Source organism: Lygodium microphyllum, chromosome 29 (genome assembly GCF_053477565.2).
Source record: "Lygodium microphyllum isolate KBCC chromosome 29, Lygodium_microphyllum_v1.1.10, whole genome shotgun sequence".
NCBI lineage: Eukaryota > Viridiplantae > Streptophyta > Polypodiopsida > Schizaeales > Lygodiaceae > Lygodium > Lygodium microphyllum.
Window position 1 is genome coordinate 28392932 of NC_141163.1, and position 144179 is coordinate 28537110.

The following is a 144179-nucleotide window of genomic DNA, read 5'->3' on the forward strand; positions in this document are numbered from 1 at the left end:
CCTATCTAATTCGAATGGGCGGATACCGATGTGCGTGATGTATGTTAGAATATCGGTTAGGAGATCGCCAGAATTGACCCGACTTGCAATGTGGAGCTCTTCCTCTGTTAAGAGGCAGTCAAGGTAGGGATGCCCCTTGATGTGCTCTTCCATGGGTTGGCCATGAAGAGTGGTTAATACTCGATACGAGGTTGGCGTGACATAGGTGGGATCGTACTCTGCTGTTTTGATTGCACGGCACTGCTCAACATTGGTCATTATGCGGCACCCCTCAACTTCCCATTGCAGCCTAAGAGTGTACCAACGCTTCAAAAACATGGAGTTTGTATCAACGAGTTTGGATAACTCGGTGATTTGCTGATCAATGATAGTAGAAGTGGTTCGCTGATCGTAGGATGTGATGAGATGTTGTTTAATGGCTTGCTCTTTGGAGATCTCGCTGCTGAGCAACTCAGCAGTAGAGCGAGAAGGTTTCGTAAATGCGAATTCAAAAGTCTCCCAAGAACAAGGCATATTGCGCACTTCCGTTGCAAAGGGTTCTTCTAATAGGCCCAAGTCCAAGGGGTCATAGCTGAGGGCCAGGGACATGAAGGTGGCATCGAGTCGTTTAATGCACTCCACCACGTCATCCCCGGTGTCCTCAGCAAGGTCAACGGCTAGCGCTAGAAAGGATTTTTGTTCATAGGAGGGCGTGAGGCTGACGGGCGGTCGGGGTTTGCTAGAACTAGAGGCCTTGACAATACATAGTTGCGGTTGGGAGTTTCCTTGAGCCTGCAGTTGGGTTGTTTGAAATATGGGTGGATTAGGATCAGCCACAATGGATGGGCTGCTGTAGTCAGCTTTGCCGTGGGGAGTCGGCTTGACTTGGTCGGGTGATGCCGCCTTTGACGGTGGCTATTGCTTGGGCCGATAGGTTTGTGTGACTCTCTTGGGCCGAAGCGTAGATGGAGCCCCAAGAGGAACACCAAGGAAAAGGGAATTCTCTTGCAAGAAAATCTATCTTGTAACATCAACAAGCTTTTTTATTAGGTTTTATATGATCACAATGAAGAAAAGAACACCAGGCAAGCACAACAAATCTTCATGTAGCATCATGTAGATCTCCCACAAATTTGATAGAATCAACCATATTCTTCAATATCTTCAGAAAATCCATCAATAGAACAAAGAAAGCAAAGGAATACACCATCTTTGAATGGAAATACATCACATAGTATTCATCTTCAATGTCTTCATAGTCTTCTCTCTCAATCTCTCATATACAATCACTCTGTTTTGATAGAATTGGCTATCTGTGACTCTCTCTCTCTCTCTCTCCATCAATAGTACATCATATCCTCACTACAATCACTCAATAATCACCCTCAATAATCCTTCTTAGGTTGTGGATGCACCTCCCAAGAGGTATCTCTGATATGAAGAGGTACCACAGCCACTACAGTGACTCTTCATAGCTCACCACTGTCACTTCACTCCAATCTTTACTTGAGTCTTCACAGCTACTTCTTTGACTTCTTTTAGCTCTTTTGCATTTGTATTCAACTCTTTTCAAGGCTAGAAAACTTTCCCAAGCTACACTCTCATCCAACAGAACACATACAGAAGCATACAGAAGGTCTACAGAGGCTCACTAGAAGCTCATCAACAGAAAGCATCAGAACCATATAACTCATACCAAAACCATTCCAAACCATCAAAAATCACTCAATAAGCTTTCAAACAATCTCAAACCCTATCAATCAATACTCCATCCTTCCATACAGAGAGAAAACAACAAAATAGAAGCTTAACAGAAGCTACAGGACCAAACAGGAAGGGCCAATGGGGCTCCCCTTCCGAAGAATGGCTGCGGCCTGTTTGCTAGATAAGGCTGGCCGTAGGGTTGTGAGTATGGAAGTCTCCTTGGTAATCTACAATGCGCAACATCATGGCCGAACCTACCGCAGTTAGCGCAAGATCTTGACCTAGGGTCTTGACACTCGGCCGACAAGTGGTTTCCACCACAGTACACGCATTGGACGTGCAGGTGCGTTGGTCATCTCAACATGTCTTGCAACTTGACTAATTCCATCTTGACCTCAGCCAAGCCCTGGTCTGTCTCGGTGGCCTTCCCCTTATCTTGGGATGATGGGATCGACCTCTCACTAGAGCCTGATGTTCTCTCTGAGCTTTGCGAGTTGGTCTCCTCGAGATTTGAGCTCCTGGAGCCCCGCTCTTTCAGCTGATCATCAACTCTGATGGCTTCCTCAAACACTCTAGCTACGGCATCCCGTTGCAAGCTTGAATTTCCTGCCAAAGCCTTATATAACTCCTCGTCTCGAATTCCGCTGATGAATATAGTCAAAACTGCTCTTTCAGTCAGTCGCTCGCCCAGAGGGATTCTCTTAAAGAGACTCCTCACATGGGTCACGTAGTCGCGGATGTCCTCCTTCTCTTTCTGCTTGACGTTCATCAAGCGTACTAGAAGGTTATCGGAGTATCCAAGCTCGGTGAATCTCTTGATGAAGAGATCCTTAAGGTCATTGAAGTTGGTTCGCTCTGCAGCATCTAGGCTCGTATACCACATCCTACCCTTGTTGCCTAGGCAAAGCCCGAATGCTTGCGAGCATTGAGTTTGGTCGTTGAGGCCGTTGGCTTCACAGACTTGCTCAAACTGCTCAACAAAGCTATAGGGGTCGTCATGAGGTTGGTACTTATCGAGTTGCTTGGCAACAATCGGTATTTTGGCCTGGCTCTTTGAGCCTTGGTTTGCCCCTAATCCTACAAGCAGCAACGTCGCTAGTGCGGTGGCACTCTGCTCTACTGCGGTGTTATCGAGCAACCGTTTCATGAGGAGCTCGCTCAACGTCAAGTCTCCCTCTAGTGCTCTCTCATGGTCCATTCGGTTTCGGCTAGCCAAGTTCAACACTCGCTGCACCTCATGCAGCTCCATGCTTTGCCTTTGGCTCCTAGCCTGCTGATCCCTATTATACTCAGCTATTCCCTGCAATGCCTTATGGGCTAGCCTTCTCTCCTCCTCTAGATCTGCAATGATTGTGTTTGCTGTCCTGCCGCGGTGCTCGTACCAGGCGTGCACGTCGTAACTGCTCACCAACTGCTGGATAGCATCTGGAAATACACTCAAATCGAGCTCCTCATTAGACCGATGGTCTGAGCTTTCTTCCGTCATGGTCGAATTCTTGCGCTCCACTACGCTGTCGATCAGATTGAATAGATTTGACAGATCCTCGTCGTTGGCATTCTTTGCTTGGTCCTACTCTGTGCTTTGATGGTTTGTCTATATCTTGGGTCCTCTCCTATTGCTCGGTTCCTTGAGTGTTTTATCTGAGTGAGTTCCTTTGGTTATTGAATACAGACCTCAATTTATGGTCACTCGATGAGTGTGTTGTTTCTCGTGCACTTGTGCCCAATCAGGCTTTCAGCTTTCTTAAGTGTACTTCAAGTACGGAAATTCAATGTGAGTGCAACAAGCAATTCCTCAACGTCTTACATACTCTCGCTTGTTTCGGGCCTGATAAGCTTCATTGCTCAAGTCCTGGCCGTTCTAGCGGGTTCTAGGGTCTGCGCTGCTTCTTGCTATTCACTAGGGGGTCGATCACAGGTCCTCCAATTGGATTTCCGTTTTCAACGCGTCAAATCGTTGGGGAGTGCTCCAGCACTGTCCCCCTATCCCTTGGTCTTGACTTCTACGTCGGAAACTGCCTACAAGGAGTTCGCCATGTTGTCCTGGAGCGCGTTGCGATTCCAGTCGATCGTGGGGGTCAATTTTTTATGTTTTTTCCCTTTTTTTTATCCTAAGGATGTGTCTGATTTACCAGTGGTCCGATTTACCAATGGTCCGATTTACCAGTGGTCCGACTCTAGGAATCGGATCAAGTGGGTCCGAGTTTGAGCCGTCCGAGTCTCAGAATCGGACGGGGGTTAAGTGACCGATTTTCAAAAATCGGACAAGTGGTCCGATCGGACCAAGCGTGTGGTCCGATTGCTAACGTGTCCTAATTCGTGAGTCTGATTTCCTCGATCAGACGATCAGGCTAAGTGTTCGATCGGACGGGGTTGGTCCAAGTGTCTGAGTGGTCCGAGTCCGAGTGGTCCGAGTCCCCAAATCGGGCAGGTTGGTCCGATTGGACGGTTGTTCGATCGTCCGATTCTAAGAATCGGACACTGAATCGGGTGTCCGATTCCGTCGACCCGAACGCACTTTCGAGCATAAATTCGTCCAAAATCTTAAGATATCGATTATTGTAGGCTGCAAGATTCAACAGGAATGATGCTGGAGTGATAGGGAAGAGATCTATATACCTGGGGATTGTCGATAGCAACGTCACTCCTTGTACTGATCGATCAAATGGGTCGCCCAAGCTCTCTCTCTCTCTCTCTCTCTCTCTCAGCTGGTTGCAAATGAGGATTCCCTTGCCCTTCACGAACTTATAACCCTACTGGACATTACCCGGATGTTACCAATCACTCTCCTTGTGATTCCTACACATTCAAATGAGCATTTCCTCCATTTTCCACCTGTTTTCCCCGATTTTCTCCCTGTTTTAAGAGAAGAAGAGAAGAGGAGATGGTGAAGAGCTTCACCCTCTTGATCCCTCACTCCCTCACACTCTCACACTCCCTCTCTCAAGAGTACACACAAGCAAGAAGGAGAGAAGAAGAGAGGAAGAAGAAGACTCTTTTTGCCATACACCAAAGAATGAGCTTCTCATTCACTTTTCAACTTTATATACAAAGCCCTAAATCCTTTTTTGGGCAGCCATTCCCTTTTCCCTTTTTTACATGGCCAACCGTAGCCTAGGCCCTTTTTCCCATTTCCCACCATTCTAATTTATCCTATTCCCAACTAATGCGTACACTTTGCACAGGAGCAAGCCTAGCACTCTTTCACAAGGATTCGGGGGCGCTTCCATATTTAATGGTGTGCCTTTTACTCTTTTGTTGTCTCGGGTCGACACTGAGACTTTCTGAGGGTCGTGCTCGAGCATTTAAATTTGCAGGGTCTGGTTACCAGTCAAGGCGTCTTTTTCTACTTTTATCCTGTGTCTTTTTTGCTATTTCCCTTTTTTTTTCCATTTTCCGCTCCTCTGTGCTGCGGAAACACAGTAACAAGCTCAAGCAAGCAAGAAGAAGAAGAGGAGAGCTACTTTTGGCCACACACAAGAATGAGCTTCTCATTCCACTTTTTGGCTTTTATACATGCCCTACTCCTCCTTGGGCGGTCATCCCCTTTTTACATGACCGGCCATTGGCCTAGGTCCTCTTTTCCTATTTCCTTCCTATCCTTCTTGCTTCTTTTCCACTGCCCGTCTATCTTTACAATTTGCACAGGAGAGAGCCTGGCACTCTTTTACAAGATTTCAGGGTGCGCCTTTGTATTTTAAAATGCACCTTTCCCCTTTTGCATTTGCCTTGGACTTTTAAGGTTGCCCTTGTACTTTTGGCATTTTCTCCTCTTCTTTCTTCAGTCGAGCTACCTTTTTTCTGCCTTTGCCCTGCGTCTTTTTTATTTCCTTTTGCTTTCTTCGTGTTGGGGTTAACACCTTCTATTTGCCTTCTCTGTTACCTATATCCACCTATCTTTTACAATTTGCATAGGTGGGAGCCTGGTGCTCTTTTACAACAATCTTAGGGGTGCCTTGCATTTAAAAATGTGCTTTTACCTTTGACTTGATTTTAGAGGTCTCCCTTGCGCTTTTAGTCATTCTCTATCATGTCTCTTCTGTTGTGTCTGATTTCCTTCCAAGGAAACACCTCTTTTAGGTCCCAACTTGTGCTTTTCTACTTTTTTCGCTTTCTTCTTGTGGTGATGTTAACATTACCCCCCTCCTAGCTTACTATCAGTCCCATGGCACTGATGTGTAGTAGTTGGAAGGTGGGATGGGTGGAGCCACATGGCTTTTTTGCATTTGTATACAAGCCCTTACAAGGGATGGTGTTGGAGGGACCGGCCCTTAAAATTGAAGATATACTTGGGCCGGATCCCTTTTTAATGCTAGTATTGAGTAGATCTGTCCTCTAAAATTGAATATCGTGTTGGACGGATCCCTGCCTGCTCGAGAGAGGTTGATGGGCGGATTTGTCCTTGAAATTGATGATGGTGTTAGACGGATTCATCCTCTTGCCCTCCGCTATTGCTATGACGATATCTTAACATGGTGTTTCCCTATTCCCTTCAAGTTGCCTTATCCCTTCACCTATGTCCATGTAGAGTTCACCACTTGCACCGGAGAAAACATGTATGTCTTATAAAATGAATTACATTGTGCCTCGTGCTTTCCTTGTGAGAGCGTTTAGAGGTTCTCCCTCATCCTTGAGAGAGCCTTGCTAGAATATTCAGTGCTTATTTCCATCCTTTCTAAGCACGTTACTAGAATCTTTGGTGCTTTCTGTAATCCTTGAGAGAGCATCCTTCATCCTTAACATGGCCTCCCTCATCCTTGAGAGAACCTCACCAAAGTAGTTGGAGCTCCCTCTTTTTCTGAGCTTGCCTTCTCCTGCACTGTTCCAAATGAGCTTCTTCATTCACTTTTTGATTGGGGTTGCCTCAGTTTGCTGCCTCTGCTTTGTTTCGTCTATGTGGTAACATGTCGTAGTATAAGATGACCCCCCTCCTAAATGGGTGCTAGTTCCAGGACACTTGCGGTTTTGAGTTGATGAAAATTCGATGATTTAAAAGGGTGGTCATGTGAGTTGATGATGATGGGGTCTCGAGGGAATTGATCTTGGGAAGAAATTGATGAACCAATTAAGGTGGTGGAGGCTGGGAGCACATTGCATGGATAATGGGGCCTCCGAAGTTGGGGGGTTGGAGCCTTTGTTTGTACCTGAAAAGAAAAGAAGGTGCACTACCTAGGGGTGTGTTTTCTTTGTCGTGTGGTGCATTGTGCTCATGCAAGTGGAACTGGGAGTTGGGTCGAACCAAGCCTATGGGTGTTGTCCCCCACTTGAGGACCCAGTTTGTGCATAAGGGAGGTGCAGTGCATGTAGCTTAAGGTGACAAGTATAACCAAATGACAAGTGTTACCTCCCTAGGTATGTCCTGCCCTTGATGTACCCTAAGCGTGAAGTGGGGAATCAAAATGAGGCTAGGGGGTTAGGGACGAAGCCGGCTGACCAAAGCCATCTGACGCACCTAACTTGAGAACCCCTAGATGCAGTGACTGTGGCCTATGTGGGGTGAACTGTTGTTCATTGTGATTTTTTCTCTTTTTATCTTTGCTTTCTTCTTTCTTTCTTTCTTTCTCGTTCTCATTCATTTTCTTTTCTTTTCTTTTCTTTTCTTCTTCTTCTTCTTCTTCTTTGCCTTTTCTTTTTTTATTTTTGATTACATAGGCGGGACGAGAGCTAAGCTTTGTCATCCGAGTGGGGTGGAGAGCCTAAGAGACTTATTCAGGAATTGCCAACTCTACAAGTACCCTTTGAGGTTCAGGCGGACTTGCAGAGTGGTGGTAGAGAGAAATGGATGATTGCAACACATAAAGCGGCTATCATTCATATCTTCTAGAAGGGATAAACAAAATGAAGGGAGAAGAGCAATGCACATTATCAGACGAGCCATGGCGCAAATGTCTATGGCATTGGGATCAAAGTAGAGGGGTAAAAGGTTGTGTTCTTGTAGAGTGGAAAAGGCAAAAAGTGAATGGAAAGCTCATTCTTTGGTGTGTGGAAAAAGTGGACTCATCTTCTTCTCTCCTTCTCTTCTCTTTGCTTGTTTGTGAGTGCTTGAGGGAGGGAGTGTGAGTGAGTGTATGAAGGTGAGGGATCTTGGAGGTGAAGCTCTCCATCATCTCCTCTCTTGTTCTTCTCTTCTCTCGTCTCGTGCATGGCTATGGAGGATGGAGCTTTGAGGTTTGAGGGGGCTTGAGCTTACATCACGAATCATGGAGCTACCGAAGTGCTTGAGGGAGAAGGCAACTTGTTTGGGCATCAAGGTAAGCTCACTACACCCCGGTAGGATTGAAGGTGTGTCGACTAGGTGAGAGATAGCCATAGGTGCTTGCTTGAGATGCTTGAAGGAATAAGTGGTCCGTAGGTCTTGGCGGTTGAGCGTAAGCTCCCATTACAAGATGTTTACGCTTATGGAAGGAAATATATGCAACATGCATGTATCCTTGTGGACTGATTGTTGATGTTGTACATGTACAAATCTTGCATTTGGGGGATGTCCCATGCTTTTGGCTGCCATGTGCCAAACTTGCCTACGTGAACATTTAGGTTTACATGTTGCTCCTACCAAGTATCTATCTATCATGACATATTCTAGGCATTTCAGATTTCAAACCCTACCCCCATCATCAATGATACCTTGGAAGAGGAGAATAGAAGAAAGGTAAATGCACTATATATACTAGTAGTCAAGGACAAAGTGCATGAAAGTGTGAAGAACGACACCAAGGATCTATACTTAAAGATATCAAGGAGACATTACATGCATCTATTTGGGTTTTACACAAAAGAATAGATAAGCATAGCAAGATGGAGGAGAGCTCAAAAAAGTGTGCCCTCATATAATGTTTTCTCACCATTGAGGCTAAGAGAGATTTCTTAGCAAGATGTATGGCATTAAAGAGAATAGGTATATTCCTAAGAGATGACTTTGCACCCCCAACTAGATTATATGAGGGAATGTATGGAAAGAATCAAGGCAACTAGGGAAAAGGGTAAGCTAGTTTTTATAGAGGTGGGAGAGTTGTAATCTTTGAGAAATGTACCAAATGATTATGTGATCCCTCTATGATAAGCCTAAAAGTAGTACAAAACTCTTAAAGCTATGTTGAAAAAGAAACAGGTCTGCAAATAAAATGCCTAAGGTCAGATGGAGGGGGAGAGTACCTCTCAAATGAGTTTGCAAGGTTCCTGCTGTAGGAGCATGGCATAAAGCATCAATATTCATGCAGTCATACCCCACAACAAAATGGAATTGCAGAAAGGAAAAACAGGCATATTGGAGAGGTATCTCGTGCCATGCTCAATGAAAAAGACCTGCCAGATTTTTATTGGGCTGAGGTAGTTGCTACAGCAGTCTACATAATGTGAACAGGACTCCCACTGCAGCAATACATGGGATGACTCCAGAGGAGAGGTATACTGGTAGGAAACCAGATATTTCTCATTTGAAAATTTTTGGTTGCATTGCCTATGTTCATGTGCTAGATGAGTTGAGATCCAAGTTGGATCCAAAAGTTGAGAAGTGCATCTTTATTGGTTACTCTTTGCAGCAGAAAGGGTATAGATGATATAACCCTTCTACTCGTAAGTTTACAGTGAGCAGAGATGTTGTTTTTGATGAGATGAGTAGCTGGTATAAACCAATAAATGTGATTGATAATGTAGATGCACAAAATGGTAATGCTGCACAGAATTCATAGCAGCAGTCACAAGATATTAGTGGACCTGGAGCGTCCTCTAGTAGTGGTTCACATTCTTCACCATGGACAGGCAGATTGAGATCAGGAGAATCTTCTCAAAGCAATGCAGATAGTGGTATGCAGGTATCACGAAAAGGAAAAGAGAAGGTAGATCAGCCCATGTTTGATGTGAATGCAGGTCACTCTTATGTGGATGGTGAATCCAGTGGCTCAGAATAGAGATTGATGATGAGTTGGGTATTCCTTCTATTGTTATACCTGGAGTAAGTAAGACCAGGGATGTTTTGAGAGCACCTGGGAGTGAACCTACTTTGCTCAGGTCTACCAGAGCTAGGTATCTTGTGGATAGGCTGAAATATGATGGATTTATAGCCATTCACTATGCATATATGGTCAAAGTGATACAGGAACCAGAACCCACTTCTTTTGAGCAAGCCATGGGAAAAGAAAAATGGGAGAAAGCCATGGATAAAGAAATGGATGCCTTGGAAGCAAATGCTACATGGGAATTGGTACCTTTGCCTAAAGATAAGAATGCAATTGGTTGTAAGTGGGTTTATAAGGTGAAACACAATGCAGATGGTTCTGTGAATAGATATAAGGCAAGATTAGTAGTCAAGGGGTATGCACAAACATATGGCATTGATTATGAAGAAACATTCAGTCTGGTTGCAAGGATGGCAACTGTAAGAGAAGTCATTGCTATGGTTGCATCAAAGGGATGGTCTTTACATCAGATGGATGTAAAGAATGCCTTCTTGCATGGTGATTTGCAAGAATAGGTCTATATGGGGCAGCCACCAGGTTATGTGCATGCTGTTCATCCTGAGTTTGTTTGCAGGTTGAAGAAAGCCTTGTATGGCTTGAAGCAAGCACCTAGAGCATGGTCTGACAAGATAGGACAGTATCTTGTCACTATTGGCTTTCAGATTTCCAAGGCAGATTTCTCACTTTATGTTAGAAAAACAGAGAAATGTATTATGCTACTTGTCATTTATGTTGATTATTTGATTATGACAGGTGACAGTGATGAAGATATCCTTCATGTGAAAATGCTATTGAAGCAGAAGTTTGAGATGAAGGATTTGGGAGAGCTGCGTTATTTCTTGGGCATTGACGTTATTAGATCACCAAGTGGGATACGGCTCTTGCAGAGGCAGTATGGATTAGACATGCTATCCAAATATGGGATGACAGGCTGTAAGCCTATTTCAGTTCCTTTGGAGCAGAATGTGAAGCTGAGTGCAGATGCAGGTGAGCTTCTGGAAGACCCTACTATGTACAGATGCATAGTAGGAAGTTTGATTTATATGATTATTACCAGGCCAGATTTGAGCTATGCTATTGGATTGGTAAGTCAGTTTATGCAGGCTCCAAGGAAACCGCATTTGGATGCGGCTAGACGCATACTCAGATATGTGAAGTCCACATTGCAGTATGGACTACTTTATGAGACTGGGGTTCAGATACAGTTGTATGGATACACTGATGCTGATTGGGCTAGTAGTATTTCTGATAGACGATCTACCAGTGGATATGTGTTCTCTTTGGGAGTGCTGCAGTCACTTGGAGCAGCAAGAAACAGCCTACAGTTGCCTTGTTGAGCACAGAGGCTGAGTACAGGGGTGCAGCAATGGCTGCATGTGAGGTAGCTTGGTTGCATAAGCTACTTTATGATATGCATCAGCCTCCTACAGATGGGCCAGTTGTTATTTATTGTGACAACATGAGTAGTATACACTTGGCAAATAACCCAGTCTATCATGCTAGAACAAAGCACATTGAGGTGCATTATCACTATGTGCGGGAGAGGGTTTTACTAGGTCTTATTGATCTAGTTTATGTCAGCACAGAGGATCAGGTAGCTGACATATTCACGAAGGCATTGGGCGCAGAGAAGCTGCGCAAGTTTAGAGACCTGCTTGGTGTACAGGAATTGGGATTGAGCTCGAGGGGGAGTGTTGAGATATCGAGCTCCACTCGTGATATGCCAGGGTGACCGTTGTGTATTTATGTCACCGACTTGTCAGTTGTAGATGCGGTTGGTACACCGCCCATGAATAATAGCTAGATGGCAGCTATCCTTATCTACTCTAGTTCGTGGCTCAGTTAGTATGCCACCTCAGTTAGTTGAGTTTGGTTTGAGACCCATATATAGGGTTCTTCTATTTCTATGTACTAGAGTTCTTTTTGGCTTACACAACTAAGAAGAGGAAAACTATTTTCAGCCTTCACCTTTGTGTGTATTCCCCCATTGTGCAAGCAAGAAAGCTACAAGTGAGACTCCTTCCTTTTCTCCCACAATCTTGACAGTGACATGGTTTTAGAAACATGTACATAAATAAACAACGTGTTTTGTGACTGTGTAAATAATACCAAAAGAAGCAAAGGCCAACACACCCCATGAGCAATGATGACCAAGTGCAGGTGATACGCATCAAGTCAAAACTAAGGGATTCAGGTTGGCGATGTCTTGTTTAGTTGGACATTTTCATTATGGTTGAAGTATGTGACTTGCATGTACTCTCACGCCTTTCCAAGTGAATGCAGAATGACATAGGTCAATGCCTAGAAGTGTTTAATATCCAAGTCACCACAAGACCACCGACCCCACAAAGAACCATTATGGAGGAAGTGACAGGAATACCAAGAAACAAAAGCCATGACGGAAGTGCCACTGGATGAGAACCCAAGGACACCTCTGCAGAAAGCACATATTGCAACTGAGCATGGCCAAAGCATAATCATCGATTACCTCCTCCTTCTTGGACAAACTCTATGTTCGGGCAGGAGCCATGCTCTCAACAAGGGTGAACGTCTCTTCATCATCCAGGATTCAATTCACAAGACGCTCTGCCCTTGTCCATGCACAGCTCACTCCAAGTGCTACCTCAATTGTTCGATGTCTCACATGTTACAAAGAGGTTTGCGAAATCTCAAGTGTATCTCTTCCTCTAGTATCAAGGTTGGTGACAGAATCATCTTTGTAATATCCATTCTTCATAGCCTTTGGATCCCAACATTTCTCAATCCAAATGAAAGGCTAACAGCCTCAATGCATGGCATTGATTATATTCATTTTTTCCACCAAAAAAAAAAGAAAGAAAGAAAGGAAAAAAAAAAGAAAAGAAAAGGGAAAAGAAGAAGAAGAAGAAGAAAAAAAGCACACACGATCACAGCACCGCACCTAGGGGTCCTCAAATTAGGTACGTCCAGTGACCTTGGTCGGCTGGCTCCGTCCCTAATCCCCTAGCCCTTTGTACATCCCCCACAATTGTTCAGGGCACATCAAGGGCAGGACATACCTAGGGAGCTCGCCTCACCTATGGTTAGACCTGTCACCCTGAACCACTTGCACAATTCTTTTGCACTCCATCTCAATGCCATTACAATCAACAGTGGTAAGCAAGGCATGAAAGACTATGGAAAAGTACACCATACTTTTCAAGCACTACAAGTAGCCACTAGCTACCAAAAGCTAAGACATCAAGGAGCTCAATTATGCTACATTGCCTTGACAAGACCATAATGATGTCTCAAGCAATCTTCAAGTGTACTCCCCATCTTCATCGACAAATTTTTCCATCAACTTAGCCCCTTGCTTCACTAACCCATTGCTATATAAGGAACCAGGCCGACAATCTTCTAACTAAGTAATACCTAAATACGCACGTGTACTCACTCAATATTCACACTATAACCTATACACGGTTTGGGTCCTCAAGTGCATGACAATACTTTAGGCTTTCTTAGAGTTTGTCCTGTCTCCCAAACTAATCAAAATATGTCTTGTGCACGATAAGAAGACTAGCACTACCCCTTAGGGAGAGACCACATGAGAGGTTTTCCAATTGCAGGTATTAAAGAATCCAATGAAAGCGCCGTCAGCTCTACATCAACACTCAACTCTGAACTCTTGTCCTTTACTTCATCATGCAAGACCACCAGAGAATCATCACGAGCAGAATCCGCCACGAGCATCCCAAGACCACCAACACCCGTGCCAGCTATGAGTGACCATTCCCAACAAAGAGTAGCCCTATCGCCACCTACAACAATCATATCACTAGCCAATCAGAACAACAAAGTGCCACCAATGACCTTCATCCGCACCAACATCAGAACTCCTCCAAGGCAAACCACAACAGTCCCTTCCACCCATGTCTTCGGTGCAAGCTCCGCATGCTACCTTTGACAAAGAGTGCCATGGAACTGGCACTCGTCTAGGAGGGGGTAATGTTAACCCCAACACGAAGAAAGCAAAAGGAAATAAAAAAGACGCAGGACAAAAGCAAAAAAAAGGTAGCCCGACTGAAGAAAGAAGAGGAGAAAAGGCCAAAAGCACAAGGGCAACCTTAAAAGTCCAAGGCAAATGCAAAAGGGAAAAGGTGCATTTTAAAATACAAAGGCGCACCCTGAAATCTTGTAAAAGAGTGCCAGGCTCTCTCCTGTGCAAATTGTAAAGATAGATGGGCAGTGGAGAAGAAGCAAGAAGGATAGGAAGAAAATAGGAAAAGAGGACCTAGGCCAATGGTCGGTCATGTAAAAAGGGGATGACCGCCCAAGGAGGAGTAGGGCATGTATAAAAGCCAAAAAGTGAAATGAGAAGCTCATTCTTGTGTGTGGCCAAAAGTAGCTCTCCTCTTCTTGTTCTTATTCTTGTACTTGCTTGCTTGAGCTTGTGCTTGAGAGAGGGAGTGTGAGAGTGTGAGGGAGTGAGTGTGTTAGGGTGAGGGACCGTGGGGTGGAGAAGCTCTTCATCTTCTCCTCTCTTCTTCTCTTCTCTTCTCTTCTCTTATCTTGCTCGCGGCGATGGAGCTTGGAGCTTGGAGCGGGAGGATCGAGCTTGCTTGAAGCTTGCACTTGGATCGTGGAGCTACCGGAGTGTGCGGGAGAGGAGGCAACTCGATCGGCATGAAGGTAAGTTCACTACACCCGGTAGGCATGAGAGCGTGTAGGCTATGTGAGAGGTAGCCATTAGCATTCGGATTGAAACGCTTGAAGCAATAAGCGGTCCGTGGGTCTTGGCGGTTGAGCCTGAGCTCCCACTACAGAAGGCACATAGAAGAAAATGGAAAAAGGACCTTACCACACAATGTCCCATCATGTAAAAAAGGGATGATTACCCAAAAGGGGATTTAGGGTTATGTATATGTGTTGTAGAAAGCCACCCAAGTGTTCATATTTACGTCACAGAGATGCCTTCTCCATGTAGGTTGGCACTCATAGCTCAAAACTGATCTCAAGACCTAAAAAACTTTGTTTTGCCCAAATTCCGCATCCTTTGTGCCCCATAGGGTGGGGTTCTATTCTCTCTCAGGGAGCCATTTTTCCCCGAGCATGCTTTCAATGTTGATAACTTCTGCCACCACCTTGATCAGTAGGACCCTATGCAAATTGGTGGGGAATTGGAAGTTCAGATTGAAGGGGTTTCTAGAAGTTTCCTGTTGTTCCTAGATTACCAAATCAGTGTGGAAGCTCGCTGGGGACACTATCCTGCTCAGTGGAATATTCTTATTGTAGTAATTGTGTCCGCAACATTATTGGCAGCTCCTGCCTCCGTTGCTTCAAACGTTTCAAGGGAGCTCTAATGGCTATCTCTCACCTAGCCGATGCGCCATCGATCCTACGAGTGTAGTGAGCTTACCTTGATGCTCGATCGAGTACCCTTCTCTCTCTTGCACACCGGTAGCTCCACGATTCTTGATGCTAGCTCAAGCATCCTCAAGCCTCCTCCATCTCCAAGCTCCATCCTCCATAGCCGCGCACGCGAGAGAAGAGAAAAGAAGAGAAGAGAAGAAGAGAAGAGGAGATGGTGAAGAGCTTCACCCTCTTGATCCCTCACTCCCACACACTCACTCCCGCACACTCTCACACTCCCTCTCTTAAGAGCACACAAGCAAGAAGGAGAGAAGAAGAGAGGAAGAAGAAGACTCCTTTTTTCACACACCAAAGAATGAGCTTCTCATTCACTTTTCAACTTTATATACAAAACCCTAAATCCCTTTTGGGCGGTCATCCCCTTTTTTACAAGGCCGACCATTGGCCTAAGCCCATTTCTCATTTCCCACCATTCTAATTTATCCTATTCCCAACTAATGCGCACAATTTGCACAAGAGCGAGCCTGGCACTCTTTTACAAGGATTCGGGAGTGCTTCCACATTTAATGGTGCGCCTTTTACTCTTTTGCTGTCTTGGGGCGACATTGAGACTTTCTGAGGGTCGTGCCCGAACCTTTAAAATTTTCAGGGTCTGGTTACCGGTCAAGGCACCTTTTCATTCTTTTATCTTGCGCCTTTTTTTGCTATTTTTTTTTTCAATTTTCTCGCTCCTTTGCTCCATTTTCCTGCTCCTCTGTGCTGCGGTAAACACAGTAAACATTACCCCCCTCCTAGCCAAGTGCCAGTCCCATGGCACTGCGGTGGGAAGTAGTGGCTAGTTGGGTCTGCTAGGCGGAACTGGTAGGCAGATGACACTGATTCAAAGGTGATTCTGTGAATGAGAGGTGATGGAGTTTAATGATGATGACCAGGAGAGATTCCGGCATGCTTTAGGCTTCATGAAGATGCTCAGCATTTCTCACACAGTTGTGGCTTCCATTCTGCGAGGCTGATAGGGGTTCTAATTGGCTGGTGGAAAATATGTAGCCGGTCGTCCCTTGAGCATAAAAAACGCTTGATCAATAAGCAATCCCTTAGGAGGATGGTATTGGAGGGATTTATCCTGGAGGAAACTCCCCCCTCCCCCCGAACTGTGCCTTGACAAAGATATGGTTTGTCTTCGCATTGAAGACCTATGTCTTTGATTTGAAGATCTTTGTCTTTGATTTCAAGATCTTCAATGCTGCGTTGAAGATCTTCACCCTTGCATTGAAAATCTTCAGGCTTGTGGAATCAATAAGCGATCCGTAAATCTTGAGACATTAGGCACGCATCTTTGGAAGATGAGGTTCCAAGATCTATGCCAATGGCAGATCTATTACTGAGTACTCCTTTTGCTTGATTTGGTTCAGTCATGGTAGCCATCAGCAGGCAGACGGTTGGCGACATGAAGCATGTTGGTCCGTCCAATCCAATGCAGAAAAGCTCCTGAAACAGCAGCAATGGTATCATGTCCGGCACATGGAAAAAGTTATGGTCATAATAGGATGTCGTAGGTGATCTTCTTCAGCTGAGTAGCTAGTTTTTGAAACACGAACATAACCTGCAAGAAAAGTTGTGCACTCCTTAAGGGGTGTGTCTGCCTCTCCGTGTAGTGTGTGGTGCCCGTGGCAGTGGAACTGGGAGATGGGTCTAACCTTGGGCAAGCCCTTGGTAATGTCCCACACTTGAGGACCCCATTTGTGCCAAGGGAGGTGCATTGCGAGTGGCTTAGGGTGACAGGTCTAACCATAGGCGAGTGTTACCTCCCTAGGTATGTCCTGCCCTTGATGCGCCCTAAGGGTGAAGTGGGGGAGCAAAAGGGGCTAGGGGGTTAGGAGCGGAGCCGGCCGATCGAAGCCACCAGGCACGCCTAACTTGAGAACCCCTAGGTGCAGTGATAGTGCTTATGTGGTGATTGAGTGCTTCTACAAGTGAATGCTTATGCTGTCATGCTTTCTGCTTTGCCTTTCTTTCTTAGCTTTTCTCTTTTTGTACGTTCTTTGCTTTTTTTTTTTGGTTGTTAATAAGGGAAGAAGTTACAGAGGGGGATATGGCTACTGTTTCTCACTCTGATCATGTTGGGAAGGAGGTTGGGGTTTGCGGGATCTATTAAGGAAGGGTCGGCTTTGCAGATACCTACGTAGATCGAGGTGGGTTTGGAGTGTGGTGGTGGAGAGGAAGGGATGACTACAAGTCGAAAATTGGCTTTCGCTCATATCCTCTAAAAGGGCTAGGCAAAACGAGGGTAGGAGCGTGGCTCGCATCATGAGACGGGCCATGGCACAGCTATCAATCATGTTAGGATCGAAGAAGAGAGGGGGTAAGTTGCACTCTTGCGGAGTGGGATCTATCCTAAGGAGAATTCTAAGTAGGCGAAGGTAATTACAAGTGGTGATAAATGCTAGGTCAGGGCAAGAGGAGAATGTGTCTAGGAAGTGTACAATGGCATTACAGAGATCGCTAGGGGTGAAGGTAAGAGCATCCTCGTAATTTGTACAATTAGGGTTGTAGATGATTGGGAAATCATACCTTCCATGGGCACTTGGGTCAAAATCGACTCCAATCCTCTGAGGGTACAACATGTGAGTGGGATCATTACGCTCAGAGGGGAATGCGTTGCAAAAGGTCATCCAAGTGTCCATATTCATCAAACATAGCCTTCTCCTCCACAGAGGCTGGCTTTCGAATCCTGGCACAGATCTTGGCTATCTGAATACATTGTTCTGCCAGTATTCGCTATCTACATTGCTCCATGCAGTCAGATGCTGCTTTCTTTCCAGCAACCACCTGTCTCTTAGCCTTCCAGCGACACCTATGACTTCGTCCACCACTTTAATGGGTAAAACTCTTCTTAAGTTCGTGGGGAAGCTGAAAGCGAAGTCATAGGGTTGTCTATTCAGCTCCTGCTGCTCCCAGGCAGTGATGTCTGCTTGGAAGCACACAGGGCACTCTTCTAGGGTGGGCGGAATTGGCACTGTGGCCGCTATCATTGGCCGAGCCCTCTGTCTACCCCTGACCTTTTCAATAAGCTTCCTCTGCCTTTCTTCTTGGGCGGCTGCTCTCTCTGTGGATGGGTCAGTGGGCGGCTGGTCTTCTAGTGGTGGCGAAGGGGGTGGATGGACCAGCTCCTCCTCTTGAGGTCCCATTTCGAAATTGAAGTCGGTCTCATCCCCCTCTTGCCGTTGCTCTTGCTGCACTGTCTTTGCTGTGAAGCCCAATGAGTGTATCTCCTAGGGAGATAGCCTTGCCTCTAGTAGTGCATTACGTTGTTCTTCCAGGCTTGGGCTGGCTCTTGTCATTCCAGCCGGCAGCTGTAGTCCTGCTTTTAGTGCTCTGCATGCCATGCCTAGTTTCTTGCAGGCTGTTTCCACTGTCTCGTTGTCGTCCGGCACTGTTACGTCCAGCAGAGTGGTCATGAAAGCACATTGTTGAGCATTGAAGCTCATGGAGACGGTACCTGCCCTACTTTTCGCCATCAGTTTATCTTTCTCCAGCTGTCCTAGGCGTTGGGCGAGAGTCTTCACCCATCTTTCATTGTGAACGGACCACTCCTCGGCCCTCTTTCTCATATCCTCCAGACTCTCGCCTTGCCTTTGAGCCATCACTGTCAGTCTCGCTGCTCTTGGTCTTGCATGTCCTTCTTCAACTGTACTTGTTTCTCTTGCTTCGCACTTAGCTCCTGTTTTAACTTTTCTATCTCTTGCTCATACCTATGAGCCCTCTCTTCTCGTACCACCTCCAGGTCATTCGCAGCCTTATGGATCTTCTTTCCCTAGGTCTGCAGATCCTCGCAAAATCCTATAAGTTCATCATTTTGCCGTCTTAAAGATGCCATGACCTCGGCGCCTTCACTGGCCTTGGTCTCACACTCGGCTTCCGCATCCTCCTTTTCCTGGAGCTGCCCTTTCAGCTCATGTAGTTCTCTCTGAGCTGCGGCTAGCTGCCTCGTTGTTTCCAGTTGGAAGGCAGCTCTAGCCTCTTTCTCAGCTTCCAGCCCAGCAGCCACTGCTTTCTTCTCTTCCTTCACCTTTTCCAGCTGAGCTAGCAGCTGCTTCACTTATTCATCATATTCTTGTACTGGCATGCCTGTTGTGGGGACGGAGGTGGTGGAAGTTTCTGTTTTTTGTCTCTTTGGGTCCCTTCACGACTCTGCATCAGCAAGCTATAGGTCTCTTAGTTCCGGGTGTAGAGGGTGTGACCTCTTCTCCTCCTTGGCCCATCTGCTTGTCAACCAAAAACTGCACCCACTCCAAGACATTGCTGAGATCGACCTTAGGAGTGGAGCCTTGGGTGGCGGTGGTAGTGGGTGTTGTCATGATGAGAGTGGCTGGTGTGGTAGGTATGAAGAGAGGGGGAGTTGGCGTCATTGGTTCTTTGCCTTTTCCTTCTGCTAGGGGCGGCGGTGTGATTTTCGACACACTGGTACTGGAACCAGGTGCTTCTGTTCTGTGTGGGCTCTTTGTGCCCTCCTCGTCTCTTTTGTGCTGCTCCTCATTGGAGCGACGGGTGGCCAATGCTATTTCTTCCTCTTCCTTTCTTCTCAACTCCTCTTCAGTCTTCTTCCTCTCCTCCTCTGCCTTCTTTGATTCCATCTCAACTAATTTGCCTCCTCTTGCTCCTTCTTTTTTCTCTCCTCCTCATCCCTGAGCGACTCCCTTCGAGCCCTCTCCAGATCTTCTTTTTCTTTTTTCTTGCGCTCTTCTTCCCTCTTTCCATGCAGGGCTTTCGTTCTTTGTTCTGCGTGCCTCTATGGGCTGCCCTGGGACTCTCCCTCTTCGTCTTCGTCAGTCTCTGTTTCATCTGAAGACATGCCCTGTTCTTCTGCGTGAGGTGGGGGTTGTGACGGTGACTCGTCACTTCCTTCTTCGTCTTCCTTCTTATCTTCTTCTTCCCATCCTTGCCCTAGTGCTTCTCGGATTATGGAAGTAAGGACGCCTCCAAACCCTATGGTTGAGGCCTTGGAGGACGATGCCTTGCGTTTTGATCCGAACGATGGGGATTCTCCTCCAGCAGCTCTTCCTCCTGTTGCTAGAGCCTTAGCTAAAGCCTCTATGGTTTTCCTCACAAACCCATTCAAGTTTACCTTATCTAGTGATTGTGCCGCAATGCTGTCGAGCAGAGGCACGTTGATCCGGGCTCATTATGGCGTTGTACCTCTGGCTCGAGAACAAAGTGTGCACCATTTTTGCTTGCAGCTGGATATCTGGGTTTGGGATGTCTGCCAAGCTAATCCCATCATTGATATGGACCTTCACCTTGTCCATTCCCAACATGGTGTAGACGTTCCTCTTTGACTTTCTTTCCACTTTATTTGGCAGCCCCAGTGCCCTCTCCACCAATTCTGGGGTCAGCTCAATCTGTACTTGCCGGGTGGCTTCACTCTCGTGCACCATGATGGTGCCTTTGTTTCTGTTAAAGGTGCGCAAAAAGTCAGCGCACTGGGTGTAGTCCACCCTCTGGCCCACTGCTTCTAAGTATTTCTGTAGATGGCACTGGTCTATAATCTGGCGCACTGTCGGCTCTTCGATGGCCACGTCTTCAAGGTTGAAGATGTGATGGAACTTCAACTGGCTAAAGGCTCTAGTCTCCACCGTGAGCCCGTACTTCGCTTGCTCCTCCTCCAAGAAGGGGAGCATGCCAGCCTTGTCCTGGCTTGCCATGATAGATGCTTGCAAGTTCAGCCATTTCCACTATTAGTGCTTTTTGACAAGTAACTTGCTGAAAGAAGAAAAGCGTAGCAGATTTTATTGATTTGAAATATTTTGAGTATAGCCTTAACTTTTCTTTTCAGACTTTTACCATTACATTTTACCATTGCATTTCAATTTTTATTGACATTTCATACTTGGTTCACTTTTTAAATTCCACATTACCCCCTCCCCCTTTGGAACGAGAAGAATTCGTCCCACGATTGGAGGTTGAGAGGACAAGGGCATTCAACATACAGAGCGTCGGTCTATTTGCATAGGAGCCAAGCATAGAAGTTGGGGTTGTACTCTAGCTGAGCTTCACGGTTGAAATCGAATGGACGAATACCCACGTGCGTGATGTATGTCAGAACATCGATTAGGAGATCGCCAGAATCGACGCGACTAGCAATGTGGAGTTCTTCCTCTGTTAAGAGGCAGTCAAGGTAGGGATGCCCCTTGATGTGCTCTTCCATGGGTCGGCCACGAAGAGTAGTTAATACTGAATACGAGGTTGGCGCGACGTAAGTGGGATCGTACTCTACTATTTTGATTGCGCGGCGCTGCTTAGCATTGGTCATTATGCGGCACCCCTCAACTTCCCATTGCAGCCTAAGAGTGTACCAATGCTTCAAAAACGTGGAGTCAGTATCAGCGAGCTTGGATACCTCTGTGATTTCCTGATGAGTGATAGCAAAAGTGGTTCGTTGATCGTAGGATGTGATGAGACGCTATTTAATGGTTTGCTCTTTGGAGATGTCACTGTTGAGTAACTCAGCAGTAGAGCGAGAAGCTTTTGCAAATGCGAATTCAAAGGTCTCCCAAGAGCAAGGCAGATTGCACACTTCCGTTGCAAAGTGTTCTTCTAATAGACCTAAGTCTAAGCGGTTGTAGCTGAGGGCTAGCGCCACGAAGGTGGCATCGAGTCGTTTGATGCATTCCACCACGTCATCCCCGGTGTCCTCAGCGAGGTCAGCGCGGCCAGCGCTAAAAAGGACTTGCGTTCATATGAGGGCAAAAGGCGGATGGGTGGTCGAGGTTTGCTAGAACTAGAGGCCTTGACAATACAGAGTTGCGGTTGGGAGTTTCCTTGAGCCTGCGGTGGGGCTGTTTGGAATATGGGTGGATTAAGGTCAGCCACAAAAGATGGACTGCTGCATTCAGGTTTGCTTTGGGGAGTCAGATTGACTTGGTCGGATGATGCCTCCTGTGACGGTGGTTGTTGCTTGGGCCGATAGGCCTGTGCGACTCTCTTGGGCCAAAGCGTAGATGAGTCGGATGGCTGGGGCTCTGGAGAGCACTGCGGCTTATGGTTTTGAGGTGTTATGGGACGTGGGATGATCGAGCTTGAGGGTGGCGTATGAATAGTGCCTCTGGCCATGGGGGCCTTAGGGATCCACAGCCAGGTATTTCCCTCGTTGTAGCCTTACGCACGTAAGAGGGCTTTAGGGACCCATCTTTGCTTGATCATGCGACACTTTTTGTGACTGCATCTTGGCCTTCGAGGGTTAGAGTTTTTGGTCTCATGAGGATAGGAGCGTCGACTCCTAGGCGGTTGTTGTGGTTATTTAGGCACCCATTGAAGGCGAGGCTATTGGGCCTTAGCTTTGGCTGCTGTGGGTTGCGATTTATGGAAGTCGGGGAGTGGCAACCGCGCACTACCCCCCTCCTTAGTCTTGCCTACGGATGTTTCTACCGGTGGCTTTGCGGACGGTGATGGTGTCGCGCCGCCCTTGCTGAAAGCTGTGACAATGCGCACGTTGCCTATTGCTCTGGATGCGCTGCGACTCATAATCAACATTGCAGTGAGTCTGGTTTTTGAAGGTTCGCCCCAGCAGTGACTTTGTGCCTGCGTATATAGCACTTGGCAATGCGTTAAAAAGCATTGGAACAGTCTCAGACTAGATAGAAATGCCGAATCTGCACTTGTCGAGAAGTGCATATGAGTGGACCCCATATGGGCTTAATTTGGTAGTTGTAGGTTGAAGTAGTGGTTTGCCAAGTTGGATCCAATGACTGTGGGTTAAGACATTGAAGTCTGCTCCCTCGTCGATCAAGGCGTTGAAAGCGCATGTTTGCTTGGCAGTGACCGTGATACGGAGGCAAGCGGGTTCTATGGCTTCCTCATCCTCTTCGTTGATTTCAGTGATTGTAGCTACTTGTACTTTGATCGGCGGTTCTAACAATGGTGGCTCATGCAAAGGATGCGTGGGAGGGTAGTACTTCTTGACATGACTGCCATTGAAGAAGCCTATTCCCTCACTGTCTAGTGTCTCAAGCTCGACATTGCCGATTCGGCTGATGCATGAACCTTGAAGGGTCCGAGACCTCTGAATTTCATTTTTTGCTTATGCCCCTTAACTGAGTAAAGGAGCATTAAGTCACCCTGTTCGAACTCGCACTGCTTGACATGCTTGTCAAACCAACTCTTGCATCGGGCTTTCTTACAGATAAGCGCGTGGGTGGCTAGAAGATGAGTCTTTGATAGGCGTTCAAGCTCGACCAGGCGTTGCGTCCATGCCTCTTTCCCTTCCCATCGTTCTTGAAGTTCTATTCTCAGGCTAGGAATGAAGAATTCTAATGGTAGAATTGCCTTAGTTCCATAGGTCAGCCTAAAGGGGGTTTGGCCGCCGACAGCCGTTTTATAAGCTGTGCAGTAGGCCCACAAAGCTGCCATCAGCTTGTTGTCCCAGTCGCTGCGTGAGGCTGAGACTACTTTAGTCAGGACATTGACAAGAATCTTATTAGTTGATTCTACCTGGCCATTCGCTTGAGTGAGGATTTGCGATGGATAATGAGAAAGGTGGACAAAAGGTGCGCTATCACTTCATTGATGAAGTGCGTGCCTTGGTCACTAACCAGTTCGATGGGGCAGCTGAATCGCGAGATCACTTGCTTCCATAAGAACCTTGCAGTCGTCCTAGCGTCGTTTTTACGTGTGGCTCTTGCCTCTGCCCATTTTATGAGGTAATCCGTGGCTACAATGATGTACTTGGCTTGTGAGTATTGTGCCGCAGGACTGATGGGTCCTATGAAGTCGATTCCCCATTTTTCGAAGGGTTGTCGAGCAATAATTGGGGTCAACTCCATTTGATCCTTGCGAATCGGGACTTTTGTCTGTTGGCACTCATCACAATGCTTGATGAATCGTGCTGTGTTGCGGAAAAGCGTGGGCCACCATAGTTGAGACTGCAGCACCTTCCGTGCTATCGTGTCTCCATTAAAGTGTCCTCCCGCAATGCCATCGTGTGCCTCCGAGAGTACATCGTGCATCTCATGCTCACATATGCATCTACGCAGCAGTCCGTCTTGCCCCAGCCTATAGAGTTGGCCTGCAATCAGCTGATAGGGTTGGACCTTAAGGATTAAGCCCCTAAGTCGGGTGTTTTTTCTATTGGTCGCTTAGGCAATCTGTGCTCAAGCACTTGGACTATGTCATCCACCCAATATGGCGTTAGATCAGCCTTGAATAACTCTCTCTCGCTAGACAGGTTAAATAGATGGGCATCGGGTAATTCATCAACGACCCAACGGCTTCTCCCGTGGGGATGCGTGACATGTGATCAGCCATGTAATGTTGTTTTCCCTTTCGTACTACCACGGAGAAATCGAACTCTAGAAGCAGAAGGAGCCATCGAGCTATGCGTCCTGTAGCGCAAGGTTTGTTTACGAGATAGAGCAAGGCTTGATGGTCCACGAAAAAGGTAAAGGGTGTGGCCAAAAGATAATGCCGGAATTTTTTCACAGCGAACACCATGGCTAATCCCTCTTTTTCTATTGTCGAGTAGTTCATTTCCGTCTTAGTGAGTTTTCTGCTAGCAAAGCTCACTAGATAATCTAAGTTGTGTTCGCCAAGTTGGCACAACACTGCCGCCACGGCAAACTTAGAAGCGTCGATGTGCACATGGAAGGTAATGGTCCAATCTAGGGCTCGTAGAATTGATGCTGTTGTTAGAGCATTTTTCAATTCTTCGCACACTTGTTGGCATGCCTCGGTCCATTCGAAGACGATCAACAGCTTGTATAATGGTCTGGCGATCAACGCATAGTTCAATACAAACCGCCGATAGTACCCCGTATGGCCTAAGAAGCATTGAACTCCCTTGTAGTTAATTGGGGGTGGAAGGTCAACAATAACCCTGACCTTCGAGAAGTCTAGGGTCTGCGTTGCTTCTTGCTGTTCACTCAGGGGTCGATTCACATGTCCTATGATTGGATTTCCGTTCTCAATGCGTCTGGTCGCTAGGGAGTGCTCCAGCACTGTCCCCCTATCCCTTGGTCGGAACTCCCATGTCAGGAACTGCCTACAAGGCGTTCGCTATGTTTTCCTGGAGCGGGTTGCGCTTCCAGTCGGTCGCGGGGATCAATTTTTTGATGTTTCTTTTTTCTGCCAAAGGGTGTGTCCGATTCTCAAAATTGGACGTCCGATTTACCAGTGGTGCGATTCTCAGAATCGAACCAGGTGCGTCCGATTTTGAGCTGTCCGATTTCCTATGGTCCGATTTCCAAAATCGGACGGGTTGGTCCGAGTGGTCCGATCGGGCAGGATGGTCCGATTGCTGACGTGTCCTAATCCGTGGGTCCGATTCTACGAATCGGACAGGGGTGGGTCCGATTTCCTCGATCGGACGAGGCGTCTGATCGGACAGGCGGTCCGATTTCCAAAATCAGACGGGTTGGTCCAAGTGGTCCGATCGGACACTGGATCGGATGTCCGATTCTGCTGACCCGAACGCACTTTCGAGCATGAAATCATCAAAAATCTTAAGGTATTGATTATTACAAGCTACAAGATTCAACAGGAATGATGCTGGAGTGATGGGAAAGAGATCCTTGTGATTCCTACACATTCAAATGAGCATTTCCTCCATTTTCCACTTGTTTTCCCCGATTTTCTCCCTGTTTTACAGCAGTAAACCCTATGCCTCTCGGATGCGATTTCCTAATGCTAGCCTACTCTAAACGCAACAAAAATCGAAAGCAAAAAACTGAAATAATTTCTCCATGTTTTCCAATCATCAAACAACCAAAATATCCCAAAATACTTACTTGTTTTGAAGATCAAAAACACCCAAACTTCCTACCTATCTCAAGCTCCGTTTCGGGGATGAATCCCCTACTTCGATGCTCGATATGAGGCGCGCAAGTGCTCAAGCTTGAATTTGTTGGTCCCGGCAACGGAACCAAAATGTGGGAGCTTTCGCTCAACACCCAAGACCCACGGACTGCTTATTGCTTCAAGCATTTCAAACGAGCTCTAATGGCTATCTCTCACCTAGCCAACGCACCGCCGATCCTAGGAGTGTAGTGAGCTTACCTTGATGCTTGATCGAGTACCCTCCTCTCTCTTGCACACCGGTAGCTCCACGATTCTTGATGCTAGCTCAAGCATCCTCAAGCCTCCTCCATCTCCAAGCTCCATCCATAGCAGCGCGCGCAAGAGAAGAGAAGAGAAGAGAAGAAGAGAAGAGGAGATGGTGAAGAGCTTCACCCTCTTGATCCCTCACTCCCACACACTCACTCCCTCACACTCTCACACTCCCTCTCTCAAGAGCACACATAAGCAAGAAGGAGAGAAGAAGAGAGGAAGAGGAAGACTCCTTTTGCCACACACCAAAGAATGAGCTTCTCATTCACTTTTCAACTTTATATACAAAACCCTAAATCCCTTTTGGGCAGTCATCCCCTTTTTTACAAGGTTGGCCATTGGCCTAAGCCCATTTCTCATTTGCTACCATTCTAATTTATCCTATTCCCAACTAATGCGTATAATTTGCATAGGAGCGAGCCTAGCACTCTTTTACAAGGATTCGGGAGCGCTTCCACATTTAATGGTGCGCCTTTTACTCTTTTGCTGTCTCGGGGCGACACTAAGACTTTCTGAGGGTCGTGTCCGAGAACATTTAAATTTTTCAGGGTCTAGTTACCGGTCAAGGCACCTTTTTCTTCTTTTATCCTGCGCCTTTTTTTGTTATTTTCTTGTTTCCATTTTCCCGCTCCTCTGCTCCATTTTCCCGCTCCTCTGTGTTGCGGTAAACACGGTAAACACTTATTCACAAAGTATTGGACCCAGGCCATTAGGTTGATGGCGTCCACTTGGGTTGTAGAGCTAGGTGTGGATAAGGTGGTGGTAGTGGCGGATGCTAGTAGAGTAGGAATGGGGGTGATTGGGGCCTTGCCCTTGCCTTCTTGCACTGCAAGTGGTATGAGTTCCGATACATGGGAACTTGAGCTTGGCTCTTCATCTCTTAGTGGGCTCATGGGATCCAACTCATCCTACCTGGACTGTTGTGCTCGATGGATCTGCACATTGCAAGGGCTATATATTCCTCCTTTATTTTCAACTCCTCCTCCTATTCTTCCACCTTTCTCTTTCTTTCCTCCTCGGCCTTCTTGGAATCAATGCGAGCCTTTTGTAAGTATGCTTTTTCTTTTTTCCTTCTCTCCTCTTCTTGGTTTTCCTGTGCAATGTTCTTCTTTGTCTTCTTAGCCTCTCTTAGACTGCTCTTCCTATTCCCTATCCTCTTCATCTTCACTCATTGTTCTTTCACTGGATTGTGCCTCTAGTTCCTGGTGAGGTGGCGACCTTCTCGGTGTTTCATAAACTCCTTTTCCTTATTCCTGCCCTTGCCCCAAGGCTTCTTTGATGATAGTAGTAAGGACCCCACCGAATCCAATGGTTGAAGAGGAAGCTTTCCTTTTAGCCTTAGTGGCATGAGACTCTCCTCCAGTGGGTTGTCCTCCTATTGTTAGAGCCTTTGCCAAGGTCTCAATGGTCTTTCTTACAAAGCCGTTGAGGTTTACCTCATCCAATGATCGTGTTGCAATGCTCTCTAGCAAGGGGACATTAATTCGGCTCATGATTGTGCTATACCTCTAACTAGAGAACAATGCATGCACCATCTTGTCTTGGAATTGGATTTTCAGATTCGGAATGTCCGCCAAGCTGATGCCATCATTGGTGTGGACCTTCACCTTGTCCATCCCCATCATGGCGTATACATCTCTCATCGACTTTCTCTCCACTTTGTTTGCCAGGCCCAATGCTCTTTCTACCAACTTTGGGGTCAATTCAATTTGCACTTGATGAGTTTCTTCTCCCTCCCACATGGTCATGGTGCTGCGGTTCTTGTGAAAAGTTCGTATAAGAACTCTGCACAACGGATGTAATCTACCCCTTGGCCCACTGCTTCCATGTATTTATGTAGATTGCATTGCTCAATAATCTACCTCACAGCTTGTTCTTCGATGGCTACATCTTCTAGGTTGAAGATATGTCAAAATTTAAACTGGTTGAAAGTCCTCGTCTCCACCGAGAGGTCATATTTCGCCTTTGTTCTTATTCTGAGAAAGGCAATTTCCCAGTCTTTTCTTGGCCTACCATGATGGGTGCCTGTCATGAAGCCATATTCACCATTAGTGCTTTTCAAAAGAATTACTAATAGAAGGAAAGACTCCATGCTTGTTGCTGACTTGAGATACTGAAGCACATTAGTAAACTTTTCCTTCAAGTAGTCCCTTCATTCCAAGATATAATGATATTTTTTCTCAATTCACAAATTAGTTTTTCATCTATTTTGGACATTGATTGAGGATTTTTAGTTTTCCTTACGTGTTTTATTCACATTACCTATTTGATTTTACCTTACCCCCTCTCCCCTTGAGAATGAGAAGGATCCTTCCTAGGATTAGAGGTTAAAGGGTTAAGGGTATTCAGTGCCTGTGCACGGTGCTTCATGTCCGCATGAGCCAAGCATAGAAGTTTGGATTATATTCAATTTTAGAGTAATGGTCCATGCCGATAGGTCGAATACCTACGTGAGTGATGTAGGTAAGGACATTCGTTAGGAAGTCATTGGAATCAATTCGGCTAGCAATGTGTAACTCCTCCTCAGTTAGAATACGACGGATGGGTCAGGAAGGTGCTCTTCTAGGGGTCTGTTTTATGACTTGTTGTGAAAACCCTATCGGAGGTTGGAGCTACATAAGTAGGGTCATACTCCGAGGTTTTGATAGTACGTCTCTGTTCAGCATTAGTCATGATTTGATAGCCCTCGAATTCCCATTGAAGTCGAAGAGCGTACCATTTCCTCAGGAAAGAAGAATCGTCGTCAACAAGCTGCTTCAACTCTTCGATTTCTTGGTCAGTGGCATAGGCAGTGCGCTTGTCATATGATGTGATGAGGCATCGTTTCTGTGCTTGCTCATGGGAAATCTCGTGGTGGCGATTAACTCCTCAGCTGCTTTGGCAGCCTTAATGAATACAAATTCAGATTCTTCCCATAACAAGGTAGCGTACGCACCTCCATTGCTAAAGGCTCTTCCAAAAGGTCTAAGTCCAAGCTGTCATAGCTTTTAGCAAGTGATTGGAAGGTGGCATCTAAGTGTCTAAGGAGGCAATCAACCAAGTCATCCCCCGTGTTCTCAGTGAAGTTCACGGTCAAGGTTAGAATTGATCTCTGCTCATAAGAGGGTCTAAGGCTTGTAGGTGGTTGGGGCTTGACTGAACTAGAGAGTTTAGCCACAGTTGATTGTTGCGGCTCTAGTTGCTTCTGAGATTGTGGCTTGGCCTCTTTTTCAATAGGCTGGTGGACTACGGCTGCTAATGGTGCTTCCGAGATTTGAGGGGCATTAGTAGGCCAAGGTTGAGACAGTTTGTTAGTAGCGGGCTGCCATTTTGGCCTATAGATTATTTTAGATTCTGTAGGACTGGGCTTCGGAGGTTCTATGGATTTAGTAGCCTGAGTCTCTTGTGGCATGAGTGCTTGATCTATCCTGATGTTTCATGTGGATCAGGGTGTGAGGAGTGCTTTGCTACCAATCCATCATGTCTTGTACTCAACTTTGCTTAGAGTATAATGATTTTGATCCTTTTCTTTCTCTTTCTTCCAAATCTACTTTCCCTTTTAGAACGGTAAAACCCTAGTTTATACAGGTACACATGAGTACTTTAGACTAGTTAGTAACCTTTCTTCAAGGACAAACAAGAGCAATGGCATGAGTTGGTCTTTTGGAGGTAATTGTGCCAATCTAGCATGTTGTCACTTGATTCCATGTCAATTTTAGAGGTCACAGGTCAAATTTGGAGTTCTAGGAGTTAGAAGAGTCTTAAACCCTATTTACTTTTGTTGTGATTAGATGTTGTCAACCACAAATATCCCATTGCCTTTAAAATAGATTTGTGGGTGTCATTTTGATCATGGTGCATTTATCAGTTGGCTACAATCACCTTATGATGAAGTCTTTACATCACCCATTAGCTCTCGTTTGAGGAGAATGCTCGGATGATTGTCTACATAATAAGTGCATATAGTTCATGTAGAGCATTGTTCAATGCTTACATAAGCATCTACAGTATTGTCTATGACGTGAAGTTATGTTTAGAGCCATGTGCAATCCATCGTAGAGTTGTAGGCAAGAATCATCTTGGCCAATCATCTGTTGGCCACTAGCATGGGCTTCCAAGTTGGTAATTTTGTGTAGTTGTTTTGGAGGATTGGAGGGATATTCCAGTAAGCTCATCGTTCTATTAGATAATGTAGGCAACAATTGTTTTGGCCTAATCTCCTTAGTAGGGTCGTTACAAGACCAACCTTGCCACAATATATGTAACTCTTAATGTTGTGTTTCTAGGATTTTTTTTCATCATTTTCTTTGATACAAATGTCAAACTTGTATGACGACAAAGAGATTCTCTCTATTAAATTCTTGGGGTATGGTTGAGTTAACGATTGCGTTGTCTTTTTGGCATTCCTCACCAATTGCCTTTGTGCAATGATCAATTCTTTATTTGAATCATGTTGTTGAACATGAGACATAAGACAACTCCACAGCATATCTTTATCAATTCCAATGGTCATATTACATTTGTTGCATGGGTTGATGACAAGGTACCTTTCTAACCTATTCACAACAATCGTCTATGAGGTTAGGAGATAGAATCATTAACTTGACAGAATTGTTAAAGTCTTTATAAATGCAAGCAACCATGATTATTTTGTCAACTTTCTTAACTTGCACTTTGCATTGTGCTATTTTGCATATTTTCTTGAATATCTCATTCTTTAGTATACTTCCAACTTCCATTTTAGCAATTAAAAGGTTAAATATATTGCAATTCATATCAATTTGCATCATGAGATATGACAGAGTGCTTGGATAAGTTATATTGTGTTCAAGCATGAATCAACCTATGTGCATTGTATTTTGATTGTGCTTCTAAAAGCATACGTGCCGAATATATTATGCACATAATTCCAACGACATCTAAAAGGCACAAGCCATGTATATTATATGAGGTGCATGTGAGTAGTTCATAATGATGTTTACTGCACTAGTGAGGTTTTATGCATCAATCAATTTGCATAGTATTATAATTTTTGTGTTTTTGTTCTATCACCTTGTAGGTGTTTCTTTCACTTCATTTTCTACCCCATCACCCATGTAATATTCTTCATCCAATCATGTGAAGATTCAAAATTATTTAGGCCATTGCATCACCATCAAGATGAGGATATAGTTATTCAAATAATCATCCACCCAATCATTCTTGGTACAAGCTGATGCATATCTCGGTAAAACCATTTGTGGGTTAGTTTATATGTTCAATGTTATGGATAATTTAGCAATCTTTTATTGTCGCGTTGCTTTTTTGAAGGAATTACATTTTGTTGCAAGAGGACTTTTTGTTGTTTGCATATTTCTATCCATGCGCGCGCGCACACACACACACACACACTCTCTCTCTCTCTCTCTCTCTCTCTCTCTCTCTCTCTCTCTCTCTCTCTCTCTCTCTCTCTCTCTCTCTCTCTCTCTCTCTCTCTCTCTCTCTCTCTCTCTCTCTCTCTCTCTCTCTCTTGCCAATTTTACTCACCTTCCTATCCATTAATGTCAATATCTCTTGTTCATCTCCCAACCATCTTGTAGCTACTTCCTCTCGCCAATCCCAACACATTAGTTAGTTGTTTTGGTTCATTTGTGACTAATTTGGCACTCCCTTTAACACTCCTTGCAATATGAGAGGATGGAGAGGATCAACATTGATGAGTATCATCAAAAAACAAAAGAGATAAGTAGATAATGCTCTTAATACAATACAAGAGGATGGAGAGGATCAATATTGATGAGTGCCATCAAAAAACAAAAGAGAGAAGTAGATATTGCTCTTAGTACAACAAATGAGCATCTGATAGAGAATATCAAGAAACTCAAAATAGGGTATGCATCAATAAGGTCAAAGGTGGAGGTCCACAACAGAGGGTTAGCAATGCTCAAGAAGTTGGGCTAACATAGGTTAGAGGAGGAAGAAATCCAACCTAAATTTGGGAAAGAAATCTCCAAGAGCAAAGAGGTGGTGCATGATCTTCAATAGGAGAAGACTACCAAGAAGGCTACTTCTTGGAGTTTGAGATACTTAACGAGACTCAAAAGAAATTTGAAGAAGGTAGTGGATACAAATAGTCAAGAAAGGGCAATGGATACAAATGATCGAGACTCAAAAGCAAGTGGAGGAAGGGCAATGGATACAAATGGTCAAGAAAGGTTAAAATCAGCTCTCAAACTCTACCCCCCCCCCTCCCTCGGCCACCACCATCATCAACATTAATGATACGTTGAAAGAGAGGCAAAGAAGAAAGGTATGAGCACTACATGTGCGAGTGGTAGGGCTGCAAGCACATGATTGTGTGGAGGATGCCAAGAACTTATGCATGAAGATGGGTATCAAGGAGACCGCACATTGTTTTTTACATCAGGAAAGAAATTGGATAGCTTGAGTGAAGTGTAGGAGATCTCAAAATTGTGTGGCCTCATCTTATGCTTTCCCACCATGGAGGCTAAAATGGATCATCACCCAATTCTACACATGCCCTTGTCCATGAGTGTAGGTCATTGGACAAGGACATGTGTAGACTTGGGTGATGATCCCACACTAACTTAGCTGTCTCATATGAGGGAGTGCATGCCAAGAATTAAGCAAGTTGTATGTCTATTGCAAGAGAGTCATGATTATGGAGCAACACACCTAATGAGGTATAAGGCCTTTGGAACTAGCCTTAGAGTAATGATTTGAAACTGCAATGGAGCATTGAGATTTCATGTTGGCACATTTTAGGAGACTTTTAGAGGAAGAGAAACTCATGAAATGGGAGTCAACATACAAGGGAGAGACACATATTCAAACACGGTAGTTGTGGATCAAGTGATGTGACAATTTTGTTTACGAAAGTCTAGTATCCAATGATTCAAGTAGTTCGGAGATGAGCAAGCCATGAATATGTGGGTGAGAACCCAATATGTTTCACCCAATGGGCAATCGCCATATTCAATTCTTAATGAGGAGATTTGAAAGTTTTCAAGGGAGAGAGATGTCATTTTATTAGGGGACCTAAATGCAATGAAAACTTGCTATCATGTACCTTTATTTGTTGCATTGGAGGAAACACTGCAAGAGCAATATCTAAATGAGATTATAGATGGAGTGCACCTCACATCTATGGAAAATTCATAAAGTAGGTCAAATACCTTATAAAGATGGATATGGTATATTATACTCAATGGTCTAGTTAGATATCCTTTGTTGTATGCATTCACATGCTACACTCATTGATGTGGCACCACCATGATGGACATGTACTTGGCCCTCCTATGCTCATCCCATATATTTAGGATCTCACAATCTCATCATGCCTCATTGGGGTTGTAGTGGACCATGCTTGCTTGTCATTCACAATGGACTTTGATTTACACATGAATAGACCTCGGGGAGATCTTCAAACTATTACTCAATGAGGCTTTACATGCAATAGCTTGTAAAACTTTCTCACACTTACAACCCACACATAGAGCTTCCTCTAGTCTGATGCCACGAAACAATTGGTATGATGAGTGTCATGAGAGCAAAGCTTGTCTATAGAGAGAGGCGCACTACTACTCTTTAGATGCTTCATATGTTGAAAGAAAAAATCTTTCTTAGCCTAGTTGAAGAGAGACTTGTACCAGTTGTTCTTAGGCTAGAACTCTAGAGAGGCTTCCCGACTTTTTATTGTCTAGCCACACCCATTGCATCTCCTAATACATGGAGGTAGTATGCACAAGTCCATGCATAATGGCAAGTGGGCCTTCTCTTCATGATCCACTTGAGCCTTATCCACATACATGCACTTTCTTCATAGAGAGCATGGTCCAAGAGACTATTGATAGGTTTTGCACTTGCCACATAATCATGATGGTTTGCTAGTAAATCACTTGATATATGTTGGAGATATGGTAGTAGGGCTTCTTGCATATGTTTTTAATGTAATTATGTGCAAAGGCTTTCAAGAGGGATATTTGTATTGGAGTCAAGGAATCCCACGTTGCATATTAATTACATTTTCATGCTTTGTCAAATATTGGCCAATGTATATCAGCACCCATGTTGATTCGACTATAGGGGTGAAACAAGGATATTCTCTCTCATCACCCTTTTTAGACTACATATTGATAAGATCCCTAACTATATATATTGAGGGGATAGAGGAGATTTGCTAGCATGTACTTGGATATCCCTTTTGTTGTATGTAGATAACATTGTGTTGATAGTTGACTCTCCACATGAGCTATAAAGACATTTGACATTCCTATACACATGATTGTAAGCTTTCACTGAACCTTCAAAAAATCAAGACTATGGTGCTTCACTACGTCACAATGGGTCAAGCGATCTACACATATACTTACTTATGGACAAGAGAAGATGGAATAGAGTGGTTACTATACATATCTAGGAGTCTTATTCACAAGACCCACCTCTATGAGGAGAGAGGCAAAAAATACTACATTGACCCAAGGGGACATAGCATTGGGTTATCTAGAGAGGATGTGCTTACATGTGCAATTCCAAGAGTCCTCCACTAAGTGGATATTTGATGCATTGGCCACACCCACATTATTATATAGAATACAACTATGGGGACCTAGCCTTGATCACCATTGTTGATTTGGTCATTTTATAATGGATGGAGATCAACATGGAGAGATGCTTGGCATCCATGATTTCCAAGATGTTGTGATGTAAAGCTTTGGTCTTACACAAGAAAGCCATCTTCTACTCACTCTACGAATGATTGCTTTTTTGTTTGTTTGAGATATATGGGTGTACACTCTCTCATTGGATCAAATGTGTTGTTCATCAATTGTACAACTTTTCACACTAGCTAGAGATTGTACTAGCTTGTATAGCTCCATACCTCCCAGGGAGCACATATGCCAGCTTTATATTTTCCATCGTAGAAATTAGAATGAGATTCGAGGTCACTTTCATTGTTTGTTTAGAGATTGATTTTGGCCATTATTGAGAGTCATGGATACACTCATAAGCTATATTTGGGCTTCTTTGTCCTTAAGATATGCTAGCTTAGAGAGAAACTCCTTAGGAGTAAAATATTAGTATATCAAGGACCTATGCAAAGATAGCTTACAAATCTTTCGTGAGGAGTACCCAAGTAGGAGCTTCTCTCTCAACTAGAGAAAGCCAAGGAAGAGAAAAAGGTGGCAGTGTGGCAGAGCTAGAAGCATAAAAAGAGGCCATGGCTACATTTCAGTTGGAGAAAACTCGCCAAATAGCCATGGCCCAAAGAGAGATCGGTGAGGTCAAAAAACAACTATACAAGCTAAAGAAGAAACAGAAGCCGAATGGAAGGCAAGATTGGACGAAGAAACCGAAGCCATAGTATGCATGCAAAGACACAATGAAGAGATCGTAGGGCTTTATGAGGATTTGCAAGTGGAGATGGAGAAGATCAATAAAGCCACAGAGGAACTAGAGGCGCTGAGGGAGGAAAGAGAATGCATATACGAAAAAAAAGTGGAGAAATCGACATAAGAGGCGATCTCAACATCTAGACATCCAAGATCTTGGCCCATGCATCAAAGAAACATCCATGCACTAAAGACACATATAGGAGGACTATTGCTTGAGCTGGAGCCAAGCCTCCTAGATTCTCCTCTTGTGTGTATCACCAAAGACGTATGTATAGGCGGGTACATGACATTATTGCTTGCGTTGGAGCCAAGATTCCCAAATTCTCCTCCTCCTAAGACAAGATTAAAGCTGCATAATAACTAGAGCCAAGCCTCCCAAATTCTCCTCCCTATAGGACAAGATTAAGGCTACACAATAGTGATCAAGAAGGGTTTTCTTAGGATGGTATATATATTCATGGTATCCTTAGGACCAACCAATGTACACTTGATTTTAGATATAATTGCCATGTCTGTGTGATACATACCCATACTATATTTGTACCCCAGCCTCTCGGCATCTCAAAACTTAATCACTAAGTTACTTTAGGGTCATGAAGTATTCAACAACTTTTATTAGTTTAGTAGTTGGTTTCTTTTTGTGCCAAAACAACACTCTGGAATGGGTTTCTTCCTTTTGTGCCAATGGCATCTCAAATTGGAATTCTATTTTTTGTGGTAATGGCACATTGAAGTTGGTTGCAACTAAAATCTTAATGTGTGCGTATTTGTCCTATATGCATTCAAGGCATCCAAAAGAAAGTTAATACAACACGCATATACACGTGCGCACACATACATTCTCTCTCTCTCTCTCTCTCTCTCTCTCTCTCAAAGAGGTGCATAATCTCTAGGAGAAGGAAGAAAGGACAACTAAAGAGGATTATATGGCAGTATTAAAGAAGACATAAAAGCAAGTCCAGAAAATATAGCAACATAGATGGAGAAGAAGGTAAAAATTTAGTTATTGGACAACCTATTTTATGGTAAGAAAATTCATTTATTTTTGTCTATAAAAGTAGGGAGTGTGGCCATGGTCACTATGTTCATTACTTGTATATTCTTGGTGCGTAGAGAGAGCTTGTGAAGTGTGTGAGTTCCCACTCAACCATCATAATTGTGGTTCTCATTGTGATTTCTGTTTCTTGGTTGCATCTTATGCATAATCTCTTTCATCAATCTTGTGTCTGTCATTATTTCACTACTTGTTTTGCTCTTCTAACTTGGTAGCAAATGTGTTAACCTCAGCACAAGAAGAAAGAGAAAAAAGTGAAAAAGTGCAAGGCAGGATCTAAAAGAGGTGGAAGAAAATCGAACACAACAAAAGCAGTAGGATGGAGAATGACTAAAAGCAAAAGGGCAGCCTCTAAAATCAAGTCAAAGGCAAAAGTGCATTTTTAAACGTAAGGCGCCTCTATGACTGTTGTATGTGCAAATTATAAAAGGTAGGTAGGCATAAGTAAGAGAGAAGTTAAATAGAAGGCACATAGAAGGAAATAGAAAAAGGACCTTGCCACAATGACCGATCATGTAAAAAAGGGATGACCGCCCAAAAGGGGATTTAGGTTATGTATAATAGCCAAAAAGTGAATGAAAAGCTCATTCTTTAGTATGTGGCAAAAGTGGACTTATCTTCTTTTCTCCTTCTCTTCTCTTTGCTGCTTGTTTGTGAGTGCTTGAGGGAGGGAGTGTGAGTGAGAGAGGGAGTGAGTGTGTGAGAGTGAGGGATCTTGGAGGTGAAGCTCTCTATCATCTCCTCTCTTCTTCTTCCCTTCTCTTCCTTTCTCTTTTCTCATCTCGCGCATGGCTATGGAGGATGGAGCTTGGAGGAGGAGGCTTGAGGATGTTTGAGCTTGCATCACAAATCATGGAGCTACCGGAGTACTTGAGGGAGCAGGCAACTTGTTTGGGCATCAACGTAAGCTCACTACACCCCGGTAGGATCAAAGGTGAATCAGCTAGGTGAGAAAGCCATAGATGCTCACTTGAAATGCTTAAAGGAATAAGCGATTCGTGGGTCTTGGCGATTGAGTGTGAGATTCCATTACATTTTGGTTCCGTTGGTGGGACCAATGGATTCATGCTTGAGCGCTTGCGCGCCTCAAATCGAGCATCGAAGTAAGGGTTTCATCCTCGAATTGGAGCTTAAGTTAGATGGGAGAATTTGGGTTTTTAATCTGTGCCACAAGTAAGTATTTTTAGTTTTTGATGATTAGTTGAGTGGAAGAAGTCATTTCAATACTTTGCTTTTGCTTTTTGTTGCATTTAGAGTAGGTTAGGATCGAGAAATTGGAGTGGAAAGCTTAGGGTTTGCTATTGTAAAATAGGCCCAAACAGGGCATAAACATGGAAAAAATAGAAAAAATGAGTGCTTAGATGTGTTGGAATCACAAGGGGAGTGATCGAGAAGATTAAGGTTGTGCCCTCAAGACACCGGGAGGCAAAAGGAAAAGCCTCATTTGTAATCTTAACTGAGAGAGAGAGAGAGAGAGAGAGAGAGAGAGAGAGAGAGAGAGAGAACTTGCAGGAGCTACGAGATTACATTGGATCAATCAGAGTGTGCCGGAGTTTTTAGCAAGATTTAGGTATATGAGGCCCTTGCCCTACACTTGTATTTGATTTCTGGAAGGTCTTGCCAAACGATCGTAGCTTGAGCTTGTAGATTTTGATCAAATCGTAGTCGAACACGTGTTTCGGTCGACAAAATCAGATAGGCTTACCAGTGTTCGATTCTCAGAATTGGACACTCAGACCAAAGGCCTTGTTCGATTTTGAAAATTGGACTACTAAAATCGAAGCATGCCATGTCACCACTTAGACCACTGTGTCATGTCCAATTCCAAGAATCGGACAGGTGAGAATAACCCGCTGCATGTTCGATCGGACGCTCAACCCGTCCAATCTTTAAAATTGGATGTATCCAAATCGGACCAGTCATCCCATTCAATCAGACACACCCTGTCCGATTTTGACAATCAGATATACCTGAATCAAACCAGACCAAATCGGACCACTAGTAAATCAAACGTCTGATTTCTAGAATCGGACACACATGAATAGACAAATTTGGGAATTTGACACATCTCGGATGACATAGAGCGCAACCCACACCAGGAGAATTCATCGAACGCCTTATAGGCAATTCCAGACCTAGAAATCGTAGCCGAACTGTTGGGAACAGTGCTGACACACTTAACGGCAAATTCGACACACTTAAGAGCTGTAGGCTGACCAACAAACTCTAAATTGACCCTGAACAAACTGAATGACATGGTGGAGACCCTAGCAAGCAACAAGAAAGGCCAAGAGCCGAGCTTACAGCCCATTCAAGCCACGAACACAAGCAGGCGAAAACTAAATGGTCATCTTGTCTTCACACTTGTATTGTTTTCCAACATTGGCCAACTACTATTGCACCAATTTTATGGATTTGTAATAAAGAATGAGCTAAGCGAATGGTGGAGATGCACCACCATCATGTGTGAACAAGTAAGGTCTAGGAGAAGATATTCTATTCTCAACCACGTCCTCACACTCAAAACTATCGCCAAAGAGGATAGAGCATATGTGAGACAAATTTATTGCTACCTTGTGGATTTTCATAAACCATTTGATATACCGCCACAAGCCAAGCTCATGTAGAGATTAACAAATTTGGGGGTCCTCACAAAGGTGTAATGGGTTGTTCTAGCATTATATCAATCAAGACATATCTCAAGTGCTAGGAGGGACATTGGAGGGGATTGTTTGACTAAACCACACTCCTCCATTCTCACACATTCTCTTCAAGCTATACATCAATAAGATCAAATTTTTTCCATAGTATAGGAGATGGACCTAGCATCAAGGAAGTTTTGATGTCTCTACTATTGTATAAAAGTGATATTATGTTCATCTTAGACACCACAAAGGGAGCAACACCACCACCTAGATGCATTACATGTCTTTTGCCAAAACTAAGACCTTACAATGAACCTTGGAAATATCAAGGCTATGGTATTTAACACCTCCACTCAAAGGATTAGATGATTACAGCTTTACTTTACATATGGTGGGGAGATAATAGCATAGGCCCAGAGATATGTCTATTTAGGGATTGTTTTACAGAGACCAAATTCACTAAGAGCAATTGAGAAAAGTTTGAATTGAGGCTATACAATACTAGTAACCATGGAGAACCAATGCACACATGTACAATCCCAAGAACCCTAAGCAAAGCTCTAGCTCTTTGATAGATTGGTTACATCAATGCCTATATGGAGCTCCTGCTAGGGGTTTGAACCTCACCATAAGAGGAGATCCATAATAGAGTAGTTACCACCACATGGAGGGGAGGTTTATCATGGATGAGAGCAAATGGAAAGGCCCCTAGCAATAATATTTGGTACAATCAAGGGAGGTCTTTAGTGCCACATGAGATTGCTAAGGTGGAGATGGAAGCACCACCTATAGCTGATAAGGCCCTTTTTTAGATATACTTCAAGCTTCCCGAGATAGAGGTACTCTAGACTTGTTGGAGAGTCATCTAGACAACTAGCATATCACGGTGACAGGACTCCTCTTTCTTGGAGCTTAGAGCAGAGCAACTCAATCAAGATAGACATTATTCAACTCCACATAGCCCACACTTGTTGATATAGACAATCCAAGGACAAAATATGACTTTCTATGGAAAGCATATCTTGTATTTGTCCTCTGATGGTTTTATGATTCCACTAAGATATACATGGACACACCCTTGTCCCATGGAGCACAATGTTCCATGGGTCAAATCTGCATGCCCCACATTAGTTACAAATACAAACTAATCACTATGGAGAAGATTCCTCCTCCTCCCGAAGGATTGGTATTTCCAACTTTGCTAGCTTGAGTCAAATCAAAGAGCACTACATATGTAAGTGCCCAATGTACTACTAGATCATAAGGTGCTTCCACTGCCTACTCCAACAAGGATGTGGACCTCTATCTAAACTTCCTAGATAAGCACCACCTTGGACTCTTCCTATTGGATTTGTGCCAACATAGAAAGCACCTCATACAATCTCAAGGAGGCGCCTTGGGGATATGCACAAACATTTCTTTATTGACCTTCTCAAAGTCATAACTGCATTTGACACTTTAGAGCACAATCTTGATCAACAAGGTGGTCCCACCACAAAGAGTCACCTTAGACGATTACTGAGAGATTAAGATGTACCATCCACAGTCCACTAGTCCACATCCCCACTTGAGGCACCACCACATGGTACAAACTATATTAGCACGCCATTGCTGCCATACCTTGACACTTCAGCTTTTAGCCATATTGGATAGACCCATGATTATGGGATGATACTTCTTTTGCCCCCACACAATGTCATATCAATTCCATGTTGTATCAAATCCCTAGTTTTCCTTTTTCTAATTCCTTCCAGTTCTTTGTTGTAGCTAGATGTTTTCTCTTAGATCATGGTTTCTTTATCCTATTTGGGAAACATGATACTTCCCTGAATTCCAAATGTATTTATTGTCTCATACCCACCCACACCCCCCCCCCCCTCTAGATAGATCGTAGAACCAAGAGGTGTCGGGCCAAGTATGGTTGCTTTGGAATTGCTGGAAAACCAAACAGCCCATCAAAAATCAATTGTAACTTACAACTGTCCATCCTTTCAAAAGCTCACATGTAGAATTGAATGATCACTTCATGTCCCTCAGATACTCTGAAAACGATTACATCTACTAAGAGTTTCTGAGACTCACTAATACTAGCTCTCTCTCTTAACTACTGTATTTGTTATTTTAGGACCAATACAAGATAAAAATCAATTAACAGTCCTCAATAAAGTCAATCCACTATGTGTATTTACCTGATCCATTACAATCAAGCTTAAGCAAACACAGTGTCTTAACCATCCTGGAGTATGAGTGGGGATCAGAATGCCATTGCAATGAAGAGGACAAAAGCAGCTTGACTCCTTAATCTTTGTGAATAAGGTTCTCCACGTGTGAAAGCCCAAACCAAACACTCAGTATCCCCAGGTGCTCATGATAAAGATTTACAGATCTGAACGGCTCGGTTTCCCAAGGCCACAATTTCTGATTCCTATGGTGTTTGCCCTTGCTCTAAGAAAATGTCACAAGCAGACAGTTGCTCCTGATAACATCTACATAACTTGTTTGAAGCATACAAAAGCAAATCAGCCAAATGTCCCATGTTTGCTTTTACCAGCTTTTTGCATGAACTATTTGCTTATTGCATATCACAACCTACTCGCACTGAATGAGGTGCCCTGAAGAAGAAAATAATTTTGCAATCAGATGTGTCAGCCATTGGTAATCAAACTACACCATGGTTGCAGATGTCTAGGAACTCTACCATTGTGGTGTAGTGTCAATCCCAAGGCCATTGCAGGTTAAAATTAATCCCTTGAACTTGTTGAGGTATTCCTGATGAAAATTTTAAACATGAGAATTCTGTCTCAGAAAACAAGACTTTTAAAATGTGGTAAAAATTATTCACTTACAATTATTGAGTAATGCTGAATATCAATCTCTCCTCCCATATCATAGTCAAGGCGTTTAACAGGATCGCTCAGCACTGCTCATACAGCACCCAAACAAGGGAATTGTGCATTAAAGAAAAAGTGCCAAATTGATGATAAATTTCTGATGATTGACTGTATTATAACACTGCAAAAGCACTGTCCAAACATGCCAATTTACATTAATAATCAGCTTACCACAGGACATATGACCTTGAATATACCTTTGTATGCTTCACTGATTTCTTGAAACTTGGCAGTTGCAAATTCTTCTCCTTTGTGCTTGTCTGGATGCCATTTCTGCATAAAGCAAAGAGACATGACTAAGGCTTTTCTTTTGCTTTTTGGGGGATAAATGCTTGAAAAAACAACAAACTAAGTTAAGAATCAAGAAAAATCAAATCATTTGTGCACTAAAGGTCAATTCATGTGCTGAGTTCTATTAAAACTGCCAGACAACCAGACACCAAAATATGCATGGAGGGACAACAATGAAGCATGCAATAACCTAAGAGCCATTCCATCCTGGATCACTTTGGGCAGCAGAAGATGCACAGTCAATAGTGAAAATACATCAATGTTACAATGTTGTTTGCTCCACACTGCACTAGTCTGGGTGGTGTACTAAAACCTCCTCTTGCAGCTTCACTCTAGGTTGCAGTACTGAATACTCCTCTCAAAGCTACTTTGATTTAAAAGAAGTGCTAACCTGGGACTACTAAGCAATACCCGAGAGTTTGTTATACACAAGCACTAGTAACTTGCAACCTATTTATAGGCTCTCATTTCCTTGGCCGACCTCTGCAAGGAAAAAGAAGAGATAGCTATCTATAATAACAGTTTAGACATAAGAGTTAAGCAAATTAAACTAGCTATTGGCTTCAGGCCATAACAGGCCTACTACAGATTCATAAGGAGCCCTAATTTATGATGCCTAGTGAGTAGATTGAATGTTTAAATGACTTGCCTAGTCCCCAAATAGAACTAGAACAAGTTGTTAACTAGGTAATTGGATTGAGAAGCAGTGGTTTTGGGAGACTCTGAACAGAGAACCCTAAGATTCCCAAAGAAGGCTTACTGATTTGATAGTTCATTTGACTCATCTGATCCTGCTGCCCACAATCCATATATGCTGAATAATATTTGCTGCTGTCCAAGCTCCTCATCGTGGCGCTACCATTAAAATGGCATTTGCAGTTTGAACAACATTGCTGTCATCTGAGCAACCCCCAGATATGAGCAAGTTTATGATATTTTTAAGAGTGCCCCACAGTTGATCCAAGGTAACTGCGAAACATTTCACCCCTGAAATGTTGTGTTTCACCCTGAAATGTTTCACCTTTAGGCAAAGTCCCAAGTGTAATGCCAAGTGAAACAGTTGAATCATATATATGAGATAGCTTTTTTTCTAAACAACGAGTTGTAAATTACACATTTATACCATGCGAATCCTTTCATGTAAACCAATGATGTCTATCATATACGCAGAGTGTCTAAAAACTATCAAAAAAGCAAGAAAAAACAATTGTTTTCCATTAAAAAACCTTGTTTCAGTTAGCCGTTTCACTCCAGGCATTTTGCGTTTCAATCCCAGTGAAGCTCATTTCCCAATTACCATGAATTGATCAGTACAGATTTTTGTGGTGAAATGGGATGCCTACTTAGTACTCAGATCGTCCCTTTGAGGAAACTCCAACTCAGCAATGCTTGCTCAATACTGATGATTGGGCTTTTGGAGATTTTACATATACACTTTGACTTCATTGCTCTTGCTCATGTTGATGTCATTTTGGAAGTCCCTTGGTACTATCAACAATGGCCAGTTTCTCAGCACAGGCAGGACTGTGTCATAATTCATTCCTGATTACAGAGCCAATGCTCTATGTGGACAGACCATTCTTTCTATGTCACATCTCCATCTTTAATTTCTTCAGATTTAAGATTGATCTCTCTAGTTTCATCCTCAGGCCTCATCTGCAGTTCTATCTTTAGACCTCTCCTCTTTTTTGTGGAATCCACCTTAGTCACAGATACTCCCACTGCACTTGGGCCAAACAAAGGCAGATATATCAGTTTATTGGTATGCCCATGTGGCAGATGCTTGCGAAATGTTACAACACACCCATACTCAATATTTTCTGGGTGTTAAGTTATGGGCATACAAACTTTGCCATCTCTGTCATAAATGTAAGTGGCCCGTACATCTTAGATTGCTTAACAATTCAAATATTATATTTCAAGGAAATTGAAAGAATAAACAATAGAGGCTGAAGATAGCAATCATGTAAAAATGGTTACAACCATATACACATAAAAGAGATGGAGACAAACTAAAAGACACAGAAATTAAACAATTAGAGTTGAAAGCCTGAGTGACAAGTATTTTGACATTTGTCTCCTCTTCAAAGCTTTCCTAGAGACACACTAAAGGATTACACTTGGAAGCTTGAATGAAAAGTGTTCTGACATTTTTGTCCTCTTCAAGGCTTTCCTTCTTTGGCTAAAAAATGTCAAGCATAGAAACAGCGAAAGATGTAGAAATGAGTAGATTATGCAGAATTAGGAGTACCACACCATTGAGCCCCTTATTGATGCTAGACAAGAAGACAATAGCTCTATTGATAAGGATGACACAGGTCTTCTAGCATGTGCAAAGCACCCAAATACCTTAATTTAGGCCTTGACTATTAGGGACAACTTTGCTATGAATGTGGGGGGAAACCTCAATGGGGTAGAATTTTTCATCATCAAATGCATTTCTACCAACGAAAAGCTCATTTGTGTGAATATATGCTAAGTTTTGCATTGGAATTTATAAACATGAGTAAAGTACAATAACTTAGAGACAAAAACACAAAAATGCAAAATAGAGTAGAGTGGAATCTAATGGAATTGAATTGAATGAATGTTGAATGAAAACAGTTGGGCGTCAGCTGGAACAGCAAAAAAAAGGCTGGTGTTGATGTTAAAGGGGCTAGAGGAGCTGGCGACACCAAGGCAGACTCAACAGCTGATGCTAGAGGAATTGGCGACACCAAGGCAGACTTGGTGGTAGATGCTAGAGCACATAGTGCAGAAAACACATGTATAGTAGCACAAAAGCTCCACTAGATCAAGCCAATAGCAAATGGACATCTCCAACAGCCGCAAACTGATGGTGTCAGCATGCTGGAAACAAATGTAGTCCATTGGATGAGCCTAGTTGTGTTCACACTGCAAACTAAATGACTAAAACATTGGGCACCTGTCGATAGAATTGGCTAATTCTAACACCCCCCCGGTAGTGACAATGTGATGGAAGTACAAGAAGATCAATCACCAAAGGGGTAGCAAGTTCAAGGACTTTTGAAAAGCCTCAAACTTCTCGCGAGGAATTGCTTTGGTGAAAATGTTGGCAACATCTAAGAGAGTATCGACGCGACATAAATGAATGATAAGTGAATAAATGTGCAGTAGAATAAATAAGAAGACATAGAGGTAATCTATAGTAGCTTGAAGATCTAGCCAAGATTGCCTAAGGAAAGACTAGCATAATGTAGACCTAAAGAATATGTAGCCTAACTAGTTTGAGAATCCTATGAGTAACTTAGGAATCCTAAGACTAGCTTATTCGTGGAATGATGATTGAATTGATTACATAGGCCACAAGGAACTAATTTATGGGGAAATTTCAAAGTCCATTGCAGCAATGACTAGCCATTGATGAACATGGATACTAGGTGGTGGAGAAACTGTGCTACCTCCTTGGGGAAGACCCCCTCTCAACCTCCTTGGAGCGGCACTAGCATTGCCGAAAAGGTTTGAGGTCGATTTTGGGATTGATATGGGATTTAGCTTTAGTGCGGTGAATTACAGCAAGCATGTCTTCAAATGGTGATACGGGATCAAGTGGAGAGGATGCATCACTCCTTGGTCAATCACATGGTGAAGGGGGAAATGCAATGACTGATGTTGGGCATGGTTCCCAGCATGGACAGCATGCTGAAAATGTGGAAAATGACCCAAATGTTGGCACTTCAATGCATAAAGAGACTGATGACCAGCAAGGGGCTGAAGAATTTGATGATAGCTTCAAGGATTGAATGTGTACATCAGAAAATCTTTTTGCTGAATTGGCAAAGGATCCCCAGTTTACTTGAATCTTAAATGCCCCAAAGAAGGACAGTAAAGGCAAAGAGAAGAAGACACCTTCTACAGCTTCGGGACAGCCACAAGAACCGAAGGAAAATGCCTAATCCTTCTTTAGAAGAGCACACACTGCCTGATGAGCACAAACAGTTGGTATTCGTAGGGCAGCAAGTGCAAATGCGTGGCCAAGTTGGTAGTGCCAATCCATCGGAACATGGGTAGCAAGGCAATTATGCACATGCAAGCATGGGACATCAAGGATACTTTGGTGGTGGTACCATTTTTCATGCTATGGTTGGACAAGCACCGCAAACGGAAATGTATGGCACAAATCCCTATGGTATGCAGCAGCCAATGCATGGCTCACAACACCCAATGTATCTGGGTAATGCAAGTGGAATGCCTAATCCCATGTATGGCAGCATAGGCATGATGCTTGAGGCACAAATTGGGCCATATGGATATGTATCGGCATCCCCAAGGACTGTTGGTGCAAAAGGATTTGGTGCTGGTCATGTAGGTGTTTCAGATAGTGCTGGTTTTTATGCAAATACAGCCAATGCACCCTTTTTGCAATAGCCCATTTATGATAACTTGACTCCCATAGGTCCGCCGAAGGACTATGATGAAGGTAGCAAAAGTGTAAAGTTCGAGCCTTTCAGTGGTGCACAAGATAGGCTGAAAGCACTTGTTTTATTTAGCAGTTTGACGCAGCCTATTCTGGAGACAACTATTTATAGAAAAAGTGAAAATTGCATCAATAATATTTCTTTAGTATTTGAAATTTATAAATATAAATAATTATTTTCTTAGTATTTATAAATCATATAAACATAGAGAAATAGATTTTGTTGGAATTATAAATTATATAAAGTAAATTTGTTTATTAAAATAAGTGATTAAAATTGTTGAATAGCAGTAACCTCTTTAGAGAAAATTTCACAATTATTAATTAATTGAAATGATTAAATTGCATACATAGTTCATTAGAAATTATTGAATCAAGTACATAACTATTAGAACCTAAGATATTCAAGCCAATTCGCTTTGCCAACATGACAAATTGAAACATGAGTCCTAGGTCATGAAGTAACCAAAGGGACAATATAAGATATGAAAGGCAGCCACGTTTTTTAAGGGAAATGCATTTTAGTGGTGGACTACACTTCTTATTCAAGGGAAGTCACCTACCACTTGGTTCCAGTTCAAGCAAATGTTTGCTTCAAAATTGGTTGACAAGTACCTTTGAAGTAGACATTATGACAGCTTGGAATTAGTTGAATTCCAAAGATTGCAAGAACTTGGATCAGTACAATAATAAGTTTTGGAATGTATTGTTGCCAGTTCTTATCGCACAGTACCCCTCCATGAGCACGTGGAGAAGTATATTTGTGGTTTCCCAAAGGGTATTCAGGATTTTTGCATTAAGTCCACTATTTCCAGCATGTCTCAACTTATACAAACTGCTATTACAGCCAACACATTGCTGCGTGGAAAGGATGCAGGACTCCACGATGATGATGCCATTCACATATCAAAGATGCAAAGGCTGAGAAAAAGGGTAAATCTGAAAATAAAGCTGAAAATCAGGAAAGATCTGAAAATAAGGCTGGGAAGAGGAACAGATCACAAAGAAAGAGAGGGAAAAGTGATGCACGATGTAAGGAGTTGATGGCTGCAAATAAATGCTATATTTATGAACAGGAAGGGCATATGGCACGTAGCTGTCCTAATAAACAGCAAGCTGAATAGAGGGTGGTAAGAAAGTACCCCCTATTTTGCGCAAAAAGATAAGATCTTTGAGTTTGATTGCTATGTGGAAAGCATGGATGCAGCTTATCTGAAGGTTAAGTATGCGCATCAAAGATCACAGAATAAGTAAAAGAAAGTAGTTGATCGTCAAAGGCGTGCTTTGCAGAGGGCGATTATGTATAGCTGCGATTTGAAAAGGCACAGCTGAAAAAGATGAAGGGCAAAGGGCCAATAGAGGTGCATACGCCTCCACTCTTGCCGTGGGCATCGATGGAGTACTCCCAATAGGTGTGTAAACTGCCTAAGAGTACCTTCCTTACCCGATGGGCCTAGGTGGGGGTGAGCTAGTACTCTTGCAGAGGTAAGATGCCAATCCATCCGGCAAGGGCAGGCTGCAACTCCTGCCGAACAATCAACTTCATGGAACTACGTGCCCCACTGTAGTGGAGGCTATTCACATTCCAGGATGCTAGATGTAGACTCATAGAGAAGCCTGTGATTGACCGAATGGTGTGGAAGCTACTGATGAAGAATAAGAGCTATGGGGCATGCAAATACGCTTTGCCGCAGGCTTGGAAGGTGAACTCTATTCCCCCATGGTGGCCCTCGAGTAGGGACCATGGGGATAATAGATGCTCTAGGCGGTACCACTAGGGCATCTATCAGATAGGTTGAGAGGCGTGACTCTACACACTAGTAGAAATGGGCAGCCTGTGCCAAGGACCACTCAATCACATCCATCGGTGCTCTCCACTGTGGAGGGGCTCGAAAAATAATGCTCAAATGTGGGACCTCGGCTCCAACCCACCAGTTAATGTCCATCATGCAACCTTGCCACTGCTGGAAAAAGAGTGATAGTCCTCCTCCTCCCATCCATTGGGAGATGTGGTCTACCACCTGGCCCTTCACCTCCTCCTCTATCTATGTCATCGTCCACTCTCCTAAATGAGAGGTCTGAAGGAAGAAAGCATAGTTTGGTCCATCCAGTGGTGCTAGTAAATGGACCTTGCCACTCCTTGACTTGCAGACTACAAAGATCCCCACCTCCAGAGGTAGTGGAAACTCTCTGCGCTCCGCAACTCTCAAGTAGGACCACGGGCCACTGCAAAAGAACTCTTGTGGTAGCAGTTGCGCCTGTCTTGGGGAAGTGTGACGGGCAACATGGAAGGACAAATTAGCTAGTGGCTATGTTTTGGGGGGGGGGGGGGGGGGAATGAGGACTATGGGATCTTGAGTGAGGTAGCCTGTGACGCCTCCATGGGTAGTGGATATGGAAGTCTGTGATCTTGCCAGGTGGGACGTGCTAGGAGGGGCTGCGGGGTGCTCTGTCGGGGCTCCGTCGCTCGCCCTCCTACTCTCTGTTGCCATGGCTATGTCTGAGGGGCTGACTAAGGCCCCCCCTATTGTCTCCCTCTCTGTCGTCGTTGGACTTGTGTAAGGCCGTCAGCATCCTCCTGCGAGCCTGTTGGCAGAGTCGCCTTGACTTCGAAGTACATGCAATCTGTTGCCTGATGCCCAAAGTCATGGCATTGCAGGCACTACCCAGGCCGTCCAGCCACAATAACTTGCTGCTTGAAGGAGTGTCTGCCTGCCTCAACCTCCAGAAACTTTGGCATGTTCTTTGCATCTTTCACAGCCACCCATACCTTTGAGACTCCTGTGGGCTATCACTGCATCCACGAAGGAGGCAAGAAGAACTGTGCCAAACAGCCGTCCAAAGTCCTCCACTAACTAACGATACTCTACCGCCACTTCGAGAAATAGTAAAAATCATGTTTTGAATAGTGCTCTAGGCTCCTATAAAAGCATTGAAGACCATTACACCATATAAGGCATGGTATGGCAAGAAGCCTCATATGGATTACTTTCATGTTTTTGGTTATGTTGCATATACACATGTACCCAAAGAGTTTCGTGGAAAGCTCGAGAACAAGGCAATAAAATGCATTTTTGTTGGGTATAGCATTTTTTTGCATAGAAGTCTTTGCGACAAAAGTTTGAGTTTTTGGCCTTTGGAGGCTGCAGTGAACAAGTTATGCACAGAGAAAGAGCAAGGTTGCTATTTCTGTTGAGAAACCCTTCACCTGCACTTTGCGTTTTTGCATTTCTGCTTTTTCCGTTTAGGGTTTGCAGCCCCGAAAAGGGGCACCACCCTAGACTGATTATGCCTATTTATAGGCCACTCTCTCATTCATTCTGCAAGGCTGATCCTTCAATCCATCACTCCCACTCTCTCTTCGTCAGTCTTGTGACACACTCTCTCTCCTCTCCTACCACCATCTCCACACTCTCCTGGCTCTAGCCTTCATCTCCAGTTGGCTACGTTTATGGTCGCATTGTGCTCCTCTTCAGCTGGCGTCCATTCTCCATTGTTAGTGGCAGCATCTTCTGTGCTCCTACACCTTGCGTCTGGAGTCCACACTCTCTTGGCGTCAGCATCCACCCTATCTGGCGTCATCCTCCACCCTTCTAGCGGCTCCATCTTCTTGCGTTTGGCTACCAAGGAGGTTCCTCACCATCCGGCGTCTCTCTCCAGTAGGCGTCACCTTCATCAAAGGCAGTTGCACCTTGCGTTTGGTTCATGGCTGCTTCCCACCCTTCTAACATCACTCTAGCAGCTAGCGTCACCTCATCAGGCTTGCATTTGCAAACGGAGGCTTTATCGGTTGTTTTCCTGTTCGTAGCTACCACTCTTTATCCCTGCGTTTCCAGATTCAAAGGCTCCTCACCCTTCGATGGCAATCTCCCTATTCCAGGCGACACCTCCTCATCCTACATTTGCAAACTCAGAGGCTTCTTCAGCAATCTTTCTACACTCCAGGGCTTCCTTTGTGCTACGGCACCCTTGTATCAGATTCACTTAATCAACATGATTCATCTTTCATCATCTTCTGTGTTTCTTTTCTCTCTCAGTGTTTGCCGTACACACACTGTGTTTTCCCTCGCAAACCCTACTGTCTCTCTGGTCACTTAGTCATTTTGACAATTTCTTGCAAGTCCTTACTATTCATGAAGTGTTGAGAAACCCTTCACCTGCAGTTTGCGTTTTTTGCGTTTCTGCGTTTTGTGTTAGGGTTTGCAGCCCCAAAAAGGGGCGCCATCCTAGACTGACTATGCCTATTTATAGGCCACTCTCTCATTCATTCACCACGGTTGATTCATTCAGTCCGTCACCTCTTCTCTCCAGCCTCTCCACTACCCTCACACCCCTTTAGGAGGACATTGCAGTTCGTGGTTCGTGGCTGTCTTCATCATCTTCCTTGTGCTACAGCACCCTTGTTCCCTTGTATCACATTCACTCCATGATACATTCACTCCATGATTCCGATCTTCATCATTCCATTCATCAAAGTTTCTTCTCTCTTCTCCATGTTTGCCGAGTTCACTCTGTGTTCCTCCCCGCCAACCCTACTGTCTCGCTGGTACGTCATCTTTTGACATGTATCAGAGCAGGATCTGCTCACCTAGCAGCGAAGACCCTCCACTCCAGTGGAGGCAAAAACCGGTGGCGGGTTCGGCATCCACTTCTCTTCTTCTTTCACTGCATCAAAATCTCATTTTTGTAGATTTCAGGTGTTTCAGCTTGCTGCCCACACCCCATTCCCGGAGGACATCTCAGCCGAAGCTGTCCATTGCTGTCTCCATCAGTTGGTGCCTGATTTCCAGCCCTCTTCACGCAGTTTGGAGCTGATTTCAGTCAGGCGACTGCTGTTCCTATGCAGACCTGCTGCCGTACAGCCTGCCACATCATTACAGTCCTGCTGCCTACGTTTTTAGTCTTTCTCTCTCTTGCAGGCTGTTCTACCTACGTTTTTAGTCTTTCTCTCACCTGTTGCCTACGTTTTTAGCATTTCCCTCTCCTACAAGCTGTCCTGCTTGCGTTTTTAGTCTTTCTTTGTCCTGCAAGCTATCCTGCCTACGTTTTTAGTCTTTCTCTCTCCTCACCCACGTTTTTCTACTGGTTGCAATCTCTTACTGCTGGTCGCATCCTCCTCCCATTGACAGCTCACTTCCAGCCCTTCCACTACCCTCCCACCCCTTGAGGCGGACATTGCGGTTCGTGGTTCATAGTGGCTGACCTCTTCCTTCTTCAGCAAGGCACACTGGTACCCATAGCTTCTTTACCAACATATGACCCGACTATTGGGTGCTCCTATTGTGGCATCATCGGACACACCACTGATGCTTGCTGACTTCGACCCTTGCTCCCCACCCCCTCGGAGTATATGTGTCTTCCAGGCACTCCTTGTGCCACCTCTCCTTTCTGGGCCACAGAGATCGTTCTACATCGACTATCGGAGTACTATGCTCAAGGCACTAAGACGCACCTGATGCGCACTAAGTCCTTTCGAGCACATGGAGGATCGATCGGCACTATGACCTCCTGGAGATTGTCGCAATGTCAGCGGTAGTCTTCTCCCACTTATTTTTAGGTACAGTGGCTTCCACAACCTATGGATCTGCAGTCTGCTCCATCAAGAGACAATGATTGTTTGATACTGTCTCCTCGTCAGTCTGCTCCTTCCAGAAACAGTGGTTGCTCGACTCCTTCCTCTTCTTTGGCTACCCAGTTTGCTCCACTGAGAGACAGCAACTGTTGCCCACCTCTTGCTCATTTTGAGCCCCACCCTTCCCCACCCTCGACTACTCGGGTTCGAGAGGCTACCTCTGGAAGCTCTTCGGCACCCTAGATACCTTCTTCAGCAAGATCGGCAACACTTCCTTCGTCATCAGACATTTCAGAGTCCGTAATCCATGAGCTTTTGGATTCCCTATCTTCTTCAGAGAGGGATGTTATTTCTTTGCCCTCAGAGGGGGTATCTACTTCTTCTTCGACTTCAACGGGGGCCCCTCCACCTCCCACCTCAAAGGGGGAACCTACTCCACATGAAGTTCTTCACCCATCCTCTACTTTCTTGGGGTGGCTGTCTTCGACCAGTCATCTCTTCTACTAATACCAAGGATCTTCAGGTACCACCTAGATTGGGATCTCGGAGGTTCAGCCACGACTTGGTGACAAGGCCTTCGTATTCCTTCCAACATGGATGCACGGAGCTAGTGGCTTCTCTCCCGAGGTTGTGTTTCGGGTTCTCCAATTCACTCTGTCTACTGGTCTTTACTGCAGGTTCCCTTTCAAGTGGAAATCTTGGATCTTCGAGACCCTCTACATCTTCTTCCTCCTCTTCTTCTTGCCTTCGTCTCTTGGTCAGCATGGAGCCACCTCCCGAGATTGAGTACGGGCATATCCTTATGGTTCTTGGCACTACACAAAGACCGACATTCCTCCTATGCATTGGATGTTTTCATCATCTTTGTACTAGGGCGCTTGGGCAAGTGAACAATTTCCCCACGAGGGACACTGTCCAAGTGACACCTGCTGCATGAGCATTCTTCAGCATGTAGCATTGCATCTCCACCTCATTCTTCTATTGTTCCCCTTTTTGGGCTTGAGAGGGGGTGTTGAGAAACCCTTCACCCTTCATCTGCAGTTTGCGTTTTTTGTGTTTCTGCGTTTTGTGTTTAGGGTTTGCAGCCCCAAAAAGGGGCCCCATCCTAGACTGACTATGCCTATTTATAGGCCACTCTCTCATTCATTCACCACAATTGATTCATTCAGTCCGTCACCTCTTCTCTCCAGCCTCTTCACTACCCTCACACCCCTTCAGGAGGACATTGCGGTTCGTGGTTCATGGCTGTCTTCATCATCTTCCCTATGCTACGGCACCCTTGTTCCCTTGTATCACATTCACTCCATGATTCAGATCTTCATCATTCCATTCATCAGAGTTTCTTTTCTCTTCTCTTCTCTTCTCCATGTTTGCCGAGTTCACTCCGTGTTCCTCCCCGCCAACCCTACTGTCTCGCTGGTACATCATCTTTTGACATGAAGGAGGAAAGGCTGTGTTTTCATCCTTTTGCCTTTGATAGGTAAAATTCTTTGAGAACAAGAGAAGGAAGCCCTAGTAGGCACCAACACCATGCATGGAGTCTGAGTAGGCTGCCCTTGTTTTTGTGTAAGTCATTCCATTTACAATGTCGACCAAAATTGATGCGAAATTTCAAGCTATTATGGACCATAAGGTCCCCATGTTGCCAACTCGTCCTTCAAATCAAATGCCTGATGGGAAGAATTACTGCATTTGGCACATAATGATGATTGCTATCTTGAAGTCTTATGATTTGGCAAAGCTTGTGATTGAGGTTATAAACCATCCTATAGCTCATGATGTCTCCAAGCTTTCTATAGTTGAGAAAGCCGAGTTGATGAAGGTACAGGCACATTGGGACAAATTAAATGCCTGCATCCGTTCTTTCCTTTTTCTCTCTTGTATTCTAACCATCATTACTCACATCGAGTGCTAGACAATGGCTCGCGAGATATGGTTGGAGCTTGATCAAATTTACAATCGGATGACCGTCATGAAGTGGGTGTCTTTGGAGGTTTAGATGAAGACAGTCCTAACAAGGCTTCTTCTATGCAATAGCATGTCAATAAGCTTCAGCAATTGCGAATGCGGATCTAGAATATAGGGAAGGCGATACCCTTGGAGGACATGGCAAGAACTCTTCTTTGTTAGTTACTACCCCGATTTAGTGCATTATATTCAGACTTGATTGCTTTAGGGCAAACAGAGACCCTTAAGTGGTGGGAGAAGTTGATTCCTATGGTCTTGGACCAAGAGAAACAACTCAAAGGTTAGAATGCTCCCAAGTCAAAGGCTTTGACCAAACAATCTTCCCAACAAAAGGGGAAGAATAACAAGAAGAACAAGAAGGACGAGAAGTCCAAACAAGACAAAGTTAAGGAGTCTACTTATCACATATGTGGCAAGACAGGTCATTGGAAGAAAGATTGCCCCGACAAGGACAAGGACACCAAGAAAGAGAAGACTACAAAGGACTCAAGAGTGGTGGCTACTCCTTCATTGGCCATCTCCCTCCATTTGGAGGTGATAGAGAATGTTTCTCCGATAGCCACTGATGCAACAATGATGGCCCCACAGTCTCATGAGTGGATTGTGAACAGTAGAGCTTCTCGCCACATGACTACTCCTTTAGAATGGATTGCCCATATGCGTTTGATGTATGGCCAAATCCTTATAGGTGATAATTTCTCGGTTGTCATCAAAGGCAAGGGTAATATATAGCCGATTCTAGATGGGCAAGGTGGTGCCCACACATTAGAGGTGCTCTATGTGCCGAGTCTAGGGTATCATCTTCTTTCAGTGCACAAGATTTGTGCTCTTAGTTTGACAATTGAGTTTGATAAGGACTCCTTCCGAGTTCTTGATGGTGTTTCTCAACAGGTCCTTTGTGCGCAAGACATGAGGAGAATGGAGTCTACAAGATGCAGTCTCTTTTACCTTTTCTTCTCTTCTTTCTTCACAGACTCACACCGAGCTTTGGCATGCTCCATTTAGCCACATCAACTATAAGTATCTTCGGAAGAAGGTAACTTGTGGTCAGCTGGTATGTGAATTGCTAGAGATTGGGATGAGCCACCCGCTAGTGTATCGTGTATTCATGGAAAGCAATATAAGGATGCTATTCCCAACAAGGCTTCACAATGGGCTAAGGAGCCCTTGGAGCTTGTTTTGAGGAACTTATGTGAATCCATAAGGATGGAGTTCCTTAAGGAGAGTTTGTACTTTATGCTAATTGTCGATTATTTTAGCACGATGACTGGGTATATTGCTTGACCTTGAAGTTCCAAGCATTCTCGCATTTTAAGGATTAGTTGATCTTTCAAGAAAACAAATCTAGTAGGCAACTCAAGACTCTGCGTTCCAACAAGGGAGAGGAGTTTCTCTCCCATGAGCTAAATCATTTTTGTGCATATTGTGGCATTCACCAGGAGTTTGTCAACACAAATATCCCTCAAGAGAATGGCATATTGAAGCAGAAAAATTGCACTGTGATCAAGATGGGGCACCCTATAATGGAGCATTGGCAGACACCTCAGTGTCTTTGGGCTGAAGCAATGGCCACTGCTGCCCATATTCTTAATCTATTTCATATTGTATAAACCCTTTTTAGGCTTATTTTGGATAGAAGCCAGATGTCTCTAATTTCAAGGTGTTCAAGTGTGATACCTACATACACATCTTGAAAAGGAAGAGAGAGAAGTTTGAGCTAGCTTCCAAGAGACACATGTTCATACACCAGTTGCGATGCTCGGTTTGCGGAGTTTCTAGCTACATAGAGGGGTGTTGAGAATCCCGTTCTTAGAGATCCACGTGACAATTGGGCACCAGCTCCACTACCTTCGAAGCCTTTACCTATTGAGACTCCACCCTCAATGGAGGAGGAGCTTGCTTCGCCAACAGATTCCCACATTGAGTCGATCTCAGTGGATATTCAAGAGACTTCAATAGATGGAGAGCGGAAAGGAGAGTGTCAGCCTCCTCCTCCTTGGACTCCAAACACACTCCGTGATTCAACGATTAAGGGAGCCCCTAACAAGTAATAGTTGCAAGATGGTCCACGGTAGTCTCGAAGAAACCAAGCACATACCACCGAGCTTGTTTGTACATGTCATAAGGACATGTATTTTTGAAACCTCATTTAACATGTGGATTAATTTTTAATCACATGGTTAAGTAAATATTGCATATGTGAGGCATAACTGGGGTTAGAGTAAATTTACAAGTCTAGGATCCGATGAAATCACAAGATGTCAAAGGCAAAGGTTGTTATAAGTTATACTGCATAGGTACTTGGTGGTATCTCGTGCCAGTTGTTGGCCTAGGTTATTCATTTGGCCATAAATGTCAGTTGGTGACACTAGAGAAGCGGTGTTTAATGGTACCTAATGCCAATCTAATGGTCAGAGATAGCATAGAGACACTCACGAATGGAAGTTTCCTAGCCAGCTTAATTATTAACCAATCAAATTATTTCCAGGACACCGAAATAATTATTAGATTTATTTTTAGTATTCAAAGACTGAAAATTAATATTTAATTATGAATAATGCTGGAAAAACCATTTGCGAAGGCTGCCACTTATCAAAAATGCCATGCAAGACTGAAAAATGTCTTTAGAGGCTAGAAAGAGGCATTTTAGTGTACTTAGCCTCTTGCAAGAGAGAGGAAGGAGATGTTGTTGGTCTAATTTGCAGCCACTGAAGGACCTTCTGAGGCAGCTAGGAGTAGGAGAAGACCAATCAACAGCAGGTGACAGCATCTATAGGTTGAAGAGACATGGCAACAGCAGTAAATGACTGATTTTCTTTAGTTCTTCGCAAAGAAGGTCTGAATTTTCTCTCTCATCTCCTAGCCTTTCCACAGTCTTGCTTTGAAGATTATAGCATTGAGATCACCAGAGGCCAAGAAGTTTCAAATTTCTCTGCTATAAACCCTAATCTGCAACAATAGAAATTAGAGTCTAGCGGTAGCCTCAAAAAGTGTGCTAGAAATTGGAAGCTTCAAGACTTGGATTCAACAAGGCTAAAGCTGTTTTCAGTCAAATTCAAGTGGAGGGACCAGCAAATCAATGAATTTGGGGCATTTTCTATCTCTATCGAAACGAGTGAAGGTCAATTGACTGCCTGAATTAAGGGGCAAATCTAATTGAAGACTTGCTGGTTATTTTGGATAGCAAGGGGAGTTGGAATACCGAAAGGGACTAGGAGAATCCCATTGTACATCAACTTCTTCTTCAATTAAGTTAAAGAAATACCAAAAGGGGCGTTGATATTGGGGCCAACAAGATGTCCATTGTCCAAGATTGTAAGTTAATTTGTATTTCTCAATTTTATAATAAATGCTACTAGTGTAACTAAGTTGTAATCAAGGAACTACTACCCATCCACCCAAAGGAAGGCTAGTTTCATGGTTCAATTGCTAGGATACCACTCAATTCTTTGATTTGCTAGGCCCGAGACACTTGATTGCAAGCCAAAGCTTTGTGCTAGTGTTGATTTCTACTCTCGGCTAAGAAATTAAAGCAATATATCTTCATATAGTGAGATGGACTCAAACAGTAATGATGCCTCTCAGTATGAACATTCACATGGGAATGAAGAAAATGCAATGCCTAACCTTGGATGAGGCTTAGACCATGGACAGCAAGCTAAAAATGTTGTTGTTGGGCAAGATGCACAGCCTTCAAGGCATAAGGAGGTTGATGACCAACAAAGTGAAGAGGAATTTGATGACTAGTTCAAGAATCGGATGAGGTCAACAGCAACTCTCTTTGCTGAATTGGCAAAGGATCTTCAATTTACCCAATTTATGAATGCTTCGCAAAAGGACAGCAAAGACAAGAAGAAAAAGACATCTTCTACACCTTCATGACAGCAAGATGCATCGAAGATAATGTCAAACTCTTCATTTGAAACTCTCAAAGATACTAATGAAACAAGACACTTGGTATCTACGAGGCAAGGAATGCAAATGTAAGGCTATCACAGAAGTGCTGATCCAAAGGATTTTGGATAACCGGGTATACATGCTATGATGGGGTAGCAAAGATATTTTGGTGAAAGCACGATTTTTCATGCTATGGTTGGACAAGGACCGCACGGGAATGTATGGCACAAATCCCTATGTTATGCAACAACCAATGAATGGTGTGTAAGGCCCAATGTATTCGAGTATGGCTGGAAATATGCAAAACCCATGTATGGCAGCATTGGCTTGATACATGGGGCACAAAGTAGCATGTTTTGTACTGGATCTGCACCCCCGAATGCTTATGGGGCTGAAGGAATGAATGCTAGTAGTGTAAATGCTCTGTTTGGTGTTGGTTTTGATGTAAATTCAGCAAATATACCCTTTTTGTAGTGGCTAGTGTATGACAGCTTGACACCCAAAGGGGCAGCAAAAGACTATGATGAGGATAGAAAAGCAGTGAAGTTTTGAGTACTTTAGTGGTGCACAAGATAGGTTGAAAGCTTTGACTTTCATTCAGCAGTTTGATGCAGCCTATTCAAGGGGAACTTCACCGAGTCCTCGATATTCGAAAGGCAACCACTTTCTTAAAAGGGAATGCATTACAATGGTGGTTCACTCTTTTGAGGCAAGGTAGAGCACCGTCAACGTGGGTACAATTAAAGTAAATATTTGCATTGAATTGGCTGACAAGTACCTTTGAGGTCGACATCATGACAGCTTGGAATAAGTTGAATGCCAAGGAATGTAAGAATTTGAAGCAATATAATAAGAAGTTCTAGAATGCATTGCTGACTATTACCTCTTATTGCCCCGTACCCCTTCATGAGCAAGTGGAAAAATATGTTTGTGGACTGTCCAAAGGAATCATGGATTTTTGCATTAAATCCACTATGTCTAGCATGTCTCAACTCATAGAGACTGCTACTACAGCCGATGCTTTGCAGCGTGGGAAGGATTCAGGCTTCGTAGAGAGTGGGGAGAAGCCAAATAGAAAGTTGTTTAAGGCTGAGAAAAGGAGCAGAACTGAAAATCAGCCTGAAAAGAGGCCAAAACAACAAAGAAGCAAGCTAGAAAATCAAAAAATCATGAAGATCCTAAAGGAAAGAAAACCAAAACATCAGTGGGATTGGCACCGATGTTATTAGTGATCAGCCCAATGATGATATTACTAAGTTGTGTAGAGCATGGGGCAAAATTAGGGATCAGCATGCATCGATTTTTTTTATAATGGTACACGAGCCAACTTCATCAATTTTTTATAATGGTACACGAGCCAACTTCATCTCTGTTGACATGGCAACTCGTCTAGTATCAGAGAGGATGAGATGGATCCATAGGGGAAGTTGGAATGACATGTAAAGGCCATGCACAGCCCATCACACCGCTCTTTGGAAAGCTTCCATTGCATATACAAGGATGTGCACAGCAAAGAGTTCTTCATTGCTCCACTTGAGGGTTGTGATGTATTGCCTGGTATGCCATGGTATCACCGTATGCATGCAATACTTGATTCTCGGGCAAAAAAGATCACTATTCAACATAAGGGAAAGGTACTGACACTTGATGTAAAGTTAAAAGGTGAACCTATTCTTGTTGTATCTACAGGTGTCATTTCTAAAGTAAGGAAAAATCATCTTTTAGGATACTTGGTTTTTAGTAAGGATAAAGGTGATAGTGAGAATGTTGGAAATATGTCTAAGTTAGAGGAGCACATGTCATTTCTGAAAAGGTATACTAATTGCTTCTCTTAATCACTTCTAGGGCGGCTACCACCTAAAAGGCCAAAAGATCATGGCATAGATCTTATCCTTGGAAGTAGCCCACCTAATAAGCCACCCTACAGAGTCAGTTCAGCCCAACAAGAGGAGATTATGAGTCAAGTGAATGAGCTATTAGAAAAGTGCTAATTCAGCCCATCTTCTTTTTATTCTCCAGTGCCTTTGGTGCAGAAAAAAGATGGTTCATGGAGTATGTACATTGATTATTGTGCTCTGAACAAAATCACAATACAGAATCGCTTTCCAATTCCTCGGATCAATGATGTTATGGATAGATTACAAGGGGCAGCCATATTCAGCCATATAGATTTGAAAAGTGGGTATCATCATATATGCATTAGACCAGAAGATGTACCTAAGACAGCTTTTTAGGACATCTTTTGAATTGTATGAGTTTCTTATTATGCCTTTTGGACTTACAAATGCTCTTGCCACTTGTAATCGATGACAGATCACATTTTCAAGTCACATAGAGGATTTGTGAACACTTTCTTTTGATGACATGATTGTCTACTCAAAGAACGAGACGTAGCATAGCAGACACTTGGACATTGTGTTCAATGAACTGTGTGAGCATAGGTTGGTTATCAATGACAAGAAAAGTGAATTCTTCTTATATGAAATATACTTTTTGGGGCACATTGTATCGGCTAATTGTATTCACATGGACCCTACAAAGGTTGAGGCAATACGATCATGGCTACCTTTGAGAAATGTGCATGAGATCCGTAGCTTCTTGGATTTATGTTCTTACTACAAGAACTATGTATATGGGTTTGCTGAAATTGCATCTCCATAGCCGCATGCTTTGCAAAAGAAGGATGTGCCATTTAGATGGATAGCAGTGGAAGTTTCAACATTTGAAAAGTTAAAGGAAAATATGATTTCAAATCTTGTGCTTGTGTTGCTCGATCTAAGAAAGTCATTCTAGTTCAATGTGATGCATGTGGTAATAGCATTGGGACTGTTCTTATGCAGGACGGCCAAGTTGTAGCTTATGATAGCCAAATTCTCCATGGTGCAGAAAAGAATTTGCAGGTCCATGAGAAAGAGCTATTGGTTGTAATTCATGCACTATCTACTTGGAAACATTATTTGTTGGGAGCTGATTTTACAGTGCAAACAGACCATCAAACTTTGAGGTACTTTTTGGCATAGACAAAGTTGTCAAAGAAGCATATGAGATAGGCAAATTTTCTCTCTATGTTTCGCTTTCAGATTATACATATTGATGGTAAAAAGAATGTTGTGATTGATACACTGTCACGTAAGCCACAAATTTCAGCCGTCATCATGGTTTACCACACTGAGTTGGATGCCATGAAAGAGCAATATATTAATGATTCGGACTTTGCTAATGTTTATGATCAGCTTTGCAATGGCCAAAGGCATGAACACTTTGTGCTAAGAGATGGATTTCTAATGATGCATGGACGATTGTGTATCACAAAACAATTAAGAGCCAGAGTTATCACTAAAAGTCATGCTCCTCCATATGTAGGATACAGAGGTATTGATGCCACGGTCAAGACAGTGGAGCATTTTTTTTATTGGCCAGCTTTGAGGCATGATGTAAAATAGTGGGCCTTTTCATAACTAGGATCCATTTATAGAGACTCCTCACCTTTGAGACATAGTCTCATATTCTTTCATCTTCTTATTATTGTCCATTAACTAGATGATGAGATTATTACTATAATTGGCCTTTATAAAGTGTTTGATAAAGAGACCTTTGAGCAGCATGAACAAGGCTTTCTTATCAGTCCCAACAAACTAGGTTTTTCTCTTTTCTCCTAGACATAATCCAAACGCTTGTGTTTACTTGGCATCACCTATAAGGTTGTTCACTTTGCAAACTTGCTCAAACTATTCAATGAAGCTATAAGGGTCATTCTCAACCTAATATTGCTTGGCCACTAGTAGGATTTTGGCTTGATTCTTATTTCTAGGTGTGTTTCCTATTCTAGTTCATATGTCAAAAGGTAAAGCATGATAGGCGAAAGATGTAGAGTTTGTACCAAAACTATCAGCAGCTGAATCATATTTAATGTTATACCACCTCCTATAGTACGCCTTTAAAGGCACGACAGCAAAAAACCCCAATTTTTTTGTATAGAATTTGAGGAATTGCAGAAATTCAGAATTACTTACAACCCCCAATGACCAATGTCACAAATGAATCCTGAGATTTTACCGCCAATGGGAGTTGATATTAACAAAATCCCTAATTATCTAATGGAAATTTCAAGAAACTTCAGAAAATTGGCGAGTCTATTGAAAACCCCCACATTTTTTGGCACCAGGTGTGAGAAATTAAAAATTCCTTTGAAATTCAGGATGAGACGGGTAAGATGGATGAGAAATTTTGCACAAATTTCCAAAACAACATTAATTCTAAAATTAGCAAACAATATATTATTGATCTTAGCTTTTGAGGGGCATCCACTTTTGTATTGAGTCATCGAAGGTAAGGCTAAGGTGACGAAGATCAAGTGTAGATCGAGGTTCAATAGTTTGAATAGAAAGTTCTTGTCTTACTACTATATTATTTTGGTTATAGGTTCCTGAACCTCCAGAGCACTTCCAAACCTACCTCCTTTTCCAAACCTTCATTTTTTAAATTAAAACCCCCTCCTCTCCCCCCTCTCTCACGTGTAATCTCTCCTTTTCTCTTCCCCCTCCCCTTTCTCTCTCATTGTAGGGCCTAGGCTCTCTCTCTCTCTGACCGATGCCGAATGATGGTCGCCCACGCCACCTTGACCAGGAATCCTTGGAACTGTCTAACCCGGACCAAAGGAAATTCCGCACTAGGCGGCGAAGCTGAACTACGCAGGATGAGAAGAAGCACCAACACGAGGCGATGTACCAAGCCGTCGCTAAGAGGACCTGGTTAACCACTAGGGCTCGGCCTGCTAGGGAGAGGCAAACCGTACTCCAAAGGTCAACTTCCTCTGGACAGGGTCAAGGACTGGAAGAAACTATGGGGCGGGAGTGATGTCGCGTCCCGCCTGGAACCCTAGGTAACGGACGCGGTTGCTCACCCATCTAAATCCCAGGTGGACGCCCCACTCCGTATAGAGTTCGGGTTTGTAAGGAATCCAACTGACTTTCGCTAGTTGATTTTTGTTCCCGCTACAATACAGAAGACCTCAAGAGCCAGTCTCACCCTCTTCAGCATCAACCCATCATCCTCTATGTAGAGTGTTGTGTCATCTGCATACTCTGAGTCTAACAACTCCGTCTCCTCTCTCACTGGAAGTCTGAGGCCGCGTAACCCGCTCACATGTGACTTGAGAAAGTGAGACATCGCCTCTGCAAAGAGTAGGAACATGTACAGGGCTAGGGGGACAGCCCTACCAGACCGATCTCTCCAGTCGAAACTCCTCCCCTCACCTACCACCTATGAGAATCCTACTGGTAGCCGATCTATAAAGTGTGAAGACCCCTCAGATCCATGCCTCGGGAAAGTCCAACCTCACCATGGTGCCCTCTAGGAAATCCCGGTCCACCCTATCATACGCTTTCTCGAAGTCCAAGAGTAGTACGACCAATCCCTGCCCACTGTGCTGAGCCCACTCAGTCGCCTCAAAGAAGATGAATACATTGTCTAGGATGCTCCTATCCTAGACAAAGTCTATTTGTGTGTCATGAATGATGTCTGGAAGCACACGGCGGAGTCGCCTACCAATCATCCCTGCCAGTGCCTTATAGGCTACTCACAATAAGGTGATCAGTTTCCACTGGGAAAGCTCTAACCGGTCTCCCCCTTTTGGGAGAAGACTAATGAGGCCTGCCGAAAGACTCCCTGGCATCTGTCCTAAAGTGAAAATCTCCTGGAAGGCCATCAGTAAGGGGTCCTTCACCACCTCCCAGTAAGTAGTAAAGAAGGCCTTTCTACCCGTCCTGTGTATGGAAAGCCTCCTCTAGTTTGTTCTCTGTGAAGGGGGCTAGGAGGGAGCGTCCCATCTCCTTTGTGACGAGGGAAGGGATGTGACCCCAGACCTGCTGTCTACATCGTTGTCCTCTAGCTGAGGTTGTCTCCTACTGGAAAAGGCGCCTATAGTAGTCGGTGGCAGTCTCCATCACCTCGTCTGGGCTAGAACGAGTCCTCCCATACTGATCCCGAACGCTACGTATCTGCTCTCCTAAGGTACGGGGCTAGTGCACCTGGAAAAACTCCCTGCACATCGTGTCCCCCTTCCACGCCTAGAAGGCTGCTGAAGTGCGGAATGAGAACTCTGAGCGCCTGTCCTCTAAGTCAACAATGGCTGTTCGTGCATGCACCTTCTGTGCATGGAGGGTAGGATCCCCTAGTGCCTACTGTAATAATCTCTGCATGGCTGCAAGGTCCCGCCATAGTGCTCTCTCCTCCTTCCAGCTCTGCTACCTAGCCTGTAGAGCTGCCTCCTGGCAGATACTACTCGACTTGGCTAGGACTTTCACAACCTCCTCAGCGATCCTGTCCCTCCTGTCCCACTCCCTGGTCCATATCTGCTCAATCTATCTCTTCACCCCCTCCCTCCTATAGATCGCATCAGGGATCTAACAGGATCGTGTGTCTAAGGCAGATGCCGGGGGACCAATTGTCAAGAGAACCGGGCAATGATCGAACAATGTGGTGCCCGACAATTGCCCAATCTAGCCTCCACGAGAGCATCCCCACTCTCCCACATAGAACCTGTCCAACCGCTCCAACAGGACTCCACCTAGCCGCCTTTATCCCCAAGGGAAATCCAGCGAGCTCTCCCTCCTATGGAAGGTAGGGCCTCTCTAAGCATCGCGTGCTCCTACTGCCAGTAGCTCCCATACCTCCTGTTCCTCCCCAACCATGCCCTGATAGTTTCTGCCTCTGCCCTACTGGTCTTCTAAAGCCTCCAAGTTGTTGAAGTCTCCTCCAACAATCCAAGAGTCCATCTCTGGGAGTCCTGTTGCGATTTCCACCCAAAACCTGTTGCGTGCCCTAACCTCAGTAGGGGCATAGACATTGAGGACTCCAAGGCACGAGTCCCCAATATCCAATTTGATCCATAGAACCCTCCCTGCCACTATCGTCTCGTGGTCTCATACATAAGCGGTGAGACTCGGGCCAATAGAGCTGCATACACCTCCACTCCTGCCGTGGGCACCGATGGTGTGCTCCCAGTAAGTGTGTAAACTGCCCGGGAGTACCTTCCCTATCCGTTGGGCCTGGTCATGAGTGAGCTTGTGCTCCTGTAGGAGTAAAATGTCGATCCATCCGGCAAGGGTAGGCTGCAGCTCTTGCCGAACAATCAACTTCCTGGAACCCTGTGCCTCACTATAGTGGAGGCTGTTCACATTCCAAGATGCAAGGTGTAAACTCATAGGGAGACCTATGACTGACCGAACAGACATATGTTCAATGTGGAAGCTGTTGTTGACGAAGAAGAGAAACTATGAGGCATACGTGTACGCTTCACTGCCGGCCTAGATGATGAACTCCATTCCCCCATGGTGGCCCTCGGGCGCGGACCATGGGGGTGATGGATGCGCCTAGTGGAACTACCAAGGCATCAATCAACCAGGCTGAGAAGCGAGACTCTGTACACTGGTAGAAACTGGCTGCTTGTGCCAAAGGCCACTCTATCGGGTGGGGGGTGAATCTAGAGACTTGTGGTCCTATCGGGTGGGGCGAGGAAGGGGGGGGGGGGGGGGGGCGCGTGGTGCTCTGTCTGGGGGGGCGACGCTCGCCCTCCTATTCCCTGCTGCCGTGGCTGTGTCTGAGGGGTTGCCTACGACCCGCCTGTCGTCTCCCTCTCTGTCGTCTCTGTACCCATGTAAGGCCGTCCGCATCCACTTGTAGGCCTATCGGTGACGTCCCCTTAGCTTCAAAGCACGTGCACTCTGCTACCTGGTGCCCAAAGTCATAGCATCGCAAGCACTCCCTTGGCTGCCCAGTCACGATGACCTGCTACCTGAAGGAGTGTCCGCCTGCCTCAATCTCTAGAAACTGTGGTATGTTCTTTGTCTCTTTCACTGCCACCCGTACTTTGGGACTCCTGCGGCTATCACTGCATCCACAAAAGAGGCAAGAAGGACAATGCCGAAGAGCCGTCCAAAGTCTTCCACCAACTGGCAATACTCTATTTCCAGTCCGTGAAAGAGAAGGGTGACCGGGTGCCGAAGAAATCTGTTGTGGAGCACGAATCCCTCCACTATGAAGCCATGTAGATGACCCCCTTCGTGGACGGATAGGGTGAACTGGCCAGTAACTCACAGGCTACATCTGCTGAGGTGAGCCATACCATGAAGATCTCTTGGCCCATTAGAACCACCTCCACGATCTGCGTTGTGCTGATGCGCAACGTGGAGTGAAGCCAGTCCCGAAGCTGGGCCCTGGATGGGGAGTGTCCTACTACCTGACCAAAGATCGTTGTTTCCTTTAGCTCCACCTCTATGGCATGGACGGCTAAGAGCTGCTCCTCAGAGAGGACGACGCGCAAGGTGTTTGACTAGGGGACACTCGTTGAATGCACCGACGTCTGACCAGGGGTTTCCATTGCGCGTCCCTGTTGAGAACCTACCAAACACACTACAATGTTGTTGGTGGGGGAGGTTGTTGTCGCTGCAAAGAAGGCAACAACAAGGAGCGGCAGGGGGAGGAGGGGCAGCCCATCACGATGATGGGGCGCGCACTGCAGGGGGAGGGGGGATGCCCAGGCGGAGAGGTGTGGAGAGAGAGAGGCACAGAGGCAGGCAGATTGGGGGGGGGAGGGGGGAGGGGGGGGGGGGGAGAGAGCGGGGGGTGTGTGGTGGGCCAAGTTGGTAGACGGCGGAAGGGGGGGAGGCATAGTAGCGGCCAGAGAAGGAGGGGTGTGGTGGCTGTCGAGAGGGGGAAGCGTGAGGTGACTAGGCGGTGGGAGGGCGGCGCAATGGTGGCCAGGGAGGGGGGCGCGCTAAGGGGCAGAGGGTGGGGAGGCACTATAGTGGCAGGATAAACGGGGGAAGCACGATGGCAGGATGGTGAACACACAGCATGTCGATCAGGAGCCGTTTTTTTTTTCTTTTAAAGGTCTTAAGTAGGCTAGACCTATCCCTAGCTCAATTGAAATTAAACTAACTCTAGAAGTAGTGATACAACTTATTAACTTACTTGTGTCCGCACAACATACTAAAAACATTGGGCACTGCCCATAATTGACCGATTCTAACATTAACTTTTGCAACGCACATCTTAAAACCTTCTTAGCTAGGATATTATGCATCTCTCATCTCCCTTTGATGACATAGCATTCCCATTTCTGTTTCGCCTCTTCTAAAAATTGGTGTTTCCGTTTTTGTTTTTGTTTCTATTATTGTTCTCATTCTAACATTTACCTCAACTATGATATGTAAAACTTCTCAATCTCTAGCTCAATCTAGTGAAGTTCTCAAGTCAAGCCCTCCATAGGGCCAAATGTGCTCCATAGCGACCAATCTCTACATGTAAAAAAATTAGTGTGAGGATGTAGGGAGTTGACCAATAGCACACCATACTCCATGGGACAAGGGTGTATTTGTGTATCTCACCTAGGTCACAAAACCATCAGGGGAAAAATGTAGAAGATGCTTTCAAACATGTTTTTTTTCTTTTTCTCTTTTTTTTTTTGGGTGGGAGGTGGTGGGGGGGAGATGTGGAAGAGAGAGATCCAAAAGACCAAAGGCCTACGAAACTATCAAAACAATACAATAGGTGCTCAATGCTAAGACTAAAAATAGCAAATACAACAAAATGAAAAAGAAAATTGCCACCAAAATTGCGTTGGCCTTAATATAGTCTAGGGATCATTCCATTCCCCCTAAAAGGAGTTGTGTTTTATGAGCAAGAGAGTGTGAGATCATTAATCTTTCTAGCCATGCCACCCCACAAAAGCAAATGATTGTGGATGAATTGTTGACGACATAGCAAAGGTCATCATGAAGTCCAACATGGTATGCTAAGAAGCATCGATCCCCTTCCTACAATTGTATCAAATAAAAGGAGCCAATGTTGGTAAATGCTAATAGCCTACTGGTGACTTAACAAAGTACACCATCTTCAAGTGAGCCCATAAAAGAGATTGTTGATTTACATTATTGTGAAGTTTAACACACTCTTCACCTTTAAGAAACGATCATTTATGAAATAACCAAAAATATATCCAAGAAATATTTCTCTAATATGTCTGATTTAATGAAATACACCTCAATCCACTCAAAATTTTCAAAGCCAAAAAGCAAAAAAAATATACCAGTGCAAGTCGTAGGTAGTTCATTCTTATCTTTTCTTCTGAAGCATCATAATCAACTTCAAGAACCTTATAGAAATCCTGTCAAAAAAGACCGCCATGAGAGGGAATGGATCAGCATCTAAATTGGTAGATAACAGAACACAAAACATCGAGGATATTTATAGAAATTAATTCACTCCAAATTGTAGCACTTGCCCTTAATGGGCATAAGGACGTATTAAAACTCTACAAGTGCTTTGCATATAGCTACGTACTCAATAAAATTTATTCACTTGTACAAAATACACTATTATTTTTCAACTTGAGAGTAGAAGACCAAAATATTTGTTTGTAGAATAGAGAGCAACTTTTATGAATTATAAAACTTTAAGACCCCAAGGCTCTAGGTCGATATAATGTTGGCATACTGTGGGCTCAATCCCCTTTAAATCTTTATACAACCATGCAAACACGTCTAAGTTCTCCTTTAGTAGGTCTCGCAGGACCAGTAGTTCTTCTGGAAGATTTAGACCCACCTTTAGGTAACGTTCAATACCGTCAGCATCCACAATTTCTTTTCACCTTCCACTTCGCAAATGAATATCTCACGGACTACTTCTGGCCGACTCTTTCAAGGGAGTGGTCTCTTCTTCTAATGATTCACTAGAACTGATGTCCTCTTTTAATGGAGGCTTAGCTCGCTCTTTGGCTTCTTCCTCATCTTTGCCTTCTACGAGTAGGATAGACTCTTCTAGCTCGCCTTCATAATCTTCGTCTACATTATCACTTTCATCCTCTTCAGTTCCTAATATATCTAAGCCAATTTAAGCTCCTACCATCAATTCCCTAACATATTTAATCCAATCTCCTAATCTAATATCCATCGCACAAGCCTCAATATTGTATGAGATGATTACTAATTGTCAACTTAAGGTACTAAATCATCCAACTTTCCACCAACCTGTTCTAAAATATTGTAAAGCATCTGCACTTGTGAATCTATTATGAGGATACATAATGCATTTTCTCACAAAATGTAGACTAATTGTGGCTTGCTTCTATTTGTAATTCAAAGGCATTCATGTGCCTCTATGCACTTATCTAGAGTGTAATGTCAAGTCCATAGAACCAAATACTTGCATGTGATGCATGTATTAAGAACCCTAACTATGGTTTCCCCTTGTGAATTATTACATTAGTGTTTCTCTTTTAACCTCCAAATGACATGATTCCAAAGTCCACATTCTGATAAGTTCGCATTGTCAGCATGCATAAAGGTGGTGATGTTATTCTTTTGTAATATTAATACTTTTTAACATATGCACTCAACTCCTAATATATGCTCAAAAGAACAAATAAAAAAGAAGTGACTAGAGCTGAAACTAGCCTTCCTTCTCAACAAGGGTGTTAAATAACCTAATTAAGCAATAATTATTGTTACCAATCATGTTTGTCATGCATTGTCATCTCCTACCTATGAGCCTCGGTCTAAGTCTAACGAGGACATTAGCAACTCTGACATGTCTATCATATGTTTTGACAGAAGAGGCTCATTTGCTAGCAATCAGCCCATAGCAACGTCAGCATTTGCTGATCAGTCGTCGCCAGCAGTTGTTGCTTGTCGGACGACATTTTTGGCACATTTTCCAACTCATCGGCCAATTTTGGCATATTTTGGCTATATGTAGCCACCTCCTATTTGGCTGGTCATCGTTCAATTTTGCAAGCTCTAGCACACCTCCACATTCAGGCATTCCTCTGTCTTTCACTGCTACCATCTGATGCCCTCACTAATGCCTTGGGCTGCATGCAAGGACTTATCAATCCTCCTTGAATTCAGCATTCTTCTATTGGTCAGTGCGAATTTTCCTCTTCCATTCTCTTCTTTCTTTGCATTCTTCTTCTTCATTTTTCTCTCTGTGTTTGTGTTTCCTCTTCTGTTGCACACTCTCACATGGTATCATTACCAAAGTCAAGACTTGGAGATTCTATAAAGAGAAGACCACACTTAGGTTGCTGTTTGGAGCAAATTTGTCACAAAGAATGGAGATTTTTTGCATTGTTTAGGCCCTCTACGAAATGTGTGGGACATATACAGCCCCGTCTTACAAGGCACAACTGGCTTTCCCTCTATTTGACTCCCCAACACCAAAACGCAAATTTTCCAAGTGTGTTTTGCAAATTTATAGTGTGTTCTAAAGAGAAGCTTCTTCCTTCTTCTCTTGATCAGCAATCTTACCAGTCAGCTCGTCGCGAAGATCAGCACGAAGATCAACCTTTAAGGCCTCGTTCTCCCTCTGTTAGGTCATGAAGATCGGAGCCCCCTTCTCCTCTCGTACTTCTCTTCATTTGTCTCGCACGGCCCGTACTGCTAGCTCACATATTGCCATGATGGCACTCCCTATTCAAGTGCCCACATTACCTTCCTTACCCAAAGAGAATCGCCTTGATGGGTCTAATTACTCCCTTTGGTCTTGCAAGGTGGAATGTATATTGAACAATGGACACCTTTGATCTTTGGGACTTCGTACCACCCCGATTCCCCATCCAATGAAGGATCCCTGCATTGGTTCCAAGCCGCTCTATGGGATCCGCTCAACTCAAGAGCCCGATCTTTCATTTTTATGATCTTACAAGATTCTGTCCTAGTGCATGTATGCAGGTTGCAACAGGCAACGGACGTGTGGACAAAGCTTGCTTCTTTGTATTATCAAAAGACATTTGCTCACCAGATTACTCTTGAAATTACAGATATTGATGACTCTCCTTCCGTGAAGGATCACATCAATAGGTTGGAGGACACAAGGGATAAGCTTTCTTCCCTTGATAGGATCATCTCTTCAGAGGATATGGCCATGATTCTTTTGACTCAGCTGCCATCTCTGAAATACGATGTCTTCTACACCAGCCTTCTTACATTGTGAACCTAAGAGACTCTTCTATGGGAGGAATTATCCCCACTTGTCTTGGAGCACAACAAGCATCTCGGAGAGGTTGGAGCTAGTGGATCTAGCTCTAGAAAAGCTTTTACTATAGGTTTGGGAGAGGGGAACAAGAAACAAAAGTACGTTCATCATTCACAGTCTTCCTTGGGCTCGAACATAGATTCAAAGAAGCCTAAAGGCCCGATTTGTGGGAAGGGTAGTTATCCCAATAAAAAATGTTGGAAGAAATTGTTAGCAATCTAGTCAACTTACGTGTGAGTTTGGGCTAAGCCAGGTATTCTAGAGTATTTTAGGCATTTTTCAGAGGTCACATTAGTGATTCTATATGCATTTTATGCTCGCTGGCCAACATTCAATGCTAGCCGATACATTATTTGCATTCTTTTTGGCCTATTTATTTAGGCTCCTCCTCCACAATCTGTCATTCATCACTTGGAGATCCAATGCATGCCCGTGGAGAGATTGAGCTAGTGCTAGTGCTCACACAGCCAGTGACTCACTGTTGTACATGACTGTCTCATGTTTGATATATGGATTCCATTTCTTGAGCACATCTCTAAGTTCTCTTCCTTTGCAATTCTTGTGTTTTCTCTTTTCTCTCTCTTTTGTCTTATGTTTAACAATCTATTTCAGCATTCTTTCATGTTTCCATTGTTGCATCCACTTCTAACATGGTATCACATTTCAAGATCTATGCTCTTGCTACTGTTTTCTGCTGTTTGCAAGTCTTCCACTACTGATTGTTGATTTCTCTTTACTGTTGCCACCTATTTACAGCCGGACAACAGCTGCCTGCTGCCAATCGCCCTATTTCCAGCCTTCTGTAGGCTGTCTTTTTGGTTCAACAGGCTGAGTTTTCAATTTCTGCATTATTTTATTGCCGAGAAATTTGTGTTTTGCTGTATAGCTGCTGCATTTACTGCATTTAATGCCTTTGCAAGCTGGGCAACAACATTCTCCGGCTCTTGACAATGTCTACTGGCTGTAATCCATCTCTTTTCTTTGTTTTTTGCAGTCAATTTTGTGATCAGCTTGTGTACACTACGTGTGAACTCTGTTAGTGCAGCCTGTGCTATTGGTTCAGCTACACTCTCTCTCTCTCCTACTCTTCTCTCCTTTATTTTCTCTTCCTATCCTCTCCAAATGGCTCCCCCTTGCTGTTCTACTGACGACAAATTACACGGCCCTAATTGCCTAACATGAAGTGTTGTTATAAAAGCATGTTTGGGCAGAAGCAGTTGTGGTACATTGCGTCTATAGTTCATGAGTGTCATACTCCTCTTCTAGCTGATATTGACGAGGACAACAATAAAAAAGTTGTGCTCACAAGAGATACTAATGATGCCCATGTGTATTCTGCTCTCCTTCGTTGCATCTCTAAAAAAGTCCTTCCGAAAATCACCTCCTACAAAACTGCTCCAGCAATTTGGGCAAAGCTTCAAATGTTGTACAAGGCTCCTTCACCTATGTGTGCCATTACACTTTATGGACAACTCCACCATATAAAGTTTGATCCAAAGGATACTATTCAATCATTCTTGCTTCGTGTTACACAAGTATAGGACCAACTTCAACACATGCAGTCCACCCTTTCCAAGGCTTATATTGTGGGGACTATGCTCTACAAGCTCCCTCCGGAGTTTGATGGAGTGACCAATGCTTTGAGGGATCACATGTCATTGACACCCATAAGTTTTCTACATATGTCCTCGATGCTGCTTGAGCATGAGACGTCTTTGCGGTTACAGGGAAGGCTTGCATCGCAATCTGGTGGCTCTAGTGAGGCCTTTACAACTTCAAAGAGGGGTGATAGAAAGAAGAAGTCAAAGGCCAAGTGTTATCATTGTGGTAAGAAGGGGCATTTAAGCAAGGATTGCAAGGAGTTAGCAACTTTGAGAAAGAAGAAGAAGCAGACAAAGCAAGATCTGAACTCCTTAACTGAGTCATCCTCTTCCTCAGACTCCGACTTAGATCCTCTAGCCAAGGCCAAGGGCCCAAGGCCAAGGCATGGACAGGGACATCTTCAGATCGTAGGAAGGGCTTAGCAGCCCCTCCTTCTCCTTTCTAGTACAAGTGACGGTCATCCCTTAAGACTCTCTAATGCCTAGGAGGAAGTGTGAGAGTGTGGTGAGGTGCGGTAGGTGAGCCTCATCTATACAAGTATACAGGTGCACAAGTTCCAAAGAGAGACTTCCCTAACGCATCAACAACAATCTGGCAAGTTTTGAAATCCTAGAGTTGGGATTGACATCTAGGTTCATGATGGGCTATAACTTGACAAAGAGAGGGATTGGCTCCTAGTCCAAGCTCACATGAGGGGATGCTTTGGCGGTCTTGGCCAAAGGCATGGAATCCATAGTCACGTATATTCAGAGGCATTTTTGACAAGATGGACTTGTATGCTCCTACAAGACATTGTTGACAACCACAAAGATCTGTTATAATTCTTCTCTATTTTCATGTTTTGGTACGATCGACATCGATACTCAAGTTCTCTCCGAGGCACCTTGGTGGTAGCTAGATCACCCACTGCTTGGATATCCATGGTCCTATTCCAGCAGTCTTTGTTGTTTAAACTATGATGAGTCATTATCAATGTATCATTGTATTGTATCAAATTACCCATGATTTGAGAGAGGGTGGATGTTAGCAGTCTATCCAGTTCATGTGTGAGTCTAGGCCCAAGTATTCTAGAGTATTTTAGGTATTTTTCAAAGGTCACATTAGTGATTATATATGCATTTTATGCTAGCCAACCTAATGCAATATTTTCATTCTTTCTCACCTATTTATTTAGGCTCCTCTTCCACTATCAATCATTCATCACTTGCAAATCTAATGCATGCCTTGTGGAAAGAGGGAGCTGGTGCTAGTACCCATGCAGCCAGTGACTCACTGTTGTACGTATATGGATTTCATTTCCCAAGCATATCTCTAAGTTCTCTTCTTTTGCAGTTCTTGTGTTTTCTCTTTTCTCTCTCTTTTCTTGTGTTCAGCAATCTATGTTAGCATTCTTTCATGCTTCCATCGCTGCATCTACTTTTGATTCCTAACAAAAATACCCTCCTGAGTCTTCCTCTACCTCTATACCCACTATTACCCATGCATTTGTGTTCCTTCGTATCCATGTGTTGGAGGAGGCTTCTTTAATGGTTGACTCCTCTTCAAAAGAGCCCTTGGCTCATTGACAGTGGTGTTTCGAGTCATATGACTCCACGAAGGGATATGCTACAAGATCTTCATCCATTTGAGAGTTTTAGTCACTATTGGTGACATTTCTACAATGCCTATTTGTGGTGTTTGCACTTTGCCATTATTACCAAACTATCGATCAAGCTCCGTTTTGAAAGTCATGTATGTTTTTAACATGGGCTTTTCACTCCTCTCAAGTTATGGCTTTACGAGACTTAGTACCCGGCTCGTCTTCACCGAGCAAGCCGTGTTTATTGAGGATTCTCCTTGTTTTAGCGATAGGTTGGCAAGAGAGCAGGCTCTACAGGCTATATTTACCTTCTCTTATACAGGGTCCTTCAGGGCAACTTTCTCTTGTTGCATCCATTCATGCTTGTGCACCATCTATCCCACAAGTTCCTTCCTATCCCCCATCATCTCCTTTAGTGGTTCCCTAGTACCTCCCATTTCTTTCACGGGGATAATATCGGTGATACAGCTATGGATTCCCTAGCCACTAGTGTTTTCAAAGGGGCATCCCTAAGATCGTGAGGAGTTTCTTCATCAACAAACTTGTTACAACTTCGGCATTGCTTTTGACGCCCTTGGATCCATTCTATCTTCTTTGGTCTTCAATCATATTCAAGATCTAAGAGGGGGTGTAAGTAGTCATGTTTGTCATGTATTATCATCTCTTCCCTCTGAGCCTCAATCTGAGTCCAACAAGAATACTAGAAGCTTTGCCATGTCTATCATGTGTTTTGAAGGAGAAGGCAGCTCATTTTAGAGCATGCATTTCTCATTTTAGTCAGGATCTACATGTATTCAAATTTGCTGATTTATTTATTAGCTTGTTTGTTAGTGATCAGCCTAGATATTGCCACAGCAGCACTTGCTGATCAGTCACTAACATTTATTGCTGGTCGGACAGCATTTTCAACACATTTTCCTATTGTGATCGGCTAGTTTTGGCATATTTTGACTATATATAGCCACCTCCTATTTGGTTGTGTCATCATTCTGTTTTGCATGCTCCAACAAACTTCAACATTCACACATTCGTCCGTCTCCTAGTGCTGCTATCCATCATCAGCTTGATCCAATGCCCTCGCTAACGCCTTCGGCTGCATGGAAGGACTGATCAGTCCTCCTTGAATTCAACATTATTCCATTGGTCAATGCAGATTTTTCTCTTCCTTTGTCTTCTTTCTTTGCATTCTTCTTCTTCCCATCTCTCTGTTTTCTTGTTTCCTCTTCCATTGCACACTCTCACAATTACAAGCAGCATAAACTTCACAAATCTGAAAATACACCCTTGACCACTTAATCTTAGATACTAGATACCGATTGGCCCCAAAACGAGCACCTCTTGCAGTATTTCTTTAACTTGTATTGGTAGATGTTGAAGTACACTAAGATTGAGCCCGATATCCTTCAATCTTCAATAAATCTTGTTGTTCAAAGCAACAAGCAAGCCTTCAAACCAATATACCAACCCACAATGACTAGTACACTAAATAGTGATCCTGATGGTAGATATATTGTCAACGTACAATATCCTAGATGGAAACCAAGTACACATGAGATCCATTATATAACCAAGATGTCCATCACCAAGGGAATCAAGGTGTACCTTCCCCCTTGAGGATCAAACAATACTCTACACCTTCTATGCACTGCTGAGCCTATCAGCTCAAATTAAAACTCATCAACATAAAGTGCAACACTGAGAATGATCTACCAAGTCACCCTTCATCCATTTGCATCTATTCGTAGGTGAAACATTCCCAAAAATTCACCAAGAAGCACATGGATACTTTACCTCTAACTTTACTTGCCTCGAAACCTTCACTAGGTTCTAGGCCTTTGTCCCTCTAGAGCTTGGAGATGCTTTATATTTTCACCAAGGAGCACATGGATGCTTTACCTAGCTTTACTTGCCTCGAAACCTCCACTAGGTTCTAGGCCTTTGTCCCTCTAGAGCTTGGAGATGCTTTATATTTTAACATTGCTTCAATTCCAACTTAACTAGTATGCAACATTACATCCAGTTGACTAGCCCTCATGTGTACTCCACACTCTAGAGGCAACAGATACATTACAAAACATTCCCATTTGCATACTTTTGCCCATTGCAATATGACTGTTCATGGGAATTTACATACCACCAGCTATATCAAGATATATTTTCCCATACATTACAAAACATTCCCATTTGCATGCTTTTGACCATTGCAATGTGACTATGCATGAGAATTTGTATACCACTAGCTATATCAAGATACATTTTCCCATATATTGCATGCATTACTTGTGGCATATTCCCTCATAATCAGCGTAATACGGATTGTATGCATGACCAACATTAATACCATGAGTTCCAAACATAGTGGGCTGCATATATGCATTGCCAAACATACTACTTTATGTCCAAGGCATCATACCAACATTACTATACATAGGATTTCATGTCACAAATAAAATTTTGATGCTTTACTTAGCATTTAATTAAGTGTTAATCAAATGTGCAAATGTGAGGTGCACATGTGATGTGCAAGTTAGTCATTTCACAATGACGGGCCAAGTACCTTGAGAAGTCTTCTCCATCAACTAGCGACCTTTTTTAGCTTGATTTCTACTGCTGATCTGCTGTGTTTACCACTACACACTGCTGTCCAACCTACATTTTGCATAGATCTGATGTTGCATACCAAAATCGTCAGCTGAAGCTCTGCATTTGACTAATCCAGCCATCACCCAACCTGCCACATGTCATCTGAAGATGCATTTTGCAGTCTACAATCTATCACTTGTTGCAACAACATCAGCAGCTGATCAGCATTTCGCTGATTCTGCACTCCATCTACCCATCTATTCATTGATCCAACCACACATAAGCTATGTTAGCTGCTGCCAGACATTCATGAAGGCTGTCTACTACATTCCAGGACCCGTCAAAGTACGACACACTCTCAAACTCATACTCTCTACCCTGGTCCTAGAGACACTAGTTGCATTGTGTGCTTGCTGCATTAAGCATTAGATATATTCAGCATTCATTATTCATTCATTATCTTTTTCAGTGTTCATTGTCTTTGAGTTACCCTAGAAGCATCTCAATCGCACATAACATCTCTCACCAATTTTATCCTCTATCTTTCTTCTTGCCTTTGCATTCAAGACATCTTTTTCAAAATGATAGTGAAAAGTGTGTATATGAATAAACTCAAAACCACTTTTCAAGATGTGCAAAGTTGCTTGAAAATGGATTAGACTACTTCCTCAAGATCAAAATGAAATATCCTCCCTCCAATGCTAGATGGTTGGTGAATCCAACCGTGACGATCAATATAACTAGCACGCAAACCATAGATGATCTCATGTTCTTTCCCACCATCAAACTTCAAACATTTCCAGCTACTTACAGAACACAGAAGCAATAATTAATATCCAGGAAGCGATTTGAACTCCCAATCCACATGGCCCTACCAATCGTAGCAGTTTGACATCATGAATTCTTCGAAATCTGCAAAAGGAAGGGAGCTGTGATTGATAACAACTATTGCCAACAGACCTCCAGACAACATCTTGCTGGCTGAGAAGAGGGCTGAAGGACGAGAAAACGCAGCAGATTGGAGAGGATACAGCAGGCTGATCACTTTCTATGTGAAGCACTTCGCAAATGATACCATGTGAGTGTGCCTTACGGAAGCAAAAAAGAACATAGAGGGAGAAGAGAACATATATGATGGTGAAGGCAACAAAACTCTGATCTGAAACAAATACAAAGAAAGCTCAATAAACCAGCCCTGGCACATGTGGTCTGGTCACATCAAGTGGGCTGCAAAAGGGCACAAGAGAGAAATACGACTAAGGAGAGATGAGAGAGAAGATGTTGCTTGAAGGTGACTACAATAGAAGAATGTGGAGGAAATAGTCACAATGCTAAAGCAAGAGATCACAAGCCCTATAAATAAGGAGAAGCAGGCTGAACAGCTCAATTTGCTGCCTGAAATTTAGTCGAATGCAGTAAATGCACAAAAATTGGCCGACTTGGTGTCATGAGGACACGTATTTTTGAAACCTCACTTAACATGTGGATTAATTTTTAATCACATGGTTGAGTAAATGTTGCACATGTGAGATGTAATTGGGGTTGGAGTAAATTTACGAGCTTATGACCCGAGGAAATCACGGGATGTCAAAGGCAAAAGTTGCTATAAGTTATGCCGCACAAGTACTTGGTGGTATCAGGAGCAAGTTATTGGCTTAGGTCATTCATTTGGCCATAAGTGTCAATTGGTGGCACTAGAGAAGTGGCGTTTCATGGTACCTAACGCCAACCTGATGGTCAAAGATGGCACAGAGACACTCGAGAATGGAAATTGCCTAGCCAATTTAATTATTGGCCAGTCATATTATTTTTTTGGGCACCGAAATAATTATTAGATTAATTTTCAGTATTTAAAGACTGAAAATTAATCTTTAATTATCGATAATGCTGGAAAAACCATTTGGGAAGGCTACCACTTGTCAAAAATGCCCATGCAAGACTGAAAAACGTCTTTAGAGACTGGAGATAGGCATTTTTAGTATATTCAGCCTGCAAGAGAGAGGGAGGAGATGCTGCTGGTTTAATTTGCAGCCATTGGAGGACCTTCTGAGGAAGCTAGGGGCTGAAGAAGACCAATCAATAGCAAGTGACAGCATCTACAGGCTGTTGAGACAGGGCAGCAACAGTAAATGACCGATTTTCTTCAATTCTTTGCATCTACAAGCTATTGTGGCAAGGCAGCAGCTGCATTTGACTGATTTTCAGTCATTCTTCACAACAAAACTCTGAATTTTCTCTCTCTATACCTTTCTCTCTCATCTCCCAACCATTTCACAGCCTTGCTCTGAAGATCTCAGCATTTGGACCCTTAGAGGTTGAAAAATTACAGATTTCTCTTCTATAAACCCTAATTTACAGCAAAAATTAGGCTTTAGCAGTAGCCTCGAGAAACGTGCCAAAAATTGGAAGCTCCAAGACTTGGATTTTTCAGGGCTGAAGGTGAATTTCACCTAAATTCATGTGGAGAACTAGCCAGCCATTGAATTTGGGACATTTCCATCGTCTATAAAGTGGGTGAAGGCCAATCGAGTGCCCGAATCAAGGGGCAAATCAGATTAAAGACTTGCCGGTCACTTTGGACAACAAGGGAAGTTTGGATTGCGAAGGGGATCGAGAGAATCCCATTGTAAATCAACTTTTTTTATTAATAAAGCTTAAAAAAATACCGAAAGGGACGCCAATTTTGGGGCCAATCAGGTGTGCATTGTCCAAGATCAGTAGGTAAATTTGTATTTTCAGATTTGCATTTATTTTTTACTGCTGTAATTAAGTTGTAATCAGGGCTTTACCACCCATCCTTGGAAGGAAGGCTGGTTTCGTGGTTCCATTGCCAAGATACCATTAAATCCTTTAAATTGGTGGGCTCATGGTACTTGATTGCAACTTGGGACTATTGCATTATTGCTGAAATTGTTCTCAGCAGTGAATTACAGCAACCATGTCTTCACATGGTTATATGGGATCAAGTGGAGAGGATGTATCACTCCTTGGTCAATCACGTGGTGAAGGGAAATGCATTACACTGGTGGACTACACTTCTTATTCAAGGGAAGTCACCTACCACTTGGGTCCAGTTCAAGCAAATGTTTGCCTCAAATTGGTTGACAAGTACCTTTGAAGTAGACATTATGACAGCTTGGAATCAGTTGAACTCCAAAGACTGCAAAAACTTGGCTCAGTTTAATAAGAAGTTTTGGGATGCATTGCTGCCAGTTACTTCTTATCGCAAGGTACCCCTCCATGAGCAGGTGGAGAAGTATATTTGTGGTTTGCAAAAGGGTATTCGGGATTTTTGCATTAAGTCCACTGCTTCGAGCATGTCTCAACTTATAAAAATTGCTCCTAAACTGACACATTGTTGCGTGGAAAGGATGCAGGATTCCACGATGATGATGCCATGTTACTAGGTGGTGATACTTTTTGCAGTTGCTTTCCTTATTTACTTATATAAATATTTTATTTTTCTTTTCCTTAGGTGCTGTTGCTTTTTACCCCCATACTTCTCTTGGATTAAGCCGAGATCTTTGCATGGCCAAAAGAGACAGCCATTGGGACAAATCGGACTAATGGTTTGTCTGAGCCTTAGGACCGGTTCCATATTGAATGGGCACTAAAGAACAGAACACCAGTGGTTTGGGACTGTGTGCTTAGCCACTGGAGATGGTGCAGGACAATGAGTGTCCAAGACAGAAGATGCACATGTGAGAATGCTCATGGAATAAATGTCACCGTAACTAAGCCACATTACACTTTTTGATGTGGTTGTAATGATAAAAGTTGCTCAGAACAACTTGAGCAATGCAGGGGTCACCATCCCTAAAATTTAGGAAGTTACTATTTTTGAATCCCAGAATCTGTTCACGTCATTATTTTCGTTTTTGCACGAGGATTGATTCTCTGGTCTGTGTACCAAGGTCAAATTTTGCACCGATCATGGAGAATTTTATACCGAAAGGTTTAAAGAGGAAAATTGTTACATTTATGCCATGTGGCACAAATTCCCAAAAGAGAGAGAGAGAGAGAGAGAGAACATTTAAAAAAAACGTAATAGGCATAAGGGGCAGATCTAAGAATGAAGTTTTTAGAAGCTGAGGGCAGATTACTGCGAGTTTAGAGAGTACTTCTTCGTCTCTGACTCGTGTACAAAGGTAGAGCTTACTCTCTCTAGTCAACTCTCTCTCTATTCTCAGAGGAAATGCTCTGCATGATGGGCTGATTCTATCGAAGGTATAGTTCTATGTTTTCTTTGCACTTTTACTGAGGCAAGAGCCTCACTGTCCAGGTTCAGGAGCAATTATTGGCTTCTCCAATGCATGAACTAAAGAAAGTGATGACTATGCCACACAGAAACAGGGTTTTCAGCTCTGATTTAGTGCTGTTTGTGGGACTGTTTTACTACTGGAATGATGCCAAGGTAAAAGGAATGTTGTTCTGGATATGTTGGACAGTAAGAACAGTAAATACAGAGTTATGCATACTGCAATTTTGCACATGAATCATTGAGTTATGGTCACAGAAAATGCTTTCCTAAAAGGGATGATGTTCTAGATATGCTGGACAGTAAAAACAATAAATACAGAGTTCTCCAGACTGCAATTCTGCACATGAATTATTGAGTTATGGTCACAAAAAATGCTTTCCTAAAAGAGATGTTGTTCTGGTCATGCTCTATTGTCCTTATGAAGCTGGAATTTACTCAAAAAATATGAAAACCAACTGTTGACATGTTATGTATTTTGGAACATTCATTTTTGTAACTTTTCATCTTTTAATTGATAAAGAAATACCAAGAGGGGCGCCGGTCTTCGAGGTCAATCCGGTGTTGAGCGAGGGAGTGAGAGGTGTGTGTGTGTGTGTGTGTGTGTGTGTGTGTGTGTGTGTGTGAAAAGACCACGTGTTAATTGAAGGAACTACTGCTTTGTGTGAGTCATAGACCAGTTCCATGGTTCCATCCCCGGGATTTGAATTCTTTTCTGTAAGAATTTAAGCTCAGACAGTTTTGGGTGAAAAGGCCATACACACAGGTTTTACAGAGATTACAGGACTAGAGAGATGGCAAACATGGACAAAGCCAAAGAAAAACTTTCTCATGAAGAAGAGAGTTCTTCTGCTCATAGACACCAAAGAGAGAGTATTGGTGCACAGGTGTCAGCACCTTCTAGAACCGACATTGAACCACAGGATGAGGAGCAAGAACAGGAGAACTTATTTATAGCACAACTCCTCGGTATGGTTGGCTCTTTCCAATAGCTTGTAAAGAATCCTCAGATGCAAAAAATTTTGAAGTCACATAATGAGGATTCTCAGGCTGAGTCATCACATCATACCATGGAGCACTCAAAAAGGCAAACCTCTAGTGTGTGTGAGCATGTGGAAAAGACACCAAACATGGAGACACGTCCAGTGCAACAAGAAGCACAAGCATAGGATTAGGGAGTGCAGACTATTCCTCCTCAGTTTGCTACTTATCCCGGTTACTTTGGTGGTGGGTCAATTTTTCAAGCAATGGCTGGCTTACCCACGGATTATCAGGGATACTTGCCTAGAGGGTCACCAAGAATGATGCCTATTGAGGCAGTGAGCCCACTTTATGCTAATATTGGTCTATAGCACGGTTATAAGACTTTACAGAGTCCTTATTTGATGCCTGGAGTACAAAATGCAGCAGCTGGTTTTTTTCAGCCTAGTGGGCATATGGCAGCTAAGACAAGTGAAATGAATGCTGATAATGCGCCTAAGGGACTCTCCTTTTTACAGCCACCTGTCTATGACAACCTGATACCAAAAAGTGCAAATCCTAAAGACTGAGGGTGGTCAAGCATTAAAGTTTGAAACCTTCGATGGTATGCAAGATAAGCTGAAAGCTTTGACATTTATACAACAGTTTGATGCAGCTTACACTAGAGGGAATTTTATTGAGACTTCTAAGGTGCGGAAGGCTGCAACTTTTTTGAAAGGTAATGCTTTGTAATGGTGGAACATATTGTTGATGCAAGGATATGCATCAACTAACACATTTGAAGTAGATGTCATGACTGCATGGCATAAATTGGACATGGCAAATTGTGCGGATTTAGAAGAGTACAGTAATAAATTTTGGGAAGCACTTTTGCCTGTGAGTTCTTACAGGACAATGCCCCTGTCAGAACAAATTGAAAGTATTGTTGTGGTTTGCCCGAAGCCATCAAGGATTATTGTACCAAGACTAGGGTTACAAATATGGCACAGTTAATTGAAAATGCTGGTGTGGCAAATGCATTGTTGAAAGGAAAAGCTGACAGCTTTAAAGGCACTAAAAAGAAGGATTCTCAGTTTAAGCAGGATCCTAGCAAAAAGAAAAAGTAATTTCCGAAAAATACTAGCTTTATAAAGAAGTCTTTTTGGAAGAAAAGATTTCAGCAGCAACCTCAGACTTCTTTTAAACAGGGCAAAGGACAGAAGAGGCCACTTTTTGGCAAATCATTTGAAGAAAGAAAGGCTTGCTAGGAAATGCTTTATATGTGAACAAAAAGGCCATATTGCTTCTAAGAGCCCACAGCAATCTTCTAAAGATATGACAAGTAAAAAGAAGCCTAGCATTGGCTTAGTGCCTGATATGGTGGGAGATCAATCAGCTGATGATGCTACAGAATTGTGCAGAGCTTGGGGAAAGATCAGAGATTTCACAGTGCTTATTTTCTTTGACCTAGAGCTTGTGCAAACTTTATCACACTGGCATTGGCAGCTAAGCCGAGTATACATCCCAAGGAAATGGGACCAGTTGGACAAGCTGATTTGGCATGCCCAAGACATACTGAACCTGTCACCCCCATTCTTGGCAAACTCCGTATGCACATTCAGAGCTATGTGCACACAGAGGAGTTCCATATTATACCTTTAGAGGGCTGTGATGTTCTGTTGGGTATTCCATGGTACCACAGGAAGCATGTTATCTTGGATACTTACAATAGAACGATTACTCTTGTACATAGGGGCAAGACTCGTGTTAGATGTGAAGCTTAAAGGAGAGTTTGCCCTAGTTGTTTCTGCTTCTACAATTACTTCTGTAATGAAAAATCATATTTCTATGTACTTGATTTTTGCAAAGCAAGTTAATGAAGTTGATAGTGATGTGTCTGTACTAGATGAAAGTAGAAGGGCTTTCTTGGATAAATTCAATGATTGTTTCTCAGATTCCTTACCAAGAGAGTTACCCCTTGAGAGGCTTGAAGATCATACCATAGATCTTATTCCAGGGACTAGTCCGCCCAATAGGCCACCGTACAAGGTCAATGCAACGCAGCAGAAAGAGATTATGGCACAGGTTAATGAGCCTTTAGAGAAGGGACTAATTCAGCCCACTAGTTCTCCGCCGTTTTATTCACCTGTGTTGCTAGTTCAGAAAAAGGACAGCTCTTGGCGAATGTGTATCGACTATAGATACTTGAATAAGAACACGATCGAGAATAGGTTTCCGATTCCAAGGATAGATGGCATTCTTGATCGATTACAAGTAGCAAGAATGTTTAGCATTATAGATTTGAAAAGTGGGTACCATCAAATTAGAATCAGGCCAGAGGATATCCATAAGACTGCTTTTAGAATAACATTTAGTCTCTATGAATTTTTAGTGATGCCATTTGGATTGACCAATGCTTCTGCTACGTTAACAGGATGATGGATAGAATTTTCTGCCCTTATCGAAGCTTCGTTGGCACATTCTTTGATGATATGATTATATTTTCAAAGAATGAAGAGGAGCATAGAAAGCACTTAGTTACAGTCTTTAATGAGCTTAAGCATAACATATTGCTCATTAATGGCAAGAAGAGTGAATTCTTTTTGGAAGAGATTCACTTCCTTGGGCACATAGTTTCTAAAGATGGTGTGAAGATGGATCCTGCAAAGATAGAAGCAATTGTCTCTTGGCTAGACTTGAAAACCGTTCATGATATCCGCAGTTTCCTTGGCCTATGCTCTTACTACAGAAGATTTGTAAGACACTTTGCAAAGATTGCTTCTCGTTCACATGCGCTTGAAAAGAAGGATGTCAAATGGCAATGGACTGACAAAGAGAAATCAGCATTTAGATGTTTGAAGGGGAAAATGACTACAGATCCAGTACTTATTTTGCTAGATCTGTCTAAGCCATTCGTAGTACAGTGTGATGCATGTGGAAATAGCATTGGTGCTGTATTAATGCAAAATGGCCGAGATGTGGCATACGAGAGTGGAGTACTTTCTGTCATTGAAAGAACTTACCAAATTTATGTAAGAGTTATTGGCTATGATCCATCCACTTTCTAGTTGGAAGCACTATTTGCTTGGTGCTCATTTTGTAGTGCAAACGGATCATCAAACACTTAGATACTTTCTCACACAAGCTAAATTGTCAGAGAAACACATGCGTTGGGCAAATTTCCTATCTATGTTTCATTTTCAAATAGTGCATGTGGAAGGCAAGAAGAATGTAGTTGCAAATGCTTTATCTCGCAAACCACAGGTGTCAACTGTTTCAATTTCTTATCACCATGAATTGGATGATATGAAAGAGCAGTATGCTGATCACGAAGATTTCTCTGAAATCTATGAACAGTTGATCAATGGCCAACATCATGATCATTATGTGTTCAAAGAAGGATCTATCATGATGCATGGATGACTATGTGTTACAAAACAGCTAAGGCCAAAAGTTTTATTAGAAAGTCATGCTCCACCGTATGCACGACATCATGGTATTGATGCTACAGTCAAAGCGGTAGAGACTTTCTTCTATTGGCCAGCCTTGAGATCTAATGTTGATGCATATGTCAAATCTTGCCTTGTATGCCAAAAGATCAAATTTGATAGACAAAGGACACCAAGGTTATTGCAACCACTGCCTATTCCAGAAAGGCCATGGGAAAGTATTGCCATAGATTTCATTTTTGATCTTCCAAGAGCTTCTTCAAGAAATGATGGAATCTGGACTATCATTTGCAAATTCAACAAACAGGCACATTTCAGGAAATAATGTCATCTGTTAGCAAGTGATACATGCAATGGCACTAATAACATGAAGAATCTTGTTATCGTCCAGCGTTATCCATTAGCATGTGTGGCATGCAATCGAGATCGCTTGCTTCTTTCAAGAGGCGGATATGTCACCAGGTGGTGATACTTTTTGCAGTTACTTTCCTTATTTACTTATATAAATAATATAAATATTTTATTTTTCTTTTCTTTAGTTGCTGTTGCTTTTTATCCCCAGAGTTCTCTTGGATTAAGCCGGGATCTTTGCATGGCCAGAAGAGACAGACATTGGGACAAATCAGACTAATGGTTTGTCTGAGCCTTAGGACCGGTTCCATATTAAATGGACACTAAAGAATAGAATGCCAGTGGTTTGGGACTGTGTGCTTAGCCATTGGAGATGGTGCAGGACAATGAGCCTGGCCAAGACAGAAGATGCACATGTGAGAATGCTCACGGAATAAAAGTCACCGTAACTGAGCCACATTACACTTTTTGATATGGTTGCAATGATAAAAGTTGCTCCAAACAACTTGAGAAATGCAGGGGTCACTATCCCTAAAATTTAGGGAGTTACTATTTTTGAATCCCAGAATTTGTTCACGTCATTATCTTCGTTTTTGCACAAGGATTAATTCTATGGCTTGTGCCGAGGTCAAATTTTGCACCGATCATGGAGAATTTTAGACCGGAAGGTTTAAACGGGAAAATTGTTACATGTATAACATGTGGCACAAATTTCCAAAAGAGAGAGAGAGCATTTTAAAAAAACGTAATAGGCATAAGGGGCAGATCTAAGAATGAATTTTTGAGGAGCTGAGGGCAGATTGCTGCAAGTTTATTAACTATGGAGAGTACTTCTTTGTCTCTGACTCATGTACGGAGGTAGAGCTTGCTCCCTCTAGTCAACTCTCTCTCTATTCTCAGAGAAAATGCTCTGCATGATGGGCTAATTCCATCGAGGGTACAGTTCTGTGTTTTCTTTGCACTCTTGCTGAGACAAGAGCCTCACTGTCCAAGTTCAGGAGTAGCTATTGGCTTCTACAATGTAGAAACTAAAGAAAGTGATGACCATGCCACATAGAAACAAGGTTTTTCAGCTCTGATTTAGTGCTGTTTGTGGGACTGTTTTATTGCTGGAATGATGCCAAGGTAAAAGGAATGTTGTTCTGGATATGCTGGACAGTAAGAACAGTAAATACAGAATTCTGCAGACTGCAATTCTGCACATGAATCATTGAGTTATGGTCACAGAAAATGCTTTCCTAAAAGGGATGTTGTTCTAGATATGTTGGACAGTAAAAACAATAAATACAGAGTTCTGCAGACTGCAATTCTGCATATGAATTATTGAGTTATGGTCACAGAAAATGCTTTCCTAAAAAGGATGTTGTTCTGGTCATGCTGTACTGTCCTTATGCAACTGGGATTTACTCAGAAATTATGAAAACCAACTGTTTACAGATTACGTATTTTGAAACATTTCATTTTTATAACTTTCCATCTTTTAATTGATAAAGAAATACTGAGAGAGGCGCCGGTCTTTAGGGCCAATCCGGTGTTGAGTGAGGGAATCAGGTCTCTGTTTGTGTATGTGTGTGTGAAAAGACCAGGTGTTAATTGAAGGAACTACCGCTTTATGTGAGTCATAGACCGGTTCCATGACAAGTCACATGTCAAAGAGTCAAAGGCTGAGAAAAAGGGTAAATCTGAAAATAAAGCTGAAAATCAAGGCAGATCTGAAAAATAGGGCTAGAATGAGGAACAGATCGCAGAGAAAGAGTGGAAAAAGTGATGCACTGTCACGTAAACCTCAGTTGTCGACTGTCAATATGGTTTATCACATTGAGTTGGATGCCATGAAAGAGCAACATGTTGCTGATTCAAACTTTGCTAATGTTTATGATCAGCTTTGCAATGGCCAAAGGCATGGACACTTTATGTAAGAGATGGATTTCTGATGATGCATGGACGACTGTGTGTCATAAAGCAATTAAGGCCTAGAGTTATCACTAAAATTCATGCTTCTCCGTATGTAGGACACAGAGGTATTGATGCCACAGTCAAGGCAATGGAACATTTCTTTTATTGGCTAGCTTTGAGGCATGATGTAGAACAATTTGTTAAGACATGCATCGTATGCCAAAAGATATAGCATAATAAGCAAAAGATGCCGGGTCTATTGCAGCCCTTGCCTATTCCAGATAGGCCTTGGCAGAGCATAGCAATAGACTTTATTTTTTAGCTTCCTAAGACACCTACAGGGAATGATGGGACATGGACTATCATTTGCAGGTTTAGCAAACAAACCCATTTCATTCCGATGAGGAAGAAAATAAAGGCTGATCATATGGCACGATTGTTTTTGCAGCACATCTTTAAGTATCATGGTATGCCAGAGTCGATCATTAGTGATTGAGACCCCCGGATGACCAGTTTATTTTGGAAGGGCTTGTTTGAGAAAATGGATACCACGCTGAAATTCTCATCATCCTTCTATCCGCAGACAGATGGTCAGTCTAAGGAAGCAAATTCCACAATGTTAGATCTTTTGAGGTGCTATGTTTCAAACCACAAGACACAGTGGGAGCAATATTTTCCCTTGGTTTTGTTTGCTTACAACAACACAGTGCATAGTTCTATGTGCAAAGCTCCATTTGAGGTGGTAGAGGGTGGTAAGAAAGTACCCCCTATTTTGCATACAAAAGATAAGATCTTTGAGTTTGATTGCTATGTGGAAAGCATGGATGCAACTTATCAGAAGGTTAAATACGCGCTTCAAAGATCACAGGATAAGCAAAAGAGAGCAGCTGATCATCATAGGCGTGCTTTGCACTTTGCAAAGGGCAATTATGTAGAGCTGCGATTTGAAAAGGCACGGCTGAAAAAGATAAAGGGCAAAGAGCGATTGTATCCAAAGTTGTCTATGAGATACTATGGGCCATTTCAAGTGTTGGAGAGAACCAGTGATGCATGCTATAGGCTGAAATTGCCTCCACACTGGTGGATACACAATGCCTTTCATGTGAGCTTACTTAGACCTATTCATGGAGATGTGCCAGAGAATGTCTCTGTTGAAATTCAGTCAGAGGTTGAAGAGCTCGATAAAATACTAGTACCACAGCAGATTTTGGCACACAAAGAGAGGAAGATCAAGGGTAAGGGTTCCAAAAGGAACTTGGTGAAATTTCAAAATTATTCAATGGATGCCAAATGGATGGAAGATGATGACTTGGCAGACCATCCTCAGTTTGTTGCAACTTTACATAGATGCCTTTCAGTTAGAGCTGACTTTAGTTCGGGCTCCGTCAGGTTCAGCAGAGCAAGGGTCCGGAGTATTGACTAATGCTCAAGGGGGAGGTAGCACTATTAGCAATCAGATCAGATCTTGTCGGACAGATTTGTCCAGGTGCAGTTGGACTGCACAGTCGGACTGCCACGTGGCAGTCCGACCTGTCCTGTCAGTCGGCTGCATTTAATGCAGCCGACAGGTCTTTTTCTGGCGCCCAGATCCTGGCTATTTATAGCCGAGTTTTTCAGCAGTCTCCCACACTTTTCTGCTCGCAGATTACAGACTGGTGGCTCGCACAGATTCCGTCTCTGTTCGCAGATTTCAGACAGGAGACAATGCAGACTACAGCGGACTTCGAGGTGAACAGCAGGTTGCATTGTCGAGGTGGAGATACGCAGTCCAGCGCACTGCGCCCGCGTACATATCTACATATCTTTGTATACAGCACACTTTATACAGCAGATCTTCATCTTCCACTCTCTTTCTCTCTCCTCTCTCTCTCTGCGTTCTCTCTCTCTCAGTCCTACGCTTCCGCACCGCTGCACTCTAACATGGTATCAGAGCAGTGTTAAAGGGCTGACTGAGTGCAGAACCAACCTGAAGAGGAGTTTCTATCGCGACACAAGGCTGCGTTTTCAGCGTTTGAGGGCAGGCAGGAGGGCTGCGCCTCGGAACAAGGCTGAAGCGAGTGTGGGCGCACGGGAAAGGAGTCCAGATGGTGGATTTGCTGCTGTTTACTGCTGTTTAACGAGGAGGAAGTTTGAGTTTTCAGCTTTCAAGTGCAGGTTTTGCTTTTTCATTGCCTTCGGCGGGTGAAGAAGTTTCAGGACGCGGAAGAGCCCTAGCAGGCTGAGTTATCACAGTCGGAGGGGGCTGCTTTTGCGTTTGTGAAGGCATTACAGGTGAAGATGTCTACAGAGATTGACTTGGAGTTCCAAACGATTATGGACCGGAAGGTGCCTGTCTTACCGGCTCTTCCCGCAGATCAGAAGCTCGATGGCGACAACTACCGCATCTGGCGCGTCATGATGTTGGCCATCCTTGAGTCCTACGATTTGGCGGAACTTGTACAGGAGGAGATCGACCGGCCCTCGGTGAGAGATGAGTCCAAACTCTCTTCCGATGCTGGTGCGGAGTTGGCCAAGGCACAGTCTCACTGGGACAAACTGAATGCCAGGATTCGTTCCTTTCTTTTTCTATCTTGTACTACAGCCGTGATAGCTCACATCGAGCACTTGACGGTGGCTCGGGAGATATGGCTGGAGCTTGATCAGATGTATAACCGGATGACCCTTATGAAGCGGGTTTCTTTGGAGGTACAAATGCGGACTTTGTCCGTGAACAAGTCTTCTTCGTTGCGGGAGCACATCAACAAGCTTAGACAGCTTCAGATGCAGGTTCAGAATGCGGGGAAGCCGATTTCCTCCGAAGACATGGCGATCACACTCTTGTCCCAGTTGCCGCCACGATTCGGTGCTTTCTACTCCGCCCTTATTGCTTCGGGGCGTGAGTCCACTCTTTGGTGGGAAGAGTTGGTTCCTATGGTCTTGGACCAAGAGGAACAACTAAAGGGACAGAATGCTTCCAAGTCGGAGGCACTGACAGGTCAAGCCTCTCAGAAGAAGGGGAAGGACCAAAAGAAGAAGAAGGGGGATAACAAGTCAAAGAAGGACAAGGACAAGGACAAAGAATCCACATGCCATATTTGTGGAAAGACTGGCCATTGGAAGAAGGATTGCCCTGACAAAGACAAGAAGGACACCAATAAGAAGGACACGAAGGATTCTGGAGCGGTGGCTGCACCCTCATCAGCTGCATTTCTTCATCTAGCTATCATTGAGGACTCTACACCGAATGCTTCTGATGCTGCGATGACGGCTCCCCAGGCTCGAGAGTGGATCGTTGACAGTGGTGCCTCTCGGCACATGACTCCTTCATCAGATGGTGTTGCCCAGTGGCGCCCTTCGCGTGGGCAGATTCTCATTGGAGATAGCTCTTCAATATCTATTGCAAGACGGGGTGAGATGCAGCTTATTCCAGATGGACGCGGCGGTATCCATACCTCAGTGGTCTTGCATGTACCAGTTTTAGGATATCATCTTCTGTCAGTTCATAAGATTTGTTCCCTTGGACTTTTGGTGGAGTTTGGCAGTGATTCAGTGCGAGTCCTTGATCGTGGGTCAAGGTTCTGTCATCCGGATATGAGGAGAACGGCATCTATAAATTGAAGTCTTCCACTGCCCTCTCTACTCTTCTTCTTACCTCTCAGACACAGTCAGATTTATGGCATGCTCGGTCTGGTCACCTCAACTATGATTATCTTCGGAGAGCGTCACGTGGACAGCTTGTTCGAGGGTTGCCGGATATAGTGGTGAGCCAGCAGCCATGTGTCTCCTGCATTCGTGGGAAGCAGCATAGGAATGCCATTCCCCACAAAGCTTCGCGGTGGTCTACTTCACCGATGGAGCTTGTATCTACGGATCTTTGTGGCCCTATGAGGAACGAGTCCTTGCGAGGGAGCTCGTACTTCATGCTGATCATAGATGACTACAGCAGGATGACATGGGCCTATTTCTTGGCATTGAAGTCAGAAGCTTTCTCCCACTTCAAGGATTGGCTTCTCTTTGAGGAGAACCGATCAGGCCGGAGATTGAAGACCTTGCGATCCGACAAGGGTGGTGAATTTGTTTCTAATGAGTTTGCTCGTTTTCGTGCAGATAAAGGTATTCACTAGGAGTTTGCTAATACCAACACTCCTCAAGAAAATGGCATTCTTGAACGGAAGAACCGCAGTGTGATCGAGATGGCGCGCACCATGATGGAGCACCGACAGACACCTCAGTTTCTGTGGGCCGAGGCTGTGGCTACTGCAGTCCACATCCCTAACCGATTCCCCACTTCAGCTGTTGATGGGATGACACCTTTTGAAGCTTACTTTAGGACTAAGCCCGATGTTTCTTATTTTAGGGTCTTTGGATGTGATGCCTATGTTCACATTCCCAAGGCTCATCGTGATAAATTTGAAGCGGCCTCCCAAAGACAGGTATTTGTTGGCTACAGCTCCCAGTCCCAAGGCTATCGTTTGTATGATCCCGTCAAGCGGGATGTGTACACCAGTCGAGATGTTCGGTTTGTGGAGGTTCCAGCCATATCAGCGAGTGAGGAGCATCCCGTTCTTGAAGATCAAGGGGAGAGTTGGGCTCCTGCTACAGTTCCTTTGGAGCCCGCGCCTTTTGCTTCTGATTCTGTTTCTGACACAGAGTCTACTGTTCCACTGGTCACCCCCAAGGAGTTACCACCGGTGGATATCCTAGAGTCTTCCGCTAATGAAACGAGACGAGGGGAGGTCCGGCCTCCTCCTCGTTGGGCCCGTGACACACTCCGTGATTCAGGGATTGAGGGGGTCCCTGAGGAGTGGGGACCGCAGGATGGTCCGCGGCGGTCACGGCGGCACCAGGCACATTCTACGGAGCTTGTTTGCTCTAACTATTGTTTGATGACCCGTGTTATGCAGGATCGAGAGCCCACCTCCGTGAAGGAGGCTTTATAGTCCGCACCATGGAAGAAAGCTATGGAAGCCGAGTTGCATGCTATTGAGAGGAATGGTACTTGGTCACTCGTGCCACGCCCCCCGAATAAGAAGGTGATTGGCGTCAAATGGGTTTTCAAGACCAAGTACCTTAGCGATGGTTCTTTGGACAAGCACAAGGCTCGCCTTGTTACTAAAGGTTTTGCACAGCGCCCAGGGATTGATTGTCATGATACTTTTGCCCCTACTGCTCGTATGGCGACTATTCTGGCTGGCCATAGGAGATGGCCTGTCTACCAGTTGGATGTAAAGTCGGACTTCCTCAATGGTGATTTGAAGGAGGAGATCTATGTCGAGCAGCCTCCTGGCTTTGGATCTTCAGATGGGAAAGTCTACAGGTTGAAGAAGGCCTTGTATGGCCTCAAGCAGGCTCCGCGTGTATGGAACGAGAAGATTGATTCGTTCCTTCAGTCACAGTTGGGATATCGGCGTTCTAAGGCCGATCTGCAGCTTTATATTCACACTTCCAAGGATGGTTGTGTGCTTTTTGTGTTGTATGTTGATGATTTGATTGTCACAGGTGATCATGCACAGAAGGTCCAAGAGACGAAGGCAGCTTTACATCGGACATTCGAGATGACGGACTTGGATCTACTCCATTTCTTTTTGAGCCATGAGATTTATCAGTCTCAGAGGGGGATTTTCATCTCTCAGCAGAGATATATACACGAGCTCTTGGTTTCTTTTGCGATGGAGGATTGTCGGACCCTTTCTACTCCTATGGATCCGAACTGGAAGGCCACTTCCCATTCAGCTTCTCCCATGGCGGATGCTTCCCGCTATCGTCAGTTGATTGGATCCTTGATTTGGCTCCTCAACACTCGTATTGATCTTTGTTTTGCTGTTGGACGCTTGGCAGGGTTTATGAGTGAATCTCAGACGGTGCATTGGCACGCTGCTCAGAGGATACTTCGGTATTTGAGGGGGACGTCTAATTTAGGGATTCATTATCCCGCAGGGACAGATGGTTCAGATCTTGTACTTGCAGGTTGGAGCGACTCGGATTGGGCCGGTGATGTGGACCACAGGCGGTCTACTACAGGTTACTGTTTTACCTTGGGTGCAGGTGTTATCTCATGGAGTAGCAAGAAGCAGCCCACAGTAGCCCTTTCGTCTACTGAGGCGGAGTATCGCGCCGCGTCTTCCACCACATGTGAGGCTGTGTGGCTTCGGAGATTGTTGGAGGAGCTTGGCTGCCCCCAGACTCGTCCTACTTTGCTACAATGTGACAATGAGAGTTGCATTGCCTTGGCACGGAATCCTGTTTTTCATGCCCGGACGAAGCACATAGAGATCCAGTATCACTTCATCAGAGAGAAGCTTCTGGATGAGACCATCACTGTGGAGTACTGCAAGACGGAGGACAATCTTGCAGATTTGTTTACGAAGGCACTTCCCCAGGCTCTACTTCGGAGATATTCCAGATCCCTCAGGCTTCTGCCCCACCCAGGCTCTGAGAGGGGGTGTTAGCAGTCAAATCAGATCCTATTGGACAGATTTGTCCAGGTGCAGTCGGACTGCACACTCGGATTGCCACGTGGCAGTCCGACCTATCCTGTCAGTCGGCTGCATTTAATGCAGCCGACAGGTCTTTTTCTGGCGCCCAGATCCTGACTATTTATAGCCGAGTTTTTCAGCAGTCTCCCACACTTTTCTGCTCGCAGATTACAGATTGGTGGCTCGCGCAGATTCCATCTCTGTTCGCAGATTTCAGATAGGAGACAATGCAGACTGGAGCGGACTTCGAGGTGAACAGCAAGTTGCATCGTCGAGGTGGAGACACGCAGTCCAGCGCACTGCGCCCGTGTACATATCTGCATATCTTTGTATACAACACACTTTATACAGCAGATCTTCATCTTCCACTGTCTCTTTCTCTCTCCTCTCTCTCTCTGCGTTCTCTCTCTCTCAGTCCTACGCTTCCGCACCGCTACACTCTGACAAGCACTTCCCCTCCAGTAATGGACAGCTCTCGTATGTAGTGGATCTCGGATGTATTCAGTATGCATCCAAGGTATTGCACTGACAATATGTTTGCCATGAGGTCACTACTTAGTGTATTAGTCACTGTGAGATGTATGCAGATGAGTATGAGTTTCACTCGGGCACTGGAACTATACTTTTGCATCAACTTATGATCAATTTGGCATGAATTTTGACTCAATTTTGAGACAAGAATTCTGATCAGTTTCAGCTTAGTTTTTAACCAGCTTGAGAACCATTTATAGTCACTTTTTGGATCAGTTGTGCATCAGTTTTTGCACTGATTGCTGGTCAAATTTTGCAATGAGTTTGTGATCAGTTTGGAGTCACATTTGCAGCAGTTTGTGATCAATTCTCACATCAGTAGGTGATCAGTTTTCAATGGTTTACATCTAGTTCCATGGACAACAGCATATGTTATGATGCCATTGATGTTTTAGCCATGGTTTATACTTGGTTATGCTACGCTATGGTTTGGCTTTGCCAGATGAGTTGAGCTCATGAGAAATGGACATGTCACATGATAACCTGGCAATGTTTTTGAGATTCTTTGTGAGTCTCATGCTATGTTATGTTGGCTAGTAATTTTCAGCATATCTTGGGCATATGCAATGGTTGAACAGTAGTGCGCAGTGTTGTGTTAACTATGATGCTCTATGGAGAATTCTAGTGTAATACTTTGCTTTTGATGCATTTGGCAGTGCAATTGAGGACGATTGCAAGGATTTCAAGGGGGAGGGCTATCATGAGGACATGTATTTTTGAAACCTCACTTAACATGCGGATTAATTTTTAATCACATGTGAGGTGTAATTGGGGTTAGAGTAAATTTACAAGCCCGGGACCCGAGGAAATCACGGGATGTCAAATGCAAAAGTTGCTATAAGTTATGCCGCACAAGTACTTGGTGGTATCTGGTGCCAGTTGTTGGCCTGGATCATTCATTTGGCCATAAGTGTCAATTGGTGGCACTAGAGAAGTGGCGTTTCATGGTATCTAACGCCAATCACGGGATGTCAAATGCAAAAGTTGCTATAAGTTATGCCGCACAAGTACTTGGTGGTATCTGGTGCCAGTTGTTGGCCTGGATCATTCATTTGGCCATAAGTGTCAATTGGTGGCACTAGAGAAGGATTTCAAGGGGGAGGGCTATCATGAGGACATGTATTTTTGAAACCTCACTTAACATGCGGATTAATTTTTAATCACATGTGAGGTGTAATTGAGGTTAGAGTAAATTTACGAGCCCGGGACCCGAGGAAATCACGGGATGTCAAATGCAAAAGTTGCTATAAGTTATGCCGCACAAGTACTTGGTGGTATCTGGTGCCAGTTGTTGGCCTGGATCATTCATTTGGCCATAAGTGTCAATTGGTGGCACTAGAGAAGTGGCGTTTCATGGTATCTAACGCCAATCTGATGGTCAAAGATGGTGCAAAGACACTCGAGAATGGAAGTTGCCTAGCCAATTTAATTATTGGCCAGTCATTATTTTTATGGACACCGAAATAATTATTAGATTAATTTTCAGTATTTAAAGACTGAAAATTAATCTTTAATTATCGATAATGCTAAAAAAACCATTTGGGAAGGTTGCCACTTGTCAAAAATGCCCATGCAAGACTGAAAAACGTCTTTAGAGGTTAGAGAGAAGCATTTTTAGTATATTCAGCTTGCAAGAGAGAGGGAGGAGATGTTGCTGGTCTGATTTGCAGCCATTGGAGGACCTTCTGAGGAAGCTAGGGGCTGGAGAAGACTAATCAACAGCAGGTGACAGCATCTACAGGCTGTTGAGACACGGCAACAACAATAAATGACCGATTTTCTTTAATTCTTTGCATCTACAAGCTGTTGTGGCACAGCAATAGCTGCACTTGACTGATTTTCGGTCATTCTTCACGACAAAACTTTGAATTTTCTCTCTCTATAGCTTTCTCTCTCATCTCCCAACCATTTCACAGCCTTGCTCCGAAGATCTCAACATTTGAACCCTTGGAGGTTGAGAAATTGTAGATTTCTTTGCTATAAACCCTAATTTACAGCAGAAATTAGTGTTTAGCAACAACCTCGGGAAGCGTGCCAAAAATTGGAAACTCCAAGACTTGGATTTTTCAAGGCTGAAGATGAATTTCAGCTAAATTCAGGTGGAGAACTAGCCAACCATTGAATTTGGGCCATTTCCATTGTCTATGCAGTGGGTGAAGGCCAATCAAGTGTCTGAATCAAGGGGCAAATCAGATTAAAGACTTGCTGGTCACTTTGGACAGCAAGGGGAGTTTGGATTGCAAAGGGAATCGGCAGAATCCCATTGTAAATCAACTTTTTCTTCAATAAAGCTAAAGAAATACTGAAAGGGGCGCCAATTTTGGGGCCAATCGGGTATGCATTGTCCAAGATCAATAGGTAAATTTGTATTTTCAGATTTGCATTTATTGTTTGCTGCTGTAATTAAGTTGTAATCAGGGATTTACCACCCATCCTTGGAAGGAAGGCTGGTTTCACTTGGCCATAAAGTGGCCGTCCTACCTGCCTGGCCACAAAAATGGTCTGCCTTCCATAAACTGATCTGTAAATGTCCACCTTGCTGTCTGAAATGTCTGCCCAGTCTAGGAATGGCCACAAACAACAAAAAACACATCACCTGTTGTTGATGAGAAATAGAGAAAGCTAAATAAACCAGCCCTTGCACATGGTCTGGCCACATCATGTGAGGACACCAAACTGTAGAAGGACACGAGAGAAATACAACTAAGGAGACAAGAGAGAAGATGTTGTCGGAAGGTGACTATGATAGTAGAATGTGGAGGAAATGGTCGCAATGTTGAAGCAAGAAATGACGATGTAACTAGGAAGAAGCACGCTGAACAATCCAATCTACTGCCTAAAAATCAACTGACTATAGTAAATGTGTGAAAATTGGCCAACTCAAACATGAAGTGGCTGCCCTACCTGCCTGTCATCATGAGGACATGAATTTTTGAAACCTCACTTAACATGTGGATTAATTTTTAATCACATGGTTAAGTAAATGTTGCAAATGTGAGGTGTAACTCGGGTTAGAGTAAATTTATGAGCCCGGGACTCCAGGAAATCACAGGATGTCAAAGGCAAAAGTTGCTATAAGTTATGCCGCATAGGTACTTGGTGGTATCTAGTGCCAGTTGTTGGCCTAGGTCATTCATTTGGCCATAAGTGTCAATTGGTGACACTAGGGAAAGGGCGTTTAATGGTACCTAATGCCAATCTGATGGTCAAAGATAGTGTAGAGACACTTGGGAATGGAAGTTATCTAGCCAGTTTAATTATTGGCCAGTTAGATTATTTTTCAAGGCACCGAAATAATTATTAGATTAATTTTCAATATTTAAAGACTAAAAATTAATCTTTAATTATGGATAATGCTAGAAAAACCATTTGGGAAAGTTGCCACTTGTCAAAAATGCCCATGCAAGACTAAAAAACATCTTTAGAGGTTGGAGAGAGGCATTTTTAGTGTGTTCAACCTACAAGAGAGAGGGAGGAGATGTTGCTGGTCTGATTTGCAACCATTGGAGGACCTTCAGAGACAGCCATGAGCAAGAGAAGACCAATCAACAGCAAGTGACAGCATCTACAGGTTGTTGATACAAGGCACCAGCAATAAGTGACTAATTTTCTTTAGTTCTTTGCATCTACAAGCTGTTGAGACAAGGCAGCAATAGTAAATGACAGATTTTCTTCAGTTCTTCGCAAAGAAAGTCTGAATTTTTACTCTCCTCAGCATTCTCTCTCATCTCCCAGCATTTCTACAACCTTGCTCTAAAGATTGCAGCATTGAGATCACCAAAGGCTGAGAAATTTCAGATTTCTTTGCTGTAAACCCTAATTTGCAGCAAAATTTAGGGTTTAGCAACAGCATCTGGAAGCGTGCCAGAAATTGGAAACTCCAAGACTTGGATTCAACAAGGCTGAAGCTGTTTTTTAGCCTATTCAAGTGGGGGGGACCAGCAAATCATTGAATTTGGGAAATTTTCCATCTCCATCAAAGCAGGTGAAGACCAATTGATTGCCCAAATCAAGGGGCAAATCAAATTGAAGACTTGCTGGTCATTTTGGACAGCAAGGGGAGTTGAAATACTGAACGGGATTGGGAGAATCCCATTGTACATCAACTTCTTCTTCAATTAAGTTAAATAAATACCGAAAGGGGTGCCAATTTTGGGGCCAACAGGGTGTCCAATGTCCAAGATTATATGGTAAAGTGTAATTTTCCGTTTTGTAAATTTGTTAATTGCTGTAAACAGTGCTTAATTAGGTTATTTACCACCCTATCTGAGGAGGAAGGCTGGTTACATTGCCTGCCCACAAAAATGGTCTACCCCCGCCACAAACTGGCCCACAAATGTCTAGCTTGTTGTCTAAAATGTCTACCTAGTCTGGGAATGATCGCAAACAACAAAAAACACATCACCTGTTGTTGACGAGAGATAGAGGATAACACAAACCAAACAGAGCCTAATCTCTACTTGACATACCTATGATGAAGGCCACTCTCATTAGAAAGATTGATAGACAAAGTCTATGTCGCAGCTCTAGACATCCTTGCCAACCTCTAGCTCAAGCTCACAAAAAAGAGATGAGCACACAAGAAACCACAGAAACACACCTTCACTAACAAAGTGAGGGCATTGGGCGCAAAGAGATCTGACTGAGGAGAGAGAAGAGAATGAGACCGGAGAGAGAAGATTGTGATAGGAGATGATCACGACCACCACAAGCAAGGGAAAGATGATGAGACGGAAGCAATGAGTGGCCCAAAAGCCAAGTGACAACTCACATGTGAACATGTGAATCATAACTACTATTAAAATCAAAGGTTGTAAACCAACATGCCAAAACCCAAAGATGTTCTTGTTTTTTTTTTTGGGAAGGGGGGGGGGGGGGAGTAGATAGTGTGAACTGAAAGTGATAAAGTAAAAGTACAACCTTATGTCTAAGGTAGACCAAACCCCTAACTTAACTCAAGTTAGCTAACTCTAGAAGTGGTGGCACAACTTATTAAGGTAGTTGTATTCACATTACAAACCAACTAACTAAAACATTGGGTACTGCCCATAGAATTGGCAAATTCTGACACCCCCCTACAATGCCAATGTGGTAGAAGTACAAAAAGATCAATCACCAAAGGGTAGCAAGTCCAAGGACTTTCGAAAAGTCTCCAACTTCTCACAAGGAAGTGCTTTGGCAAAAATTTCTACAACATTCTCCCGTGTAGGGACATACATCAAATTGATCTCTACTGCATAGCATCTCTCTCTAACATAATGGTAATTGTGAGGGAGGAAGGCAGGATCGAAGCTCAACACAGAGAACAGTAAACAGTGTGAGAGTGAAGCACGACACCCAATGCAATAGACCGAAAGAGTATAAACTGAAAGTACAAGGTACAACCCTTAAACCTTAGGGTTGTAGGGGGTGTTCACACCCGAACACGGTAAGTGCCCGTAACTGTGTATCATAAGCACATACAAAATAATACCATAAGTCTAGGGGGAAAAAACCTCTCCTACTGAGAGTAACAAGTGTCCCAGTGTCCTACCGACACTCCTATGTGAGCGTAGGCGTAAGTGAGGCGTGAATGAAATACCCAACAAACCCCCCTGGAGTGAAGAGTGATCAAGAGTACAAGGATTATCTGCCACCAAAGGAGATAGCTTCAAATTTTTCACGAGGAAGAGCTTTGGTGAAGATGTCTGCCACATTACTAATGGTAGGACAATAGACAAGGCTGATATCACCTGCACGTAGCCTCTCTCTGACAAAGTGATAATGAATCTCAATGTATTTCGTGCGTGCATGAAACACTGGGTTCCGTGCCACTGCAATGGCACTCTGGCTGTCAGTGAACAAAGGAGTAGGCTCCGTAACAGATACATCCAGATCAACTAGCAAGCATCTAATCCATACGCATTCAACTATGGTAGTGAAAGCTGCCTTGTATTCAGCTTCACATGACGATGTGGCAACAGTGGACTGTTTCTTGCTAAGCCAAGATATGCAAGACGAGCCAAGAAAGAAACAATTGCCACTAGTGGAGTGACGTGAATCATAATCACCAGCCCAATCAGAATCACTATAAGCATGTAATTGCAGTGGTCTCCCCTTGGCATAAAGCAATCCAAGAGATCTAGTACCCTGCAAGTAATGGAACGCTTAACAGCTTGCCAATGTGACATGCGTGGCTGATGCATATATCTGCTTAGGGCTGAAACTGTAAGCTGTATGTTCGGCCTAGTGTTGCATAAGTAAATAAGACATCCAACTGCTAGAGCATATGTGTGTATGTCAAACAAATCACTGTCATCATGTAATGACAGCTTTATTCCAGATTCCATTGGTGTACAGACTGGCTTGCAATCCTGTAAGCCAAACTTCTCAAGAAGTTTACCAATGTATCTTAACTGTGATAACCCAATACCTCTAGCATCATGTAAGAACTAAATGCCCAAGTAATAATGCAAAGACCCCAAGTCTGACATGTCAAAAGTTTGCTGTAAATTTTGTTTAAATGCTGAAATCTGATCAGCATGTGTCCCTGTAAGCAAGAGATCATCAACATAAAGACAAATGATCAGCATGGATCCCCCTCTTTACATACATAAAGGGTAGACTCAAATGAGTTGTTTATGAACCCTTGGCTAAGCAAGAAAGCATCTATCTTTGCATACCAAGCTCTAGGAGCTTGTTTCAAACCATATAAGGCTTTTTTCAGCTTGCAAACCAAGTGTTCCGAGCCCTCAACTGCAAAACCAGTGGGCTACTGTAGATATACTTCCTCATGAAGTTCCCCATATAAAAATGCAGTTTTAATATCCAACTGATGCACAGTCCATCCATAATGAGCAATCAAAGCAACCATAGACTTGATGGTCGTCATGCGAGAAGTAGGAGCAAATGTCTCCTCATAGTCTATGCTTTTCTTCTGTGCATAGCCTTTGGCTACAAGCCTTGCCTTGTATTTGTCAATGGATCCGTCTGCATTCCGTTTCAGCTTGTAGACCCATTTTGTTCCAATGGCTTTCTTCCCAAATGGCAAAGACACCAAATCCCATGTTTGATTCTTACTGATAGAATCCAATTCAACTTTCATCCCTGCCATCCAATGCACACTCTTTTGTGCATCCTCAAAACATTCAGGCTCCTCATCATCAAGGGTGCTTGCTGCCATAACGAACTCCATGGTATGTGCAATATCATGCATACGAGCTTGCCTTCTAGTACGACCAATCATGGGGGCATCCAGATGACTATCTTTCATAGTCTATAAATATCATCTAGGCATTTGTCTTGCCTCCTGACTGTGCATAAGCTCTTGCTGAATTTCCGTTTCAGCACTTTGCTGAATATTCAGATCAGCCAATGGCTGATTTTCTGCATTTTCCAAAGGAGCAGCTGGCTGAACATTGAGTTCACTTGCTGAAACTCCAGCTGAATCACCAAATGTAATGGGCAGCAGCCCTTCAAATACATCACGGGCAGACTGATATGTGTCTAAACCAGCCAAGGACAATTCTGATTTTTCATCAAATAGTACATCCCTACTGACAAACACCTTCTTAGAAACAGGATCATAGAGTCTGTAGCGTTTGCTCTCACTGCTATATCCCACAAAAATGCATTTAACAGCCTTGTCATCCAACTTTTTTCTGAGTACCTTTGGAATATATGCATATGCAAGGCACCCAAAGGTATGAAAGTGTCCAACAGAAGGTTTCCGGCTGTTCCAAGCCTCAAAAGGTGTAATTTTCTTCAAAGCTTTGTTGAGGCATCTGTTCAAAACATGCCAAGCACACATGACTGCTTCCATCCAAAAACTGTAAGGCAAGCTCTTTGCCTTCAGCATACATCTGGCCATCTCCATGAGTGACCGATTCTTCCTTTGCAACCCCATTCTGCTATGGAGTATAAGCAGTAGTGTACTGATGGACAATGCCCTTCTGCTTCATCAGCATAATGCGGAGCATTCTTCACTTGGCTGCCTTTGCCCTTCTGTCTAGCCATAAAAGCCTGCTCAGAGGCTATAGCATCCACACCACTATTTCTTCTAAAGCCTGTGCATCCCGTGTATCCCATGCTTTTTGAGCTGTTATTCTTTGGGGAAGTGACTAAAGTGGAGCAGGCTAAGGTGCCCGTTGTGCACGTCCTCCTGGAGTAGCAGCTGGAGCCACAACTCCAGGTCGAGCTTCTTCTCCACTGACATAATCCCAAAGATTCTTTACCACAAGTGTCAAAAGATGACGTACCAACAAGACAGTAGGGTTTGCGGGGACGAACACAGAGTGAACTTGGCAAACATGGAGAGGAGAAGAGAAGAGAGAAAAAACTCTGATGAATCGAATGATGAAGTTCTGAATCATGAAGTGAATAGTACATAGACAATGAAATCATGCAATGCATAGGAGGAATCTCGGACTTTGTGTGGTGCTGAGAACCATAAGGATATGTCCGTACTTGATCTCGGGAGATGGCTCCATGTTGACCAAGGGACGAAGGCAAGAAGAAGAAGAGGAAGAAGATGTAGAGGATCCCTAAGATCCAAGATATGCACCGAAAAGGGAACCTACAATAAAGAACAGTAGACAAAGTGAACTGGACAACCCAAAACTCAACCTCGGGAGAGAAGCCACTAGCTTCGTGCATCCATGCTGGAAGGAATACGAAGGCCTCGTCACCAAGCCGCGGCTGAACCTCCGAGGTCCCAATCTAGGTGGTACCTAAAGATCCTGGGTATCAGTAGAAGAGATGACTGGTCGAAGACAGCCACCCCAAGAAAGTAAAGGATGGGTGAAGAGCTTCATGTGGAGTAGGTTTCCCCTCTGAGGTAAGAGGTGGAGAGGCCCCCGCTGAAGTCGAAAAAGAAGTAGATGCCTCCTCTAAGGGCAAAGAAATAACATCCCCTTTTGAATCCCCCTCTGAAGTAGATAGGGAATCCAAAAACTCATGGATCACTGACTCTGAAATATCTAATGACGAAGGAAGTGCCGCCGATCGTACCGAAGAAGGTATCCGGAATGCTAAAGAGCTCCCAGAGGTAGCCTCTCGAACCTGAGTAGTCGAGAGTGGAAAAGGGTGGGGCTCAGAATGAGCAAGAGGTGGGCAACAGTCGCTGTCTCTCAGTGGAGTGGACTGGGTAGCCGAAGAAGAGGAAGGAGTCAAGCAACCACTATCTCTCAAAGGAGCGGACGGACGAGGAGACGGTATTAAACAATCACTGTCTCTCAATGGAGCAGACTGCAGATCCGTAGGTCATGGAAGCCACTGTACCTGAAAATAACTGGGAGAAGACTGTCGCTGACATTGCAATGATCTCTAGAAGGTCATAGCGCCAATCGATTCTCCATGTGCTCGAAAGGACTTAGTACGCATCGAATGCGTCTTATTGCCTTGAGCATAGTACTCTGATAGCCGATGCAGAACGATCTCTGTGGCCCAGAAAGGAGAGGTGGCACAAGGAGTGCTTGGTGGAAGACGCATGTACTCCGGAGGGGTGGGGAGCAAAGGTCGAAGTCGGCAAGTATCAGCAGTGTGTCCAGTGATGCCATAGTAGGAGCACCCAGTAGTCTGGTCATCTATTGGTAAAGAAGCCATGGATACCAGTGTGCCTTGCTGAAGAAGGAAGAGGTCAGCCACCATGAACCACGAACCGCAATGTCCGCCTCAAGGGATGTAAGGGCAGTGTGAAGCACGAACCGCAATGTCCGCCTCAAGGGGTGGGAGGGTAGTGGAAGGGCTGGAAGTGAGCTGCTAGTGGAAGGAGGATGTGACCAGCAGTAAGAGACTGCAACTAGTAGAAAAACGCAAGTGAGGAGAGAGGACTAAAAACGTAGGCAGCAAGAGAGAGAAAGACTAAAAACGCAGGCAGCAGGACCGTGATGACATGGCAGGCTGTACTGTAGCAGGTCTGCACAAGAACAGCAGTCGCCTCGCTGGAATCAGCTCCAAACTACGTAAAGAGGGCTGGAAATCAGGCGCCAACTGGTCAAGACAGCAATGGACAGCTTCGCTGAGATGTCCTCCATGAACGGGGTGTGGGTAGCAAGCTAAAACACCTAAAATCTGCAAAAACGAGATTTTGATGCAATGAAAGAATAAGAGAAGTGGATGTCGAACCCGCCACCGGTCTTTGCCTTCACTGGAGTGGAGGATCTTCACTGCTAGGTGAGCAGATCCAGCTCTGATACCACGTCAAAAGATGATGTACCAGCGAGACAGTGGGGTTTGCAGGGAGGAACACAGAGTGAACTCGACAAACATGGAGAGGAGAAGAGAAGAGAGAAGAAACTCTGATGAATGGAATGATGAAGTTCTGAATCATGGAGTGAATGTGATACAAGGGAACAAGGATGCCGTAGCACAAGGAAGATGATGAAGACAGCCACGAACCATGAACCGCAATGTCCTCCTGAAGGGGTGTAAGGGTAGTGGAGAGATTGGAGAGAAGAGGTGATGGACTGAATGAATCAACCGTAAGGAATGAATGCGAGAGTGGCCTATAAATAGGCACTGTCAGTCTAGGATAGCGCCCCTTTTTGGGGCTGCAAACCTTAAACGCAAAAACGCAAACTGCGGGTGAAGGGTGAAGGGTTTCTCAACAACAAGTACATTCTTCATCATGAAGGACCAAAGTGAATAGTTATTTCCATCCAATCTATCCTCCTTGGATACATAGGTGAAGACATCTCCTCCTTGATTTGCCATGATTATCAATTACCAAAAAAGCAAAAGAGCAATGTCGAAGCAGGACCACACTGGAAATCTGAAAATTTCCAAATATTGCAAGAAATAACTTTTTGCAATTAGTATACAGAGGTGCACTCTGTCAAAATTGTATGTAATGCACACAGTCCAACGTGCAATCATTGTTTAGCAACATTGTACCAGCAAAATCCCCAAAATTTCTTGCTTCAAATTTGCTCAAAACAGTCTATCAATGACTGTAACTGTAGTGCGTATGCCAATGTCCCCAGATAACATAAAAGCCCCAAAAAAAATTTATGAATGTGTCCAGAAATTGCATCCAATGTGTCCCAAACACGTTTCTGAATGCTGTGTCCGTTGCGTAAGAACCCCTACTTCCAGAAATTTATACTGGAATTAAAAAAATTTAAAAAATGTTTACCAGAAAAAAATTATGAGTTGACTACTGGTGGGGCGTGCGACTGATGACGTGAGGACTATCGGGTGGGACGTCGCAGGCGAGCTGGCGGCCAGGCGAGCACAAAACAAGGGCACTGGTCTAGGCAGGCGCTGGTCCAAGCGAGCCCAAAACAAGGGGGTTGGTCCAAGCGAGGTGATTGTTGACGGGCGGAGCGTGTGCAGTCTGGAGGACTGGCGGGGCAGTAGGCGTCTCACTAGACGGCTCCAAGGAGCAAGTCGAGCTGCTGTGCAGAGGGCTCTTGTGGTCTTCCACTGCGGCGCTGTTGGTGAAGCAGCTGATGGGGCAGAACTGGACTGAGCAGAGATAGTTCCTGAACTGACCTAAGCAGAGCCAATGCTCTGATACCAAATGTGAGGCAGGAAGACAGGATCGAAGCTCAGCACAGAGAACAATAGACAGTGTGAGAGTGAAGCACGACACCCAATGCAATAGACTGAAAGAGTGTAAACTAAAAGTACAAGGTACAACCCTTAAACCTTAGGGTTGTAGAGGGTATTCACACCTGAACACGGTAAGTGCCCGTAATTGTGTATCATAAGCACATACAAAATAATACCATAAGTCAAGGGGAAAAAACCTCTCCTACTGAGAGTAAAAAGTGCCCCAGTGTCCTACCGACACTCCTATGTGAGCGTAGGCATAAGTGAGGCGTGAGTGAAATACCCAACAATAATATACCTCAATGTGTTTCGTGCGAGCATAAAACACAGGATTCCATGCCACTACAATAGCACTCTGATTGTCAAAAAGAATGGATGTAAGACCCCCCAAAGAAATCTGTGAAGGGTGAGTGAAAGTATCCAAGTAGTGTGCGCAGTAAAGGAGGTGCAAAGAATAAAAGAATGTATTTATACTTAGGATATGGTACACTTACACCCGCAAGGGTGTGTTCACATGTACAAGTAAATATATATAGTAAAAGAGCCTTTACACCCAACAACCTCCCAGTTAAAGGTGCTACGCGAACCTTTAACTAACTCCCACTAGTCGAATGCAATGCTCATGTTGAGCCTTTGCAAGACTCTTAGTAAGAACATCTGCAGGGTTATCCTATGTTTTGATCTTATTCAGTGTGACTAGACCACCATCCAGAACCTATCCGATAAAGTGATACCGCATATCAATATGTTTGGTACGTGCATGAAACATGGCATTCTTAGCCAGGCATACAATACTCACTATCACATCCAAGTACAGTTGTTTTGGTGAGCAGTCCAAAATCCTTGACCAAACATCCAAGCCAAACAACTTCTTTCGAAGCTTCAATGGCTGAAATATATTTAGCCTAAATGGTAGAAAGTGTTACTATTTTTTGTAATCTAGAGCACCAAGAAATGGCCCTGCTAGTTAAGGTAAATATGTATCCGCTAGTAGACTTGCGAGTATCCAAGTTACCCACCATGTCTGCATCACAATATCTCTGTAGATCTAATGTACCCTTTCCATAGCAAATACATTTTCTCTATGTGCCTTTAAGGTACCGGAAGATGCATTTCACTGCCTCCTAATGCGCTTTGCCAAGATTTGCCATACACCTGCTCACAACTCCCACTACATGAGCAATGTCTGGTCTAGTGGAAACCATAGCATTCATGAGTGACCCACAAGCTGAAGCATAAGGAATACCCTTCATAGAGCTAGCTGCCTTATCATCTTTTGGGCAATCTGCTTTGCTAAGCTTAAGGTATGGTGGTAAAGGAACACCAAGTGGCTTAGCATCTACCACAGAAAAACGATCAAGTACTTTGCTGATGTACTTTTCTTGTGAGAGAAATAATCAGAGTTGTTGCTCTCTATCTCTCGTCACACACATGCCCAAAATGCATAGTTACCAAGAACGGGGAGCGGGAACGGGATCCCCTAGAACGGGGGGAATGCCCAAAGTTAGGGAACGGAAACGGAGGGAACATCATATATATATATATATATATATATATAGAGAGAGAGAGAGAGAGAGAGATCAACACTTAAGTCTTAGAATCCAGAGAGAGAGATCATATCAACCATAATTCGTGAAATTAGAGACATAATAATCAAGTTTCAACAATAATAAAGATTCAAAACATTGTAATCAGCAATGGATTGTCGCATTCATGATTCAATATTGTAATCAACAATGTTGCATAAGTCCAACAAGTGTGCATTGCAAAGATACAAAATATGGACTAAATTTTGAAGTCTAAAGATCCAAGTTACAAGAGCCCCAATTTCCAAGTCAATACTCTAAAGTTCCAAAAGGCCAGCCGCTAAGTGCTCTAATTCATGGAAGATGGCTCCACTGTGCCTAAATGCTCATCCTGCTAAACAACATCCTCGCCATCACCATCACCATCATCATCATCATCATCATCATCATCTTTTTCCCAACATATAAAAGAATCAACCTTTGCAACTGATGTACGAGCTAGCAAGCGAAGATTGGAGCTCACATAAACTAGGTCATTCGTCTTCATTGTATCAAGACGATTTCTCTTCTTTGAGTGAATGTGATTGAATGAGCTCCATAGTTGCTCTAAACAAGAAGAGCTAATTGTTTGGCTAAGAATACAAATAGCCAAACTCTGCAACTCTAGAGCTTCGGCCCCGTAGTCCTCCCACCATAAAGCAGCCCCAATATTTGTTATGTCCTCTAGTGCATCCTCTATACCAAACATCCCTAATATTTACCGATACACAGAGAGCTGATTTTTAATTATGTGTTGCCTTTCACAGCTAGAATAAAGCCTTGCAAGTAATGTGTTCCAAGCCTTGACCACCTCAAGGTCTCTTTATTGCTTCTTTCCTTGAAACTCAGGATCAAGCACATATGCTGCAACATGTATAGGAGAGTCATACTCATTCGATCTGCTAATGCATAATTCCTTGATCTACTCATACCTGTCTGCATTTGGTTCCAAATTCTCCAACCTCTCAATCATGCGATCCATACCTTCATAGATCTTTCCAATGCATGGATCCATGCCATCTGCAAGCCTCAACATGTGCATAATAGGATCAACCATTTGGTTGGTACGATTCACCTCATCCCAAAAATCTCTATCAGAGACATATACATTACATAACACAGCAATAGCAGTGGCAGCCCCAGTCCAATTTTCATACTCTTCACTAGTAAATAGCTCCCCAATTGCACCTTTGCAATAGTGTAATCGACCAAGCTTAAGAAAGTTATATGCAAATCGTGTATCCGAGTATTTGAGAAGTTCTTTGCCACTTCTCTTGCGAAACTCAACATGCAAGTACTGATGATTACATATAAATGTGATAATCTTGTTGCCTTTCGCAACAAGAGATGCAATCCATGGCAAGTTCTCAATATCCTTCAACAAGTTATTCAAGCAATGCGCCATGCATGGACTAAAGGTGATATGTAGATACATTGCCATTAAAATTTTTTGCCCTGTTTGTAGGTTCACCATTTGCCACAAATTGCACTACATTTTCTGCCCCAATAGCTTGCATTGCCTCGCACCACTCGGATGCCAATACATCTGCACTCTTTCCAATCTCTGAAGCATCATGACTACCAATGAAGTATACATCTCCACGAGAATATGCAACAATGCCATGTATGGACCTATGGTGTGCATCACTCCATCCATCTGCTATCAATGTCACTCCATTTCTTGCCCATTGATTGCGAATATTTGTTGTTGCAATCTCTATGGCTGCTCTCTCCTTCTAAAGCAATGTAGTCCTGATAGTTTCTCATAAAGGGGGCTTATATGTGGGTCCATACTCTGCAATCTTTGTCACCATATTTAAAAAATAAGGTGACCTGGCTGATTTGAATGCAATATGGTCATGGTAAAAAAAGCATGCCACTGTTGTATCTGTTTCCTCTTTTTTCTTTGGTTCCCATGAAGTGTGCAATGAACTCTGTCTAACACCACGACCTGCTGCCACTGATGGCCCACGAGAAGGCTACGTAGCCACTAATCCTGGTGGTCTTCTGCATGAAGCACCGTGCCCTGCTGGCCTTGGAGTCCATGTTGTTGGATCCACTGCTATATTTGGAGTACTCCTAGCATATGAATTCCCCATGGAAGTGGCTATGCAATCAAGTAACTCCTGCCTTTTCTCAATTGATACATTGGTGCAAAAACGCACCTCTTTCCCCTCCTCATGTAGAAGATGGGCTCTCACTTTATCAGCCCCATTAGTGCGAGCATAAGAGAAAAGTTTGCATTTCCAAGGGCGAGCCCCTCCACCTCTCAATGGCACCCCTGCATCTACCTCATCCCACCATGACTAAGTAGTGCTTCAACTTCATCCAGTTGTTGAACGAAGTACCTACTGAGGATGATGAAGATCCCATAGATGTCAATGCTGTCACTTATATAAAAGTGACAAATAATCAATAAAGTTCAATGAAATTGCAGAAATTTGCAGCCAAAATTTCAACATGCATGTGTTAAATGTTTGCTAAAAATGCCCAAACTTTGGTGCTACTTCAGCCTGCATTCCTTTTGCTGAAAATGCCACAAATTTGGGGCATTCCAGCCTGCATTCCCTTGCTGAAAATCCCCCAAAATTTGGCATATTTTCAGCTTCCAAATTTGGGGCAATGACTGATTCAAAATGCCACAAATTCGAGGGATTCTAGCCTGCATTCCCTTGCTGAAAATGCCTCAAAATTTGGCACATTTCCAGCTCCCAAATTTGGGGCAATGACTGATTTAAAATGCCCCAAATTTGGGGGCTCTTTTAGATCCCAGAATGATGGATCCCAATGCCCCAAATTTGGGGACATTGCAGCCAAATTTGGGCCCCAATCCTTGAGAAAGCCCCAAATTTTGGAGCAACTGCCAACAACTGAAGTCTGATCCAAAATGCCCCAAATTTGGGGGAGATAATGATCCTCACCTCATCGCGGGCGGGAGTCAGGCCAAGCAAGAGAGACGAGCCAAGCAGGCGAAAGAGGCAGCCGAGAGTAGGCGGGAGTAGGCAGGCAAGGCAGGCAGCACAGGCAAGGCAAGCGGGAGCAGGCAGGCGAGAGAGGCAAGATGGAAGAGGCGTGCAAGCGAGAAAGGCGGGAGAGATGAGAGTCATGCGACTAAACAGGCAACGTCAGGCTAGCAAGTCGCGCCCCTTCGAACGATTTTTTTTCTTTTAAAAAAATTCCACTACTGGAACGGCCGTTCCAAATAGGGAACGGACTTGGAATGGCCAGGGAACGGCCTAGAACGGAAAGGAACGGGCTGGAACATTCCACCAACATTTCTTGGGCTTGAACCTCTCGGAACGCGTTAATCCGTTCCTATGTGCCGGAACAGGCATTCCCTATCTCTATGCCAAAATATGTTCAGCTGCACCCAAGTCCTCCATGGAAAAGGCTAAATTCAGCTGACTTTTTAGTGTATTCACCTGGCTTTTATGCTTACAAGCAATAAGCATATCATCCACATTAAGCACAAGTATTATAAGGCTTCCATCATCAGCCTTCTTAATATATAAGTAGTGATCTGCATTGCTTCTTTTAAACCCATGTGAGAGCTGTCAGAGTGCAGCGATGCGGAAGCGTAGGACAAAGACTGAGAGAGAGTGAACACAAAGAGAAGAGAGAGAGAGAGAGAAAAGGAGACAGTGTAAACAAAGAAAATCTGCACTGTAGTATGATGTATAAGAGTGCAGAAATACACAAGGGGACAGAGGAAATATCTGCGTATGTCTCCGACTTGATGACCTCGATCTCCGTCAGCCCGAGCACACTCTGTCTCAGCCAACATATCTCAAGATCAGGATCTGAAATCACTGAGTAATGATTAATCAAGTGTGCCACAAGAACCGGCTATAAATAGCCAAGAAATAATAAATAACAGAATCAGGTCGGTTGCATTAAATGCAGCCAACAGCAAAAAGCTGGCCAACTGTGCAGTCCGACTGCACTACTGACATGGCATTGATGATGTGGCACCTCCTCTGTCGTATTGTGCTGACGTGGCACTGACTGTCCAAGAAATGGTTGGCTAACAAAAGCATGAAGGCATCAAATTTCTTATACCACTGTCTAGGAGCTTGTTTTAAGCCATACAAGCTTCTTTTAAGCCTACACACCAAGTGCTCCTTTCCTGGCATAACAAAGCCCTCTGGCTGTTTCATGTACAGCTCTTCTTCTAAATCATTATGCAGGAATGCTTTAACATCCATCTGATCAAGTTCAAGATCCATAGACGCTACAATAGCAAACAATACTCGAAGAGTGGTCATTTTGACAAAAGGTGAAAAGACTTCCTGAAAGTCAATCCCATCTTTCTGCGTGTAACCCTTAGCCACAAGTCTGGCTTTGTATTTGGGTTTACCATCCACACGCTTGATTTTATAGACCCATTTGTTAGAAATAGCTTTTCTATCTTTGGGCAATGGAACCAAATCCCAAGTATTATTCTGATGCAAAGATTTCATTTCTTCCTCCATAGCTAGCTTCCACTTTTCTTTAACTCACATGATAATGCCTCTTTATATGTGAGAGACTCGCCCTCATCTGCGAGTAAAATGCAATCCAAAGAGGGATTAAACCTCTGTATAGGTCTCCTAACAGGTGTAGACCTTCTTACCCAATGATCTGTGTTATCAGGTAATGGATCCACATCCAAAGAAATGTCAATGACCTTGTTATTTGGCTGTTGAACTGCATTTTCAGGTTGCTGTAATACATTTTCAGGCTGCTATAATTCATTTTCAACATGCTTATTTTGTTGCCCAAGCTGATTTTCAGCATCTTTTTACTGCCCATTTTCATTAGCTCAATAATGATATGCTGATTATCAAAACCACCATCAAATAGAGCTGAATTTTCAGTGGCTAATGGCAATCCAAGTACCTAATCATGCTGAAATTTTACTTTCTTTTTGTCTAAATCACTAGATGTGGCATTTTTTAGCAGCTTTGACTCATTATATACCACATCTCAACTGCATAGTACCTTTTTCATGCTTGGAACCCGAACTCTATAGCCCATTTCACTTTCATCTCCATAACCTATGAAGATGCCTCTGTGGGATTTCATATAAAGTTTGGTTCTACTATCAACAAGTACATGTACATAGCATTCACAACCAAAGACCCTTAAGTGGTCATATGAAGCAAGTTTGCCAAACCAAACCTCTTCAGGGATGCCACTTTCAAGTGCACGATTTGGAGATCAGTTGCAAATATGCACCACGGTTTTAAGTACCTCTCCCCAAAACGATTGTGGGAGATTAGTTGTGGACACCATGCACCAAATCTTCTCACATAAAGTGCGATTCATTCACTTAGCCACACCATTTAGATGACGGATTATAAGGAGTTGCAAGCTCCCATTTAAACCCATTGACATCACAAAACTCATTGAATTCTTTAGATACATACTCTCTCCCATTGTCTTTTCTTATGCATTTTAATGTTAAACTCTTTTGAGTACTAACAAATGCATAAAACCGTTTAATGGCGTCCAATGCCTCGCTTTTCTGCTTAAGCAATTAAACCCATAGCTTTCAAGAATGGTCATCAATAAAAGACACAAAATAACAAAAACCACAATGAGTTTTTATTGGTATGGTACATACATCAAAATGGACTAAATCCAAAACACATGCTTTCCTAGAGGCTCCATGAGAGTATAAACTCTTTATATGTTTTCGCAAAGCACTATCATCACAAAAGTCAAGCTTTGAGTTTTTCACATCAACTCTTCCAAGTGAAAAAAGTGCCTGTAAACCCTTTTGGTTCATGTGTTCAAGACGCTTATGCCATAACTCCATGTGCGAATATACTTCTGCAACTACAACAAACTTTCCACGAAGAGTCTTGTAGTGAAGATAATATAGAGTTCCCTTTTTACTACCTCTAATGACTAGCATGGATCCTTTCTATATCGTCCATATTCCACCACCAAAGGTAATGAAGTAGCCCCTACTATCTAATTGCCTAACAGAAAGCAAGCTATTCTTAATGCCAAGTACATATCTAACATCATGAAAAATCAATTCCTGGCCATTTTCAAGAGCCAAGTATATGGTGCCTACTCCTTCAATATCACATGCATGGTTATTCCCTAGGTAAACTTTCCCAAGGTTACCTACCGCATAAGAAAAAAAACACTCCAAAGATGGAGTTACATGAAATGAAGCACCACTATCAACAATCCACAATTGTGACAAATCATCATGAGCAGACAATAAGGCATCCGTCACATCCCTTTTAGTGATATACATGTCTCATGTGGATCTGAAGATGTAACCAACAAATCGACATCTTTATTTTCTTCTATCTCCTCAATAACAACATTAGATACCACATTTGCCTTCTTTGTTTCTTTAGGGGTAGAGCTGCCATCCTTCTCATTCTTTTTGCCTTTTCCATTAGCCTGCTACTTGCGTTCTTGCTCCTTTTTATAGTACATGCAATCGAGCTTTTTATGCCCTTTGCGTCCACACTGATAGCCAGTGACATCTTGTTGTTCTTCCTTGCTTTTGCTGTGATTTTTGTTCTTATTTGCAGCATTTGATCTCTTTTCATATCTTTCTCTTACATTGTAGGCTGATCCACTGTTCTCTCCACTTGCCTTGCATCTAATCTCCTCGTTGAGAATAGAATCACGCACACCATCAAATGTTAAGTTGGGGTTGTTGCTCAATGACACAATCAATGCTTCCCATGAATTTGACAAAGTCATGAGCAAGAAGATTGCCTTCAAGTTAAAATCAAAAGCCGACAAACCTGCATCCTGCAACTAACTTAAAATACCAATGAAAGCATTTAAATGCTCTAAGGCAGGCTTAAACTCATCAAGCTTCAAGTTGACCAACTTTTGCATGAGATGGACCTGATTGACAGGAGTCGTATTCTCATACGTAGCCTTGAGTTTCTCCCAAACTACATATGCAGTGGTGAGTCCCTTGATACATCTGTGATTGCCATTTTGACATAAGTGATGGCTTTCTTATTCATTTTAGCCCAATCCTCATCCAGCAAAGCAATAGGTTTATGTTCTAAAAGAATCATCAGAATCCTTCAAAAAAAGTATACTCCACATACAATCTTTCCAAAGATCAAAGCCATTGCCATCAAATTTACGAATCTCAAAAAGATTCTTTGTGTCAAATGTAGATGCACTGCCAACCATTTCAGCAATAAAAAACTGCAATAAAATGATAAATACTTTCAACCCATGGCAAGGTTGTTGAATATAACAGCAAGTATTCGAACTTGCACTTCCAAAAGTGCCCAAGAAGCAGATATTTTGCTGCAATTTCAGTGACAAGAGCTGATTATAGCATGTACATGAACAAAATCTGATACATATGCATAAATGACAGCTCCCACTTCAATAATACATCACCGTAACGCCCAAATGCAATAACCCAAGTGCTGTATGTACCAATGTTTCACTGCATAATGAGCATTCAGCAATACATGTACTAAGAGAAGCCCTTTTACAACATTTGATAAATCCCAAGTCCAAATTTCTCCCACTCGGCAATGAATTTGCTGTAATTACACTGTCAAAGCACAAATCAGCTCAAAATGCATCACCGATGAGAAAAGCCCCAAAATTTTTGCAATAAATCTACCCCAATTGCATTAATACATCATCTGAGTGTCAAATACGGGCAAATGTTGTAGAAATTTCACAAATTCTGCAAAACCCCCAAATTTCGGGGTCCAAATGTGAACAAATTTCAATGAAATTGGCTCAGCTGAGCAAAATTTCACTTGTATATGAAAAGCCCCAAATTTTGAAGCAAATGCGCACAATGTCTGCAATTTCTGGGTCAAATGTCACAGTTTCACATAAGCAACATTAAATCTAGGAAAAGCCCCAAATTTTCTGGCACAAATCTGCACAGATCTGAACAGTGTGCTTACGAGCGCAAACCCCTGTCAATGAGAAAGGGGACAGACTGCAGAAAATAATTTAAAAAGAAAACTAACGAATAAAAATGACGAACGTGCTGCCGTTGATCTACAGCCGTCGGCTGCTGGTCTCCGCGAGTCATCGCCTACAGTCGGAAGCGTGACGAAAGCTGTTGGAAATGAGGTCATTGCCTGCTCGCGACCTATGCCTAGTCACCACCTAGCAAAAACATGACGCCCACTGCTGACTCGTGATCTGCACTGTCGCAACTGACCTACGCCTCACGCCAGCTTCTGGCTGCCTGACATGACTTCGCCTACTGCCGTTGGTCAAACTGACCACCGACTGGTCTCGCTGCCTGTCACCTGCACACAAAAGTGACAACTTGCCTATCTCCTCACGCGCGCACGCAGAGACTGGTCCATACAGCCCTCGGGAAGCGCGCACACTCTTTCTGCACGCTCTAATACCAATTTGAAGGGTGAGTGTGCTAGCAAATATGTCAATTCATGTGTGAGTCTGTGCATGCATAGCCTGGGTACATTATTTTTTGATATTTAGGCATTTTATTTGTGTCATTTTATGGTCATAATGGGCATTTATTGCTGGCCAACCTGATCATTTTGAGGACATATCCTATTTATTCAAGTTCTTCCTCCCCAATCAGTCAATTAGTCATCATCATTTGTGGATCTTCTACTGGGGAGAGAAGCCTGTGCCGGTGCCCATGCAGCCAATGATTCACTATTATATGGGACTGTCTCATGTTGGATATATGGATTCCATTTCCCGAGCGTACATCTGAGTTCTCATTTGTATTGTGTTCTTCAATGTCCTTTCTTTCCCTTTCTCTTTTGTCTTGTGTTTTAGCAGTTTATTGCAGCATATATTTACGCTTCCATTGTCGCTCCACTTCTGGCAGAGCAAAAGTACCCAAGTAGTGTGCGTGGTAAAGGTGTAGTTGAAAGATCCAGCAAGCATGCGGCTGAAGTACCAAGGTGCCATGTTGAATCAACTACATGCAATTCGTGAAGTACATGTCAATGCAATTTTTAAATCTTTTTTCTCTCAAGCATCCCCTAAATGAAACAACCAAAGCAGTATGTTTAAATCAATTTCATAACTCGCAATGCTAGAGCAACACTGTTCATCCTCCCCACATGCATGCACTGTTTATCCTCCCCATGTGCATCAGGTGAAAGTGGAAGATGTTGACAAGCGCAGCTTCCTCATAGTTGTCACAGTCCCAATCATCTAGAAGAGGAGTTGGAATCCAAGGCCGGATAATAGTTCCGAAAACCATATACCACAAGTGCTTCTACACAAACCATGCTTTAATAACAGCAGTCTAAGTTAAGCACTCAAGACCATGAAATTATCATCAACAAAGCAACAATGACGTACCATTTGGAGAGGATAGGATAAGAAGATAAAGCAAAGAAGATAGAGAGAGAAAGAGAGTACAAAAAGAATACATCAGAAATTGTACTGTCAAGAGTTCATAAGCAATATAGACACAACTAACCACAAAAACATCTGCTAAAATAGGAAAACTCTGAGCAGCAGTCCAAGAGATAGATCAGTAAGGGAGCTATGTGAGGGCAAGCATGCAACACCAGAAAACAGCACTCTAGGACCTAACATGGACATCTAATACCATGTCAAAAGTGGGTGCAGTGATGGAAGCATGTGAAACTGTTGAAATAGACTGCACAACACGAGAGAGAGAGAGAGAGAGAGAGAGAGAGAGGAAAAAGAAACACTGCAATGAGGGAACCAAGAAGAACACCGACAAATGGAATCCATATACCAAGACATGATATAGTCAAGTAGAATAGTGAGTCACAGGCTAAGTGGTCACTCACACTAGCTCCCTCTCTCCAAGACCCACAAATAACAGAGTATACTAGCAATGTTATATGAGGAGGGAGCCTAGGCTATAAGTAGCCAAAGAATAAGATCAGGTCGGCTAGCATCTGGGCCCAGAATACAAGTCAGCTAGAACAAGAAATGCATAAAAATAATCAATCGACCATAAACAAGGGCCAATAAACTAGTACCCACTGATCTAGTCTGGAAAAGAAATGCACTGCCCATTGAAAAACAACACAGATTCACACATGAACTGACTAATTTATTCATTCATCATTTCATTCCATTCTCTAGGCATTCTATTGTTAGTCGTGTTTATTCACACAACCTATGCATTTGGTTACCCCTAGGGTTCTCACTTATGGTGCTATGAGTTCCAATTCTTAAGATTCATTTCCTCGTACAAAGTCCATATGCCACACATTGGTCAATTACAATCGAATAAATAGAGGATATTGGTTCTATAACTTGCAAGGGTGGAAAGTAACTATCAATAGGGATGATCTTTTCCTACAAGACTAGAGCCCATTGCTTCTTCCCTTGAGCAACAGTGTCCATGTCAACAGCAATAAGCTAACTTGTGGCCCACTAATTACATAACTGATTTTCTTCATAATTACTTGCCAGTAGCCAGTCCATGGTCTCTCATTCTGACCCCAGCCTTGCGATTTTAAGAGAAAGTCAATGTAGGTCCTAACTTCTAGGTGGGCCCTTGCAACTCTTTTGCTCCAGACTTTGACCAGCCCACCATTACTTAAACCTTCTTTATGGTCAGTCAACCTCCTTTCAAGGTGGCTCATACTGTTCTTCATCAGACAGGATAGGCACCTACGACAATAGAAGTGGATTAACCCAGCCCAAATGATAATGTAACTTACGACTGATCGACCAGCATGACCTTGCCACCGCAAGCACTTCACCATACACCGGCCCAAACAACGGTTCAAGCTCCTAAAGGAAAGGGGCAATGACTGGCTTAGAGACACAAAGGCCATCAAACAGGACCAGCTGATACTGTATATCGGATGATGCATCCATCAATAGGCCACCGCTTGGTTCAAATACATGTTTTTGTTTTTCCAAAAACTCAGTGAATTGTCTCCTTACAATGTTGTAGAAAGGACAAGCCAGAACGCAATTATTAGCAGTCGGAATCGATGACACAGTTGCACTCCAAAATCCTATCAACTTCAGGGAAGAATCAAATTTCTCACAAAGAGACTGAGATAGTGATCATAGGATGGTGAGAAAGGAGGTTACCTTGCGCGTCTCAGTTAAGGCGTCGAAGCCATGGTAGCCTGGATGTGCGCTGCTCTCCCACCCCATTTTCCCTTCCAGGATTCCTTCTTCTTTTCAGAATCAAATAATTTACACAATGAAGATGAAGAACAAGAACTCTCTTTCACTGGGCTTCTTCTCTGTCGGACAAGGCCCTGTGTTCTGCGTGTAGCCGTGTTTTTTTTTTTTTTTGGGGGGGCCTTTTTTTTATTGTTTTTGAGGTCGTAGCAGAAGAGCGTCTTCTCTGTGCTGCAGAGAGGAAGGGAAATAATGTTTTGCGTTACTTAGCCACAGGACCTTTGGCACACGTGGTTCATTGCGAACTCGTCCTTATAAACCTTTGGAAAATTTACGAAAATGTCACCACACTTTTGCCTTGCATTAGCTGATATAAGGTATACCATTGTGAAGAGTTCGGGTGACATTTTTCCTCATCGTACTATAGCCTTTTTTTAAAATAAACTTGTCAAGTGACTAGAATGGTCCTCTCTCTCTCTCTCTCTCTCTCTCTCTCTCTCTCTCTCTCTCTCATAGTGCCATGATCACATGTATTAACAAGGGGACGAAGACTGTTGCCTTGCCTCTTGTCAACATGAAGGTTCAATGTGAACTTGTTAGCATGCTTTTGTCAATACCCGGAAATTAACATCTTTTAACAAAAAATCATAATAGCCGCCAATGGGTCTTAACCATCCACATCCAAAAACATGCATCATTTCTTACACATAGCAATAACTTTACAATATTCTTTGGGAAATTTCAATTAGAATATCACAAAAGAATATAGGCGATAGCTTTCCATGTAACATTCAAAGGATGTCATTTGGTTTTGTTTATGATGATGCAAAACTACTTTCCCACCATTTCTATTATGTGTGAAAAGGATATGAGTGGTGATCTCTCTTTGTTTCTCATTTGCATCTTTCTCCACTCAAAGTTACTCGTTTCTTCCCATTCTCTCCTTTGCAATAAAAGTGGTGAGTCCTTTCTCAAGTTCTTCTCGTTTTTCACTAAACCATAGCTCAAGAGGAGGCTATGTTACTTTCTCCATGAAGGCTACACAAGCTCCTCCACTCCTCCATGAAACCTACTCTTGCACTCTCTAACTCCATGGAAACTACAAGAAAGGTGAAGAGGAAAATACCAAGAAAGAGAAGGAATTAAGATTGTTGCCCTTACTCCTTCACAAACTCCCCCGCAACCCTCACACCCTCACCTACTTCACCCCCCTAACCTATTTCAAATGTTTAGGTTTTTCTTTTTTTCTGAGGGGGAGGGGTCGCACGGCAATAGGTTACCCCCAACATTTCTCTCTATATATCATTTTCAATTGTTAGTTTCCTCTACTCAATCTTTCTAGTTCTTTGTTTGTCGATTCGTTATGCCGCAAGCTTGGTGTTATGAGTTTCCATTATGTGTAGGGTGACTCTTTGATGATGGTGTCTCATTTCGTGTTTTTATTACATTGTTTAAATCTCAATCTCACTTGAATCGTTATTCATTACAATGGAACATTGACAAGTTGATTGTTCTTATAAAAATTATCCCTAGTTAAAATGGATTAGTTGTCCTACTTCTAGGAAATAATTGTATACCCAAAGATCTGAAGAAAGTGAACCCCGAAGTGAAAGCACAGAGCGAAAACAAGAGCTATGGTGGAACAACAAGAGCAAGAGAGAGAGACACATAAGATGTGGGAACTCCAACAATCACAATGTGTGTCCGACCTTCCCTTTATTCAAATGTCATTGAAATAATAAAAAATGAAGTGACAACGATAGGTGCTCGACATGTGCAGTGTACAAGTATGGGTACTATCAATGTAACTAATGCATGAGCAGCTGGGTGGTGGAAAAAGACTTAAACAATCTTTAGTTAGAGGCAGCTCATGAAGCTAGCATAAAAGCACATGGGCACAGGTGCCTTTATCCCCAACAACCTCCCACTTAAAGGTGAATGTGCCTTGAGTGAGGAGAGAATAAGAAAAAAAAGTGATAAAGTACCAATGTACATAAGTACAACAAGATGAGAAAAGACATTATCTCATCCAACACCCATCAACTTCCTAAGGAAGGCAAAATGCTATGCTGAGAGACTTTTAGTGAGCAAATTTATAGGATTTTGGTCAATTGAGATCTTAACAAGCTCAATGGACTTATCCTCAATGACCTTTGAATAAAGTGGTAATGCATCTCAATGTGCTTCATCTTCGCATGTGGAAGACCAAATTCTTAGCCACCAATTGAATAGCACTCATAGAATCCGAATGCAGTATAGGGACCTCATCAGAGTAATGCCAAGGTCTGCCGCCAAATGGTCTAACTAGAGAGTCTCCTTGCAAGCCTTAGTGGCTACAATATATTCTACCTCTATAGTAGATAGGCCTATGCATTTCTACACCATTGACATCCAAGAAACAGCACTTCCAGCAAAGGTGATGACATAGCCAAAGGTGGACTTCCTACTATTTACATGTCCTACATAATCAGAGTTAGTGTATCCCACAACTCTTATATCATGGCTACCATAACAGATGCACATAGCTATTATGCCCTTTAGGGACCTCATGATACCCTTGACAGCATTCCAATGTCGTCTATCATGTGTAGCCATATAGCGTGCCACAACTCCCACTGCAAATGCTATGTTTTGGGCAAGTGGCTATCATGGCATACATCAAACTGCCCACTACATATGCATAAAGGATCTTGGCCATCTCAACCTTCTGCTCATCAAACTATGGACAATCGGCCTGACTAACACATGAGAATGTAAAAGACATCCGACATGTTTAACATCCTACAAATGAAATTGCTCAAGGACCTTTTAGATGGACTCCTTATGTGACAAGTAAAGGAGCCCCTTAGAGCAATCGCGCATAATGTGTATCCCAAGAATATGCAAAGCATGTCCCATGTCCTTCATCTCAAAGCTATTCTTGAGCTAATCTTTCAAGGCATCCAATTCATCATCATGAGCACTCATAACAATCAACTTATCATCCACATAGAGGATCAAAATCATAAGGATGCCATCACGAGCCTTCTTCATGTATAAACACATATCTATATCACTACAGGAATATCCCTATGAATGCATAAGAGCATCAAACTCATGGTACCATTCCCTCAGTGCATGCTTATGGCTTTAAAGGCTCTTTCTCAATCTGCATACTAGATGGTCCTTGCCAAGTTTTGCAAAGCTCTTAGGCTGCTCCATGTGAATCTCATCATTCAAGTCCCTATGAAGTAAAGCCATCTTAATATCCATCCGATAAAGCAGAAGTCAAGCTAAGCAACCAAAGCCCAATACCAAGTGTAGGGTAGTCATCTTCACAATAGGAGAAAAGACTTCATCAAAGTCCACACTATGCTCCTACTTGAAACCCTTAGCAACCAATCTAGCCTTGTATGTTGGCTTGCGGTGCTAGCGGTACTTTTCAACTTGTACACCCACTTGCATGGCAAAGCATACTTTCCATTAGACAAAGGAATCAAATCCCACGTATGATTTTTCTATGGTGAGTCGCACTTTGACTGTTGGCCCTCTCTCAAGAGTGAGTCATCATAAGTAAGAGACTCACCAACATCTGTCACCATAACATAATCCATAAAAGAGCTCATATCATACATGCTATTGTTTATCTCTAGTAGACCACCTTAAAACAGGTTGCTATGGGGCCGGCACATCCTGTGGAGCATTAGGTACCTAGACCACTAGAGCATCATCCACGCTGCTAGGCTGTCTACTTGGTTGTACAGTAGTAGGAGGCTCCTCTTCAAATATCACCTTGTGTACCTCAACAATATGCTCAAGTAGCTTATGCATTTTTCCTCATTAAAAACAACATGATGGATACAGATAACCTTCCAAGCTTGTGAATCCCATAAGCAATAGCCCATCTTACTTGCATCTCCATAACTGAGAAAGATGCATTTTCTAGACTTAGGATCCAACTTATTATGCTTGTCATGGGGAACATGGCAAAAAGTCTCACAACCAAAGACATGCAAATGAGCATACGAGGAAGCTTTTCCAAACCATATCTCCTTTGCAACCTGATAGTCAAGAGCAGTACATGGGGACCGATTTATCAAGTGTACAATAGTAGGAAACTGCCTCAGCCCAAAAATGTTGTGGTAAGCCTGCCTGGCTAAGCATGCTATGGACTCACTCCTAAATTGGCCTATTCGTGTGCTTAGCCATACCATTGTGGGGTGGGATGTATGGGGCGGTCAATTGGTGCTTAATACCCCTTTCGTCATAAAACTGCTCAAAGGCTTTAGAGACATACTCACTCCCATTATTTGACCTAGGGCATTTCAAACTATACCCAAATTAGTTCACAACCAAAGCAAGCCAATGCTAAAATGTATCAAAGACTTGTCGATTTCTTCTTAATAAGATATGCCTAGACCTTAGGCGTATAGTCATCAATGAAGATAACAAAATACTTCACACCACCTAATGACTTATAGGGCATGGGACCACATACATTTGAATGAACAAGAGCCAAAGGATTACTTATGCGTGTCATACCAAACTTTTTATGTATATTACGTGTCTGCCTATCACATAAACAATGATCACAAGTCTTAAAGCACATATAGTCAAGGGGCGAAAGATGCTGCAAACGGGTAAGCATTTTCATTAATTTCAAGGACATGTGCCCAAGGCAACGATGCCAAAGAGATACATGTGGAATTCCATCCTCTGCCAAAATATGGTTAACTGACCCATATACAAGCAAGGGGTAGAGAGTATTGGACTTAGCACCAAGTATAATGACAAGATTCCCACAAGTAATCTTCCACAAGGAATCATCAAAAGAAACTACATAACCTGCATCATCCTGATGAGTGCCAACAAAGATAAGGCTCATCAGAGCCGGTACACAACGTATATCGTGAATACTAAACATGCTACCTGAAGACATCACCAATGCCAACGATCTCTAATGCCAAGTCATTACCCAAATGCACAAATCTAGTCATACAACGATAGGAGTGAAACCACTCTCTATGAGGGTTCGCATAATTGGAAGCCCCTGAATCTATCAGCCAGCACTAAGTATACCTTGACAAAGCATCAGCTGTGAAGTATCAAGAGAAGAAGCTGCAAGTATGAAACCATCATCAGAATTAGTTTGCACAACATTAATCTCTTCAATCTTAATGCTAGACTTGCCATGGACAATGTTGCGATCATCATTTTTGTCTTGTACTTTACCCTTGCCTTTTCCTTGTGCTTGTCCTCGTGCATTTTATGGCAATGTAGCCAAATATGTCCTACTTTCCCATAGTAATGACAAGTCAATGAGGACTTATAGCCACGGGACTTACTGTGAGATTGCCCATGTGGTTGAGAACAAGACTACTAAGAGTCTCTCCCACGTTGATCATTACTGCTCCTACCATTGTTGCCTCTAACTATCAAAGCATGAGAGGTGCAGAAGTCATTGGTATTCTTTCTGTTAACCTCTTCATTCAAAAGTGCACTCTCTACATCTTGCAACTTTAACCCATCTACAGGCATATTTACACACATAGCAGTACAAAATGTATCCCATGATTCAAGCAGTGTAACCAAGAGGAACAAAGGGGAAAAATTATCCTTGAATTCAATCCCTTGCAAAGACAAATGGCTGAGAATAGAATGAAACTCATTTAAGTGGGCTGGCATGGAAGTGTCCTCCATCATGCAAAGGTCCATGAGTTGCTTCAACCAATACATCTAAGAAGCGGGGGTTCTGTTTGTGAAAGACATTACAAATCTTATCCCATAAGTCCCATGTAGATTGCCCATTAGAGACAATATTATAGAACACTTGCTTAGAGAGGGACAAAATGATGGTGGACTTACATACCTCATCCAATTTAGCCCAATCCTCTACATCAATACGTTCATGCTTAACACCCTTATGTTTCAAAGGCTTAACCTATATTTTCTACACTAAAACTTGCCAAATTTGGGCCTTCAAATAGCTGCAGCTAGTGCCATCCAACTTGTCAATATTAAAGATAGCACTATTTTTGGAACTACCAGTCATACTAGACCAAGCAAATGCATGAAAGGGTAAAACACGTTGCCTACAAATCAGTCCCAAAACCTCTACCATAGATCAAGCTAAAAACAAGGGGACCTACCAAAGTAATGAGCTATTCAAAAACTTTATGCAAAAGACTATCAAATGGAGGTGACTACTTGCATAAATAGTGCAATAAATTGCAATTGCAACATGCTAAAAATGAAGTACAGTAGTAAGAAATCAATGCCAAAAGGGGGCAATCACTGATACAAGACAAACTGCAACTGTAGGGAATAGCTCCAACTAGTAGTGAGTGAATATGTGTGTAGGGGAGCTTCAAGCTCTACCCCGAGACCTACGGACTACTTATTGCTCAAGTGTTTCGAACCGAGCAGCCATGGCTACCTCTTACATAGCCGACGCGCGATGCCTACCTTACGGGTGTAATGAGCTTACCTTGATGCTTGATCGAGTGCCCTTCTCTCTCTTGCACACCGGTAGCTCCATGATCCTTGAGGCAAGCTCAAGCAACCTCAATCCCTCTCCCATGAGCTTCATCCTCCATAGCCACGCACGAGACAAGAGAAGAGAAGAGAGGAGGAGAAGATGAAGAGAGAAGATGGAGAGCTTCTTCTCCAAAATCCCTCACTCTCATACAATCACTCCCTCACTCCCTCACACTCTCTCAATCCCTCTCTCAAGCACAAGCAAGAAGGCAAGAAACAAGAGAAGAAGGAGAAGAAGCTTTTGCCACACATAAGAATGAGCTTCTCATTCACTTTTCAACTTTATATACATGCCCTAATTTCCATAGGCGGTCATCCCCCTTTTTTTATATGGCCGGCCATTAGCCTAGGCCCCTTTTCTCATTGTCCTTCTATCTTCCTAGCTTCCTTTCCACCGCCTGCCTACATTTATAAATTGCACGGGTGAGAGCCCGACGCTCTTTTATAAGATTTCAGGGTGCGTCTTTTTATTTTAAAATGCGCCTTTTCCCTTTTGCATTTGCCTTGGACTTTTAAGGTTGCCCTTGCACTTTTGGTCTTTTTTCCTCTTATTTCTTCAGTCGGGCTACCTTTTTTTCGCCTTTGCCCTGCGTCTTTTCCACTTTTTTTTGCTTTCTTCGTGTTGGGGTTAACATTACCCCCCTCCTAGATGAGTGCCAGTCCCATGGCACTGTGGTCGGAAGTAGTGGGATAGATGATGCTATTGCTAGGTGTAACTGGTGGGTAGATGACACTGAGGCTGGTGAATGAGAGGTGATGGAGGTAGATGACGATGACCAGGAGAGATTCCGGCGTGCTTTAGGCATCCTGACGATTCTCGGCATCTTTCTCACTGTTTTGGCGCCCCTATGGAGCCGATCATCTTTTGAGTATCCGAACGCTTGAAACAATAAGCAATCTTTTAGGAGGATGGTATTGGAGGGATTTATTCTGGAGAGACCCCCCGAACGCTGTTTGCCTTGAAAAGCCGTGGCCTGGGTTGAAAACCCTTGTCTGGGAGTAGAGGATCTTCAGTTTTGAGTTGAGAGTCTTCAAGCTTGTGGTGTTAATAAGCGATCCGTAGATCTTAAGGCGGTGGGCATGGATCATCGGACTGCGAGGTTCCAAGATCTATGCCAATGGCCGCCCATCACGGGGTTTTCCTTCTGCTTGATTTGGTTCAGTCATGGCAGCCGCCGTCAGTAGGCGGATGATTGGCAACATGAAATCTATTGAGCCATTGAAACCTTCGTAGTGAAGCTCCTGGAGTTGCAGTAATGGGGTCATGTCAGACTCCTGGAAAAATTCCTTGTCATTGGAGGATGTGGTAGATGATCTCCTTCAGCCAAACAGCCCGTTCTTTGAAACATGAACATAACCTGTAAGAAAAGTGGTGCACTTCCTAGGGGGTGTGTCTGTCTCACCGTGCAGTGCATGGTGCCCGTGCCAGTGGAACTGGGAGATGGGTCTAACCTTGGGCAAGCCCTTGGTAATGTCCCACACTTGAGGACCCAATTCGTGCGGCTTCGGAGGTGCGGTGCAAAACTCAGGGTGACAGGTTTGGAAGTCTTGCCCTTGATGTGCCCTAAGTGTGAAGTGGGGAAGGGGCTAGAGAGGACTCTAGATGCAGTGAGTGTGGTGCACCATAATAGTGAATGAAGACTACAAGCACTTTTTTTTTTTTTTTGAATGAGAGAGGGTATATTGGGCAAGGTATGGGGCACCTATTTAGTCACGGGGCAGTCGCAGGCATTGTGATAAAAATGCGCGACTTTGTAGGTATTCCTTAATACCGGCTCTAGCTCTTAGAGGAGTGGTGGACAAAAAGGGGTGATTACACCTTGCAAAATGGGTGTCACTCATATTTTCTAATAGCTCTAAGCAAAAGGCAGGGAGGAGAGTAGCGCGCATCATCAACCTCGTCATGGCTCTACTATCTATTCCTAGGTTAAGATAAAAAAAGAGTGGAGGGAGATGGGCTTCCTCTGCTGCTGCAGGTTTCTAGAGTAGCAGGAATTTGAGAAGTCGGAGGTAATTACAAGTGGTTGAGAATGCTGGATCGAGGCATGAAGAGAAATCTACAAGAAAACGATTTATGGAGGGAAGTATATCTTCTACCCTAAATACTAAGCACTCCTCCGGGCTTCTAGCATTTACATTATAGATTTTCGGGAAGTCAAAATCCCCATGTAAATCTCTGTTGTAATCCACTCCATGCCTACGGGGGTAGGGCATGTAGATGGGATTGTTACGCTCTTTGGGGAGGGAGCTACAAAATGCGGTCCAGGCATCAAAATTGGTGTCCCAAATCCTCCTCCGCCATTTCGGCTGTGCCTCGTAGCCTTGGACGGATTTGGGAACCAGACTGACCTTGTCTTCCCAATATTCTCGTGGCTCTTGTCTCCACCTAGTTATTATCATGCTTCTTTCCTCCATCCATCTGTTTGCGAGTTCGTTAGCCAGATCTTTGATCTTGGCTACGACTCCTAAAGATAGGGCCCGATCCAGGGAGCGTGGAAAAGTGAATGAAAGCTCGAATGGCCTCTTATGTAGCTCTCTCTGGCGCCAGATGACCAACTCCTGGGGCCAATCTACAGGATGTGTATCATTTCTCAGTGGCATGGGCTCCTCAGGGAGTTGTCGTGGAAGTATGCGTGCTCGGCATTGGGCCTCCTCTACTAACTCTTGGCTCCTTCTCCTTGCTGCAATTATGTGTTCAGGTAGCTCGACATCGGCAGGTTCCTCTTGTGGGATCTCGGGTTGAGGCGGACTCGGCATCCTTTGTGGCTCTTTGTCATCATCTTGCTCGAAGTCCAGGCCCTCTTCGACATTGCGCTCAACCACGGGAGGAATGACTGGTGGTGGTGGCAGTGGCTGCTCCTGCTCTTGAAAACCCAACTCCTTGAGCTCCGCAGTGGAAAGGCCCGTACAGTACAGGTAGTAGAATTGTTGCTCTTTAGTTATTCATGTACTTGTTGGAAGCTCCCGCTCTTGAAGACCGTATCTTAGTGCCCGGGTGCTTAGTTTCAACTTTCTTTTTATCTGTTCCACTGTATCATCACCCTCGGCTTGCATCACATGGAGCACCGTGCTGAGAAAGGCATGTCACTGGGTCTTAGTGGTTATCTCTGCAGCCTCAACCCTAGCTTCGGCCAGCATTCTTTCACATTCTGCCACCGCCAGGCGTTCTGTTAAGTCCCTTACCCTGTCAAAGTTTTTTCTTTTCCACTCCATGGCTCTCTCCTCCATCTTTTGCCTTTGTTCCTCTAGCTGGCCCGCCAGGTTGGTTACCACCTGTTGTTGCTCATTTGACAAAAACCATAACTGGTTTCTTTCTTTTAGTTTCTTAGCAAGCTGTTCTTCAGTGATCCCTCTTGCTTGATCAACAATGCTGAGCCTGTGGTGCGCTTCGGCCAGGATTTCTGATTTCTCTTGTACCAACAGCCTCTTCTGATTAAAGGTCATGGCCATGAGGGCTTCCACGTCTTCCTGGGAGATCTCCAGCGCATCTTGCAATCTCTGCACTTCATCCTGTAGTCATTTTGCTTCAGCTGTTGAGACCCCCGGCCCTTCATTTTTCAGGAATTCGATTTTCCTTATTAGCCTATTCTGTTCTTCTTGCTCGTGCCATGATTGGGGCTCCGCGGCATGTTCTTATGGAACAGTGGCTTCGCCTTCCTGAACCTTCCGGTAGAGCTCTTCCACTTGGGCCACCCTTTGCTGGAGATCACTGTATTGCTGCATCAATAGTTTTAGGTTCCGTTGTTCCGCCACCAGGCTCTGCTCCTCATCCTCTAGCCTTTGCCTAAGGCGGCTTTCATTGGTTTGGGCTTCCTTCGTTTTCTCTGCTAGCTGGTCCTGCAGGGCCTTTATCTCTCTCCGTTTGTCAGCTTGCTGCCTTGAGACCTCTAGCCTGAGGGCCGCTGACGTCTTCTTTTCTTTCTCTAGTTTTAGTAGGGCCACCTTCTTTTCTTCTTTTGCCTTGCCCAGTTGTGTAAGTAACTCGGCCACATATGCGTCATAGTCTGCGGGGCAGGTATGGGAGTATTGGGCGTGGTGGTCGATGCCTCCAGCCTTTGTTGTTTGGGGTCTTGCCGTGACTCTGCATCTGCGGCGGTGGGCCTTTTCAATCTAGTTTCAGGGACAATTTCGGCTACCTTGCTCACGAGCATCTGCACCATGGTCATGAGCTGTGCCGGGTCGAGAGGAGGCGTGGGTTGTGCAGTAGTTGCAGTCATAATTTCAGCTGTTGTTGGCACAAAGGAGGGAGGGAGTGGATGTAGGAGGGACTTGCCCTTGCCTACAACCACCGGTGCTGCTTCCACACTTGTACTGGATTCGGCTTTATGGCCAGGGCTTGCGAGTTCTAGTTCTCCACCCCCATGGGTCTCTTCCACCGACCTTCGTGTAGCTTCCGCCAGTTCAGCCAGTTCCTTGAGTCACTGCTCCTCGGCTTCTTCCTCCGCCCTCCTTTTCCTGTCCTCTTCTGCCTTCTTCGACTCCTCTCCTATTCTGGCAAGCTCCTCCTTTTCTTTCCTCCTCCTTTCTTCCTCGGCCCTTCGAGACTCTTTTTTAGCTTTTTTGATGTCAGCCCGTTCTTCCTTACTTAATTTCTCTTTCTTCTCCTTCTGTCTCCTATCACTTTTGCTTTGTTCTTCGGGTTTGCTCGCTCGTGGAGGCGGCACTTCCTGCTCTCCCTTGTCGCTTACTGTTCTTTCGCTTGATTCCCCTCCTTCGTGGTGAGGCGGGCTTTGATGCGCAGCTTCCTCATCCATAACGCCCTCATTCTTTATTGCTTCGTCTATGATGGTTGTCAGGATGCCCCCCTATCTGATTATGGCTGCTTTTGACGCAGGTTTCTTCCTTACGGAGCGCGCGATTGAGGCAGGGGATTCTCCTCCTACTGGTGCTTCCGTCGGAGTGAGGAGGGCAGCTGAAGTTTGAATGGTCTTCTGTACGAACCCATTCCAGTCTATTTCTTCAGGGACTCCTGCTGCTATGCTTTCCAACAATGGGACCCCAATCCTGTTCATCAGCGCATTGTAACGTTGGCCCGAGAAGAGGGTATGGATCATCTTTGCTTGTAATTTCACCGCTGGTCCAAGATGTCAGCCAAGCTGATTCCATCCACAGTATGCATCGCTTCTTTCTTGACCCCCAGCATGGTGTAAACATCTCGTCTCAGCCTTCTCTCTTTCTTTGGCACAAGCCCCAGGGCCTTTTCTATGATTGTTGCATTGAGGGGCACTTCAATTCTTCTTTCTTGCTTTTCCGTTCTTACTGTGACGGTGCTACAGTTCCTGTTTTTGTCGAAGTTCCTCAGGAAATCCGCGCACATGCTGTAATCCACAGCCTGCCCCACCTTCTCCACGTACTTGTGTAGGTGGCATCTGTCCACCAAGTCTTTGATCGCAGGTTCCTCCAGGATGGCCTCGTCCAAATTCAGTGTGTGCTTGAAAGTGAACTGACTAAATCCGCGCGTCTCGATGCTGATGCCGAATTTGGTCATTTTCTCTTCAGAGAATGGTAGTTTGCCTCCTTTGTCTTGTCCTGCCATGGTGGTGACCTGTCAACACACCATGCCAACATTAATGCCTAACAATCAGCTTCTTTCTAATTAGAACTAAGTTTGAGAGAAAAATATATGGGCCCAAAATGGGTACACTTGCTTAGGGGCTTGACCATTGCTATTGTTTTACTCTGCATTATTCTTCCGTAGAAACTTTCTTAATTATAACAATTTGCTAGCTAGATAGCATAACTTTTCATTTTTGCTCTGCTCTTGCTCATATTGCTCCCCCCTCCATCGGGGATCTTTCAAAGAATCTTTCCTAGGATTAGCACAGGAAGGACGAGGTAAGCTCTGTTTCGCGTGGGTTAACTTATTTAGCCAATAGCCAATCATAGAAGCATGGATTGTATTCGAGTTGGGCATGACAATCCAGAGTAGATGGTTGGATGGAGATTTGGGAAATGTAGGTCAAAACATCGTGAAAGAGATCTCCGGTATTGAGGCGACTGGCAACATGTAATTCCTCTTTGGTGAGGAATTGGTCAATGTAGGGGTGGGCGAGCACATGGTCGTCCAAATGCTGATTATGGGTGATGGCCAAGACCTTAAATGAGATAGGTGCCACATAAGTGGGGTCATATTCGATAGTTTTAATTGCCCTGCATTGCTCAACATTGGTCATTATGCGACACCCTTTTTTCTCTCATTGGATCCTTAGCATAAACCATTGCTGCAAGAACGTGGAAGGTGAGCTTGCCATCTGCTGGATCTCTTGCAACTCCTGTTCAGGAGCAGAACGAGGAGGCTTACGATAAGAAGTGATAAGTCTTCTGAGTGCAGCTTGATCCTTCGAGATTTCATCGTTTGCTATCAGTTCGGCAGCAATTTTGGGAACTTTAGTGGTCATAAGTTCGTATTCCTCCCAAGTGCATGGTAAGGCACGAACATCTGAAGCAAGCGTTTCATCAAGAAGGCCTAGGTCTAGCCTCTCATAGCTTCTAGCAAATGTAGTGAAAGTTTCGTCTAACATTTTAATGCAGGTTATTAAGTCATCCCCAGAAGTTGCGGCAAGGTCCTTAGCCAAAGAGAGGAAAGGTCGTATTGCGTATGAAGGTTTAAGACCCGCTGGCGGGGGTGGTGCAACTAGATTGGATAGTTGTGACCTCCTCATCAGTGTCACTGGTTGGGCCTTACATTCTGAAGCACTTTGAGATGCTGCAGGAAGCTCTAGAGGCATGCGGGTTGTACTAGGTTCTGAGTGAGCAGTCATAGTGGTTTGTAAGTTCTCAGGATTAGGTAGGTTTAAGGCTGTGGCACTTGCTTTGGGCAATAGATGAGCTGCGGCTTGCTAGCCACCGCTGGCCCTGGCCTGCTAATTGTATTATGGGCGCCACTTGTGCAAGCCTCTCTCATTAGGGTGAGATTGCTTGTAGATGAGCTTCTTAGCTGGCCATTTTTAGGCACCCAAATCCAGGGATTGCCTTCGTAGTATCCTTGTGCCCACAAGAGATCTTTGGGAATCCAGTGTGACGTGGTTGTGCGTCTACGGTGATAGCGCCTAGACTGCCTCTTGGGTCGGGACCGTTGATAATTTTGACATTTAGGATCATACTTGGGTGGTTTACCCGGATGTGGTTTTTGCCGTTTCGGCACCCATAGAAACTTGGACTCTTTGGCCTTGTAAGCGCTCTTGATGGGCTTGGGCCTGGGGTTGAGAGCTCGGTACGAGGCCGTAGTTTCCGTCTGTTCAGACTCGGGCTGAGGCGTGGTCGTAGGGGTTTCTACCGGTGGCTTCGTAAAAGTGGGGGAATTAAGACAGCCCTTGCTGAAAGCTGTCACTATGCGCACATTGCCGATAGCAAGATGTATGCGATTTAGGTTGTAATCCACATTACAGTTGGTTTGCTTCTTGAAAGTGCGACCCAATAGTGACACATTACCAGCTTCCTTAGTGTCAGGTAACACATGGAAGAAGGCTGGTAAACTTTCAGACTTGATGGAAACGACCACCTTGCACTTCCCTAGGAGTGGGTAAGCGGTACCCCCAAACGGGGTGAGTTTAGCGTTAGTGGGCTGTAGTTGCGGTTGACCAATGCGTGTCCAATGGTCATGTGTCAAGATGTTGTACTCAGCACCTTCATTAATCAAGGCCTCGAAAGAATATACCGCTCCTGCTGCGACTGTGATCCGCAGGTACGCTGGTGCCACTGCTTCTTCGTCTTGATCTGTAAGGTTAGTTACAGTAGCCATGCGGACATTCAGTGGGGGTTCTAGCATGGGTGGCTCATGTAATTGGTGTGAAGGAGGATAGTACTTCTTAATGCGGCTGTCGTTAAAAAAGCCTATTCCTTCACCGTCAAGTGTGTCTCCAACTCGACATTCCCGGTCCTACCGATCATGCGTACTCTGAAAGGCCCTAGCCCCCGAAACTTCATCTTCTGTTTATGTCCTTTTACCGAGCACAGCAGAACAAGATCCCCTTGTTCGAAGTCTCACTGCTTGATATGCTTGTCAAACCACATCTTTCGTCGAGCCTTTTCACAAATTAGAGAGTGAGTGGCGAGGAGTCAGGTCTCCGTTAAGCATTCGAGTTCCACTAAGCGGTTGGTCCAAGCCTCTCTCCCCTCCCAACGCTCCTGGACTGCTAGCCTCAAACTAGGGATGAAGAATTCGAAGGGCAAAATGGCTTTAGTTCCGTACGTCAGCCTAAAGGGCGTCTGTCCTATAGCCGTTTTATAAGCTGTGCGATAGGCCCACAAGGCCGCCATTAGCTTGTTGTCCCAGTCACTTCTCGAAGTAGACATGACTTTTGTAAGCACATTGACTAGGATTTTATTTGTGGATTTGGCTTGGCCATTAGCCTGAGGGTAATAGGGAGAGGACTTCCGATGAGTTATTAGGAAGGTAGAGAGCAAGTGGGCAATCACTTCATTAATGAACTGTGTGCCTTGGTCGCTTACAAGTTCAATTGGACAGCCAAACCGTGAAATGACCTGCTCCCACAAGAACTTTGCGGTGGTCCTAGCATCGTTCTTCCTCGTGGCTCGTGCCTCTGCCCATTTTGTTAAATAGTCGGTCGCCACTATGATGTATCGAGCTTGGGAATATTGTGCTGCAAGACTAACAGGTCCGATAAAATTGATGCCCCATTTTTCAAAGGGTTGTCAGGCTATGACAGGGGTCAACTCCATCTTGTCCTTTCGCACAGGCACTTTGGTCCTTTGGCACTCATCGCAGTGCTTTACAAATTTAGCTGCATCACGGAATAGGGTGGGCCACCATAGCTGGGATTGTAGCACCTTTCGGGCTGTTGTGTCCCCACTAAAGTGTCCTCCAGCTATTCCGCCATGTGCTTCGTTTAATGCATTGTGTATCTCTTGCTCACACATGCATCTGCGCAATAAACCGTCTTGTTCCAACCTGTAGAGTTGCCAGCTATCAATTGGTATGGCCGAATTTTCAAGATGAGTCTCTTCAGCCTGGCCTTCTCAATGGGTCGCTCTGGTAGTCCATTTTCTAGCACTTGCACTATGTCGTCGGCCCAATATGGCATCAGATCCGCTCTAAATAATTCTCGTTCACTAGACAAGTTAAAAAGATGGGCGTCCGGCAAATCATCAGGCACGCCTTGTCCAGCGGCTTCTCCTGTGGGTATGCGAGACATGTGGTCAGCCATGTAGTGCTGCTTTCCTTTGCGTACAACCACAGAAAAGTCAAACTCCAATAAAAGGAGTAACCATCTAGCTATGCGCCCCGTAGTGCAAGGCTTGTTCACAAGATACAGTAGGGCTTGATGGTCAACAAAGAAGACAAAGGGAGTGGCCAACAGGTAATGCCTAAATTTTTTTACCGCAAATACCATGGCCAAACCCTCTCTTTCCGTCGTGGAATAGTTCATCTCGGGCTCTGTGAGCTGCCTGCTGGCAAAACTCACCGGGTAATCCAAGTTATGCTCACTAGGCTGGCATAGCACGGCTCCAATAGAGAACTTAGAGGCGTCTATGTGCACATGGAACGTTACGTTCCAGTCTGGGGCTCGCAAGATTGGTGCAGTAGTAAGAGCCTTTTTCAACTCCTCATATGCGCGCTGGCATTCCTCCGTCCACTCAAACACTATCAATAGCTTGTACAAAGGTCTAGCTATTAATGCATAATTTAGCACAAATCGTCGATAATATCCAGTGTGTCCCAAGAAGCACTGAACTCCCTTGTAGTTGTCGGGTGGCGGTAGGTCAACAATGACTCTGACTTTGGAAAAGTCAGTAGCAATGCCGTTCCTTGACACTACGTGCCCCAAGATGCATCCGTGTTTTACCCAGAACTGGCACTTTAAGGGGTTTAGCGAGAGGTGGTACAGCCTACACCTTTCAAAGACAGTTCTCAATTTCTTCAAGTGTTCGGCCCAACTAGAGTGTAAACATAGCTCGTCTACGAACACTTCCAGTTCGCACCTAAGCATGTCCTTAAAGATAGTGCACATTAGGCGCTGGAAAGTTGTAGGTGCGTTCATTAGCCCAAAAGGCATGACAATGTAGGCGAATACGCCCCATTCCGTGGCAAAGGCAGTCTTGTGCCTGTCGTTGGGGTGCACTTGCACTTGATTGTAACCCGAGAAACCATCTAGAAAATGTAGGCTTCCTTCCCTGCTACCCTCTCCAGCATGTGCTCGGTGTAAGGTAAAGGATAGTTATCCCTTTTCGTAGCGGCATTCACCTTTTTGTAGTTTATGCACACTCAGATTTTTCCATTTTTCTTCATGACAATCACGATAGGTGACACCCAGTCCGTGTGCTCGATCTCATATATGAAACCTGCCCTCATGAGTTTATCAATCTCCTCCTTCACTGCATGGGCATGCTTGGGATTCATGGGGTAAGGTTGTTGTTTTGTTGGCACTGCATCTGGAACCACTGGGATGTTATGAGTCATGACCCTGGGGTCGACTCCCTTAAGTTCGTCCAATGTCCAAGCAAACATGTCAACGTACTCTTGCAGGAGCGCAACAAGTTTGGTCTCTTTCTCCTCTGCCAAGTCATCTGTGACAAACACCGGTCTCGATTTTTCACCTTTCCCAGCCAAGTCAACCTCTTTGACTTTAGCGGGTCCCTTGATCGGTTCACTAGCCTGACCTTGTCTTTTTGCACCTTACAGGACCACCACTCTGTCACCCTTTTTGAATTTTGTAAACCGTTTGGGTAGATCCCGTGGTTTCCTCTGCCTTTCCGCTTTTGAGTCCCTTGCTTGCTTCCTGGTTTCCTCTTTTAGCCTCCTGCGCCTCAGGTGGACTGGCAAGTCTCCCTTGGTGCGTTTGACCTCAGAGGGTTGCAGTATCTCAGGATCACTCTCAGTGCTAACTTCCGACTCTGAGTTGAACTCACATCCCTCACTTGAGGAAGGTGTTTCCCCAGGGGGTCGTAGTTCCGCAAGTGAATCTGTCTTGAGCACTGGGATTACCCATCATTGTGCTACTCCGGCTTGCTCATAATCTATGGCTTCTATTCGTTCCAGCCAGGATCTGTCACACTCCATTAGCATGACTCCTTTTTCGTTTAGACTGATCCCTTCTTTCCTAGGCCTTAAGTCTGCCCTGATTTGCTCTATCGCTTTTCCCTCCGTGTCGTACTCTATCGTGTCTGCCTCTTCTTCACTCTCTCCTCCCATAGAGTGACAGTCCTCATACTCCTCATCGTTTGGGTCTTGTCCTTCTGACTGCTCATCATCCCCTAAGCTTCCCTCTTCAGTCTCCTTGTTGTCAGTAACTAAAGCCCAGTTATATAACAAGTTCAGGTCGTGGACCTTGGTCCATTTCCATTCTGATTTAGCTAGAAGGTCACGTAGAGGTTTTAAGTTAGCAGCCAAATTGCCATTCAATTTATCAGTCAGATACTCTACGATTTCTTGAAGCTCTAATTTGTTGTTGGGGATGCAGGACGAGGCTAGTTTGCCTGGGTTGAGTGAGCTTCCTGCCATCATACAGAGCGGCACAACTGGCTCCTCAGTTGGTACGGTAGTGGTTTTAGCAGCCTGCTGATGTGGTCCTTCCTCATCCGAGAATGGTAGGTCAATGGTTGCCAATACGTGCATCCAATCCCTCTCATCCTCAGGGCAAGGAATATATCTAATGAGCGATTCATAGGGCTTGGTCGTTTGAGTATCGCCTTTTAGCATGGCTGAGATGGCAGCCAGGTCAACAAGCGTCGTCGTCCAAGTGTCCATCTCTACCCTCACTGCACTAGTTCTGTTCCCTAGGAAAATCAATCCATTGCCCCAATCCTCTATGACTTGTGCATTCCTCATCCAAGGTCGGCCTAATAGTATGTCGTAGTCCACTCCCTTCATGACAATGAAGTTTATCGAGAATTGCACACCGGCAATCTTTACCGGCCAATTCTTTAAGACCCCAAATAGCCTTACCTTCATTCCGTTTGCTAGTGTGACATTGAATCTAGTAGTCTCTACAGGAGGGTTTCCCCATGCCTCTAGGACCGCATGGTTTAGCACACTAACATCGGTGCCTGTGTCTACAATTCCCTTCCGAGTCATGTCTCCTAAGGCTAGGACGTGCAAAACTGTGTGCATTTCAGTGCCTTCCCAAAAAGCATTGATGTGCAAAGACTTAGGGTCTGAGTGTAGAGTTAGACTTGGGATCCGTGTAACTGCATCATGATCTTGCGGATCAGTACTCCTGCCACAAGGAGTGATTTTGCCTAAGTAGATCCTCCAGGCTTAGAGTTACTGGAGTGGACAGCAAAGTTGTGAGGAGGCTATTGGACCCTTGTCTTCCTCCGAGGCTAGCAGTTCTAGGCCATGCATTCTGTTTGCCCTGGTAAGCTTTCCCCCGGCCTTGCTGCTGAGTCGCTCCTAGTGGTGCAGGTATGCTCCCAGCCTATGGTTTTGAGGGTGAGACTGGTGTGCTAATACTGGAGAAGTCATCCATAGGGTCTTCCAATATGGGTTCAGCATCCTCGAGGTGCTTTTGGGCGTCCTTGACCCACTCCTTGACCTTGGCTATAGCTTCGAGTTGCCATTTGGGATGGGGATATTCCCCTACCTTGGCACTCCCTAACTCTGCTGTCTTAGGAGCCGAGGTCTTTGCCTCTGCGTCTATGACCTTCTTTACCAGCGTAGTCGTTCCCTCGGTTTTAAGGGTTATCTTCGCATCGGTTCTCTTTTTTCGTCTCCTCCGGCTTTTCTTCCCTATTGAGGTTGCATCAAGGTTACTTGGCCCTAGCAAGGAGATGCCTGCTTATTTCGTTTGAGCTCGCGTCATAGCATGTACAGTCAGGAAACAAATGTGTGATTCCACACTCTGTGCATCGGAGATCCGCTTTGTCTTTGTTAGCTTGCTCTCGCTCTCGGCAGCGTGATGAAATGTGGCCTGGGTGGCGGCAAGTCTAGCATGTGACTGGATCCTGGCTAAGCCCTCCAAAGCCTTTGCCTCGTCCTCTTCCTAAAGCCATCACCGGCACTGGCCGATAGTCCATCAGGAGTGGGTTGCCCTCCTCGTTGTAGGATACATAAGGATTGACATATGCCTCTTCCTCATTAGGCTCCTCCACAAAGTGAACAGGAGCATCGCTAGGTGGGTGAGTCACAAAAGGCCCTGGTGGCCTGGGTATACCAGTTGGGTTCATCTCCAGCCTAGGCACGACAGGTCTTGAGTCAGTTGGTGCTGGGAGAGCTAACTGGGTTCCCCTGCTAAAGAAATTAGGCGGCCTATTAACTAAGTATGGAGGGTTGTATTGCTGTGTGTATGGGAATCTCCTCGGCATTCTGCAATGCGCTGCATCATGTCCAAATCTACCGTAGTTTGAGCACGGCTGAGATTTAGGATCTTGGCACTCCACTGGGAGGTGATTGCCGCCGTAGTACACACATTGTACATGTGATCTCACAGGCTTTCTAACGAGCTCTTGCAACCCGCAATCTCCATTCTCATCTCTGCCATCCCTTGGTCGTGGTCTACACTCTTTCCCTTGTCCTGCATGCTAGCAGTTGCTTTTTCCCCTAAGGTGGTTGATCTCTCAGGGTCCCTCTGGCTTGCACTATCTCGGTTGGTAGTCCTCATGCTACGTTCCCTCAGTTGATCATCTACGCGTATTGCCTCCTCGAAGACTCGAGCTAGCACGTCTCTTTGTAAGGTGGAGTTACTGGCCAAAGCCTTGTAGAGCTCCTCACTCCAAATTCCGTTAATGAACACTGCAGACACTGCCCTCTCAGTAGGTCGCTCATTGGCAAGGATTCTCTTGTAGAGACTGTGCACCTGAGTGACGTAATCCCTAACTTCCTCCTTCTCCCTTTGACTGATATTCATCAACCTAACAATGAGGTTATCCGAATACCCTGCCTCCGAAAACCTCTTGATGAAGAGGCCCTTAAGGTGAGCGAAGTTTACGTTCTGTGTCATCCAGACTAGAGTACCAGGTCCTCCCCTTGTCGCCTAAGCACACGCCGAAGGCTTGAGCTCCTTGCGCAGGGTCAGTAAGACCGTTCGCCTCACATACTTGCTCGAACTGCTCCATGAAGCTGTACGGGTCACTGCTAGGTTCGTATCGAGCTAGTTGTTTCGCTACTATGGGGATTCTAGCCTGCCCTTTAGCCCCTTGCGTGACTCCCAATCCTGACAGTAGCGCAGTGGCTAGGGCCGTAGCACTCTGTTCCACAGATGTATTGTCCATCAGTCGCTTTGCCACTAGTTCACTCAACGTCATGCCAGCCTCTGCTGCCCATTCCCTCTCTACGTTCGGTCCGGACTTGGCTGCCCCAGCTAGGTCTAGTACTCGTCTAGCCTCGTACATATCCACGTCTTGCTGCAACCTTCTAGCCCTTTGCTCATGGTTATAGGCAATTATGCCTTCCAGCGCTCTCTTGATAGCTTTTCTCTCTTCTTCCAGGTTAGCCACCACTTCCTCTATAGGTCTACCTTGGATCTCAGTCCTGGTGAGTAGATCATAGTCGTGGACTAGTTCCTGGACCGAAGTTGGAAATTCTTCTAAGTCTAATTGGTCTTCCCCTTGGTTGCCTCTTGATCCCGACATTGTTTCTGCTTCCAGCTCCACACGATTGTCGATGAATCCAATTAGCTCCGGCAGCTTCCACTCCTCTATCTTGTTGCTTCCCGTGTCTTTGTGTTTTCTCCAGGTACTACTAGTAGGGCGCCCAGGCACCTGTCTAAGTCTTGGGGTCTTCTCCTACTAGTGGGTTCCTTAATGTTATTAGGTATCCAGATGTGTTCCTTGTTATTTGAAAGCAGCGGCGATCCTTACTCACCCATCGTGCTTAGTGCTTTCGTGGTGCTTGGTGCGAAAACATGCTTTTCTCTTTTCTTGCTGTGCAGGTTTAGTGGAGCACAAAAGTGAAATGCCGATGCAGAAAGCGTTTAATGCAAACTCCACCTTGTTCCTACCCACGTTCTTAGCCTAATTTGAGTTTTCAACTCGGTTCACGGCTATCCTACGGTCTTTCCGCACCCCAAGTCCGATTAGTCTCTATGGTCCTAATGGCCAAACTGGGTCTTGGGGGTTTTCAGGGTTGCGTCCTGGGGTCAGGTCTGGCAAGGTCAGCAAAAGATCCTTATCTTTTTGTTCTGGCAAGATGGTCCGATTCTGCGAATCGGACAGGGCTGGTCTGACTCTGGGAGTCGAACGGTCCGATTCTGGCAATCGGACCAATCTGGTCCGACTCTAACAGTCGGACGGGGTTGGTCCGATTCTGGGAATCGGACCAGGAGGATGGTCCTACTTTTGAAGTGGTCCGACTATGGACTGGTCCGAGTCCAGCCCCAAAGGTCTGACTACGATGATCCCATTCTAATGGGTGGTCTGAGTGCCACGTGGCACATCCGATCGGGGTGGTCCGATTCTGGCAATCGAACCAGTCTGGTCTGACTCTCTCTCAGTCGGACGGTCTGATCCTAGGAGTTGGACGGTCCGACTCCAGAACTCAAGTGGTCCGATTCTGGGGATCGGACCACTGCGGGTTGGTCCGACTGCGTCGACGGAGGGCGTGATTCCGGCGTGTTTGAATCCTTCCTAATGCCTGCTGCACTCAATCACCACAAACTTCCCATAACCGATTAGAGTGCCAATGAAACACACCGGACTCACCGGAAGCAGCATGAATCAAATGCGCCTAGAATCGAGGTCGCGTTTCCTCGTCTTGTGAACCAGAAACTCTCACACACACACACACACACACACACACACACACAGGGCCAACTAAAGAAATGAGGTCTGTCCTGGCCTCCCAAGCCTCTTAAGGTCCTTTCCCAGCACTGTAAAACCTTACAGCCAGTTCCCTGTCCCTGTTTCACCCAAAAAATTGAATCTAGGCCCCTGTTTTCAGCAACAACCAGAACCCCTGTTTTCTCTTTTCTTACCCTAATCTAACCTTAATCTAGTGTAGGCAATATGAAAATAGAAATGCAGAACAATAGTCCTAATCTAATACTTCCAACAAACCCAAATACTTACCTGTTCCACGGATTAAAACCTCCTAAATATCCTAGTTATCTCGAGCACTGGTTCAGGCTACAAACCCTACTGCCATGCTCAATCTGATGCGCACGGCGCTCAAGGTTCAATTCCGTCTGTCCCAGCAACGGAACCAAAATGTAGGGGAGCTTCAAGCTCTACCCCAAGACCTACGGACTACTTATTGCTCAAGTGTTTCGAATCGAGCAGCCATGGCTACCTCTCACATAGCCGACGCGCGATGCCTACCTTACGGGTGTAATGAGCTTACCTTGATGCTCGATCGAGTGCCCTTCTCTCTCTTGCACACCGGTAGCTCCATGATCCTTGAGGCAAGCTCAAGCAACCTCAATCCCTCTCCCATGAGCTTCATCCTCCATAGCCACGTGCGAGACAAGAGAAGAGAAGAGAGGAGGAGAAGATGAAGAGAGAATATGAAGAGCTTCTTCTCCAAGATCCCTCACTCTCATACAATCACTCCCTCACTCCCTCACACTCTCTCAATCCCTCTCTCAAGCACAAGCAAGAAGGCAAGAAACAAGAGAAAAAGGAGAAGAAGCTTTTGCCACACACAAGAATGAGCTTCTCATTCACTTTTCAACTTTATATACATGCCCTAATTTCCATGGGCGGTCATCCCCCTTTTTTTACATGGTCGGCCATTAGCCTAGGCCCCTTTTCTCATTGTCCTTCTATCTTCCTAGCTTCCTTTCCACCGCATGTCTACATTTACAAATTGCACGGGTGAGAGCTCGGTGCTCTTTTACAAGATTTCAGGGTGCGCCTTTTTATTTTAAAATGCGACTTTCCCCTTTTGCATTTGCCTTGGACTTTTAAGGTTGCCCTTGCACTTTTGGTTTTTTTCCTCTTCTTTCTTCAGTCGGGCTACCTTTTTTCCGCCTTTGCCCTACGTCTTTTCCACTTTCTTTTGCTTTCTTTGTGTTGGGGTTAACAATGTGGCTAGCACCGAGAACTCTCAAAGGATCAAGGTGTCATATTACGATACATCTCATAGGCATAACCACCATGCATAGACTAGGTGGCTGGCACTGAGAACTCTCAAAGGATCAAGGTGTCATATTACGATACATCCCATAGGCATAACCACCATGCATAGACTAGGTCTCACTAGTAGCAAAAGAGACCAACCAAAGGCACAACAAACTGTGCAATGTAAAAGAAGCTCAATACATAGCCAACCAAGATGCATACATCACTAACAATAGCATGATAGAGATAGGTGCCGGCCCAAAAGTAATGTCAGATCTGAAAGGGAAGTGGAACCTAGGAGGAAGAAGCTTGGCGGTGAGAGCTATGGCAGATGGAGAGCAAGAGTCAAGAGAGAGGGAGAGACTCAAAAGTGGGAACTCCAACAACCACAATGTGGGGCCATGCCTTCCTTTATTCAAACTGTCACTAAAAGAATAAAGAATAAGTGACTATGATGGGCACTCGCCACCTGCAGTGTGTAGTGGCAGGTACTATCAGTGTAGTAATACATGGGTGTCTAGGCAGAGGTGCCTTTACCCCCAACAACATCATCTCATCCAATGCCCATCAATCTCCTGAGGAAGGCAAAGCACTCGGTAGTGAGGCTCTTCGTGAGCAAGTCTGTAGGATTCTTCTTAGTCGGGAATCTTGACAAGGTCAACAGACCTATTCTCAACGACCTCGCGAATGAAGTGATACCTCACTTCAACATGTTTCATCTTTGCATGGAAGACCAGATTCTTGGCCCCAAATTCTTGGCCAACTGAATGGCACTCATAGAATCTGAATGCAGTGTAGGCATAGTATTTGTCATACCAAGGTTTGCAATCAAATGGCCTAACCAGATAGCCTCCTTGAAAGCCTATATGGTTGCATTATACTCGGCTTCTGTAGTAGAAAGGGTTGTACACTTTTGCGCCCTAGACATCCAAGAGATAGCCCCTCCAACATAAGTAAACACATAGCCAAAAGTGGACTTCCTACTATCTACATGTCCTATATAATCAGAGTCAGTGTATCCCACGACTCCTGTATCCTGGCTGCCATAACAAAGACACAAATATGTTGTGCCCTTCAGGTACCTCATGATACCCTTCACAACATCCCAATGTTTCTTGCCAAGTGTAGCCATATAACGTGCCACAACCCCAACTACAAAAGCAATATCTGGACGGGTGGCTATTATGGCATACATAAGACTGCCCATGGCTGATGCATAGGGAATCTTGGTCATCTCGGCCCTTTTCTCATCTGTCTGTAGACAATCGGCCTATGAAGCCTTCACATGAGAAGGTAATGGATAGCCAATAGGATTAACATCTTGCATATGGAAGCGTTCAAGGACTTTATGAATGTACTCCCTCTGTGATAGATAGAGTAGTCCTTGAGATCTATCGCGCGTAATGCGCATACCAAGTATATGAGAGGCATGTCCCAGATCTTTCATCTCAAAGCTCTTCTTGAGTTGAGCCTTAAGAGCATCTAGCTTCTCATGAGTTGTCCCTGCTAAAAGCATGTCATCCACATAGAGTACCAAAATTAGTAAAGAACCGTCACGGGCTTTCTTCGTGTACAAGCATGGATCCATAGCACTACCGTTGTAGCCCTATGATTGCATGAATGCATCAAACTTATGGTACCATTCCTTAGG

General features: G+C 44.0%; 1 protein-coding gene across 2 annotated transcripts; it reads right to left on the reverse strand.

The window, feature by feature from the left end:
- Positions 1-41420: 41420 nt before the first annotated feature.
- On the reverse strand, positions 41421-119354 carry LOC148010479 (uncharacterized). Of its 2 annotated transcripts, XM_087671375.1 has the most exons (6): positions 119024-119339; positions 68290-68367; positions 42231-42306; positions 41989-42062; positions 41841-41911; positions 41421-41754 (listed from the first exon to the last, which is right to left on the reverse strand). In XM_087671375.1, the coding sequence occupies exons 1-6, from the start codon at positions 119087-119089 to the stop codon at positions 41715-41717; spliced, it is 405 nt and encodes a 134-aa protein (XP_087527501.1). In that variant the 5' UTR covers positions 119090-119339; the 3' UTR covers positions 41421-41714. The 2 variants fall into 2 exon arrangements, with proteins under 2 accessions (XP_087527501.1, XP_087527502.1); XM_087671376.1 differs by lacking the exon at positions 68290-68367 and having other exon boundaries at positions 119024-119354.
- Positions 119355-144179: the final 24825 nt, after the last annotated feature.

Excerpts from the sequence above, each read along its gene's own strand:
- LOC148010479 (XM_087671375.1), bottom strand. The coding sequence starts at position 119,089 with ATGGGGTGGGAGAGCAGCGCACATCCAGGCTACCATGGCTTCGACGCC. Across the intron at positions 42,307-68,289 it reads ACTACCTACGACTTGCACTG|AAATGGCATCCAGACAAGCA; the intron begins GTATATTTTTTT and ends TGCTTTATGCAG. Across the intron at positions 41,912-41,988 it reads TTCAGCATTACTCAATAATT|GAATACCTCAACAAGTTCAA; the intron begins GTAAGTGAATAA and ends AATTTTCATCAG.